Here is a 144,179-nt window from a genome sequence, read left to right as displayed (position 1 = left end):
CCACGCTTGGCCTCGGCGCGCCGTGCGGGTTTCTGGCGAGGAGTCTGCAGCCAATTACGGATTTCCGAGCGGGCGGGCGAGCAGGGCACTCCTCGGCACGTCGCAGTCGCAAGTTATTTGCCGCTGAACCTTGGAAGCGCTTTCATGTTCCTGTTGGGCCTCTGGCGTAGTGAGTGAGGGGGGGAGGCTGAGGCTGCGGTGGTGGTGGTGGTTGGAGGCAGTCGCCCCCCCCCCTCCAACTAGGGCAGAGGAGCGACGCTCACAACAACGAGCGGAACGCCGGGCGGATAAAATAGAGCGAGTTGACACAGTATAGGGCACTGCTGGTGTGCATCTGCCAGTCATCTCAGTCGATCAACCCATGGCACCTGGGTCTGTCCCGTGACCTCCTGCCAGCAGCGAGCCTTCAGCACTTCACGTGGCCTCAAAGTGCACGTGGTCTGGCACAGCCGCCGTAGGCGACGTCACCGCCACTCGTTGGCGAATGGCGCTGTCGGTGGGCGACACCGCGAACTCACCCGGCCCGGCACGACGCCGCGGGAACGTCCCGGCGATAATCGCTAAGGAACGTGCGCGGCGATGGCGCAGCGTGCCACGTGTGGCGTGCGTGCGTCCAGATAGCCAATCAGCTGATAGATGAGGGGTTCATATTCTTAGGTTTTTTCGGTAAAGTCATGTAGGTAAAATATAAAAATTAATAAAAATAAAATAAAAAGCACGACGTTTCGGAGGCAACACAAGCTGCCGTCTTCAGGTGGAACCGTCACAGCACGATAGCTGTATCACTTGTATCACTTGATACAGCAAGCGTGCTGTGACGGTTCCGCCTGAAGACGGAAGCTTGTGTTGCCTCCGAAACGTCGTGCTTTTTATTTTATTTTTATTCTACTTTTATAAATTTTAATTTTTTACCTACGTGACTTTACCGAAAAAAACCTAAGAATATAAATCCTTGCAGTCACGAAAGCTTCAAATCTAGATGAGGGGGTCTCACCCCCTCCCCCCCCCGCGCGCGCCCTGCGGGGTCGCGCGTGGCGGGGTAACGAGAAGAGCGTCGTGCCGGGCTGCGTGGTGAGTGCGGGTCGGTGGAGGCGGCGGTTTGCACCCCCGAGGCACAACAGCAGAGACACGTCATGGACGCAGCGAGAAGAGGAGAGTAGAGACCTCCATACGGATGCACTGTCTTGAGTGTGGCATTTATGATGATTAATTTAATCACATTTGTGCAACGAAAACTGCAGGACTTAATGTCCCTGGGAAGACGAAAATATTTCCCAGGACAGCTGCTGCTGCTGCTACTTCCTCAGCAATGATTATAATCCTGGAGAAAAAGAGACAGGTGCCAACCCCAATTAAAACAATTGACGTCGGCTGCGCTATCCTCTGCTGCGCGTCAAATAGCCCGACAGCAGCCTATAGCACCTGTTATACACCGCATAGCGCTCGGTCATCCAGGCTGTTTTCCCTGCTGAGCTTCCAAGATATCACGAACATCGATCGCATGCCCGCGTGCTTCGGTCGTGGGCGGCATTACGATAGCTGACGATGAGCACTGATTGAAAGCACATCTGCTTCGCCTTCGCCTGGGCCCACGTGCTATGCCGTTGCTTCTCAACGTCAAGTGTCGTGCTTCAACGACATGCTTTGCCCTCGTCACCCATTGTTTGTAGACGTTCAAAGGTGGCATTGGCTGTTTGCGTTTCAGCCTGCATGGAGTCCTCATCGCAAACTTCCCCGCGCGGTGTATCTCTGTTTGCTTGAGAGGGTGGTGGTGGTGGGGGTCGGAGTGGGTGTGGAGGGCCTTGAACAGCCCCGGCGTGTGGCTGTGTTTACCGAGACACCGACACGAGCTGGCACCCATCAGACGGGGCGAAGAGTGCAAACGCAATGAGTGCAACAGACGAGACGGGCAGTCCGCAGCGTCGTAGCGTGGTGGGCATTGACCCTGGTGCACGGACTGAAATGCTCCCCCACCTCTCACCTACGCTTGGGAATCCCCCCCGCAACCGGCAAGTTGGGGGGCGGGGGGGGCTGTAGTGCAGTTCCACCGCCTTCACACTCAATAGCTACGCCACTCAACAGGGACGGACATTTACAAACAGGACAGACGGCGCAGATGGATGGGGGCGGGGGGGAGTCGATTCGAGCGCGGCGAGGCCTGGTTGATACCGCGGGGGTGGATTAACCGTGGCCACACCCCACGTGATCGCCCGTCTGCTTCACTCGCAGCAGAAGGTGAACACGCCGCGGTGTCGTCAGCGAGAGTGAGGCCGTAGCGCGTGTCCGCGTCGCCGTCCGAATTCGTACAAATTCGTAACACGACTCAAATTTGCAATATGCCCCGCAAATTACTCCGATCGGAATTACACACACACACACACGCGCGCGCGCACACGCACACACACGCGCACACACACGCACGCGCACACACATGCACACACACGCACACACACACACATGCACACACACGCGCACACACATGCACACACACACACGCACACACAAACGCACACACACGCACACACACACGCACACACGCACACACACACAAACACGCGGCGACCAACTGCGAACACTTTGGCAGGACGCTCTTGAGAAAGAGTCGCGAGGCTCGCGCAGGATGATCATTATAACAAGAGCAGCTTTCGCCGTAAGCCGGTCGGGCTACAGACGAGAGGGGCGCGAACGCGAGCTCACACGTCTTGCTGGACCACGAAGTTGGGGCCGCGAACGGTGGCAGCGTTCATCCGGGAGGTGCCGCATAGGCAGAGAGGCGTGCGGGAGGTCAAGTTCAAGTTCATCTATTTGGTATAGCCATGTGAGCCATTCGGCTCTTGAATCGGGTGCAACCGCAACAAACAAAAAACAAAAACATGAACAAGAAATCATCTTAAAGTGACTATGTGACTATGTGCAAACAGAAAAATACAGGGAAAAACTACAAAGTCTTCCAGAAAAAAAAAACACCGTACACCAACGCTGTGTGCAAAAATCCCACTGGGATGCAAGTCAAACAACAACAACAACAACCACAAGACAACATAGATTAAGGCCATTAGTCTAACTCCGTACTACAACAAACAAACATGGCCAAACCAGTAAACTTTTCGAAATCATGATTCGCAGTGCCACGGTTTGAGCGGCTCCGTCGCCTTTCGAGCGCCTTCAGAGTTCTTCACAGCCGTACACGACTTCCGTGAGACGCACGCGACGGCCTGAATAATGACTCAATAACCGTGCGATTTGTGCATTGCGTCATTTACCTTCGGACAACAGCCACTGCATATTATTACGTTGAATCACTCTACTGTTATGCTAATGTTGAAATACAGCCGACACGTACAGCCCCTTGTCAATCTATTGCCGGACGAGAGACTTCAATCCACTTGCTCATCAACAGCCAAAGTCATTTTTGTTTTACATTTAGCTAGGAACATCCTCACTCAGACGTCTCTGCATGGTGGTGCTGCTTTGTGTATGTGTGGTGAACTTCTTTCGCACCGTACGTTGCCAACCGTGCTGTAGATTTCGCAGTTGGTGGATGAGAGGGGGGGGGCGGTGTGGATAAGGCTTTGTGTTTTTCCACTTCGGCTGCAGAAATGGCAAACCTGCCCTGTGACAGCAGCACGGACGCAACGGCCTCCTCTTGCGAATAACGCCACGGGACCTTTAACGTCCTCCGCTGAAGCAAGCCGCGCGTCGATTTTTTACAACGAATACTGTGTACGGCGCAAAAAGAAGTCCAACATACATACTATACACAGGCAGCCTTATATATATTTTATATTATTATGATACTTAAAAGCACGACTTCTCCGTGTGAAAGACTGCAAAGATCCCTTCCCTTTACCCGCACCGGGCCCTCTCCGCACATTAATTACCCCCACACACCCACACTCACACAGCCATACACACACACACACCCACACACACACACACCCATACACACACACACACCCACAGACACACACACCCACACACCCACACACACAGCCACCCACACACACACACACCCATACACCCATACACACACCCACACACACACCCACACACACCCACACACACAGCCATACACACACAAACCCACACACACACTCACCCACACACACAGCCACCCACACACACACACACCCACACAGCCACCCACACACCCACCCACACACACAACCACCCACACACCCACACACCCACCCACACATCCCCACACACACACACCCACACACCTACCCACACACACATACACCCACACACACACACCCACACACACAGCCATACACACACAAACCCACACACACCCACACACACACCCACCCACACAGCCACCGACACACACCCACACACACCCACCCCCCCACACACCCACCCACCCAGCCACCCACACAGCCACCCACACACACACCCACCCACCCACCCCCATTCCCGAGGGAGGACAGAAGCTGGAAGTTGGGGGGGGGGAGCGAGCAAAAGGAAAGATGTGAAATGGGAAATAACGTGCGTCTGTCAGCCACCACCACCGCCACAGCCGCCGCCACCACCGCCACCACCACCGCCACCACCACCACCACCACAGCCGCCGCCACCGCCACCGTGCAGGATGTTGGGGTTGAGGAAGGGCCCTCCCGTGACGCTCCTCGCGAGTCCCCTGGCGCCCGCGGCCTCGCGCCGTTCAAAACTCCAACCGCTGAGACGTCGCTTTTTGTTTGAGCCTCTCTCGTTTTTTAATGAAATAATTTCAAGCACTTATCCCTCTTTTACATAATTCGTGTATTTTTTTTACATTTCCGTTCTGCCACTTGTGGTCGTGCGATAACGTGGACCACCGCCCAGGCCGACGCAGCGTTTAGAGAGAGAGAGCGAGTTCAAATTCTGGTTGGGGCTTGACTCAGCCCCCCTCCCCACCCCATCATCCCTCCCTCCGGGGTCGATAAAATAAGAGTACCACGTTGTGGGCAAAAGTTCAACAGTGGTCGCCCCTATATGGGTAGACTCGCCCCCGCCGTACGCGCGCGGCATTGCCACCACGGCTTCGGGGCTGCACGAGAGAGTTGAGGAGCGCCGATACCTCAACGGCCGCTGGTCGATTTCACGGTGCGTCCACGTGCGTGGTTCAGTGGCAGCAAATTCGTCGTTGCACGAAATTTGTCGCTTCACGCGACGACCCTCTTCTTTTCGCGAACGCTTCTGCCGCGGCTCATCGACGAATCGCCGGTTCGACTCCATCTCCAGGCGCGGCAGCTCAAGCGATGGTGCGGCTTCCTTGGACCCCGCTCGCCTCTACCCAGCCAGCAGCACCGATAGGCACGGCGCCACGGCGATTCGGTGGCCAGGTCGCTCGCGTGCGATGGGGGCAAAGTGTGGGTACTCATATTCTTAGGTTTTTTCTGTAAAGTCACGTAGGTAAATAATTAAAATTAATAAAAGTAAAATAAAAATAAAATACAAATCACGACGTTTCGGAGGCAACACAAGCTTCCGTCTTCAGGTGGGACCGTCACAGCACGATAGCTGTATCAAGTGAGAGAAATTCTAAGAACACAGTATTTGTATATATACTGGTTGAGGGTGGGCGTAGCCAAGGTAGGCCCTGGATATTCTTTTTGTGAGGTTCGGTGCGGCTGAAGCACTCTGTTAGGAATGAGCCTTTGTTGTGTAAACTAGGTGCGGATGATGTAAAGGTGCGTGTAAAAGGGACTGAGCCTTTTTGTTATGTAGAGATGATGCGGCTGAAATCGCTGCCAGGAAATGAGTCTTTGTTGTGTAGAATGGTTGACAGAGCCTATTGTTATGTAGAGGTGGTACGGCTGAAATCGCTGCCAGGAATGCTCTTGCACAAGAGCGTGCAAGAGTCGAGCACATGTCCTCCAGAGCCCCCGCGAAGTGGAGGCCCTTTGACGTGGGCGAGCAATTGCAAGGCTGCGCCTCTACCCCGTTAGTCCACAGGCCCCTTTCTGGACACGCGACTGCGGGTGTCCCCGGGGAGACAAAGGCGGCCGGGCGTGGTGCTACCCACGCACCCTCTCGTGCGCCGTGCCGGCCTTCATAGGTGCTACTCGCTAGCAGCACTTGCCCCAACAGTCTGTGAAGGCTGCACGGGGGATCTTTGTCCCCAGGGTGACGAAGGGGAAACGTGTGGAACCTGGCTCCGTGTTCGAACCGCGGTGTTGGTGTTGTGTTCCTGGAGTGCCGCGAGCGAGGATGGGAGGGAGCTCCGCCTGCCTGGGTTTCCTGTCGCCCATCGCAGGCGGCGGGGGGGCGGGGGGGCGGAGGGGGTGGGGGGCAGGGCGGGGGCTTTCCTCCGCAGCCCAACCTCGGCGAGGGCTGGGGAGCTTGTGTGTACGTGTCTGTATGTGTACGTGTCTGTATGTGTACGTGTGTGTACGTGTCTGTGTGTACGTGTCTGTATGTGTACGTGTGTGTACGTGTCTGTGTGTACGTGTCTGTATGTGTACGTATGTGTACGTGTGTGTGTGTCTACGTGTGTGTGTACGTCTGTGTGTACGTGTGTGGGGGGGGGGGGGTCGTAGTGTAGCGGTTAGCGTGCTGTGCTATGAACCTAGCGACCCGGGTTCGATTCCCGCTCAAGGACAACAACAATGGCGATTATCTGAACCGGTCCTGGGCCTCCCCTAGGTCGACTTAGCCTCAAAATGAGTACCTGGTGTAGTGTGTAAATATTGCCACTAGGGAGACAAAGGCGGCCGGGCGTGGTGTTGGCCACCCACCCCCTCGTGTGCCGTGCCGGCCTTCAGCACTTACCCCAACAGTCTGTTAAGGCTATACGGGGGATCTTTGTTTTGTCTATGGAGGAAGCTCGTGAAGGACGCTTTTGGGAAGTTGGAGGAAGTGGCCCTCCAAAAATAGTAGAGGGCGTAGGAGCGACGCTCACAACAACGAGCTGATCGCCGTGCGGCTAAAGCGCAGCACGTTTTTCGCAGCAGGGGTGACAGGTGACGGTGTTCTTGATCGGTCAACTCATGGCACCGGGGGTCTGTCCCCGTGACCTCTTGCCAGCAGCGAGCCTTCGACGCTTCCACGTGGCCTCAAAGTGCACCTAGCCTGACACGAGCGGCGCGCTGACGTCACCGCCACTCCGTGATGAATAGTGACCGACAACGCCGATGAGTGGGACTCGTGGCACGGGGAGGCAATTATCCACAGCCCTCCTGCGGGTCTCCTTTGAGAGCAGGGGTCGGTTTCAAATGTGGGGGGCCGGGCGAGTTACTCGTAACAGCCTCTACCCCGTGGTCTCCTTAAACCCGGCGCATTCGCCCCGCCCGAGAAACGAATCCACGTCGACGCGGTCATCGTTGTAAGGCGACGCGCGCGAGAGAGCAACGCTGCCTCCGCTCCGTGCAGCCACGCGGAGCGACTCTCGGGTTTTAATAACAGAGCTCGATGTCGAATTCCAGTCTAATTGCCTCCCTGGAAATGCAACATTGACGCAATAACGATACGGTTATGCCAAACCTTTTGGGCGGGAGGGGAAAGAGTAAGTGGGTCTTGGGAAAGCCGCGCGCGCCGCTCGTATGAAGGGTTCATTGAGTTTCCCGTGGTCGAGACCAATGATGGAGCGGCAGCCGGAGGAGTGATCGCGCGCCCGTGAGGATCTCGCCCAACCGCGGTCGGAGTAGCGAATGAAATTGGCTCGTGCCAATTCGCAGCGCGCATGGCTGGTGTTGCGCACACCCCCTCGAAGGGACGGTGGCCCCGATGATCTCGGCCAGGAGTGGGCGACCCGCGGTAGCCGCGTGCGGTCCTCGTGAAGACCACCGCAGAATCTCGGTCGGTGGGTAGTCACCGTACGAGGCGGCACGTGTTGTTGTCAGCACGGGGCAGGGGTCGGCGACCCGCGGCTCTTCAAGCACCTTGCTGCTTCGCGACTTGACCTGTTACTGACCCACCACCGCCTCGTATTCACCGCAGTGCATTGGCAGCTCTTGAAATATTGAGGATTTATTTTATTTTATATATACCGAATTCGAATTAATTGTCTCTTCTTGATGTTTTGCTTGACGATCCCTAGTCCAGGCTCACGACGGAATGGCAGTCAAGGGAAAGGAACAGCACGGGGTGGGGGGGGGGGCAGAAGCTAGGTATGGGTTAGGCCTTCACCCAGCAGTGGATTGACACCGATCTGTACACGCCTATCCACGCGTGCGCGATGCTGTACTGTGCACGACTGTGGAAAGAGCGACACACATCGACGGACGCACGCGGGCGCAAACCTCCTCTGCGTCCTGTCAAACATTAACGGAATCCACAAACACGACGCTTGACTGCATCCGTACGCACACACGCGACGTCGCGCGGGCCACAAAGACCACTCGCACCACTCCTCCCCACGTCCACGAGACGCCAACCACGTTGCACTTCGTGTAAACCCGCGGATGGGCCCGCGCGGCTTGACGTAAAACGTGGACGCGTCTGTGCGCGCGCGGGAGGGGAAATATTTAGTCTCGGGAGCTTACAAACGGGGAGATTTGTGGCTTCGTGCGACGGAACTTCGGAGACACACGGGGGGGGGGGGCGCGCGAGGTCTCCGTGCGCTCCGGGTCGCCGCCGCTCGTCACCTGCGCTTTGAAGCGCCGCGCTTTGAACTCTTGCGACTCGGCACTCAGAATCCTCGTCCGCGTGGAACTAAATCTTCACGGTCTTCGCCTCCCCCCCGCCGCCTCTTTGCTACCGAATAGCGTCCGGTAAGCTCCCCTCCCCCTGCCTCTCACCGACGACATGTACGGTACGAAGCTGCGCATTGGGTGGTCACGCATCCTCCTCCTCTCCCCGATGTCTCGTGTGGCAGTGACGCGGTTGTTTTTATGCCGATTTATGTTTTGCTTCACTGCCGTCGTTTCTTTTGACGACCCAGGTCACTCGTGTGAATGCGACTTCCTGTCCTGGTCTCCCGCGAGCTCTCAGCCCGGTCACACACCAAGTAAACTTGACTCTTGAAACTCACCCCATGCATTTCGGTCACCCACCCACTCGCTCACCCACCCACTCGCTCACCCACCCACTCGTTCAATCACCCACTCGTTCACCCACCCACCCACTCGTTCACTCACCCACTCGTTCACTCACCCACCCACCCACTCGTTCACCCACCCACTCGCTCACCCACCCACTCGCTCACCCACCCACTCGTTCACCCACCCACTCGTTGACCCACCCACTCGTTCACCCACCCACTCGTTCACCCACCCACTCGTTCACCCACCCACTCGTTCACCCACCCACTCGCTCACCCACCCACTCACTCACCCACTCACTCGCTCACCCCACCCACTCGTTCACCCACCCACTCGTTCACCCACCCACTCGTTCACTCACCATCTCACTCACCATCTCACTCACCATCGACTCACTCTTGCAAAGGAGACTACTCTACCCTGCTCTCTTGACTTCTCTCATCCGTTTAAAGTAAGTAATCGACTTGAAACTTTAAACGTTTCCTTCACGTAGCTTCGTAAACATTCCACTAGAGGGCAGTGCACATCAGCGTCACCAAAGCGTCGCTTGTTCGTGCGAGTCGGACGCGCAGTCCCTCACTTCCCCTCCGCCGTGTCTTCCGTCGGCGTACCGCGTTCTCTGTCGGCACAGTGTCCCAATATCAGCTTGGCGGGCGCACGTGGAGCGAAACGTCGGACATCGTGCCCAAAGAGCACACAGCGCGTTACGACCGACAGCGCCTCGGAGAGCTACGCAGCGTCAGTCGTGAGGCCTAAACGTCATCAGAGATGAACTCCTTGGAGATCAGGACGTGGGAATTGGCAGTTATGAAGTACGTTGAACTTCTTTCGCACCGTACGTAGCCAGCCGTGCTCATATGAGGTGCGGGAGAAGGACAACGAACTAAACACAAAAAGCGGTTCTAACGAAGTGAGTTTTCAATCTGGATGATTAAAAGTGCATAGCTCCAGTGGCTTCCTAATATCGGAAGGAGGAGCGTTCCAGACGGCCACAGAAGCGCATCTGTGTTCGATGGCTCGCCAACAGCCGCTGTGTAGAGAGACACGCTGGGAATTGTCTGGAACTCTGCCTTCACCCAGTCGCCCGTACTGCAGACTCCCCGCCGCTGTTCAACTCCAGCCTGCGTGGCCCAGAAGTCAGGACACATAGGGCTATTATATAGTTTAACAAATCACATAGGGTTAGTTAAATTATTTTAACAAGCGTTCAAACTCGCTTCCATGCACATGAATGCATGATGCAGGAATTATCTCTTGAAATAAATTAATTTCGAATTTTTAAAGATTACAAGCGTACACTTGAACACGTAGGCTTTCGCGACCAAATATTTATTTATAATAAAGGTTTTTTTGGGTTAGATCGCGTAAGTATAAATGTGTCGTTACCCTCCACCACCCGACACAGCCAATTAGTAAGGGGTTTGTCGCGTAAATAAAACGCCAATTAGTGACTACTTTAGCCCACCGGTGTGTTGGAGAGTAAATCCACGACATTCACAATTTGAGTAGTACGACGTTTTGCTGGTAATTACATCAACCAGCATCATCGGGCAATTTGCCACAATAGTGAAGCCATCCACCAGCTTCCGGTCTTGAAGAGAGCAGCAGCACGGCGTCATTGTAATTATAGAATAGGTTAGTAATTAGTTAATTGGTTTGTTTCCTCTATAAGGAATTGTAATTGTAAGATGTATTACTTAATGGTACGCTTCCAGGCCGCATTAAGCCTGTCGCTGTCAGATCGGTTAAAGTTATTTGTATTTCTCTCAATTTCAATGGATTCTCGAATTAGTCTTGGCCAGTAATAATTAGTTTTAAACAAGACTTAAACGTTGTCAAAATCAATTGAGTGTCCTTGTTGGCAAGCATGTCCTGCAACTGCCGACAGTTGTGTTTCAGATAATTTAATATTTCTATGGTGTTCTTTTAATCTTACACTAATGGCACGTCCCGTCTGTCCAATAGAGCATCTGCCACATACGCAATCAATTGTCGTGTGGTGGAGGGTCACGACACACTTAGACTCACGCAATCGAACCCACACATCTTTATTGTGAACAGGTGAGCAAATCGAACATTCATCGATTGTGCTTTGTCTCAATTCACCCGGGGTCTCTGGGTCGAGGTTTGTAAACCACGGAGTTGAGGTGACCCCCACAGGAAGAAAAAGAAGAATAACAATAGATGTTGATGAAGTTAATAACAATAGATATTGATGACGATGATAACAATGGATATTGATGACGATGATAACAATAAATGTTGATGACGATAATAACAATGGATATTGATGACGATGATAACAATAGATGTTGATGACGATGATAACAATAGATATTGATGAAGTTAATAACAATAGATGTTGATGACGATGATAACAATAGATATTGATGAAGTTAATAACAATAGATGTTGATGATAATAACAATATATATTGATGACGATGATAATAGATATTGATGACGATAATAACAATAGATATTGATGATGATGATAACAATAGATGTTGATGGCGATGATAACAATAGATATTGATGAAGTTAATAACAATAGATGTTGATGACGACAACAACAATAGATGTTGATGACAACAACAATAGATACAATATTAACTTGAAGACTATACATTTAAATATTTTAATGCCAATGTTGAAATAAATTAAACAATCCCTTACGCGTCCTGACTTTTGAGCGACCCTCTATAAACAGTGGCAATAAACATCGCCACTGTTTATAAACATCGCCACTGTTTAAAAACATCGCCACTCTGTCTGTATGTTGCACACTCCAAATAAAGGACGTGGGCAGGTGCTCCAAATCGAGGGCAAACACATTTATTGTGGTTAATCTGTGAGATGCAACAGCACGTGTGTCACACACAGCAATCCTCAACCGAGTCGCCATTAACCACGTGACTGGTGTACCAGTGCGGTTATTCAATAACCCTGCCAGCCACCTACAGGCCCTACTCAGTCATCGCATGCTGCTGTACACACATGCATTGATGCACTGCACAGCGCATCAGGACTTTAACACGTAGGCTTTCGCGACCAATATTATTCATAACAAACGTTTTTGGGTTAGATCGCGTTATTTATAAATGTGTCGTAACCCTCCACCACCCGACACGGCCAATCAACAAAAAAAACTCACAACTCACATCCTAACAATTGCCTGCTTACCAATCTAGTATATAATAACAATTACCTCCCCCTCCGCCTCAAATCGTTGCACCTGATGAGTTAAATGATGACGTCACCCTGCTGCTGCTCCTTTTAAGACCGGGAGCAAGAGCAGAGCCTCACCCATCTGGCGAATTGCCCGCTGATGCTGGATACAATTACCAGCGAAACGTCGTGCTACTCAAAAAAATTAAATGTTGTGGTTTCACGCTTCAACACACCGGTGGGCTAAAGTAGTGAACTATTTGTCTTTTGTCAACGTGACACTTTTTTGCTGATTGGCCGTGTCGGGTGTTGGAGCGTTACGACACATTTATAAATAACGTGATCTAACCCAAAAACGTTTATTATGAGCACTTTCACAGAACCACACTTTACTCCCTTGCTTCACAAGGAAATAATTAAAAGAGTGGTCCATTCCTAATGTGCCACGCTCTCCCCCACAGAATGAGTGTCCCCTTGCAAACGTTTTGCAGTCTTTTCCCTTAAACTGGTCATGAAATGAGTTTATGAAATCGTGAAAACAATTTCTCTCGGGATCATATCCCTTCCAAGATAGCGCCACTCCAGAAGCTCTCAATTCTGGGTGGGCTCCAACTCTGTGTGCACGAAGAGGCAGGTGCCCAAGCGCTGTATTATGCTTTTGGAATCACCAGACAATCTGGTATTATTAAACCATGCTTCACATTTTACTGACCAGAAATGGTGAGGAGTCTCTTCCCAGTAGCTGTCAAGATAAAATCCTTTACAGCTTACCAGTGCCATGTGGGATTTAACTCTTAGGTACTTGCTTATCGGCCTACCAACAAACGTGAAACCTTTTCCTCACCATTCTTTTTCATCTTAACCAATGACCCCTTCTTAAAATATTAAACACAACACTCGCAAAAAAACATCTTTAACAACTTAATAAACATGCACCGCATACAGAGATGCCTTTGCAGTGGGATGCTAATTAAGTGCGCACCACATTGTGAGAGCAGTATTGAACCTGAATGTCCGTATCCACAAACGCTTCGCCGATTATCCCCAAAAACCGTCACGCATTCGATGGGGTCACAGATGGGTTCAGGTACACGATCCCACTTGCTCTACTGCCTGGCGGGTTTCGGGAAGTCTCTACGTGATCCACCAACCCTTGGGCCCTGCAAAGCGTGTAAAGCCACCACCACCACCAGCGCATGTTCGATACATTCATCACGTAGATGAGAACCATCGGTGGGATGGGAATGGCCATGGGGGTGCGTGGGGGAGAGACCCGCGCCGCTAAATCTAATTAGGCCCCACTCTCATCTCCCCCTCCGCCCCCAGGGCCCAATCGCTGCCCCCCCCCCCACTCCGCGCCCCCCTCTCTGCCTCCTGCAGCCCTCCCGTGTGGAGATAACGCGGCACGGAATGGCCTTGCCATGAAGAAAGAGAAGGAGGAGGAGAAGGAGGAGCAGCGTTATTGGGGGTTTACGCTTCTGGCGGTTTCGTGTTTTTCGCCAGATTAATTCGAGCCAAGGTGCCACTGTGACCTCGGCGAATGGAGTTTGTGTGCGGTCGGGGATCATGTCTCGCTCGGTATTTGTTTCCGGAACGCCGCTGCTCTGAATAGGCTGGCTTTGAGTCGAGGTTATTATCGGTGTAAGACACTACCACGAAGTTAACGATCCCATATTTTACCGTATTATTTAAGAACCGTCCTTAAGGGGATATTGTAACCCTAAGCGCTATTCACACATGTTTTTTTGCACATCAAAGGATGGACAAAGATCCCCCGTATAACCTTTAACAGACTTTGTGGCAAGTGCTGTTAGCGAGCACCTATGAAGGCCGGCACGGCATACGTAACTACCGCACACACACACACATATCACGCACACCCCACGAAAGGGAGACGACACCTCTGGAGGGCATTTTGGCCTACTCTTCCACGCTTACCCAGACATCTTGGGTAAAGGTGGAGGTCGCCACGCTTTATCCCACGATCTGGACATCGCTGGGAGACGGAATCGAACCGGCGACCTCCGAATTGTGAGGCCATTGCGCCACGGTAACACCCCAGCATTCATAACCACACACGTGTTTACACGATTTATAGACAATCTGTATCGACAAACTAAAAAATTAACGGGCTGTATAAAACAAAATCTAACATTATTAATCATTCAAATCATGCCGATTACTTATTATTTATTTGACAAATGCGTTTGCATTTGTATTTCATTACAAATTCCCCAATATTCTAATTGCGAGCGCGTGCGAGCGAGCACGTGGGTGGCACGGGGGGGGGGGGGGTAAGGATTTGATCGCGCGTCCGGTGGTGATGACCGAGCACCCGATGTGGTCATAGACTCGGCGCGAGAAGAATCGCCGCCGCTCGTTCGAGACGACGCGAGGCTTCGCTCCGCGCGCGACCAACTCCGCCGTCGAATCGCGAGCCCCCCTCCGCTGACGGCACCGTCTGCCTTGGCTCAGGCTCGGGCTCGGCTCGGCTCGTGGAACTCCTGGGCGCGGCTTGGATCATGCTCGTCAAGAGCCTGACTCGAGTTACGCACGGCGGGGATTGAGCCACGGCTCTACTCGAGCCAGGCAGGAGCCGCACGGCTGAGCCGGATTGTTGCTGAGACTGAGAGTGGTGGGCCGCAGAGCAGCGGGGGAAACACACCAAGCCCTCAAGCTCGGCTGCCTTGGTTTGTTGTTGTTGTTTTTGTTTAAATCTCGTGTGTGCCTTGGCTTGCAATGGCACCTCCTGGGCATTGAGTGGTGGTGAAGGAGACGCGAATTAATTAACGAGGCGGGGGGGGGGACAGCTGGAGGAGAGGAAGGGGGAGGGGAGTAGGGGTGTAACGCTTCACCGATGAATATCGATTATTACACTCGATACACGCGTCGAATCGCTTGTGTATAAGAACGTGTGTGTCTTGTTCGGCATGTGTTGTACGTTATGGGTCCGCGTGATGCACGGAGCCACTCGAGGCCGCTAGAACTTCCAACTCTTATCATCCACTCTGTCTCTCTGGCCTCTCGCTAAGTTGTGTTCTATTAAAAAGGGCCATTGCCCGAAACGTCACCTATTTTATATATATTTCCTTTCAAGGCCACGGTTGAATCACTCCACAAATAGAAGCTGCGTTATTCAAACCGACTATCCCACCACTCCCGACCCTGGCCATTCGATGACTTGTCAGAATTCAGCTCATCTCGTTCTCTCTTCGTTGTCTGCCAACTCATTTGTATTATTTCGCATTTAAAATCAAGGATATTACATCATCACGTTCGCCCCCTTCCCCCCCACCGCGCAACGATTCCATTCACCGTCACGATTCCGCTGCAACAATCGAGTCTCTCCATTCATCTCGTTTTGTACCCCGCCTGATGCCCGGGTTTCCTCGTCCGAAATCTCCTCTCATTTGCTGCGCCTCGTCTCACGGTAACGGTCGTCCCGTTTGGCCCGTGCGCAGCAGCAGCGTGGCGCATTTGCATAAAATCTCACGCGGCTAACGCCCATCGCCGCTCACGAACGGACCACCGAAATTTCACGGCCGCACGGATCGGGAATTCTCTTTCCACCAATTCTTGTTTTTTTTTTTGACGGCCCTTGATCGATTTGTGTCGGACGGGACGAGGTCGCTTGTGCGGTCAGGCAGGGGAAGAAGGCAAGGGGGAGGGGAGGGGGGAGCGACGTGGAGGGATGGATGGAGGGCTTCGCGCTCGGGGGGTTTAATGGTGGTGATGTCATGCGGTTATTTTAAGGCCCGCTCTCGCATCTCAGCCCGCTACCACATTCATTCCACGTTCATTTGGTTGTTTTATATTTTTTTTGGGGGTGGAGTGCAATGTTTGTTCATCCTGGTACGTGTCCTTCATTAAACAATGCAGTGGGGGTCAAATACCACCCACATCGTCTCCTCGCTCAGACGCAGCCGTACAATTCCCTCGTTTGTGATGGGCGACCTGAGATTACGTGGAGTCATTCAGAATACTGTACACGGAATATGTATAACGCAGCGACTGCTGATACTCACGTCACACCGGTTTATGTGTGTGTGTGCATTGGTGCCCGATTATTAATTCAACTGTGTAGAATGGGTTGTTGTGTATGCTTTTAGCGTTATGCACATATCTGATGAGAGAATACCACATATCAACTTACAGCCGTTGCCCTGTGGATAGACTCGTCCCTGCCATAGGAACGTGGAATTCCCACCGCCTCGACGCTTGTTGGAGCAGCAGCAACAATCTCTCCCACTTCTGGCCCCACGAAGCCGCCTTGCTCTTGACGTCAGGGGCACGCGAGCTGACATTGGAGGGTCGCACATCCAGTGAGCGACCGCTGTGGAATCTGGCAGGAGGAAGGAAGCGATGGAGAGTGGTGCGCGGGGTGACATCGATGCCCTGAGCAAGCGATGGCCTATCTTATTATTTACGTGAATTATTTTGGTGACAGATTAAGCTGCTGCTGCGTTGGTTGGTGGTGCACGACCAACGCCAATAACAAAGAAACTCACTCAACACGTTTCATCAATAACTAAGAAACTCACTCAACACGTTTCATCAGTAACTAAGAAACTCACTCAACTCGTTTCATCAGTAACTAAGAAACTCACTCAACTCGTTTCATCAGTAACGAAGAAACTCACTCAACACGTTTCATCAATAACTAAGAAACTCACTCAACTCATTTCATCAATAACTAAGAAACTCACTCAACACGTTTCATCAGTAACTAAGAAACTCACTCAACACGTTTCATCAGTAACTAAGAAACTCACTCAACAAGTTTCATCAGTAACTAAGAAACTCACTCAACACGTTTCATCAGTAACTAAGAAACTCACTCCACACGTTTCATCAGTAACTAAGAAACTCACTCAACTCGTTTCATCAGTAACGAAGAAACTCACTCAACACGTTTCATCAATAACTAAGAAACTCACTCAACTCATTTCATCAATAACTAAGAAACTCACTCAACACGTTTCATCAGTAACTAAGAAACTCACTCAACACGTTTCATCAGTAACTAAGAAACTCACTCAACAAGTTTCATCAGTAACTAAGAAACTCACTCAACACGTTTCATCAAGTAACTAAGAAACTCACTCAACAAGTTTAATCAATAACTAAGAAACTCACTCAACACGTTTCATCAGTAACTAAGAAACTCACTCAACACGTTTCATCAGTAACTAAGAAACTCACTCAACACGTTTCATCAGTAACTAAGAAACTCACTCAACAAGTTTCATCAGTAACTAAGAAACTCACTCAACACGTTTCATCATTAACTAAGAAACTCACTCAACAAGTTTCATCAATAACTAAGAAACTCACTCAACACGTTTCATCAGTAACTAAGAAACTCACTCAACACGTTTCATCAATAACTAAGAAACTCACTCAACACGTTTCATCAGTAACTAAGAAACTCACTCAACACGTTTCATCAGTAACTAAGAAACTCACTCAACACGTTTCATCAGTAACTAAGAAACTCACTCAACTCGTTTAATCAGTAACGAAGAAACTCACTCAACACGTTTCATCAATAACTAAGAAACTCACTCAACTCATTTCATCAATAACTAAGAAACTCACTCAACACGTTTCATCAGTAACTAAGAAACTCACTCAACACGTTTCATCAGTAACTAAGAAACTCACTCAACAAGTTTCATCAGTAACTAAGAAACTCACTCAACACGTTTCATCAGTAACTAAGAAACTCACTCAACAAGTTTAATCAATAACTAAGAAACTCACTCAACACGTTTCATCAGTAACTAAGAAACTCACTCAAAACGTTTCATCAATAACTAAGAAACTCACTCAACTCGTTTCAACAGTAACTAAGAAACTCACTCAACACGTTTCATCAGTAACTAAGAAACTCACTCAACAAGTTTCATCAGTAACTAAGAAACTCACTCAACACGTTTCATCAGTAACTAAGAAACTCACTCAACACGTTTCATCAATAACTAAGAAACTCACTCAACACGTTTCATCAATAACTAAGAAACTCACTCAACTCGTTTCATCAATAACTAAGAAACGCACTCAACACGTTTCATCAGTAACTAAGAAACTCACTCAACTCGTTTCATCAATAACTAAGAAACTCACTCAACACGTTTCATCAATAACTAAGAAACTCACTCAACACGTTTCATCAATAACTAAGAAACTCAATCAACAAGTTTCATCAATAACAAAGAAGCTCACTCAACTCGTTTCATCAATAACTAAGAAACTCACTCAACACGTTTCATCAATAACTAAGAAACTCACTCAACACGTTTCATCAATAACGAAGAAACTCACTCAACACGTTTCATCAGTAACGAAGAAACTCACTCAACACGTTTCATCAATAACTAAGAAACTCACTCAACTCGTTTCATCAATAACTAAGAAACTCACTCAACACGTTTCATCAATAAGACCGCGTGGCCTTACCAGGCCAAGATTATTGTCCGGCACCGTTTCGGGCAATGACCCTACTGCACAGAGGCCACAAAGAGAGAGAGAGAGGCCAGATATGTTGTTTAACCGTACGGTAATGTGATATTAAGAACGATTATATTTTTAAAAATGGTAAGGCATGTAGAGGGGGCGGGCAGCTATCCGGGAGATTGAGCCATACAATCAGTTCCTGTACAGAGGGCCTCTGCACGTTGTGTTTTTATATTTTTTTTATTTTGTGTTGTTGATAAATAATTGATGCTTGGAGGCTCGGCGCAAAAAAAAAAAATGCGCGCATGGCGAGCGGTGACAATCGATGTGAATCGATGGATTGTTAGGCTCCGGATGAGCTCTGCACGTGGAACATTCCTCTCCGATGCTCAATCACATTTACTCTGGGTTAACGATATCATTGGCGCCGTACACGCGGCGTGTATCTATTTGTGGCGCGTATCACGAAATTATTCTTGACATGCTCGGTAACTAAAACGATATGCATGATAGCTGTCTGTAACAAAAATATCGATAACTGAACGCAGCATCCCCGAGTTCAGCTCCCAGTCAGTCACGGCTGAAGGCACCAGTTGGGTGAAATATGGTCAAACAACCCCCCACGACCAACACGGCATAGGGAGGCCTTCATCATCCAGCAGTGGATCGACAAAGGGGCTGTGAAATGTCACGTGGGCTTCATATATATAGTATACATGTATATACAACAGCTTTACAGTATTTACGTGGCACGTGACATTGTATGTGGTGAGCGAGGTGCACTATGAACCCGGCTCACGGCCAACATCGGTGACGAATATATGACACGGACCTATCCCTCCGCTAGGTCGACTCAGCCTCAAATGAGTACCTGGTGCGATGTGTAAATACCAGCATTGGAGAGACAGAGGCGTGGTGCTGGCCACCCACCTCCTCGTGTGCCGTGCCGACCTTCATAGGCAGCATGATAACAGCACTTGCCCCTACAGTCTTTGCACTGCATATATTGCAAAACTAAAATTGCTCTTAATCATACTATGATTAGAATAATAAGAAGAAGTTTTGCTGGCTGGAATTTCCTGCTTGCCTGGGAGCGCCCGCGCGTAATGCTCGTGCGTCATGATGTTAGCGCCCGATTAGCAGCCTCCGACACGCGACCCGCGATCTGCCAACTCGCCCATCGCCAGGCCACACCACATGGGAGCCCGCCCGCTCACTCGCCCACTTTGATTGCCGTCCGAGCTGGATCGGCGTGCCTCAAATGAGTACCTGGTGCGGTGTCTAAACATTGCCACTCGGGAGACAAAGGCGGCCGGGCGTGGTTCTGGCCACCCACCCCCTCGTGTGCCGTGCCGGCCTTCATAGGTGCTCGTTAACAGCACTTGCCCCTGCAGTCTGTTAAGGCTGCACGGCGGATTTGTGTCTATGTGTATATGTGTGTCAGCGTGTGTGCGTGCATGTGTACCAGGGTATTGTGTGTGTGTGCCAGCGTATGTGTGCGCGCATACGTGCCATTAATGCGTGTCGGTATGTACCGGCCTGCGTGGGTACGACTGCGTGCCAGCGTGCGTGCGTGTCAGCGTGTGTGCTCGCGGATATATGCCAGCGTGTGTGTGCACTCGTGTGCTCTATTGTGTACTATGCGTGTGTGATTCAGCCCGGGCAAGATTTAGTTTTCGACTGATCGCAGCACAATTTCAACGAAGTTGCAGAAACAGTAAACAGATGGAATGTGACAGCTGTAATTTATATCTGTGAACAGTCAGGGGCACACGGAGTCAAATGCAACTGGCAAGTGAGGTTATCATAAAGAATCCGCAGAGGTAATAAAACAAGATAGCGATGGGAGCTTAATTGGCCGTTATCTTAATGAGCATATTACGTGAATAATGAGTCTGTTATGTTTATTGGGGTTCACGGCGATGTTGAGATCTGACCCCGATGAGCCCGTGCATCCAGAAACTCCCTGAACAGCTTGGGGCGCTGGGCTGTTGCTCCGATCGTTGATGCCTCGAGCCACCCTGCATCTCACTCAGCCCCTCTAACCCCAACGCGCCGCGGTGGCTAGGAGATGTTAACTGCCTCGCCTGGTCTACAGGAGGTCGTGGGTTCGATCCCGACCCTGACGCCTGCTGCTGTATATTTGGAGTTTGCGTGTCTCATTATCATCATCATCATCACTGTGGCTAGGAGATGTTAACTGCCTCGCCTTGTCTACAGGAGGTCGTGGGTTCGATCCCGACCCTGACGCCTGCTGTATATTTGGAGTTTGCGTGTCTCATCATCATCATCATCACTGTGGCTAGGAGATGCTAACTGCCTCGCCTGGTCTACAGGAGGTCGTGGGTTCGATCCCGACCCTGACGCCTGCTGTATATTTGGAGTTTGCGTGTCTCATCATCATCACTGTGGCTAGGATATGTTAACTACCTCGCCTGGTATACAGGAGGTCGTATATTCGATCCCGACCCTGACGCCTGCTGCTGTGTATTTGGAGTTTGCGTGTCTCTCTCTCCCCGTGGTCGCGTGAATTTTTCTCCGGGTACTCCGGTTTTTCCCTCCACGTTCAGAAACACGCGTTTAGAGCATTTTTTGTCATGTTATAGGCACAATTTGTGCTTCCTCTTCCGTGCGTGGTGCATCGTTGCAGAAGATTTTCCTTCGTTAAAGGCAGCAGCAGCGTGGGATCTCGGATCTTTGAATATGATGCAGGGTGACGGATGAAATGATTTGACCGTCTGCCGGTGGAATTTTCGTTGTTGCACTGCCACGATTTAGGGTGGGGGTGGGGGGGTTTGTGTACAATCCCGCAGTGGGTGACAACGTCTTACAATCTGTAGCGTGCTGGCAATGTGCACGAATCCACATTGGTGGGGCGGTGGGGGTGAATATGCAGTGAATCGGCGCAGTATTAACCGGGGCCTCCAGCGACCGAACCACGAGGCTCCGCGACCAGGAGGGCAAATAAGTCGCCTTCCACTCGACCGTGTCGGCGAGACGCGATTAAAGGTGACGAGATATACAGCGCAGGCGTGGGAGGGGGAGGGGGGGGCTCAGTGGATCGTGCCAGCGGTGATGTCATGTTGCCGTGATGGAGCGCCCGTCCGGCAGAGGATACATTTGCCCGTCTCTTGTCGTCGGGAGGGAGTGGGGTAGGGGGAATGATATAAATAAATAAAGAGCAATATCCGCAACAACTGGCACGGCGTGCAGATCTCATCCCTGGGAACGCACGCTCGCCAGCACTTGATTTGTTTTTATCTCCCCCCCCCTCCACGTCCCCCCAGCCACCGTAGCTTCCTCCTGCAATGCCGCTGAATTAATATAGCCAGACATGGTGGTGGTTGTGGTGGTTGTGTGGTGGTTATGTGATGGTTGTGGTGGTTGTGTGGTGGTTGTGTGGTGGTGGTGGTGGTGGTGTGGTGGTGGTGGTGGTGGTGGTGGTGGTGGTGGTGGTGGTGGTGTGGTGGTGGTGGTGGTGGTGGTGGTGGTGGTGGTGGTGGTGTGTGGTGGTGGTGGTGGTGGTGGTGGTGGTGTGGTGGTGGTGGTGGTTGTGTGGTGGTGGTGTGGTGGTGGTGGTGGTGGTGTGGTGGTGGTGGTGGTTGTGTGGTGGTTGTGTGGTGGTGGTGGTTGTGTGGTGGTGGTGGTGGTTGGGTGGTGGTTATGTGGTGGTGGTGGTGGTTGTGTGGTGGTGGTGGTGTGGTGGTGGTGGTGGTGTGGCGGTGGTGGTGGTTGTGTAGTGGTGGTGTGGTGGTGGTGGTGGTGTGGCGGTGGTGGTGATTGTGTGGTGGTTGTGTGGTGGTGGTGGTGGTTGTGTGGTGGTTGTGTGGTGGTTGTGTGGTGGTGGTGGTGTGGCGGTGGTGGTGGTGGTGGTGGTGGTTGTGTGGCGGTGGTGGTGGTGTGGTGGTGGTGGTGGTTATGTGGTGGTGGTTGTGTGGTGGTGGTGGTGTGGGAGTGCTGGTGAGGGGTGGCGACAGCTTGAGGGGAGGCCTTCATCCAGCAGTGGATTAACCGTGGCCGATGGTGACAATCTACTTGCCGTGCAACCCGAAACCAAAACCACAATTCAATCCGACACGGCTATGGGCCATGATATAGCAAAGAGAAATTCCTTAAACCTCATGAATTATGGATGTGTGCGGTTATTTGTTGTATTTATATTTGTGTGTCACATATGGAGCCAGCTGCCTAAACAGCCCTGGGAAGACGCGGGTCGCCGAGGTTGCACGCCGTGACATTCTGCAGCGATCGGCTGAGAGATGCATTATTTTAAAAACCAGGTGACGTCATCCTTTTTTTTTGCTGGCTGGGCGGGTGGATGGGTGGGTGGCTGGATGTGTGTCTGTGCGATTGGATGGGTGGCTGGAAGGGTGAGTGGCTGGATGTGTGTCTGTGCGATTGGATGGGTGGGTGGATGGGTGAGTGGCTGGATGTGTGTCTGTGCGATTGGATGGGTGGGTGGAAGGGTGAGTGGCTGGATGTGTGTCTGTGCGATTGGATGGGTGGGTTGGTGGATGGGTGAGTGGCTGGATGTGTGTCTGTGCGATTGGATGGGTGGGTGGGTGGAAGGGTGAGTGGCTGGATGTGTGTCTGTGCGATTGGATGGGTGGGTGGAAGGGTGAGTGCCTGGATGTGTGTCTGTGCGATTGGATGGGTGGGTGGGTGGAAGGGTGAGTGGCTGGATGTGTGTCTGTGCGATTGGATGGGTGGGTGGGTGGAAGGGTGAGTGGCTGGATGTGTGTCTGTGCGATTGGATGGGTGGGTGGGTGGATGGGTTGGTAGGTCAGTGGGTCGATGAGTGGGTAGGTCATTGGGTCGGTGGGTGGGTGGCTAGATGGCTGACTGAGTGGGTGGCTGAGTCGGTGGGTGGGTGGTTGAGTGTGTGGGTGGACGACTGGGTGAGTGGCTGGGCGAGTGAGTGGCTGAGTGGCTGAGAGGATGGCTGTATATCCGACTGCGTGGCTGGCTGGGTGGCAGAATGAACGAACGAATGGCTGACGATATGGGAGGGTGGCGGTTCGCGTGACTGGATGGGTGGCTGCATAGGTCGGCGAGTGGGTGGGTGGGTGTGGGGGGTAGCCAGCCATAGGTGGTCTCTCTACAGGTTGCTTGTTATGCGAATTTATGACGACATTGCAGACCGTGCTGCATAAACCGCAACCTCGCAATCGCGCCGCCCCTCCCCCCAACATCCCAGCTGCCAAGGCCCCTTCCCCGAACTCCCCGCGACCCCCCACAACCCAACCCAGTCGCACGCCCCTCCCCCACCCTTCCCTCATCCCCCCCCCCCCGGCGCACTGAGCCATCATCTCCCAAGGGATGGCATGTGAAGGGGAAATATTTTTTTTCATCCTTTCCTCGAGCCTTTAAAATGTAAAAATAAAACAGGCAAATCGGGCAGCTGCCCGCCCGCCTGGACGCACATCTGCAAGTGGCAGCCGACTGGAGAAGGGCAGGCGAGGGAAGCGGAACGAGGCGGGTGGGGGGGGGGCGGAGAGCGCGTGAATGGAACGCAAATTGACGAGGCAGAACGCGCGCGCGAGAGAGAGAGCGAAAGGGGAGAGTGGGAGAGGGAGAAATGGGGAGAGGCTGGCAACAGCAGTGGGTAGCGAGCGGAGAGAGCTGAGGGCGATAGAGAGAGACGGAGCGAGAGAGAGAGGGGAGAGCGGAGAGAGAGAGCGGAGAGAGAGAGGGAGAGCGTGTTACATGGAGGGGGAGGGGCGATTGTGGGAGTGAAACGACCAGATGCTCGGAGCGTGCGGATGAGAATTTGGCTTGAATTAGCCCCGCAGCGGCGTGCCTGGGAAAGGAGCAACGAAGATCGTGAGGCTGGCAGCGAGAGAAGGACCCGGGCGGGCGGGCGAGCGAGCGGCCCTTCCGACTGACAGACTGACAGACTGACTGAGAGGTCTTCTGAACTGACCTAGCCGATTGACTGCGGAGCCTTGAAGACAGGCAGCCGGACCCGCCGACAGACTGACGGGCAGACCCGACAAGTCAGGCAGATCTGACGGGACCAACAGAGGGTCAGAGAGAGAGAGAGAGAGGCGAAGAGACACAGACAGACCACTCGTCAAGGCAGACAGAGCGACCGACCAAGAGGCAGACGGTCTGACCTATTTCACACAGCGGTGTCGCTGGCTCCTGGGTATTCCTACCGCCCCATAATTGCTCGAGAGAGAGAGACGCGCGCGGTGTCGGCGGTGGTGAAACGGGGCTGGGGGTGCATCCAGACCCTGGCGGCTCTGCTAAGCGATGTAGGGTCTCGGCGATGTCGGGTCTCGCCCGCGCGTTATTTTGGGGTCCGATCGGGGAATTTGGAGCATTTTTTCTGCTGCTGCTGCTGCTGGAAACCGACAAACAAGGACTGCATTCTTAGCCCGGACCGGGCGCATCGGGGTGTGGAGCGCGTGAGAGGAGGGCGCTGCAGGGAGAGAGACGAGGAGGGCGGTGGTGGTGTCGTGCTCCAGCGAGGAGGTGGCTGCGGTAGAAGCGGGTGTGGGGGCGATATTGGCGGTAGTGGTGGTGGTAGGGGGTGGTGCTGGCAGTGGTGGCAGGGGGTGGTGGCGGTGGTGGTAGGGAGTGGTGGTGGTAGTGGTGGTAGGGGGTGGTGGTGGTAGGTGGTGGTGGTAGGGGTGGTGGTGGCAGGGGGTGGTGGTGGTAGCGGTGGTAGTGGTGGTGGTAGGGGTGGTGGTGGTAGGGGTGGTAGGTGTGGTGGGGGTGGTAGGGGGTGGTGGTAGTGGTAGGGGGTGGTGGTGGTAGTGGTGGTGGTAGGGGGGGGGGGGTCACGGCCGCAGGCAGAGCTTGAGAGAGGCAGAGCTGGCATCTGGTCGGCACGAGGAGGTGGTTGCGGTGTAGACGACGATAGTTGTGGTGGTGGTGGTGGTTGTGGTGGTGGTGGTGGGAGCAGCGGTGGCGGTGGTGCTGGAGAGAAGCCGTGCACGATGTCGACGCAAAAATGCAGCTTCTGGCAGGCTCTGTCAGCCGCCTCCTGCTGCTTCTACCGCAGCTCCTGTGTACAGGTACAGGTACGTGCACACGTGTGTGTGTGCACGTGTGTGTGAATGTGCACAACGTGTGTGTGTGTGTACACGTGTGTGTGCACGTGTGCGTGTGCACCTGTGTGTGAGTGTGTGTGTGTGCACGTGTGTGTGTGTGCACGTGTGTGCACGTTATGTGTGTGTGTGCACGTGTGTGACTGTGTGCACGTGTGTGTGTGCACGTGTGTGTGTGCACGTGTGTGCCTGCGTGTGTACGTGTGTGTGTGTGCACGTGTGTGTGAGTGTGTGCGCGTTTGAGTGTGTGTGTGAGTGTGCACGTGTGTGTGAGTGTGTGCACGTGTGTGTGTGCACGTGTGTGTGAATGTGTGCACGTGTGTGTGTGTGTGCACGTGTGTGTGCGCGTGTGTGCACGTGTGTGTGAGTGTGTGCACGTGTGTGTGTGAGTGTGCACGTGTGTGTGTGAGTGTGCACGTGTGTGTGCACGTGTGTGTGTGCACGTGTGTGTGTGAGTGTGTGTGTGTGCGCGTGTGTTTGTGGTGAGCGGATGTGCAGCGGTTAGCGCACGGCCCAAGTTTGATTCGCGCTCACGAGGAATTATAGCGACAGCGAATATTCAAACCGGTTCTGGGCCTCCACTAGGTCGACTCAGCCTTAATTGAGTAGCTGGCGCGGTGTGCAAAACATCGCCACTGGGGAGACAAAGGCTACCGGGCGTGGTGCTGGCCACCCCACCCCCTCGTGTGCCGTGTCGGCCTTCATAGGTGCTGCTCGCTAACAGCACGGGTGATGCAGCTGCCAGTCATCTCTGCCAGTTTTCACCTGGGTGTGTGCCCGTGATCTGCCTGCCGGCAGGAGGTCAAGGGAGGTCAAGCTGCACGTGTCAAAGACTCCTCACTCTGGTGACATAACCGAGGACAACAACAACCGCCATTCGCCACTAAGTGGCGGTGACGTCACCACGTCGCTTGTGCCAGGCTAGGTGCACGTTGAGGCCACGTGAAGTGTCGAACGCCCGCTGGCAGGAGGTCACGGGGCAGACCCAGCAGGTGCCACGGGTCGACTGACTGAGATGACCGAGATGACTGGTCGATGCACCACCTGTGCCCCCTACTGTGCTAACCGAGGGCACCTAGTCTGGCACAGGCGCTGTTGTGACGTCACCGTCACTTGCGGCTGCTGTTGTACTTGTTAGGTTGTGGGCGCGCGTGTGTGCAGGCATAGGGGATTGCAGATGTGTGCAGGTGTAGGTTGGTGCAGGTGTGTTTACTTACAGGTGTGTGTGTGCAGGTAGAGGTGTGTGCACACAGTTACATGTGTCTGTGCAGGTACAGGTGTCTTTGTGCAGCTGCAGGTGTCTTGTGCAGGTAGAGGCGTCTGTGTCCAGGTAGAGTCGTCTGTTTGCAGGTATATTTGGAGGTGCAGGTGTAGTTGTGTGCACATGCAAATACACGTGTAAGTGCATGCACGTGCAAGTACCTGCAGACACGTGCAGGTATGTGGCAGATACGTGCATGCACGTGTAGGCATGTGCAGGCACGTGTAGGTATGTGTAGGTATGTGTAGGCATGTGCACATGCATGGAAAGGTTGGCCTCTCGATGCAGACCACGCTGGTCCTCATTGCATTCATTTTTTTTTCTCTCGAAATTGTGCCATTAAAAGTTGCGTTGCAGACCTGACGAACATGTCTGCAGGGACTCGCATGCTCTATTTTCCTTTAAGCGTTGCCAGACATTTTAATTCGTCACGCGTTTTATTTTTTCTATTTTCTTGAAACGGACACGGCATGCGAGGCTTAACCTCTCGTGGCACGTGACGTGGAAGTCGCGGCCATAGCGAGAAGCGGACTGGCTGCCGCGTGGCCGGAACCCAACAGGGCAGTCGTCGCGAGGTGCAGGTTGGGACACGCGCCGATAGCAACTCACAGTTGCACCACGTGCACAAGCTCGGGGCGCCACAGTGGCGAGATGCTAACTAGCTCGCCGGGTATACAGGAGGGCGTGGATTCGACCCCGACGCCTGCTGCTGTATATTTGGAGTTTGCGTGTCTTTCTCTCCCCGTGGTCGCGTGGATTTTTCTCCGGGTCCTCCGTTTTTTTCCCCTCCACGTTTAGAAGCACGCGTTTGGGAGTATTTGGCTACTGATATAAATCCCCACGTGATGATGATGATGATCAGCCACTCCGTTGAGCTATCATCTGTGATTGCCAGGTCGCTTCTGAAATAGCTATTAAGCTCAGTTGGGGCCTTACCTGGTGAAATATAATAAAACAAATGATAGTTAAGTACCACGTAGCTGGAGTGTGTGCGGTTGATCGGTCAGGGAGGACGGCACGTGACGGTCGGATATGCGATGCGGTAGTACTGCACTGCCCACGTAGCATGTCCCCCAGCGGGCGTATCGGGTACGGTACATTGTGGTGGTTCCTTTGGGTGGTGCAATCCAAGATGGATCACCAGCTGTGGCTCCCGCCGCCATCCTCGCCAAGTCTGACGACGCCAATCCATTAGGCAACAGGGAACCGCCTTTAAATATCCGTGCGAGGGTGCCGTATAAAAGTTCTCAGAATTTAAATTTACGGCGCCCGTAATAGTTCGGCTGTGAGTCGTCTAATTTTGGGCCCTCTTTTAAAAGCCCCGCCGCTTCCGCACAAGTGCGTCACTGCCAGCGAAGCCGGGCACGCATACACAACAACATCCATTGTTATTATTTGTTTTGACACAGCTCCTTTCGCGCCACGGCGTCTCGCCGAAGCGGGCTGCACGCCGCGATAGGCGACTCAAAAAGGGGCTCTTCAACGTCCAACCGTGAAGGCGCCAAGTATTTTATTGCGGATACGCCGGCCGCAGTATTAACCGGGGCGGCCTGCTGGGTTCCAACCCGTGAGCCTCTGCAGCAACAAGCGGCCGCCGCTAAGGCCGTGTCACTTAGAAGCCATCAGTTTGGCTGAATCAGCCCGAGTTCGACGAGGCTCGTTACATCTCGGAGGCTAAGCAGGTTCGAACCTGGGCTAAGCAGGCTCGAACCTGGGCTAAGCAGGCTCGAACTTGGACTAAGCAGGCTCGAACCTGGGCTAAGCAGGTTCGAACCTGGGCTAATCAGGATCGAACCTGGGCCATGCGTGGCTCCGCACGCCAGGTTGGCCCAGGCAGCTGCGTGGCTGAGCGACGCGGGGGTGAAGTATGGTGAAAACAACCCGAACCCGCGAGCCCTCGCGGCGTGAGGAGGCCACCTTCCTGCAGCGGATGTGACGAGGTGCGGCTGTGCGCGTGCGCGTCCTCTTCCCCTCTACGTTACTTGCGTCCGTGTCGTCTCCCTCGTTCATTCGTTTGTTCGTTCGGGCACCGCGGCCGAATCGCTCGGAGGAGAGGCGTCCGCAGGCACACGCACCGCACGCACAAAGACAAAGGTTCTCCGTGTAGCCGTTAACAGGCTGCTGGGGCAAGTGCTGCTAGCGAACCCGATGAAAGCCGGTACGGCACACGAGGGGGTGGCTGGCCAACACCACACCAGTTGCTCATTTGAGGCTGAGTCGACCTAGGGGAGACTCCGGACAGGTTCATATAACCGTCGCTGGTGTTGGCCGTGAGCGGGAATCGAACTCGGGTAGCCGGATTCGTAGCACCGCGCGCTAACCGCTGCGCCACCGCTCCCCTCACACACACGCGCGCACACAACACCCGGGTGACGCCTCTTCTAATCCCAGATTCTGGAATTCCTGCACAAGCGATCGATACGGGCCCATTAACCCGACGCGACGCATGCAGATGGCATTAGCTGATTGCGCTTATCGGAGCCCCGGGTGCACATCGCGTAGCATGGCCAGGGGCAGCAGTGAATCATGAGAGCTTGGATAGAAAGAGAGAGAGGGGGTGAGAGAGAGAACAGTGGTTGAGGCAGCGGGGAAGAGTGGAGAGAGAGAGGGGGGAGATGGAGGAGCAATTAATTTGGGGGTGGGGGAGGTGGTCCATGCCTTGGTGTAATTGTTTATGCGAATGCAGCGGTGGTGGCTCCGTCCGTTTCCTTACCGCGCAACGGGCGGTGACGCGGGCCAGCGTTGATGCAGAGGTTCGCGGTTTAGTGTTCGGGATCGGGCAGGCCGCCCGAGTTAATACTGCGGCGTGTATTTAAGAATATACCGACTCGGCGTCGTTCGAGACGAGCGAGCCAGCAGCGTGTGCCGACGTCACAGTCCAACATCCTTCCCTTTTAATTTTATGACGCCGCAAATTACTCGACTGGTATAACACAGAGAAGCAGCAGCAGCAGCATCGCTTCCTCCCGTCCAATCTGTGAATCACAGCAGCGCCTTCCTTCGTGCTCGCCCCGTGCCCCACGAACGTCGCAAATACCCAAATGTACGGCCGCTATATATTATGGTTGTGCTTATTCATGGACGGGCATTATCATCGTCGTCGTCATCATGAATGATGTCATTGTCATCTTCATCATCATCGTCGTCATCATGAATGATGTCATTGTCATCTTCATCATCATCATCGTTGTCAGCATCAGCAGGAAACTCGTTATTAATCATCATCAGCAATAAGCACGACACCATCAGCATCAGTAGCAGCAGGAGCATTTTTTTGGGGCCGAACGTAGCTGGGCTCTTTTTCAAAACGCACCCCGAGACTCGGGCCAGACATTCCACCGCCAGCACCGCCAATCAATGAACGCCCTCGCCCTGAGCCGGACTCTAACCCCAGCCGGGACCCCCGTGGCAGCAACGCCTGCACAGATTGCGTCGAGCCTCAGCCGGCTCATCCATCCTCCTTCGCCTCTTCCGTTCCACGCCCACCCCTCTGCCCTGCCCTGCCCCCTCACAACTCCCCCCCCACCCCACCCACCTCCATTAACATCGCTAAAATCGGCATCTGTCTGTGCTCGGGGCAAGCTCTCTGTGATGTGGACGGCGGAGTAATGAGGCGTGCGTGCGGAATTTCGAGAGGGGGGCGTCTTCGCCTGTCCCCCCTCCCCCCCGTGCCCTACTCCCGTCAGGGTGATTACGACAAAAGTGATGACCGCTGCGTTAGCCACGCGGACCAACAGGCAACCAGCGCCGTCCACGCTCGCCGCCTTGCCGCCGGGCGGCACGTGGAAGGGTTCGATTCCAGGCCGGTGAAAGATTGACCGGATTTGATGATTTGATGTTGCGATTTTGATTTTGCGTGATTGCGTTCAGAATTCCATTCGATATTTTTTTTGCGATCGTAGTGGCTGTAAGTGTCTCTCTAGCGTGGCGCGGCAGGGTGTATTGTGAAATCAATTGGATGTAACATATATAATGTCAATCATTAGTGGGCCCTATGTCAACCCACTGCTGGATCAAGGCCTCCCCATGGTCGTATGGATTGTTTGACCATACTGGGTAAAGTTCAGAGGTCATAGCACCAAAAAAAATCCCGAGTTCGACTTCAGGTTTCAGGCACAGCTGGCAAGTCTAAAATGAAAGAGCCTGTGGCAACATTCGATAAGCGTAAACCACTCTGAGCCGAGCTCTGAATTTCAATGTATATAAATATTTATGTATATAAATATTTATCTGTGCTTGTATTTGTTATTTTCTCCTTCCCTCCATCGTTGCTGGACATGGCTTGTAAATTGAATAGACATTTCTCTGGCCCACGTTCCGAATTCATAATTTACAGGGGAAATTAAAATGTTAAAGTAGACACATTTTTTAAATTCCTAAGTGTAATGCAGTGTGTTATTTTAAAATGCATTTTATTTTAATAACACATGGGCTAAGATCACCCCTCCCCACTGCGCCAATTTGCTGAATTGTATCCACCCGGTGCTCCGCTCGTTGTTGTGAGCGTCGCTCCTCTGCCCTCCACTGTTGCTGGAGGGCGACTGTCTCTAACGGCCCAGAAGCAGCGTCCTTCACGTGCCTCCTCCATAGAGGTTGATCTTCTCTAGCCCGTGCCGCGCCCGTTTAGCCCCCTCTATCCGGCCAAACATAAACGGATTGGGCATGTGATGGCTGGCCATGCGGGCTACGTGACCCGGCCAACGTAGCATCGCCTGCCGGAGGAGCTCACCGATGGGAATGTGTCCAGATCTTTCAATAATTAATTATCTGTGAGCTCCTCACACATCGTAGGCAGGCCAGCCTGAATGTTTCAAACTGGCAGAGATATTCCATTTAGAGAGGGGTCCAGGTTTCGTACGTGTACACACACTCACGTGTACACACACTCACGTGTACACACACTCACGTGCACACACACTCACGTGTACACACACTCACACTCACGTGTACACACACTCACACGTCTCGCAGGATGGGACTGGCGCCTCACCCCACCCCGCGACGCCGTCTGCGATGATCGGCGGATCCATAAAGACGGCGACGGCGTTAGGAGAAATACTGTGGGGGTGGCGAGGGTGGGGGGCGGGGGGCGGGGGGTGCCCCCCACTCTAAGGCGCCGGCGGTCCCCATCGCCACCGCCGCTCCCGCTCCGTAACGGATCCGAGTATTTAACGCGTTCGTGACCGAGCAGAGTCATATTGCTGATACGTTGCATTTTTATTTGTGAGATGCGTTAGCGAGCACCTATAAAGGCCGGCACGGCACACGAGGGGGTGGGTGGCCAACACCACGCCCGGCCTTTGTCTCCCCAGTGGCGATGTTTATACATCGCACCAGGTACGCATTTGAGGCTGAGTCGACCTCTGGGAGGCCCAGGGCCGGTTCAGATAATCGTCACTGATGTTGGCTGTGAGCGGGAATCGAACCCGGGTCGCTAGGTTCGTAGCGCAGCGCGCTAACCGCTACACTACCGCTCCCCACTACTACTGCAATCACCACCAACAACACAACCACCACCGCAACCACCACTTCTGCAACCACCGCCACTAACACAAACACCACCACCACTACTGCAACCAACACCACCACCACCACCAACAAAACCACCACTACTGCAACCACCACCAACACAACTACCACCACCGCCGCAACCACCACGATGCAACCACCAACACAACCACCGTAACCATCACTACCGCAAACCACCACCACCGCCACCACCGCCAGGCTATTACCGAGATGATGTCGCCAAATCAATTTTAATGGCCGGCAGGAATCCCAAGGACGCACGCGCGCATTTGGGATTCCATTTCTCGCCGGGTATGAATTCTATTGTTGTTGTTCAGTGTTTAGAGAAAAGGTGGGGGGGGGGGGGCATGGCTTCCCCCCCAACCCCACCCTCCTTACACGTGGGGTACGGAATATCCATCCACGTTCCATCGAGGACACGCCATGATCGAATGTGCGTTTAATAGGCGACGTTTCGGGCAATGACTCTTCTTCAGAGAGATTAAGAAACGGGGCCATTGCTTGACACGTCGCTCCTAGTATTTGTATGTATTTATTATAATAATTATTTTCATCTTAGGCGAGTGTCATAGACGAATGTTTTTGAGCTTATTTAAACAAGTAGAGTATCCACCTTATTGGGAAGTCCACGGTGGTTATCCTTTGGATCTGCAGCTCTCGGCAATGGTAATGTGGAATTTCCACCACTGGCTGAGGTTTAAAATAGATTCAACAAGGGGGGGGGGGCACTAGGACGTGGCCTGGCTGTGTTCCCTCTGTACGGGATGTGTGATATGTAAGTTGAACTTTTTTCGCACCATACGTAGCCAACCGTGGTAATCGGAGGTGCGGGGATAGAGCGTTGTCTCCTCGCGCAAGCCGCGGGGTTTTCTCCGGGTGTTCCAAATTTCCTCCCACGTGGTATAGTAATAATAATAGAACGCTCATCAATAATTGGCTGAAAACATCTTTCAATGAAAAGGCAACGTGGCATGACCCTCGTGAAATAGAATCCCGTGACTGAGTGATCTAAAATAAAATTCCGTGTTTATGGACGAGAGCCAGACTTAGGGGACGGGGGGGGGGGTCCCCTTTGGTGATGTCAAATGCCGAGTTCCACCATTAGCCGAGCCGGTGCCGAGCTCTGTAAACACACGGAGTTGTTTTTTTTTTGCTCTTTCCCGGAGATTTGCAAATAAAATAAATGAAGCTCGTCCAGCACGCGTGAGAACCGCCGGGTGATCGCGTGCGCCAATAAACACCTCGTCCGAGACACAAACATCGTCATCGCACACCTCCTCCGTGCTCTGACACTGCTCCTCCTCCTCCACGGAAGACACAGGTCTAACTATGAATCACATTGGAGCATTGTCAACAGCAGGCCGATACTGCAGTTTGTGTTACAAATAGATTCATAGAGACCCATAGAGATACATAGAGACCCATAGAGATACATAGAGACCCATATAGATTAATAGAGACCCATATAGATTCATAGACCCATAGAGATACATAGCGATCCTTATAGATACATAGGGAAGCATAGAGATACATAGAGACCCATAGAGATACATAGAGACCCATATAGATTCATAGACCCATAGAGAAACATAGAGACCCATAGAGACAAATTAAAGACAAGCCAGAGGCGTGCGACTGTGGCCATGCGACCCAAACTGTGTGCTCACCGTGCAGTCACGCCATAGGGTGTCTATAGACACCTTATGGGATCTGTCACGGGGGGTTGTTTGACTTCAATCGGTCAGGTGGGGCCCCAATGTTTCATTTGTCTCGGGGCTGTTACATATCGTGGCTCCCCTTGCCTAATCACATCATCAGCGTCACGCTCACGGTCTCGAACATTTATCCCTGTAGCGGGTGCTACGCGTTGTTGTTGTTCTTCTTTGACACTGTTGTTGGAGACAAATCTCATGGTGGTCGTCAAGGAAGCCCCAACGCGTAGCTTTGGCCACCAGGGAGGGTAAGGGGGTAGAGGTCAAGGCAACCCACCGCCTGCCCCCACGTTTGTCATGCGACTGGTCACTGACCGCCGCTCCCCTCGCCCGCCCCCCCGAGGCTCCCCCGTGTCGGTTTGCTGGGCTCGTGGTGGCGTCGTCACGTGGCTTCGTCACGTGGCTTCGTCGTGGCTTGACGAAGCCACGTGGCGAAGCTTCGAGGAGTCTCGCCGACAGGATCGGTGTCGGATCCAACTCCGGGGCTCCCCGAGGTCACGCGTTTGCTTCTCATACGATCTGCATCTCTCGCGTTTCATGGGTCGGTTGTCGTCGTCGTCGACCGTGGTCAATCCGCTGCTGGATGGAAGCCTCCCGAAGCCGCCGCCGCCGCTTCTTACGCAATAGTCGACCTAGCGCCGAAATACGAACCGATCCCATCGCTCCATCTCTTCGCCCCCGTGGACGTCCTCTCTCGGATGCATTCTATTCCTTCCCTGCCACTCCGTTACAACCCTTGACTATCAACCATCTTCCCCTCTCGTCGTGACGTATGTATGTGCGTACGTTAAACTCCTTTCGCACCGTACGTAGGCAACCGCACTAATCGGAGGTATGGGGTAAGGACAACAAACTAAACACAAAAAGCAGTTCTCGAGGAATGAGTTTTTAATCTGGATGATGATTTCAATGTGCACAGCTCCAGTGGTTTCCTAATACCGGAAGGAAGAGCGTTCCAGACGGCCACAGAAGTGCAATCTGATGAAGGCGTGCGATGCGGTGACCGCCAGAAGCCGCTGGTACCGCGAGGATGGCGCGATGGTTTAGGCTCCTTGACGAGATTTGCGAGGTGTTGTGGGTTTTTTTGCGGCAATTACTCTGTGCGTAGTGAGTGCGACCTCATAAAAGGTCACGTCCTGCACAAGGTCACACTCTCTTTTTCTCAACAGTCTAGTATCGTTAGCCTGCGTCCGTGTGTGTGTGTGTTCTCTACACCTCGTGTTCAAGTGTCTCTCTCTGCAATGGACTCATCTCTGCAGTACATCATCCTACACTCCACAACGGAGGGTTCATTTCTCACCGGTCGCTGGCACAGAGCAGCGGCGGTGCGGTGGCACGAAGACGAACGGTAGCCACGGCGAGAGGTGGCTGGGGAGTGTACCGGATGCGGTTGTGCCGGAAATACAAATTCGTCTTCCTTTTTCCTTGCGCCGCAGTTCACCACCAAGGAGCGCTGCCTGATGGAGGGAAGCTCCGAGAAGCTGCGCAAGGAGCTGGAGGAGGAGCTGAAGCTGGGCAGCGATGACATCCGCAGCCACGCGTGGTACCACGGCTGCTTGCCGCGCGAGGTGACGCCCCCCCCCCCCACCCGGCCGCCACCGCCGCCTTCCTCCAGCCGTCCGTGCTGTCGACCCCCTGTTTGAGACCAAGCCCGAGAGCACGGGGGCCGGCAACCTGCAGCTCTTTGAGGACCGCTCTGTGACGACGTCGTTCTTCAAGGACCACCGCCACCGTCTCGCATTACCACGCGTGGCGGCTCTTCAAACATTGAACGTTTTATTGCGAATTTGAACAAATTTGGCTGCTGTGGAGACCTGAGCGCGTTGCTGACCACCCACCCCATCGTGTGGCCGTGCCGGCCTTCGTATGTGCTACTCGCTAACAGCACTTGTCCCCAGCAGTCTGTTAAGGCGACACTGGGGGATCTTTGTCGCTTGCTGTGGTTGTGCGGTCACGTGACTGGCTGCGTCGCTCGCCGTGGTCGCAGGTGGCCGAGCGAGCGATGGGGAACGACGGAGACTTCCTCATCCGCGACTCGGTGTCGAGCCCAGGGAACTTCGTGCTCACGTGCCGCTGGGGGGGCGCCCCCCTCCACTTCAAGATCCACCGCGAGCTCCTGGCCAGCGTGGCCCCCATCTCCACATCGAGAGGTGAGGAGGAGTCAACCTGCAAAGGCAAAGATCCCCCGCAAAGCCTTGAGCGGCTATTGGGGCAAGTGCAGTGGGTGAGCCACCGGTGAAGGCCCCCGCACGGCGCACGAGGGGGGGGACGAGTGGCCAGCACCACGCCCGGCCGCCTTTGTCTCCCCAGTGACGATGTTTATACACCGCTCCAGGTACTCATTTGAGGCTGAGTCGACATAGCGGAGGCCCAGGAGCGGTTCAGATACTCGTCACGGGTGTTGGCCGTGAGCGGGAATTGAACTCGGGTCGCCGGGTTCGTAGCGCAGCGCGCTAATCGCTACACTACCCCTCCCCCCACGCACACAGACAGACACACACACACGCACAGGCTGCTAACCACACGCACTTTGAAGCCACGTGAAGTGTGGAAGGCTCTTGCTGACAGGAGGTGCCATGGGTTGACAACAGCTTTAATAGGCCGACGCACCACCTGTTCTCCCCACTGGGCAACCTTCTACCACCGCCCAGTCAACATTCACACCCCCATCCACCCTCCCACAAAGACAAAGATCCCCCGTATAGCCTTGAAAAACTGTTGGGGCAAGTGCTGCTTGTGAGTAGCAGCACCGATGAAGGCCGGAACGGCAAACAGGGGCGGGGGGGGGCTACGACCGGTTAAGATAACCATCCTTGGCGTCGGTGGCCTTGAGTGGGAATCGAACTCGTAGCGCTAACCACTACACCACCGCCCCCCCACACTCTCACCCCGTTCCACAGTGCTCCCACAACACTCACTCTCTATCCCACCCACCCGCCCTCCCCGCCCTCCCTCCCGCAGCCTCCCCGCTGGTGACGGGCCGGAGCCGCGTGCAGTACCGCTTCGAGCAGGAGTGCTTCGACAGCGTCCCCGCGCTCGTGCGCTTCCACGTGGGCAACCGGCGGCCCATCTCGGCGCAGACCGGCGCCGTCGTGGCGCGGCCCGTCAACCGCACCGTGCCGCTGCGCTACCTGGAGGCGCGCTACGGCGGTGGCGGGGGGGCGGGGGAGGGGGCCGCGCGGGGTCGCGCGTTGGGGAGCTCCCCCGCCCCCCAGGGGGGTCACGCTCAGCACCCCCTCGCCAAGCGGCTGAGCCTCAACATGGGGGATGCAGCCGGGCAGGACGGATCGTCCGCCAGCCTCGTCAGGTGCCCGACACGTTCCCGTTTGTTTGAATGTCTTTGCTTATATCAGTAGCGGTACAGAGACTCCGCTGTGCTCCTGGATTTAGAGGAGCGAGGGGATTGGGCTTGCTGCCCCACCAAGTGATGGCCGCCAGCAGGGTATCTGTGCTTTCATTTGGGGGTTTCTGTTGTTTTTATAATTATGTTGAACATCGTTTGGTGGCAGCGGTGTACGAATGCCTTCGTCCAGCAGTGCGTTGATCGCGATTGAGTGATTGACGATGATGGTGGTGATGATGTGCTGCGGGCGTTATGTCATGAGACATACCAGCGGAGAACTACGTAGAAACGCATCGTCGTGAGGGGTTTATTATTTTTTGGTACTCAACTGTTACCCCAGGACAGCTGCTGCAGCTACCTCCTCAATAATACGACGATCCCTGGGGAAACCAGGACAGGGGCTAACCCCCCAACACTATTGCCCACCGCTCCCCTTCCCGTCAATCTCCTCTGACCATCACTCCCATCATCTTCGCCGTTGTCGTTCACCGCAGGGCGAAGGAGAAGAGCGGCAGCCACCCGACCAACCTCGACCACCTGCAGGAGAAGCACCGTCACCTGCACACGCACCAGTCCGAGAGCCACCTGCCGCTGGGTGCGTGTACCCTCAACCCCCCCCCACACCCCCCACACCGGACGTGCAACCCCCGGAGGTCGCCGGTTCGATTCCATCTGCTGGCACGGGCCGTCGAAACGACGGAGCGCGATGTTTAACCGGTGCACCCCTCCCCGCCAAACAATCACGAAGCATTGACTGCGCGAGAGAACAACCGAATGAAGTCCACGGACAGACCAGGACCTGCCCGATCTTCCGCTTGCTCTCGTACCGAGTCACCGTCACCGCCGGCTAGATCAAGACCGAGATTTTTTTCTCTCTCCCTCTTTCTCCAACTCCCGGCCACGCAGGTCAGCGCGGCCGCGCGGCAGGCGGCGCCGGCTCCGACAAAACCCCGGCGCTGCTCTCCCCGCTGTTCCGCACGGACAGCGAGCCCGTGCTGAGCCCCACGTTCCAGCGGCGCGTCGGGCCCGACGGCGCGGCCCTCGCGTCCGCCTTCGACGGAGCCCCGCCGGCGTCCTCCTCCTCCTGCTCCTCCTTCTCGGCCGCCGCCGCCGGCGCCAGGAGCGGCCTTCGGGGCTCCGACGGGCAGCTCAACGGCAAGCCCCCGCCCAAGCCGTGCCGCGCGCCGTCCGTCATCATCGGCGCAGACCTCGAGGCCACGGGAGGCCACTACTGCGAGCTGCGGCCGGTGAGAGCGGCCCGCCCGCCCGTCCACACTGCGGCCGGGTTTGCGCCGTGACCGTGGCCGCACGCTGGCGGCCCGGGACGGTGGCGCGCTCGTCGCGGAGGTTCATGGTTTGATTGCGGCGGGCCGCCCTGGTTAACACTCGGGGTCGACGTCAAAGATCCCGTGACGCCGTTGGCCATCGCGCGCGTCCAATTTTTGCCAAGTTCGAAAGTTGCACGGCAATTTACTCAATCGGTGTTCCACGCGGCGCCAATCATCGCCCCGCACCCCTTTAAAATGTGTCTGAGATGCGATGTGAAGCTATCGTAGACGCTGCAGCGTAAGGGGCGGCCCTGTGAGAAACGGCGAACAGCTCGTTCTCATTGTCGCCTGCAGGGCGAGGGCGTCGCGGCCGCACTGCGGATCACTCGCGCACCGGTGCACCGTAATTACGGTCACAATCGCCCTGTCTGACGCTGTCATCCCGTTACCCTCCAGAGGGAGCAGTGGCGTCAGCAAGACATTGCAGGGCCGCACCTTTTCCGCAAGCCCAATCCACACGTAACGATGCACACTCACCTTTGTCAGGGCCTCCGTACCACATGCAGATCATGGACGTGGGGAGGGGGGTTGGTCAGTGCGAATTTGATGAATGCGGGCAGCGTGTATGTGTCAGCATAGAAGTGTAGTACAATAGTTGAATTTGCTGCCCGTCACATCGAGCAGCCTGTAACACCCGTGCCGTGCGTGGCGATGGCCCATCCACGCGCCGTCCGGGCTCTCAACGCCTACTTAGCTTCTGAGCTCAAAATGAGTTTTGAGTGCTTTCTGGGTGATCTGGGTGACATTTGGGGAAAAATAATTGTGAGAAAAACAACAGCTGATTCAGATGAACTCCCCCCCCCCCCCCACTCGTCACGAGCACCGTCAATCGTCGTCGTCGTCATCGCCATCACAGCGGTGCATCGCGTGGATGAATTTTCTTTCGCCGTTTTGATTTTGCGGCGGGCCCTGTTTTGCGATTGTCTGTCGTCGAGATCCCCCTGCCGGGGGCGGGAACTCCGGCCTCCAGGAAGAGGGGCCACGTGGAGCGGCTCGTGGCCGAGGAGGTGGCGGCCGCGAGGGAGGCGGCACGCCGCTCCGAGACCAACTTCTCCGTCCTGGAGGGCGAGCGGACCAACGCCAGGGTCACGCGGCTGGCCGACGGAAAGAGTTGCGTGCCGTCGTCATCGCCGTCTTCGTTATCATCATCAGCAGCTTTGTCATCATCACCAATTATCATCATCACAAATTATCAATTATCTTCATCAGCATTGTCACCAAACATCAGCAGCAACATTGGCATCATTGTTGCCCACCCATCATTGCCATGATTGTCCCATCACCACTTTGGTCACCACGATCATCCATCTGCTGTCCTTTCATCCAGCCGCCCGTCTGTTTGTATCTTTGTCTGTCGTTGCCACTGCCCATCCACCATCCATCTCAATCACCGTCCATGTCACTCACCACCCGTCTCACCACCCTCACTCACCACCCATCTCACCACCCTCCCTCACCGCCCATCTCACCACCCTCACTCACCACCCGTCTCACCACCCTCACTCACCGCCCATCTCACCACCCTCACTCACCACCCGTGTCGCTCACCGCCCCCCGCTACAGAGGCGGACGAGGAGCTGTTCGTGCCGGAGGTGGAGACGGAGTCGGCGTTCCAGCCGGGGGCGTTCCGCTCGCCGCTGCTCCCGGCCGACAACAAGCCCCTGGACACGGCCGTGCTGCGCCTCGTCAAGGAGACCTTCGGCGGGCACGACGCACGCACCATCGCCGGCCACATCACGGCCATCGACTGCCAGGTGCGGGGGGGGGGGGGGGGGGTGCGGGGGGGCCGGGGGGGTGGCGCGGGGGGGGGTCGTCGTTCTGGCCGTGAGCCATGGCCAGAGCGAGGCTTGGGGCGCCACAGTCTGCCTCTTTTGTGTCGTCCGACTTGGGTCGACCGTCTGTCTCGTTTGCGTCTTGTCCGTCTCGTTTGTGTTGTTTTGTATCGTCCATGTGTCGTCTCTTCCGTCTGTGTTGTCTGTACCTCCTCCTCATGGGAGGCAGCACATCAAGTAGGTTACACATACTGCACTCGTCAGTGCAGCGGCGAGCCGGCTGGCGCCAGCGGGAGCCCTCCGCTTGACCTGGCGCCGTCTGTTCCGCAGGTGGCGCGCGTCGTCGGGGTGACGGAGGAGCGGCGCCGGAGGATGGGGGTCTCCTCCGGCCTGGAGCTGCTCACGCTGCCGCACGGACACCAGCTCCGCCTGGACCTCATGGAGCGGTGAGCGCGCGCTCGGACGGCGCAGCCTCGGACGGACCCTCGGGGAAAGCGGCGTCGAGCGAGCGCCCGTGACGGACGGCGCACGAGGAGGCGCTGCGTCACGCAGCACCGCGCCCGGCCGCCTTTGTCTCCCCGGGGCTGATGTTTCGTTTTGATGTTGAACTTGTTTCACGCCGTACGTAGCCAACCGCGCTAATCGGGGTGCGGGGAAGGACATGCCGCACCAGGTATTCACTTAAGGCTGAGTCGACCTAGGGGGAGGGGTCCGGGATCGGTTCAAATAATCGCCACCGTTGACCGTGAGCGGGAATTGGACTCGGGGGTTGGCGGATTCATAGCGCGCGGCGAGAAGTCCTCGCGCACACCCACACGCACGCTGCCCCCTCGTGCCGGCCATCGGCGTCGTGCTGACCTTTGACCCCGACCTCGCACCGCCCCCCCCGCCCCTCTAGGTTCCACACGCTGGCGATCGGCATCGCGGTGGACGTGCTGGGCTGCACGGGGAACTTGCGCGACCGCGCCGCGCTGCTGCACAAGACCGTGCAGCTGGCGGTGGAGCTGCGCTCCTCGTTCGGGAACCTGTTCGGCTTCGCCGCCGTGATGAGGGCCCTCGACCTCCCGCAGGTGTGGCCCCCTCCCTCCATCCCTCCCCCACTCCCTCCCTCCCTGCTCCCCTCCCTCCATCACCCCCTCCCTCCTTCCCCCCCCCTCCCTCCCTCCCTGCCCCGCTCCCTCCTTCCCCCCCTCCCTCCCTCCCTGCCCCCCTCCCTCCATCACCCCCTCCCTCCTTCCCCCCTCCCTCCCTCCCTGCCCCGCTCCCTCCTTCCCCCCTCCCTCCCTCCCTCCCTCCCTGCCCCCCTCCCTCCTTCCCCCCCTCCCTCCTTCCCCCTCCTCCCCACCCCTCCCCCTCCACCTTCGCTCCCTCCCTCCATCCCTCCTCCACTCCCTCCTTCCCCCCCAACCTCCTTCTCCCCCCTCCCTCCTTCCCCCCACCCTTCTTCCCAACCGCTGCGACGTTCTGCATCAGAAAGTAGGCGAACGGCATCACCGTTCGCCTACGTGCGGTGGCATCGATGGCGTGGCCCTTGGCTCGACGACCTCGTGACCTTGACCTTTGCCGTGGGCACGCAGGTGACGCGGCTGGAGCAGACGTGGGCCGCCCTGCGCCAGCAGCACACGGAGAGCGCCATCGCCTACGAGAAGAAGCTCAAGCCCTTCCTCAAGTCGCTCAACGAGGGCAAAGGTCAGGCTCCAGGGCAGAGGAGGGTCACGGGAGTGGGGGGGTCGTCATCCAGAGGTCAGCATCCGGTCCGGTGGAGCTGCTGATCTCCAGTCGGGTCGAGTGACTCGCACACGCTGACCAGTCGGTCAGCTCGTTGGAGCTGAAGAGATACCACTGTGCCGAGATGGTAACTACCTCAGCTTGGTATGTAGGAGGTCGATCCCGACCCTGACGCCTGCTGTCTATTAGAGTTTGCGTGGTTCTCTCTACCCGTAGGTCGTGCGGATCTCTCTCCGGTTTTTTTCCTCCACATTTGGAATCAACATCACGCGTTTAGAAATTTGCACATGATGATAAGCCACTTCGTTGAGCTATCATTTGTGGCCGCCAGGTTGCTTCTGAAAAAGAGCTACGTAGTTTTTGTGGACCTTACCTTCTAAAATAAACATTCCACTACATTTTTTGTTTAAAATCGACCGGTGGCATTTACTTATTTGTTTGACATTCCCTGTCCCCTCTCCGGACGCAGAGGGCCTCCCGCTGTCCAACACGACGATCCCGCACATCGTGCCGCTGCTGCAGCTGCTGGAGAAGCCGTGCGGGGGCCTCGCGCTCGACGGCCCCCCGGAGCCCTGGGAGGGCCCCGACCACGGCCTGGAGGCCGTGCTGCGCCACCTGGAGAACGGGCGCTCCGTCGCGGCCAACGCGCGCATCTACAGCACCAACGCCGACTGCCAAGCTCGCAGGTGGTGGCGCACGCCACGGCACGCGCGTGGCCAAAGTAGCCGTCGGTGTTACCGATTGCCGATTACTCGTGGTTGTGCGTTGCGTGTTGAATTTCTTTTCACACCGTACGTAGCCAACCGTGCTAATCGGAGGTTGCTCGTACGACTCGGATGAGTACATTACGAGCACTCAATTTACGAATCGCTCCGATGGCAAATTATTCACGGAGGAGGAGAATCGCTGCTCGAATGAGAGCAATGAGGCATCCGGTGCTTGTCTGCTCCCTGCAACCCTGCAGAGCCAGTGGTGGACATTCCACGTTCCTATGACGGGGCCCATAATAAATCGCCAGTTACAAACGCAACTAAAGAATTTTTATTTTATTTTACGAGGTAAGGCCCACTGAGCTACTTAGCTCTATTTTAGCAGCGACCTAGCCACAAAGATAGTCCAATGCAGTTGTTTATCGCGTGGACATTTATAGCAGCCGAATTCACTAAACTCGTGATGTCGATTCTAAATGTGGAGGGAAAAACCGGAGAACCCGGATAAGAATCCACAAACTCCAAATACACAGGCGTCAGGGTTGGGATCGAACCTACGACCTCCCGTCTATCAGGTGAGGTAGTTAACATCTCATCACCGTGACCTCTCCGTGTTTTTCCCTGTCCCCCCCCCTGACTCCCCTCCCGCCGCCCTCCCCCCACCCTCCCCACCTCTCTTCTCCTCCCTCCCTGCCGGCAGGCGCTGTGCGGGACGAGAGGCTCCTGGACGTCTTCCGCACGGAGTTCATGCTCAAGCTGCTGTGGGGCAGCAAGGGCGCCGAGGTGGCCCAGTCGGAGCGCTACGACAAGTTCGAGCAGATTCTCAACGTTCTCTCCAAGCGCCTCGAGCCGCCCGTCAAGCAGAGCGAGCTCTGAGTCCTCAAGCGGGGGGAGGGAGGGGGAGGGGGGAGCAGGAAGTGCTAGCACCAGCAGCGCCGGCTACGTCCCGGCTAAGATGCGCCAGGCTCCGATAACGACAATGATCACAGCTCTTCCACTCTTCTGCTCACCAACTCTTCTACTCTTCCACTGTGGAGCCCTTCACCTCTCCCCTGGATGTGTAAATGGAGCCGCTGCCATCGCGGAGTCGAGCGTCGAGGTGAGGCGACGGAAGGTGGAACGGCGGCAGGCAACTGAACTTTTGAATGTTTGTACAGCGAGAGAGAGAAAGACGTAAACACAGAGAGAGAGAGAGAGAAGTACAGGGTGTGTTCTCAACGGACAGTCCTGCCATCCTGAGCCGAGGACACGGACACACACGACCGAACGTCGCGCAAACCAGACTCGCGCGGCGCCCGGTGGCATAGCGTGGTTTGGCGCGAGGCTTGGTGCAGAGGATTATGAAATGAGGCCTCCCCTCCCACCACCCCTGCCCCCCCCGGCACCTTGGCCCCTCTGGTCAATTGGAAACCTGGTGGAGTTGCACCGCCTGCACACCCGACAGCAGGCTTCTCGTGGCACCTGGAGAAATCTCAACATTCGTCAGTCAAAGGTCAAGTTCAAAGTTCCAAAAAGTCACCCTCTGCTAACATGAGCATAGGGAAGCGCCTATCTGCACCGCTGCCACCAGTGGCAGAAATTTCACATTACTGTGCCGGAGAATAGTTTGTCTGGCGCCAGATGGATGATGGGGTGGGATTTTGTGAACTTGTAATGCATTTCCAGTCGAGTACTTTCAGCCACTGCGGTGATCGATATGAAATTACTCAGCGTCTTGAGTAAGTGGGCACGCGTTGGACGCTATAAATACAAATTGCAGTGTGTGTATATAACATATATAATATATATTCAGTTGACATTCCAGCCAAGGAAGGTAAGACATCCGAGAGAGCACGTCCACCGTGGAGATGGAGCAATGAAATGAGTTCCGTGTGCAGGTGCTCGCTGGATTATTATATCGCAGCAACAGCATCGTAAGAGGTGGAGGCGCCTTTGGGAGGCCTTCATCCACCAGTGGATTGAACATGGCTGGTCGTCGATCCACCACCGCATGATTGCTTCTGGGGCGATGAGTATGCAATATTTACTTTTGGGGAAGAAAAAAAACTAATTTGGGCACCCAGCGAGAAGAGACTGTGATATGGGAATCATTCACAGAGAATTCCTCTTTGGCTCAATCTGACGAGTCCTTTGTGCCTCCTGTCCTGTCCACCGCTGCCACCTCTTGAGGTACAAAAGAACCGGGATATATCGTGGGACAAATAATATCTCACCGAAACTGGAGGGGGGGAGAACTGCGCGTGAATTCATCTTCTTGAGTGGTTGTTTTATTTCTGAACTGACAAAAAAAAACCTTTTAATGTCCTGGGAAGACTTACAGAATTCCCACGACACCCAACAGATTTTCTCAGGCCAGCGACAATCCAGAGAAAACCAGTATGAGTGGAAACCCTCTTGCTGTGACTTGGGACCTGGAACTCTGTGGTGTGGAAGAGTTGAACCGTGGGACTCATAAGATAGACGACAAACTCATCGATGCTTAGTCGAAGCTGCCTGCATTTATTCCATTGCACCTTATTCAGAAACTTGAGAGTTCAGGTCAAGAGGTCAGACGGCCTCGCATTTGCAGCAAAGCTTTCTTGCTCTCCTACCCACCGATGCAGAGCGCGTCGCGAAAATGCAAAACGCGCTTCAATGGTGCGCTGTAACTTGCCGAACCGCGACTGTGTGAATTCTGTTTTCATAGATGCGCCGCGTATTTTAAGAATGAGTTTATATAAATTAAAAAGCGAAGTGTTTTTTCTTTATTCGAGTGCTTGGTTCACTTTAGTTGGAGCCAGCGGGGCCCAGGGTTTTGCGTTGTGTCCTTTTTATTGTGTCGGGCGGCCACGTCAACGCGGACGGCATTTGAAAGATAAAGACGGAAGCACTTGCTCTCGCCTGCCCCTTGCAATGCCTGCACTGCCTTGAGACCGCGGGAAAGCCTGACCCTAAACCAGAAGACCCAAGGACTCCACTGATTAGCGAGCATGGTGAGCTGCCAAGCAATCAGGCGTGTGTCACCGACGTCGCCTGGCCGATACAACGCACGCTCTCTGGTGGAGCAAGCGGACTGCTCCTACTCTGCTCGGCTGCCACGCCCGGATGCTGCCGTGGAATGGCTCGCGACGTTGGGACAATGTAACGCGACGGCAGAAGCGGCGCACCCTGGGAACGGCTGCCACCTTCTGAAATTCATCGGAGGCAGCAGCAGAAATTCAAAAGGCCTCGCCTGTTCACTTGGCCGTACGCAAGAGGAAGAGCGTTGGACGGAGTGTCATCGTATCCGACAGTGGGTGATGTGAGAGTGGTGGAGCGAGATTTGAGATCAGGTGTTGTGAGTGAGATGACAATGATGGTTATTTTTGTAATTAATATTTTAGCCCAGGAGAGCTTCACCGGGGAGGCGATGGCTGCCACGCATTTCTCCGTTGAGTAAATGTGGGTTCATTATTCAGGTTTGGTAAAATTAGGACCATCGATATGTTGGCGATGATGTTGACGATGACGTCAGGAGAGCGTTCCAGTGCCCGTAGATATGATGTGCCGAGTTTCTAAATGCTGGCGCGACAGATTACATCACCATTGAAGTGTCTAATGCGACGGATGTATTCCTGCTAAATGTGGCATTTATTGAAGAATACAATCAAGTTTATTTTTGCCAAAAATAAAGATAAAAAAGCAATCAATTGACACGCTAACTTCTATTATCCTGAATTGTTGGGCCAAAATAGATAATTTTTATTGTCCTGTATTTTTCCACTAAAACATGAAATCGGGTACATCACCTGTTGAATCTTTGAAAAAGTGGCATATATTAGAAAATAACATTTGAGTGGATTATTTTGGCCAATTAATTGAAAAACACTGTCGTTTTTCGTGTACATAAGCCCAAACATATTTTTAAAAAATTCCACTAAAATGTTAAAGAGATGCTATGTATGGTATGTACGCTCAATAAAACATTAACTGTACATATATATATATAACCTTTGGAATTGGCACGACCAGTTTTCATCTTATTTTCACCAAACGCGTTAAAACGTGTCCTGTATAGACGGTGAATACATAATGTTTAGAACATTTTGAAACGTTACATTTTGCCAAAACGTGAAAAAAGACGCACTAACCCTACGGTGTTTTCGGTAAAAATGGGCATGGAAATGTTTAAATCTGTATTCTTATAAACATGACGAGAATTAAAGTCCACTGTAAAATAAATCGTGTTACATTGTAGAGGCTCCTTGCTGAATGCGTGCAGACTCCTGGTGCTATGTGGTGTCGCGCGAGTTATTTGACCGTACTTAAATATCGGCATTAAGATGTGCAAACACCAACTAGACACCTGTTACAAGACATCGAGTCTGCATTCACCACGCATACTTGTGTGATGATAGTAGAGTGAACCTCCGGTCAGCCTGCAGTGCGAATGGACCAGTGGCCACGGGAGGTAATGACAGGGGAGCCAGTCTGCAATGCGAATGGACTGGTGGCCGCGGGAGGTAATGACAGGGGAGTCAGCCTGCAGTGCGAATGGACTAGTGGCCACGGGAGGTAATGACAGGGGAGTCAGTCTGCAGTGCGAATGGACTAGTGGCCACGGGAGGTAATAACAGGGGAGCCAGTCTGCAGTGCGAATGGACTGGTGGCCGCGGGAGTTAATGACAGGGGAGTCAGCCTGCAGTGCGAATGGACTAGTAGTCACGGGAGGTAATGACAGGGGAGTCAGCTGTGAATGTGAGTGGACTGGTGGCCACGGGAGGTAATGACAGGGGAGTCAGCTTGCAGTACGAATGGACTGGTGGCTACGGGAATGATGGAGAATAGGAGCGTGGCCAGGTGACGAAAGAGAACGGTGGAATCTGCTGGTAGAGTGAGTGGTCTAGAACCAGCGAGAAGGCTCGGGAATTGGGGCGTGGCCTCGGACCGTATATAAGGGAGATGCGCGGGAGACTCAGGGCTGTTGCTGTGGGGGTCTCCGCCTGTTCGAGTGTGAGCACGTGGCCCCTTAATAAAATAAAGCATCTCAAGACAAGTGCGCCAAAGTCATCATTACACTTGTGGCAAAACATGGAGAAAAAATATGCTTCGATGTCATGCATTGTCCTTCAGACTGATTGGCCTAGACTAGAATTACAGCCTATTTTATGGCATTTGTATCACCAGTTCCTGAGAGCAAAGTACAATAACAGTGCACCCTGGTCAGTGCTGATTGTCGGTGGGGGAAGCAGAGATTTTCTCCGGCTCCTCCGGTTTTTCCCCCCTCCACATTTTTCAATCAACATTTGGCTGCTATACATTACCACACGATAAGCCACTTCGTTGACCTGTCATTTGTGATGGGCAGGTCGCGTCTGAAAAACATCTACAGAGCCTTGCCTGGTAACATGAAAACAAGTGCAATAAATATCTGGCGGGATCGTAGAAGTGTTGTACTGTACACCTCAACAGTGCATTTTTTCTGCACTGCCCTCTGCTGCCCATGACGCGTTTATTACACAAAAGCACGCGTGATAAGGTCGCACCTCATTACACACAAAGTGCTCGCCACAAATGAACCACAATACCTCGCTGATCTCGTCGAGGAGCGTAAACCATCATGGCACGGACTCCGGTCATCCTCGCAGCAATTGCTTTTGGCCGCTAACCGTCGAACAAAGGCGGTGGTCGCCGCATCGCGCGGTGCTTTCAGACGCGATTCTCACGGCCGTCTGGAATGCTCTTCCTTCCGATATTAGAAAGCCACTGGGAGCTCCGCTGCACTTTTAATTAATCATCATCTAGATTGAAAACTCGCTTCTTTCGAACTGCTTTTTGTGTTTAGTTGTCCTTCCCCCTCACCTCCCATTAGCACGTTTGGCTACGTACGGTGTGAAAGAAGTTGAATATACATCGCAACTTACAATTCCAACGTCCGGTACAGGCGCAGCTCTGCCACTGCTGACGGAAAACAAGGCCTCCACGAGAGGGAGCTCTCGACGGATGGTTTTGGCCTACTCTTCCACGCTGCCGAGACCTCCGGGAAGAGGCGAGGGTACCCACACTCAACCCCACCAAACGCGACGTTCCAATTCGACTGACTTGGTGCTCCCCATGGATGTACCGTGCTGCTGGGCGGACGGGGGCGGGGTGGAGGTGGTGTGATTCAGAAACCTGCACCCTTGTTTCAACTACCGCGTCAGGAAATCGAATCCAACCGGCGACATTCAGATTGCAAGTCAGGTGTGCTGCTAACCAACCAATCGCAAAGCACGGCAGCCCCAAACGTGCAAACAACGACAACAACAACGCGTGACTGTTTATGCAAAACGTGTTTATTTCATGTACAGCAGCGTTACAACAAAAACCATAACAAAACAAGCATTGTTATTATACGCGCCTGTTTGACACGCGAGCCACGTGCGGGACAGCCAGGCCAGGGATGGGGCGGGTGGGCCGCCGTGGGATCCACAGGTAACGCGCGGGGTTACCTGGCGGTGGGTGGCAGCTGCATCACAAACAGAACCCCCACACCCACCACCCATCCACCATCAACCCCTCTCTGGCCACTCAGCCCCTCCTGTCCTGTCGACTCAGCCCCTTTTGTCGACCCAGCCCCTCCTGTCCTGTCCACCCAGCCCCTCCTGTCGACCCAGCCCCTCCCGTCCTGTCGACCCAGCCCCTCCTGTCGACCCAGCCCCTCCTATAACTGTCGACCCAGCCCCTCCCGTCCTGTCGACCCAGCCCCTCCTATCACTGTCGACCCAGCCCCTCCTATCCACCCAGCCCCTCCTGTCACCGTCCACCCAGTCCCTCCTATCACTGTCGACCCAGCCCCTCCTGTCCTATCCACCCAGCCCCTCCAGTCGACCCAGCCACTCCTGCCCTGTCGTCTCTCGGCCCAATCGCCCCATCCACCCAAGGCAAACCGCTTGTGCCCTTGATGACGCCCCATCCGTGATGAACCGCAAGCGGCGGGGTCGATGGTCCATCGTAAACGGGACTATCACAGTCAGGACTACCGCTTGCGTGCGAGCGCACACACACACAGGGACTGTGCAGTGTAAAAGTGTGTACTGTGTGTGTGCAAAGGTACTAAACACTACGGAGCAGAGTCGGGGGGGGAGGGGGTTTCTCTCTCCAAAACTGCAGTTGGGGGTCCAACGTCTCCAAATTAGAACATTACCCGCATGCTAATTAATGTCGCAATCAGAGCCCACCACTGGCAACATTGCCAATGTCTTTTGACCGATATGACGCTGATTTTCATAAAACTTGTCCGGGGAGCGGTAGTGTAGCAGGTTAGCGCACTGCGCTGTGGACCCGGGTGAGCCGAATTTGAACAGGTTCTGGCCTTCCGCTAGTTCGTATTGGCCTCAAATGTGCATCTGGTGCGTTGTGGGGGGGGGGGCTGGACACACCCTCCCCCCCCCCCCGTGTGCCGTGCAGGCCTTCATAGGTGCTACTCGCCAACAGCGCTTGGCCCAACAGCCTGTGAAGGCGACACGGGGGGATTCCACGTCTACGCACCACCTACAGAAAAGCCGCGCTTCCATTTGAATGGAGGCGCGTTTGGTAAACAGGGGAGAGTTTGTTCCCAGCAAACGTGGAACTGTTGGGCCAACATTCGTGCAATTGTTGCAGCCGCGTGCCAACAACGTTGGCCCCAACGTTGTCCGTTCGAAGGAGAGCAGGCGGGTGGGAGTCAGCGGGAGGACTGGAGTTTGGTGAAACTCCTCGCGCGCTCGAGGGAAAGTCGTCGCAACATACATCGTCGTCAGCAGGGCCTAACGTTACGCGCACGATAAGGCGACTTTTCAACAACAACAAAAACGCAGCTCCGCAAACGAGACCCCCCTCCCTCCGCGAGGTGAAGCGAACGAGGTGCCTGCACTGACAAAGTGACAATAAGTTACCGCGCGCGCCGACACGCGAGAGGGCCGCGTCGGTTGCACATCCGCGTGGCGATTGCGAGCGCTACGACAACAAAACTCCCGTTAACTGTGCAAGCCGTTAAGTTTAAAATATATACTTTAAACGAATAAAACTGACGAACGTGAAAATAAGAAAACCGCCGATAGCTTGTTTTTTTTTGCGTGTTTGTTTGTTACTACTAAATAGCGTCGGTGACGGTGAGCAAAGATGCTAAACCCACAGTCGGACACGACGCTGGATCGTAGCGCATTGTCGATGAAATCTATTATTGATCGTGAACGCCTTCGAGATACCCGCCTGTCACACGAGTACGTGTGTCCCGCCCGTGCCCTGGTTGCAAGTTTTCCTCTAAAACCTTACCTGACGCCTACGACATCCTAGCCTCTGATCGTGACGACGTCCCAACATGCCCCGTGGGAGCTGTGATTCTCAATGGGTTCCATCCATCCAAGTGGCGGTAACTGTGGCTGACGTTCCCCGCTTCTAAAAAAAAAACGAACACGATTCTCCAATCCAGAAACAAATAATAATATATATTTTAAAAGAAAAGTTAAACGGAAAATAAATTGTGCATTAAAAAAACAACTACCGGCAAAGTTTTTTGTGTGTGTTTTTTTACATGTACACATTAAAATGAAAACACGCGTGGCAACTAATGTGCAGCGGGAGAATTGCACGCAGGGACGGAGCGGACATTCAGACGAGCGAGTGGGATCGGGGGTGGGGAGGGGGCACAACCTTTTATTCTTACCGGGGGCCACATCGGATCGCACTCTCAGATCCAAATGGCCGCAGGCAACCACACGTCAACAGACATACTAACGCTCACATCAACACATAGACATACAAACACACACACACACAGACATACTAACGCACACAGACATACGAACTCACAACACACAGACATACTAACGCACACACGCACACAGACATACGAACTCACAACACAGACATACGAACGTACACACATCACAGACATACTAACGCACACACGCACGCAGCTCGACCACTTCTGTCACTGCGAGAGGCACTTGCAGTGAGTGAAGTGATTGAGCGTGGCACTGACACTAGGAACGATGTTGTTGGTTGCCAGGTCAAAAACGTTCCCCTCTAGTACCCGACCGGTGAGACTAATATGCTTGCACTTGCAGTGCTGGATAGATATTGTTCGTGGGCCCGTGTCAAAAGTAGTAGGCCTCATGTCGTCACGGGCAGAGATGGGTTAAACACATTCAAACCACCGTACTGCGGTATTGTAACATGGGTACTAATGACCAATATATAGATACAAATCGCCAATTTCTCTGATAGCAATTACAAATTGTAATTAAATTCCATGCAATTAAGAGACTTCCCATCTCTGTCGGGAGGTTTCCCCACTGCCCGCACGGACCGGCACAATGCTTGCGGCGATTTGTCACGGTGCGGTCACTCCGCATCCACGCTCTGCGCGGACCCCAACGGGAGGAACTAGCGGCAAACGGTGACGCCGCGTCGAAGTCTGCGGATTGGCGATCCGTCCTGTGTGCACGGGGCTCTCACCCCGCAGGGTCACGGGGGCCTCCGCGTCCACCGACAGAAGGTGAACACCGGGGGCGGGTGGTCATACGCGATACGACGGAAAGACAAACAAACGTACGTATGTTGAACTTCTTTCGCTACCGTACGTAGCCAACCGTGCTTAATCGGAGATGCGGGAAAACAAAACGACGACGATCCCCGCTAATTCTAAGCAGTGCCACGACGACGGAGGGCGCTTCGAAAGGCAACGGCGAGGCAGACGGGAGCGTCGTACGTACGTATACGCTGAACTCCTTTCGCACCGTACGTAGCCAACCATTGCCAGGCGAGCGACGTGTCCAGCATTCCCGCCCGAGCGCGACGCAAGCGCCGGGGGGGTCGGTGGGATAACGGTCGCCGCCGCCCAGAAGGAAGTCGAAAGCTAGCGGCCCCGACCTGGGGTCAACAGCGGCAGCGTTGGCGGCAATCGCGTGCCACCGAGGTCACCCGGAATGCGTCCCAAACCCCACGGCCCGAGGCCCGTCGGGCCAAAGCGCGATTCGTTTCCGCCGCCGCGAAATGTTCACGGGCGCCGTCCGGGGGGAGGGGGGGGGGAGGGGCGTGTCGCCGCACTGGCTGACGGCGCGACGAAAAGCGAAGTCAAAACACGCGCCAGGCGTTCCGTTTTTTTTTTATTCTCCGTGCGATTTCTTCAAGGAACGCGGAGCTGTTGCGCACGCTCGCCCATCCTCGTCGCCCCGGTCTATCTAATAGACGGTATTTACTATTTTGCCGCGTCAGCGTTTGACGGTCAAGTTGGCCGAGTAGTAGCAGTGGAGTTATTACAAAAGAGTAACGACGACATTAAATACGTTAACAGGAACGGCTAGGCCAGGCTGTTGATGAATGTAGCGAGCCGGGCATTTTTTACGAAATGCTAAGACTCGCTCGCTCGCTCTCTCTGTCTTCTCTGCGCGAAGGAAGAGATTAAAAACACATTGTCCGAACGGGCACTCGTAACACACACGGTCGAAAAACCCCCCCAACAATTCGGCGTTTGTCTATTACTCGGTCTGACTCGCACCGACGACAATAGGTACAGCTCCGTGATGCCTTTTCCGGGTATTCCGCCGTGTGTTTGCGCTCCACGTCATGGGAGCTTCTCCAGGAACCGAAAAAATTCGCAGCACGTGGAGCGAAACGTCGGGCCTCGTCCCTAAACGACACCTGGAAGCATCACCCGAAATCGCGTCGCAGAGAGCCATGACAACACAACCGCGAAAACCTACGCAGCTAACGATTGCCGATCATTTCTAGTTTCACCGGTGGCCGTACTGAATGGGTAGTGGTCCGATCCTAACAAGATACAAATTTATCTTTTGGACCGCGGCTGTCCTCACCGTGAGCCCGCACTCAAAGAGTGAATTCACGGGGCACGTCGGACCACGCCACCGGGAATTTACCCGCGACGACATAAATCCCCGGGACCTCAACGGGATTATTTTTACGACCGTCTGCAATGAACCAGGCAGCAGGAATATTTCTGGGAGCTTGTAACCGTCGTCTTAATGGGCTGGGGGAGGGGGGGGGTCAGAAGATTTCCGTGTTATCAGCCGTCCTGACGCAAACGGATAACGGGCAACTGCGATTGGCTGCCGCAGATGACGTCAAAACATTTTGGTGCCCAAAATATTTTGGAGCCAAAGCGCAAACGAAAGAACCAAACAACTTGCACTTTCGTGACTTTTATTCATTCATGCTGCTGTAATAAAAAAATGTTGGATGCATGAGCCAACTAATTTTTTTTTTCAAAGTGATTTGCTCACCTTTCCTATACTTTGCACTCCCATGGTGTTCTTGAATTATGTTGCTGTCGCAACGTTCCGACCCACCCCTACTGGACATGTAAAAAGAAAAAGAGCTTCACAGCTCATCGGATTTCTCCAGTCTAAATAAATATTCTGATTCTGGTCGGGTTTTAGCTTCACAGTTTGCTTCCGTGGCAAAGTAGCGAGGGGGGGGGGGGGGGGGAGCACAGCATGCGAGCGCCGCGCTACTCTCAAAAAACGTCAACGCAACGTAGCGCCGAGCACGGTTGAGTCTCCGGACAAAAGGGTAAACGTGCGCACAACGGAGGTTAATATGACGTTACTAAAGGCAGTCTCAAGTCGAGAGTTCATATTCACAGAATGCAGAACTTCAGCGACGACAACGGAGAATGTTTCACGATATATATATAAAAACAAGAATTAACTTTGGGTGAAGAGAGGCTTGACAAACTACTTGAAGGGCAAGAGTGTGGAGGAGAGAAATTCACTCGCGGCAAAACAAAGACCCCCGCCCCCCCATGAAAAATCAAGGAACTAAAAAAAGAGAGGTTGGTCGATCAGATTCGCAAGTCACGGATGCTAACGCAGAGAACAACTCCAAATGGACAATATGGCAACGTATTAATTTCAAACCGAAGTACATTTTTCACCGGGTGGGTTGTAAGCCCTGGCAAAATCAATCGTTTGTTTCTGACCTTTTAGGGTGCTTGCGATTTTTTTTTTAAACCCAAGTCACCATCTCAAGTTATTGCTGGAAAACCGCAAGAGACCTGAACATCTCCCCCCCCGCCCGCCACCATCGTCTCCGCCAGAGTGCAGAACGGTACTTGCTTGCAAACGAATTTAAACGTTCAAAACATTTAAACGCAAAAATCCGGCCGCGTAATAAAAACTTTCCGAACTGTTCGCAAACGGTTTCCAAAGAGAACGCCGCCAGATTGTGGTGGTGGGGCGAGGAGGTTTGTGGGGTAGAGGGGGAGGCGGGGGGGGGGGGGGGATCTTGCACAGTGCACACACGATTCCGTTTCTACTTCTGAAAAGGTCAGCTGGACCACAACAGCAGCCACTGGCAGTGCCGTTCATAGGGGGGGAAGTGGGGGGGGGTGGATGTGCCCCCACCCTCTCCACCTTCAAACTTGACCGGAAGTATTACATCTGACACCGTGATATCGAAGTGCGGAAGGTAGGGGGGGAACGAAGACCCCCAAAGCACGGGGCCCGGGTCAGTCGCCGCGATTCGCCGTGTACCCTAGGGACGGCTCTGGGCGCAGCCCTGTCACTCCTCGTCCCACATTGTCGGTAGCAAACAGGAGACGGCCGTTACGGGGAGCGGGCGGGCGGGCGGGCGGGCAGGTGGGCCAGAATTGCGACCTTCTTTTTCCGAATTTGGCAACAACAACAACAAAAATCGGAGCCTCGACGAAGGGCCCCACCGAGAGCCGGACATATTGTCCCCCCGCGGCCGCCTGCTCGTCCCCGCTCGGGAGCTCCTCTCCCCGAGACGGAAGTGGTGGGGGAGGAGGGGGGCGGGGAGACCCCCCCTTATGAACCTGGATGCGGGGCAACACAAGAGGGAGAGGAGGAAGGGGGAGGGAGGAGGCTTTAGTGGAGAGGCGCGGCTGCTCGGAGCACGTCACGGCCACCGCACGCCGACGTACCGGGGGGGGGGGGGGGGGGGGGGGGTGGAGGGGAAACAACAGGAACAGCGGTGTGCACGTGGAGAGAGGTTAAATCGACGTGAGGTTTCCGCCCAAACCCCGTGTGGGGGAGATGTGCATTCTCCTGATTGCAGCTCATGAATGCCAGCGGTGGCTGGACCGTGTGATTGCGAGTCGTGTGCTCAGACCAACTGTGCAACGATATCCGATCAGTGACGTGGTATTCCCGTACCATACTAGCGGCAGGCACTTACTCGTATCGTTGGACTGCTTTCCACCGGCTTTAGTATCACACCCCATGGGTGGCGTATTACTTGGTTCACTGGCAAATCAACCTCTAGGCCATCATTTTTTGTGGGGGAGGTTGGAAAAATTCAGGAGAATGTCGCTTTCATATTGCCACAACTGTAATCGTCGAATCAAACGAGTTGGCTCTCTAAGCCCTTCTTGAACACGGTTTTAATTCGTGTTTGATGTGCTAGACAGGAGGACGGAAAAGCTATCATAAGATGAATAAACTAGTCGCATAAAGAGGCTGTGTTCATAAGTAACATTCACTGATTAAGGCAGAGCGCCAGACAGGATAGAAACTGGTGGGGACAGGCTGCTTGAGCTGCAATGCCAGACGTAGAGGGGACGAGGGTGAAACGACGAAGCCAGATGGAACACAACGGGAGGCCACACAGGAAGGGAGGTAGGGGGCAAAACCGAGACAAAGATCGCCCGTGTAGCCTGCACAGACTGTTGGGGCAAGTGCTGTTAACGACCACCTATGAAGGGCGGCACGGCACACGAGGGGGTGGGTGGCCAGCACCACGGCCTTTCCGTTTAACCCTGACACCACTGGAGGCCAAAATGTAAAAAACGACTACAACGCCAAAAGGACTAGTTCGGAAAAATTATGCCAAAACGTGGATAACCTACCAATGCAATACCGTACACGATCACCTATTTACAGAGGTCAATATCGCTTTGGCTTGTGTCTCCAAGATTTAAAAAAGGTCCTTTGATGAACGTGGCTCGTTTTCAATCGGCTGAATCCCTAACAGCAACACGGCTTCACGTATGTTGAACTTCTCCGACAGTTTGGTTCACGTTGAATCACCTTCACGAGAGTAATCGTGCCGCCCCTACCCGCCCCCCCCCCACCCTTCCATTATGGATGGAATTCTCCTGAACTGAATCGCAACCCTGCCTCCGCCTTGCGATTAAACAATCGTGACAATAGCACCGCGAGGTTGGGGTGACAATCGAGCAGCGTGAACCAAGTCCAGAGACCGGTGACCTCCGCCCCCGGAGCCGCATGCTGGCGACTAAGGACTGCTGCTCCGTGACGTCATTTATTAAGGACCACCGTCTCGTATTCACATGCATTGTGCGGCACAGGCGCGAGGCCTGTGGAGTGCCACGGATGGCGAGATGTTATCTGCCTCGCCTGGTATGCAGGAGATCGTGGGTTCCATTCCGACCGCGACGCCTGTATATATGGAGTTTGCGTGTGTCTCTCCCTGCGGTCGAGTGGTTTTTTCTCCGGGTCCTCCGGTTTTTCCCTCCACATTTAGAAACACGCGTTTAGAGTATTTGGCTGCTATAAATCTCCACTTGATAAGCCACTTTGTTGAGCCATCATTTGTGTGCAGGTCGCTTCTGAAAAAGAGCTTCATAGCTCAGTGGGCCTTACCTGGTAAAATAATAATAAAAGTTTTTGTCTTGTTTTAGATGTAGGTGCAGGCACGCAGCTGAACTCCGCTCGCAGCACCTGTTTTGGCGGCGGCTGCTGCTGCTGCTGCGACGGGATCGAGCGTGACCTCCAGGTAGGACGTGGGCACGTAGCCCTCCTCTCCGTTGGCCCTCCGGACCCTCGTCCACCCGTCGCCCTTGTCCTCCTCCACCAGTTGGAAGAGCTCCTCCTCCTGTGATGGCGATGGTGCCCTCGCTGTTGCCTGGCAGTCGCGAGCAGAATCGGAATATCTATTTACACTGCAGGAATCCGAAGCTCTCTTTCACAGATGTCCAGAAGGGGCGGGTCAGAAAGTTACACAGGAGGCAACGGGGACGAGAAGGAGGTGGCCAAGATTGACGATGGTGGTAGCGTCTCGTGGCTCTGTTTTCCGAATGGTGGGAAACAAAACATTGCAGTTAGAATTGCCGTGACAGACCAGGTACTGGTCCTACTGAGTCAGACCAGATCCTGGTCCTGCCATTAAAGACCAGATCCTGGTCCTGCCATTAAAGACCAGATCCTGGTCCTGCCATTAAAGACCGGATCCTGGTCTGTCAGTACAAGTAACATGCACTGATTAAAACAGTTCATCTTCAGGTGCACTGCTATTTTCCTTTTCATGAGGGTGCATGTTTGTGATTATAATGAGACACAGAAAGGGAAACACGTGGATTAGAGAACACACACAGGTATTAGACATCAGATCGATTGTTGAGGACAGCAGAGGGAGCATGGGTAGGACATGTTGGGTTGGTGGAACACTGGAAGGTGTTCTGGGAATAGCAGGGCCACGGACCTGACTGGGACGTCCAACGCCAAGCAGCGCACCGGTGCGGAAACCATCTCAGTTGAGAGACTCAAGCGACGGGCACAGACACAGGGAAATGGAGCGACACCGCAAGGGAACTCGATGAAGGACCCATCCTCACCGTCGAAGGGGTACAGCGCCTTGCATCGTCCGAGCACGGGCAGCGGCTCCTCGTCCTCAAAGTCGTCGTCGTCAAAGTCCCCGCCGGAGTCGACCTGCGCCGCCGTCGTGGCGGTGGTGCCGCCGCCGCCGTGGGCCACCGGCGCCGCCGGGTCGGGCTGACGCGGCGCGGGGGGCGCCGGCGTGCCCTCCGGGGGGGCCTCCTCCGTGTAGCTGCCGTCCGGACTGCTCGTGTGGGGAGGGGGCCCGAGAGCGGACACTATAGCACAGCGGCAACGGCGGCGCAACCACAGCGCGGCACAACCAGAGCACGGCACAACCAGAGCGCGGCGCTCAGGTGAGAAAGATGGCGCTCGCTGCTGCGCCGCCTGTGCTGCTGTGTGTGCTGCTGTGTGTGCTGTGTGTGTGCTGTGTGTGTACTGTGTGTGTGCTGTGTGTGTGCTGTGTGTGCTGTGTGTGCTGCTGTCTGGTGGGGAGCGGTGGTTTGGCGGTTAGTGCTACGCTGCGCTAGGAACCCGGTGACCCGGGTTTGATTCCCGCTCACTGCCAACACCGGTGACGATTATCTGAACCGGTCCTGGGCCTCCCTTAGGTCGACTCTGCCTCAAATGAGTACCCTGTGTGATGTGTAAACATCGCTACTGGGGAGACAAAGGCGGCCAGGCGTGGTGCTGGCCACCCACCGCCACGTGTGCCACAGTGCTGGCCTTCATAGGTGCTACTCGCTAACAGCACTTTGCCCAACACTCTATGAAGGCTATAGGGGAGATCTTTGTCTTTGCCGAGAAGAGGCTGTGAGTAGGGGGAGGGTGACACACAAATTGAATACCCGTCACTGGGGTCGTGGCGGCCAGCGGTCACAAATAGATTTACCCCCCCGCCGCTCCCCTCCCTCCATTGCGACTAGACGCATTATTGTTGCGACTACGTGATAATGTCACATTTAGGCAGAGAAGACATTTTTATTTTTTAAACACGACCAACGTGGAAACGTTGCGTGAAATCCCACGCGCTCACACGGGCGTGATGACACTCACCACTGCCGTCTCCTGGCCACACGCCGACACCAACACCTGGCGAGCCCTGGTGGCCACCCATCCTAGCACCATAACCAGGCCCAAACCCCTGCTGATCATCATCCGCGTTACGATGAGATCGGGCGCGTGCAGGGGAGGTTTACGTGTAGGCCCGTAGATGGCCACCAGAGGGCAGATGCAGACAAAGTGGACGAAAGCGCGAGACGTGCCAAATCGAGGCAACGAATAAAGGAGTGTGGCCTGAACCGCGCCACCAATCCCAGTCACGTATCTATCCATCTGTCCAGGAAAGCCACAACGAGTATCAGGAATGCTTTTTGAGGAGGGCCAATTCCATGTGAACGAGTGATCTGACTTCGTGTGGGGAGCGGTGGCGCAGCGGTTAGCGCTACCCTGCGCTACGAACCTGGCAACCCGCGTTCAATTCCCGCTCACGGCCAACACCCAGTGACGATCATCTGAACCGGTCCTGGGCCTCCCCTAGGTCGACTCAGCTTCAAATGAGTACCTGGTGCGATGTGTAAACATCGCCACTGGGGAGACAAAGGCGGCCGGGCGTGGTGTTACCCACTCCCTCGTGTGCCGTGCCGGCCTTTATAGGTGCTCGTTAACAGCACTTGCCCCTACAGTCCATTAAGGCGATACGGGGGATCTTTGTCTTTGGTTGTTTACTTCGTGTGGGAAGTCGAGAGAAAAACGCCCACTGCGGACGCACTTAAAGGGCCCCACGCGGAGACTCCCGCTTGCTGGCCGCTGTCACCAGGGCCACCACCTCTCGCAGCCCCGTTTGGTTTGGACGTCGCCCGGATCTCTACGTAGCCCACCAGCTCACGAAGCGCCCCCCGGGTCTCAGGCGTGCTGCTGCGCCATGCACGCCCACACGAAGGGCGTCAGCCTTTGTGTTATTTATTACGAGGAGCACGGAGCCAACTCGATACAAATCAATGGAAAATGTTTCCATGAAAGCTGCCCACCCATATTCAACTGAGTGCGTACAACAACGACGGCATCCCCAGCAGCAGCAGGAGGCATACGCATGCAAGTACTGTACAGAGGACAACACAGACAAAGATCCCCCGTATAGCCTGCACATACTGTTGGGGCAAGTGCTGCTAGGGGGCACACGCCACTACTGCCACCCACACTATCCCCCGCCAGGATTCCACAGCAACAAAGCCTTTTGAACGCATATTGTAGGATAAGAGAGAGGGAGGCAATAAAACATGTAAAACAGCATTCCTCGACGTGATTCAGACCAATAAAACTCAAGCTTCGTCTACACCTACACGTAGGATGGCTTGTGTACACATTGCAACAGCCCCAATGGCAATCCACTGCTGGACAAGAGCCTTCGCAGGCGTGTCGCTGACCATACTTCACCGCGCTCGTCAGCGCGGTTGGCAGAAGTTAGCGGAGGGCAGCACTGACTTCAGGCGTCACTTGGCATCGATGTGATTATCGGTGAGCGTGAATCGAACATCAAGGTGGCCACGTTCATAGTGCAGTGCGTGCGTCGCTGCACCACCGCTCCCCGCGGACAATTCAACAGCAGCGGAAAAATGTTGAGAATAACATCGAGTCCACGTGGGATGCAGCAGCATCTGAAGATGGCGTACGGCAACGGTGGGCATGCGATTACTTTAGACGGAGATGCAGTCAGTCACAGACAGAGGAGTAAATCCTTAAATCTTACACAGAGACAAAGGTTCCCCTTCAGAAACTGGTGGGGGCAGGTTCTGTTAACGCGATCACCGATGACGGCTGGAATGGCACACGAGGGGGTGATGTAGGCAATGCCACGCCCGGCTGCCTTCGTCTCCCCAGTGGCGATGTTTACACACCGCACAAGGTACTCATTTAAGGCTGAGTCGACCTAGGGGAGCTCCCGTTACCGACGTTAGCCGCGGCCGGGAGTGGGACTCGGGTCGCCGGGTTCGTTGTGCGGAGCGGTTCTCTTCCCTCTCACGGAGCCTCACACACGTGCACAGTACACAGACAAAGAACCCCCTTACAGCCGTAACAGGCTGTTGGGGCAAGTGCTGTGAGCGAGTAGCACCTATGAAGGCCGGCACGGCACACAAGGCGGTGGGTGGCCAGCACCATACTTGGCCACAGTCATCTCCCCCAGTGGCGATGACCACACACCGCACCAGCTACTCATCTAAGGCTGAGTCGATCTAGGGGAGGCCCAGGACCAGTTCAGATAATCATCGCTGGTGTTGGCCGTGAGCGGGAATCGCTGGGTTCTTAGCACTACACTACCGCTCTACACACGCACGGCAGGTACACAAGCCAAAGATGCCCCGTATAGCCTGTAACACTGTTGGGACAAGTGCCGTTAGTGAGTCACAGCAATGAAGGCGGGCACCGCACACGAGGCGGTGGGTGGCCAGCACTACGCTTGGACACCTTTGTCTCCCTTAGAGGCGATGTTTACACTCCACAACCAGCTACTCATTAAAGGCTGAGACAACCTAGGGGATACCCAGGACCGGTTCTGATAAGAATCATCGCTGGTGTTGGCCGTGAGCGGGAATCGCCGGGTTCTCAGCGCTGCACTACCGCACGACAAACACGCACACACACAGGCACACGGTAACATTACACACACACACCCTGTGATGAAACCACAGCATTGCTGACTCCATGAGTCAATGGCACAAGCACATCCTGTCCCACCTGCCTACAAACACATCGGCATTCGCCGTATGAGGCTGGGCCACTGTGGGTGTCCAGGCCCCCCCCCCCACCTGAGATAAATCCCGTGACTAAATCACCCGGAATCTACCCCATCGACTCAGATCTCAGAATACTAAGCAGGAGCCTGGGCAGAATGAGAGAATCAAAATATTCATTTGTCCTGGAGAAATCCGATGAGCTAGGAAGCTCTTTATCACAGATGTCCAGCACAGGCGGTATAGTACTTGGTTTGTCAACTCTAGATGACCACATTTCCCCGACTTATATAGTGAGATGCGGTCACATTCATACGATTTATAACTCCCAATTGCATTGCACTGCACTCGTGCAGACCCTGCAATATTGAGATCGGACGGTCAGCATTTACCGACACAGCCGCTGACCTCGTCCACACCACTCACGCTGAGCAAGCACAGCCGCTGCTGCTGTCGCTGCTGCTGCTGCGATTAACAATCATCGAGCGAGCCCCGGGAAGCACTTAGGGGCCGGTGATTGCCGTGCACGGTGCATAGAGGAGTGTAACCAGCGCGGTGAATTTGCCATTGCAAGACAACGCCGTCTCTGTTCGCCGCCTCGCGCCTCTCTCCCTGTCGCTCGCGAGCAGCGGGGCGGGGGCAGCGGGGCGGGGGCAGCCCCCCCCGACCCCCCCGGGGGCAATGGGACCGGATCGCTTTCCCGCTTTCTCTTTCAACAACAGCACCATCGCGAGACCTCGGGTGAGCCGCCGCTCGCGAGCCCGCCTCCTCCCTGCCGGTCCCACCATGCTCGGCGGACCATGCTCCACGGCTACGGTTAGGACTCGGCCGTTGATTAAAAAGCAAAGAGACAGGAAATGCCAAGGCACCGCATCGCAGTGACCTTTGACCCCCACCACTCTCCCCGCACTCCGCCACCCTCCGAGCGACACACCCCCTGTTTATCACGCTCTTTCTTTCCGCAACGGGCAACAGTTTAAAGTCAATCTCGTGTTCAAAATGTCACAACTACAGGGCCCGCAAGCTGCCTCTGGCAACAATTTAACGTGCCCCGGAGCAAACGACATACGGCCAACGGAAATAAATCGGTGCCAGGGTTCAGGAGGAGCGTTGCTTTGAGGCCTAGCAGGAGGAATCGGTCCGCCAACTCTCGGACAAAGCAAGCAAATGGCTCAGCCACTTACATCTCTAATCCCAGCTCCTCACGGGCCACACGGACGGAGGGGAAGGGAGAGGTGGTGATGGTGATCCATGAGTTTTTTTTTTTTGGGTTAGATCGTGTAAATATGTGTCGTTAAACCCGCCACCTGACGCAGCCAATTAGTAAGGTTTGTCGCGTCAAAAAAACCGTGCCAATTAGTTTCTACTGAAGCACACCGCTCGTGAAAGCACACGCGCTCAACTGGTGATATTTGAAAGTGGGTGAGAGAAGGGACGTCGGGGGGATATTTTTTCAAACTGGTTTGGCCCGCGGACTAGCCAGCCTCACTGGGCTCCCGATAACCCTGCTTATGAAGTACATCTATTCGCACGAATAGAGAGCTTTCAGCAATTTATTTGATTGAGGGTTTTTCTTGTCGATGCAAAGATTTCTGCGGACCACCCAGCTCCCCCCCCGCGCCCCACCGCTGGGTGACAAAAGACATTCACTTTGCTCTAAATACCACGAATACTAAATTATGAATATTACCGGAACATATATATACACATTTTTTAATACAACTAGAAGTTTCATTTATTTTTGTTAGCAGGGGCATTTAGATCTTAGGGGTTCGGGTAGTTTAATCACGGTAGTTTACCAAACTGAATTGTTTTAATTAAATATCACGAGTAAAATATTAATTCACGTCCGAAACAAAAGGTGTGACCTTTGTCATTTCTGTCCGGGTCAACCTGAGCTTGCACCACAGCCACCGCGGGCCACCTGGAGGAAAGTCGCAGACCACCTTCTGAGAACCACTGGCAGAGGTCGAAGGTGCGACTAGTAAATGTGATTGCAGTCAGGTTCCCTCCGGGGCATTGCCGGAACACTGAGATAAATCACCGATTGAAATGCTGACTATCAACGGGGAGGGGGGGCGAGGGTTTCACACACAGGCGGTGAGCCGTGTGTACGTTAGGTCGAGGTGGCTCAAAGCCATTTCCTATTTCCGTGGAAAATTTATCTACGTGAAGCAGAGCTGCCAGCTTCCACCCAGGCTGCAGAGCGAGTGCGATAACCTGCGTCAGCGCACATTTCACACGTGATAAAAAAACATACTCTAGCAAACGCCTGCGTTTGAACGTGTTTGTATCATTGCTATGGACGCTCTGTGAGCCGTAGCGCTTTAGCCAAGTCACGGGCGGAGGAAGAGGTAGATAGCATCTAGCCTGCCACTTACTCACTCGCCACCACACCACCCCACTGACTCACCACACCATCTGCTCACCATGCCACCTACTCACCACTAAACTCAGTCACCCTGCAACCTACTCACCACTTCCACCTACTCACCGTCTATTGTGCCCATAATTCAACAAATGACAAACGAAGCCTGGGATGGAGCGTTTTACCCAAGTCAAGAGGTGAAGTGGTCTACTCGCTGAAACAAGTGCGGGCCACTGCTTACATCCTGTTTACAGTCCTCAACCAGTCGTGGAACTTCCTCATTCCTACGGTGGGAGCGAGAAATTCCAAAATAATAAACCCTGACTTTGCACAGAGGGGTACTTGCTGTATAGACATCAAGGGATGAAGTCACGTGATTGTGGTGGCCGGGTGAGTAGGTGGCCGGATGGCTGGGTGAGTAGGTGGCAGGGTGAGTAGGTGGCCCAGCGAGTAAGTGGCTGAGTGAGTAGGTAGCTGGGTGAGTACTTGGCCGGGTGGTTGGATGATGAAGTGGCTGGGTAAGCAGGTGTGCGGGTGAGTACGTGGCTGGTTGAGTAGGTGGCTGGGTGAGTACGTGGCCGGGTGAGTAGGTGGCCGGGCTAGATGCTATCTACCTCTCTCTGTCCTGCGAGCCATTGTTGACGACGTTGTTCACCACGATGCTGCTGCGATCGTACGCCGCGCTGTTCCGCTTGGGGCCGTCGACGCGCGCAGGCATGCGTCCCTCGGCATCCGCCAGCCAGTTCTGATGGACGGAACAGAACGGAATAAGCGGACAAAGCGGTCAGGCCGTACGCCACGCAAGGCTGCGCACGCAGCTGCTGCTGGAGCACGACCCGCAATTTCAATCACCGGGGCACGCGCTGTGCCCAACTCGCGTGGCATTTGCGATCGGAATACAAGACCTCAGAGCGAATGTTAGAGGTGTCCGGGTGTTACTGGGGGTCTCGGCGCCGAGGTTCGCCGGTTTGAATCGGGGATTTTGTTGGCCCGTGATTAAAATGGCTGCGAGTTGATGGTCGTAGACTCCAGCAACGGTGCCACAAGAACGGCCGAGGCTCGTATAAAGCCTAGCGAATAACCAGAATCTTGTGCGCGAAATACGAGTCGATATTTTTCTGCTGTCAAATTCTAAAACAAGTGCACAATTAGTGCCGATCGGAGCTTTAAACACAGCCTCGATTTTGGCGGTTTGCGAGCGTGCATGCGAAGGTGGTTTGTAATTCTATGGGGGAAAAAAAACTCAATCAAATATATTGGTAAAACTTTCTATTTGTGTGAATGGATGTACTGTCTTTATAACCAGAGTTATAGGGAGCCCAATGAGTGTGACCTATATCGTCACACCTCGAAGGCTAAGCAGGCGTTGAGCCTGGTTAGTACTTGGATGTGAGGCTGCCTGGGTGAGCCAGGTATTGTAGGTTGACAGTGGTCATCTTCACTCTACCAAACATCATCAAGGGAATTGCTCAAAACGTCCCAATGTCGTAGGAACCACCTGAAGAGCAGCCTTGTTCCTCGGCGTGGATTTCCTGGCTAAATTAAAAGGCCTTATCGCGTGAAGGGAGGACCAGGGGAACGTTTAAATATAATTCTTACCAAAAAGACAGCTTGCTAAAATAAATAACAAAAACCCTTGGCATGTTTGAAGAATTTTCCCTTTCAAATGTTTGTACACAACTGCCCGCACGCATGTCAGCACGAGCGCCTATGGTTTGCGCTAAAAACGGACTGCGAGCGAATCACCGATCGTGCAGATATTATCCAATCAAAAAAAGGGGGCGTTTCACACGGCCCTGCACAGGCCAATGGGATTACTCGATCCATGGATCGCTCGCCGACATGTCGACGCAATGATTAACCCTCGTTGAATCGATCCTCTAATGAGCCTGTCGGATCGACTGCGAGCTGAATTGATACAATCGACAAGCCCCATCCAGGTTTCACAAGACGATATATGGGCAGGGACATGCCCCTAAGGACAACACCATGCCTACTTCCTTCCATATATGGGCAGATCGCCGATCGGTGATTTTGTCGGGTGAACCGATTTTATTGGCTTCACAGCGCCACAGCCGGTGCTAACCTCAAACTTCTGAGCTTCCTGTTGGAGCTTGTCGATCTTGTGCGCCGTCTCGGACAGCTTGGGCTCCAGGCTGGTGGAGTCTCCCATCTGCGGGTTCTTGAGGTAGACGTCCTTCATCTTGAGCAGCGCCTCTCTGCGAGACAGATCGGGGCACCGCGTCAACATAAGGGGGGCGGGGGCGCACACACACACGACGGTCGCGCAACGCCGACGTTGAGGCTGTTTAACCGGGCGCAAATGACTCGAGAGGCCAGGATGGAGTCTCGTTTGCGAGCGAGCGTGACCTGGCGGCACGAAGACTGCCAGTAGGGAGGGGGGCGATGATTGCGTTGTCACGGAAGACGACGGACGAGGCCGTCTGTCCCGAATCCTCTGGACGCGTCGTTACCTCTGGTCGACCTCCTTCTTGATTTCGCCGTTCAGGTCGTCGATCTTCTGCTGCAGCTTCTTCCTCCGCTGCTCGGGTGGCAGGTGACTGAAGTCCTCGGCTGGGACGCCCTGAGTCGGGACGTGGGAAACACGGACGGCGACAAGGTTAAACTGTAAATAAATGCATAATTACGTAACCCCGAGCGTGTGCGCAAGCGCGGCACTCGGAACTGTTAGAGCAATCAGATGTGTAAGTGACGAGAGAAGCCCATCATGAGGGAATAATAACTATAATAATATCACGCGACTCAAACTCCACGACCGCACGTTAACCAGGACCACGCAGCCATGAGAAGCCACTTTATTCTCGACTGGACAGCGTTCGGCAGAGAGGCCGCACGACTTTGTGAGCTGTGCTCCTACCACGAGCAACCTACGTAACAATGATTTAAACGATATCATAATCCGAGAGCGCACTACACTCTCACCGCTGAACCGAGTGAATGAGTCGCGAGCATTACGGAGCCTGACGCCGCCGTCGCTTGTGAGCGTGCCTACCTTTGGGACACATCCTGGAGAAGACTTGTCGCCGGGAATAAGAGATATTATTTCGCTCTTTTTTTTTGTACACATTTCAAGAAAACGAGTTTTCTCTGCATTCAAGCGTGTGATGACGTCGCGTTTTTTTCTAGCACTACCGCCGTTACTTTGCGCATGGGGTGCCGTGCGTTGGAAGTACGCTGCCGATGGACTTAGGGGGCGGGCGGGGGTGGGGGGAGGCGGTCCGGTTAGTCGTTGGCACACGGGTGAAGAAGAAGCCTGGTTCGCGGATGAATGAGGAAGTGCACACGCAGGCATCTCGCTATCGGCGTTAGCGAGGATGAGGGTGCGGAAAAACTCTACGTTACCCGAGGAACCCGGAGAGCCATGCAGTTTCATCTGAGCATGGGGTGGGGAGGGAAGAGGCTCAAACGGCCCGGATTCAAACTGCAACAGCCCCGACGCACTACGGGGGATGTCACAGCACTGAGCGTCTCAACGCGAACATTCCAATTCGACTGGCGCAGTGGACAGCGCACCGCGTCGTGAACCCCGTGACCTCGGTTTGCCTCCGGCCAATTCGGCCGGGATGCGCCCGAGCTCGTCCGACCTGGGCAAGGAGGGCTTGAGCCTGGAGATTAGGTGACCGTGCGCAACAGGCAGGTACGGTAGTCAGCGTTGTGGGCAGCAGAGGACAATTCAGCAAAATCCACTGTTGTTCTGTACTCCCGCAGCGTGGCGAAGTATAGTCAAATAAAAATCCTTGCTGCCTGCACGGTGTGGGGAGGCCTTCATCCATCAGTGGACAGTCGAATGGGCTGCACGTGTTCGAGTTCAAATGACGGTCACCAGTAGCGAGCGGGATCCGAAACCGTCCTGAGAGCATTGCTGACCACTGCGTCTGCACCAGCCGGCACTGATCGGCGCGGTGAAGAAGTACGGCAAAACAACTCCCGTGAGCGACACAGCATGGTGAGGGAGGCCTTCATCCGGGCAGCGGATCGTCAAAAGGGCTTCACCGAAACTACATTTCTGTCGTTACAACGTCCTTTAAATAAACGTAAAAAAAAGGGGCATCGGGACTCCGCGACAGCGCCCCGGGACCTCTGCACGATCCACGAGCGGACTGGGGGTGGGCGCCCGGTTTTTAAGACGGATCGTTGGGACTTCGCGCGGTGACATCCCCACGGACCACAGCGATGCAAGGGTTACACGCAGAGCGCGGAGCACACCACAAAGGGGCCTTCTTACCAGCTTCATTGAAAGCTTTGCGTTTCAAGGAACAAAAAACAAAGACATGTAAAACAAAAATACAGAAGGGTAGGGGGCAGGGGGGGGTACAGGAGGCAAAATAAATTCGCTGTCATTTCTAAAACTAGCATCATCGTCGTCGTCATCATCATCATCATCAAACAATCATCGCCCTCACTTGATACCCCATGCAGTGCATTTCGAGGTGCCCTGCGGCAGTTGAGCGAAGGGGAACCCCCCCCCCCCGTGGGCAGCTGTCCCTGCGAGGCACAAGATGAACGTAGCCCCGGCCTGCAAGTGGACGCTTGGCTGCCAGTAGAGGGGGGTGTTTGATGAATCGCTCGAACTGCGAACGATTCATCAAACAGTCGCGGGCTCTGCGCACAGCCGAGATGCAAAGAGGGCTGAGTTAAGGGGAAGTTCACGTTATGACAAATTGTGCTGTTGCTTCACACACACATGATGCTTGGCAATGTGACTTACCTGGGTTTCACCGCAGGATGTAAGCACAGATGTTTTTTTTTTAAATATATATGCGGCGCTGCATAAGGAAACATGCTGATGGCGTTTTTCCTCTCTCTCCATATATCATGAAGGCGCCTTTACACACCCTTGAGCCGCATGCAACCATCACGCGCGCGCACACACAACAGTTAAAATGAAATGGCCCCTTGTCCGTGCTGATGGGCACCATCGGCAGATCCTATTATCCGCATAAACTCCTCTGAAATCGGCGCGACCGCCCGCCGGATAAACGCGGCTCGTGGAATTTAACAGCCGCAAGACTCGGTTACGCGGCTTCCTACGTGACGATAAACGCGGACAATAGGATGGATTTGCCACGCGACTCCTCCTCTCATCCGCGGGGGAAAAAGCGCGGACGATTGGAATCGTAGCAGCCGACCGCCGGCGGTGCACGTGGATGAGAGCGATGTCCCCGCTGATCCCACAAGCAATGGGAGCCGTCCCATGGCAGCCATACACGGTTCACTCATCCGACCGTGCAGCCACAGCCTCGACCGTCCCAATTCGACGAGTCTTTTGACGGGAACGCGACTTTCACCCGACGTTGAGTGAATCCGCGCCCCGCGTCTCCCGTCAACAACAACAACGACGACGACAGCGGCGGCGGCGCAGCAAAGTGGCCAACGCGGCGTCGTCGTTGTGCTCCGACATTTTCGGCAAGACGCGAATCTGGGCCAAAGTTTCTGGCGCGGGAACAAGGAAATTGGTTCCTGCCCCTGAAACTAATAAATACAACCACCAATTGCACCCCCCTCCCCGCCCCAAAAACATTACAATTACAGCTCTTATCTTGTAGATACTTTCCACCTGTGGTGCGTGCTTTCCGAGCTGCCCGACAAACGTTTGAAGGTTCGTCAAGGATAAAAAAAAAGACTTTTAAAGTGACTTTCAGAAGTCTGGTATAGCAGTGTGACGTCACTGCAGCGAAGCACGTAGTGGTGACGTCACAAACTTTAAAGTCTTCGATTGTCATTCACGAAGCGCCAAGCGTTTAACGGAGAGCTCGGTGGGAGGAGGGTACGCACGCAGCCCCGTGTATGGATAAAAGGTCAGAGAGGGGCGGCTGTCGCCTTTGGGGTGCGTTCCACGACCGCTCACTGTGGCCACTGGCACCTCTAAGGGGTTTCTGTGCCACGGTTCCGTACAGATGTGAAAACGCAACGAAAACGAGGTGAGCGGTCAGCGCCGGTAAAACCGAGCGCACGTTTCTCCATAACGAATGCACACCGTTAATGATGGTGGTGAGGTCACTTTTGAAGTTGTACACGCTGGAGATTTTATTAAATAATCTGTTAACGTTCACACAACTGTGTCCTAATTGTGTGTTCGGTCTCGTGTCACGAGGAAAGGAATCCATTCCGAACGCTCGCTGGGCAGTGCAACGCCTCGTGCGAGCGAATGACCCCACGGAAGCGGATATCACAGAGCCACCTCTTGGATCCCTTACAAGTGACCTGGGTCCACACGCAGCAGAGGGCAGCAATTTCCCACCAGCTCTGCCATGGGAGCGGAGCGCGTTTGTCGCGTGACAGTCAGACCGTTGTTTGAAAAATCAGAGCAAGAATTTAGGCAAATTAAGATCAAAACCATATTTAAAAGTGATGGGGTTTTTGTTTTTTGTGTGTGACATCAGTGGTGACCGGGGGCTGGGACCATCTACTCGCTACACTGAGCAGCGGTGACATCGCACCGGCGGCAGCAAGTTCGCCGCTCGCTTACGGAGATTTACGTTTTGAATCCAGCCGGCCACCCCAATTAATACTGCGGGTGTGTGTGTGCATGAAACTTTAAAAATAGTATGCGCCGTCTGTTTCACGGTGGACGTGAAGTCATTCGCACAAGGAGGAGGTCATTGCGTGTTGGCGTCGCGCTCCAAAATGTGCCAAATTTGAAAAATTAATCCCTGCCAATTACTCATTTGGAAGATACACTGCAATCACCGCCCAGTACTCAGAAAACTTGGCAGGACCCTCTTTGAAAGAGAGTCATGAGACTCGTTGGATAGACAAGTGTAGTAATAATAATATGACATGAAAACACGCTTTAATCACAGGCCACGGCCTAGCTCAGCGGCACCAGCGCTCAGACCTCCCACCCAGCCAGTCACCTCCTGATGCTTCCAATTATTTTATTTTTATTTTCCCATCAGTTTCCCCGGATGTTTGCCGGACACCGGAGGCTGCAACTGTGGAAGGCGAGAGAGTGAAAGAGAGAGCCTCCGTCACGACGCGTCACCAACCACGTTACCGACAAGGCCGCCCAACCGCGTCAGTAACGGGCGGTATGTTACGGACGCGGGAAGCCGTGCCGCGAAACCGGCTGAGCGCGGCTTCGCGCGCGGTGGACAAACGGCAGAGAGGGCCGGGCGGTGCGCGAGCGGTGATGCTCGTAACGATCGCGGGACGCTGGAGGGGAATGTCGTTAATTCGACCCATCAGATTCTCCTTTACATCGAAGCGCGCACCGCCGGGAGTGCGGCGATTGGACCGGGTGGGGCGAAGGCTCTCGCAAGACAATCCCTAAACTAACCGCGGCACCACCGCTCGTCACATGCCCTCCCCCCCTCTAGTTCTCGTCCGTGGTGTCGCGGCACGGATGCGTGCGTAAGCGGCCGAGAATGGGCGCGGGCGTCCAGATTGTCGGCGTGGGACGGTCACCGGAGGTTGCCGCCTGACCAACCGACCGCCCCTCACTTACGAGGTACCGGCGCGCTTCTCGTGCGTGCGTCGGCCTGCCTAGGGCGGCAACCAGCGCCTCTGGGTGGCGGCGCTTAGCGGGCGCCGCCGGCGCGCCCACGCCGTCGCTACGGGGCCGTCCGCCTGGCTGAGCCGCCCCCCGCCGGCCAGCCCCGTGTAGCCGGCGTCATCGTCATCGTGGTGGTGGTGGTGTCCGGGGGGGTGACGGGGCGCGGAGAGAGGTAGGATGGGCGGTGGGGGAAGGGGGCGGCACACAGAGAAGGGGGGGCACTGACTTCACTCGACGGGCGCGACCGATTGGGAGTACTCAGCGCCGGCAGGACGGAGAGCGGCGGACGAGAAACGCGGCGAGTTTAAAGGAAGACTCGACTCGAGAGGCGTGCGGATTGTACTCTGTGGATAATAAAATACTTCGACGAGACTTTAACACGACGGCGAATTAAAAAAGGAACTTTCGCACCAAATCACCTGAGCTGGCCCTCTGAATCTAAGCAGCCTTGAGTCTGGATAGTGCTCGCGAGGGTGAGCGCCGCGCCATAACAGGTTTTCTAAGCCACTGGGCTACGCATTGAGCGCCAGTGCAGTAACGGCCGCCGTTGTGCTGGGCTTCCCCGTGCGCTCACGTCCGTGCTCCCCGCCTTCACCAACCCACGCTGACCAGCGTGGTGAAGTACGGCTGAAATATCCCCTCCGCGACCCGCAGAGGGCCGTGCGTGAGCTTGGGACAGGAGGCCACCAAGGGCAGGGGAGGAAGTCGGGAGGTCTTGGGCCAAGACTCTGAACGGTCCACGTGGGGCGGAGCGTCGGGGCTCGCGCTTGATTGACAGCTCGGTCTGTGCGGGTACCTTCAAAACAAGTCCCCTACCACCCCACCCCCCCTGTTTGTGTGCAGTATTGAGGATCGCAATCTTCCTTTAAAAGTCTCGCATTCTACATAACAACAAGAACAACGAAAATCATCTCGCACTCCGAGGATCAAAGGCACGGCGCGCTCGCTCCTCCCGGGACGCGGCAGCGCAATGTCGTGGTGACGGCGGCCCTCGACCTTTGACCCCGAGCGCGATCACTCGCCGGCCGCACACCGCTCCGCGCGTCCCACGTCGCCGGGGCTTCGCCCGGAGACGTTTCCGGCCCGCGGCCCCCACCCCCCCTGCCCGGGTGTGCCGGCGCCGGATGAGTTTGTACTCACCCCACGTTTGAGGCTCTTGAAGGAGGGCATCATCCGGGACTTTGAGCCGCCCTGCTCGTGTGATCGATGATGGGAGGGGGATAGGGACGAGGGGGACTGGGGACCGGTTGCGTTGGGGCTGCTTGGGCCAGGGGTGCTGACCCCACCTTGGGCGCTGGCGACGTCCAGCGGGGGGAGGTGGGGGGGGGACTGGAGGGGGGATGGGGGGGGGTGAGGAGTTAGGGAGAGGTGAGCGGGCGACGGGCGAAGGAAGTAAGGAAGGACTCGGACGTGGTGACGAAACAGGCAGGGGTGGGGTGGGGGGTGGACGGGGGTGGAAAGAAACACGGGGGAGGTGGAATGCACAGAAAAGTGGAAACAAAGAGAGAGAAAACACGCAGGTGAAAGGGAACGAAAGCACACAAAGCACCACAGAGAGTGCAGAGAAAGTTGTAACTTAAATATAAAATTATGGTAATAGCATGCTAACGGTCGCCGTAAAAAAGTGAACAAAAAAATTAACATAAAAGTACGTATATATATGAATGAATAATGGTAAAAGCTTGGACAGACGAAACACAAAGAACACAAGCAATAAATCGGAGGCATTGTGCAAGCTCTGGACGACACGCCGACGAGGGAGAAAGGATGAGACAGCGAGGTGGGGGGGGTTGTGGGTAAACGATCGCGACGGGAGCCATGCGGGCGGTGCTCAATTCCTTGCTTACCAAGCCACGATCCAGAGGTAGAAATTCCACATTCCTATGGCTGGAGCATGTCCCAGCACGGGACTATCACCGCTTGGTCCTGAGATATACTCCCTCTCCCCCCCTCCCCCTAATCCCATCCTACCCTCATGTAGATGCTTTTCTTTGTTTGCGATTGCATACAGCCACGATATAAATTGAACACTTTTGCCATTGTTGTTGCGTGTAATCATTGGATAAATGGAAGCGTTGATGAGAAGGTGCAAAATAAGAAAACCTTTGTAAAGTAAAACAAAAGCGAATAGGTAACGAGAAACAAAGACTGTTGCGGAACGCGGTATTGGGTGGAAGGGCCTGGCCGGGGGTAACACAGTGTAACCATGCACAACAGCTGTGGCCATTCACCTGTAACCATAACTCTATAGCCCGCCCTGTCTGCATTTGGATTTTCAAATGTCCGGAGCAGCTGCCACAATTTCCAGCGATCCCCTCTCAAGCTACCGCCCCGTCAGCGAGCTCTCGTGAGCTGTGCGTTACCGATCGCGGGGGCTTCTTCTGCATAGCAACCGCGGCAGGAAAAACAAATAAAATCGGCGCGGCTGAAGTCCCGTCCAAAATAGGCTGTTCCGCCCCCTCCCCCCCCCCTCTCAAAATAACAGTGAATTAATTAGCAAAAAAACAACCGCACAGCCTTGGAAACGGCCGAGTTTTATTCTTGGCCGAGTTTTTGGTCCCGGGAGGTCCCGTTCTGGGATTTCCTGCGACGTAAGTCTTGGAGAGAGGAGTTTAAAAAAAAAAAGAGAGTAGGCGGCAGCGGCGGTACAACTGACCGCTCCACACCGCGCGCGGACTGGAACCTGTCGCTACCCGCCGCGAGGGTACGGTGGCGTGCGGCGCGTTCACCGCGCAGTGGGGGAACGACAACACCGACAACGTGAATGATCGTGCTGCTCACAACCGGCCCAATAGGGCGCGATTCCCATCCCACCTTCCCCCCCCAACCTCCCATATGACCACCAGATTGCAGGTACAATGCTCTCACAGCCTTGTCGAGACCGCCAACTCAAGAGAGAGCTCAACGAAAGTGCGGCCGTAATTATTGTTTGCAGCACACCTCTGCGTGTCGTTAGTTACTTGTTTGCAGCCTGTACACTTGGATGGGTTTTAGTCATCGCTCACAGCAACTGCTGGATTTTGAATAGTATGATTGGATACCATGTGTGGGAAATCCTTTCCTTACCGAGGGCCGATGAAGACATTCAAATGCCTTAGGCGGGCAACCACACATCAACACACCTGACCGTTATCCAAGACTAACGCATATCAGCCAAATCAATAAATGTAAATGTTGTAACCATGGCTCAAGCTTCACCGCATTCAAGCAATGGCTGCACCTGCTTCCTGCTTATTCAATTCCACTCACTAAAACAGTGTCGCGTCGTATATCCAAAGCAGACAGAGATTGAAAACTCATTTCTTTAAAACTGCTTTTTGTGTTTAGTTTGTTGTCCTTCCCCCGCACCTCCCATTAGCACGGTTGGCTATGTGCAGTGCGAAAGAAGTTCAACATACAGACATGCGGCTAAGATGCTCGCAATCAGCGGCAGTGCCAGACCCAAGCAAAGCAAGCACAGGCTAAGTGCACCAAATAGCCCAAGGGGCTTCCGCATTAATAAAAAAAATGTTGCACCAAATATCAGCTGAAATTCAATTAATAATAATTAACATAAAAATCTAATTCAAATTAAACTTCTCTCTATTGCCTGCACCACCCTTCTCTCATCTAACTCTTGTTGAAATGAAGCAGTGGGTCGTGTGGGCAGCAAGTTCCCCAGCCTGGGCCGCACAGCGTCTGTCAGCGGCCCGCGCGGCCTGGATCGCTCGCTCAGCGCCGGCAACGAAGCAGCAAGACCGCCGGCGGACGGACTGGGGTGCCGGAAAATCCACAACCATTGGGGTTGGGGGAGAGGGTGGGGAGGGAGGGGGGTAGGGAGGTTGCGTAGTGCGGGAGGTGGTGGTGGAGTCAGGACTGGTGGTGTCACTGGCGGCTGGGCATTTGAGTCCACAAATTTAAATGCGTCAACTGCTGGGGATGGGAAATTCAACCGCGAGGGCCGTTTGTTGTTGTTGTTGTTGCGTGTTGTCTAATCGTTTTGGCGGCCGGACTTTCCGAGTGCGCGTTTGGGAATCTGAAGTTGTCCGTGCCAGATTGGGGAGCTCGAGCGTTAGGCTCGCTCGGAGGGCGATTTTTGTTCACTGTCCAATGTTTTTTGACGGCCACGTGTTTCGAGTCCACACGAGGTCTGCGAACGTAAACGCAAATGCGACGGGGAATGTAAGCGACGCGGGATCTCGCGGTTTTCTAGCGTTGTTAATTTTTTTATTTAAAAGCTATGAATTTTACCACGTAAAGCCCAATGAGCTATATAGCTCTTTTTCAGAGGCGACCACAAATGATAGCTTCACAAAGTGACATATCATGTGGAAATGTATAGTAGCCAAAAACTCTAAAAGCATGTTCGTAATGTGGACGGAATAATTTGAGGACCCCGAGAAAAATCCACACAACCACGGGGAGAACGTGCAAACCACAAATATCGAGGCTTCAGGGTTTTTGCAGGAAATAAAATCCGTGTGATCGCCAATGCCCATACGCCACTGGCTGCAGGCCTTACCTACAGCAATGGTGGAGACTTGCAAACAACTTTCAAGCGACTGAACGTGATCCAACATGCGGCTCAGACAAACGCGAAACGTACGACACCTTTACCGCACGTTGCACAACAGTTTAACGCTAAACATCCACGGAAAATATTTTGCCATGAAGCCTGGAAACTGTCACGATTCAGAACATGATTTGTGGACGGTTATACAAAGGACAAAGACAGAGATGCCCCAAATAGCTTTAACAGACTGTTGGGGCAAGTGCTGCAAACGAGCACCTATTTATACAAACACATGCACACTGGAATGAATGGAGTAGTAGCACGGTGATTACCGCAATGCACTATTAATCCAGCCAACCGAGTTAGATTCCCATATCCAGGGCTAACATCAACTGATATGTGAACTGGTGCTGGGCCCCACACTTCACAGATCCACACCGGGAAGTCGTACGGTGAAGCAACTCCACTGGCCGGCACAGTGAAGCGACGCTTTCACCCAGCAGTGCAGTAACAAAGGAGTGTCCGTTGTTATTATTATTATATACACAGATATGGGAATGACATTAACAGAGTGGCTTTATAGAAACACCTGAGCTCAACTTCAAGGTATTTTTTTTAGTCACCGACAAAGCTTCCTCAGTGCTGTTGATGAAACAACAACAGCCGCCTTTCGCCACTCAGTGGCGGTGACGTCACCACGGCGCCTGTGCCAGGCTAGGTACACTTTTAGGCCACGTGAAGCATCGAAGGCTCGCTGGCACGAGGTCACGGGACAGACCCAGGTGCCAGGACACACACACAGACATGACCGATGCACGCATTCACAAGACAAGCGCTGCGTACTGTTTACATTGCTGCTGACTTGAAGCCTCTCCCGTGTGCGCGAGCCCTCCCTGTAACGTCCTTCTCCCCACACCTTGCGACGGCCGCCACCGTGCTCCCACTCAGGCCGACGCAACGTCACGCCAAATACCCAATGCCAACAGCGGGCCTCTGCGTCTCCCCGACGCGCTAAATGGAGCGTTTGCACGTCAGCGGGCAGCGGTGGGGGCCCTGGCTTCTCTCTCGGGACACCCGAACTTAGACGTGAGGAGGAACGACATCATTATCGACGTGGCAACACTCGCACGCTCGCATAAAGATTCCCCCCTCCTCCCACTATAGCCATGCAAGGCTGTTGGGACAAGGGCTGTTAGCAAGGACCTATAAAGGTCAGCACGGCGCTGTATAATCGGCTGACGGCACGTACGTCCGGCAACCCCTTGTACCCCCCCAGTGCTAATGTTCACACGCCGCACCACGATACTTATTTGAGGCTGAGTATATGTATGGGGGCCTGGGACCGGTTCACATGACCACCTCTGATGCTGGCCGTGGCCTGGAATTGAACCCGGTTGGTAGGGTTTATAGCGCAGGGCAATAACCACTGCACTACCGCTCCCGCACACCACCGAGCACACGCTAGCGCAACATCGACCGCAGCCGCCGTTCATCACGGAGTAACGGTGACGTCCAGACAAACGCTTGTGACGGGCTGGGTCGCGTGCATGGCACGCACACGTGGGGGGGGGAGGTGGAGCGTACCTTGTGCTTCTTGCCAAACGGCCACAGCTTGGGCTTGCTCTTGGTGATCCCAGGCACCACGGGCTTGTTGTCGGAGCGTGACACGTCGGGCTTGCTGGAGGACGAGATGCTGCTGTCGGACGGCGTGCGGCTGATGAACTGGCTGTAGTCCTCAAAGTCGACGTCGCTCGGCCTCTCGAAGCCCGACTTGTACGCCTCCACCACCAGGCCGGAGTCCTGCGCGCGAATCGTCCAGCAGCGGATAGATCGGGCTTGCGATTGATGGCTCGACTGTCTTCGTGATGAAGCTCACGAGGCCACGTTCACATCTTGAGAGATGAAGTTTAGCTTTGGGACTTTAACCAATCAACTACATCTGTAGTTTACGTGCTTAACATCGCCCTCGGTACAGTAGGCATCGATGCACATTACAGCAGAAGGGGAACGGTGCAGGGGCACGGAGCAACGGGGGTGAGAAAGGGAACCCGTCACGACCTCAGCGGCGAACACAGACTTGCACGGCCGAGTGGAACGAGATTTCACAGAACTGTCGCTGCGACGGAGAGGAGTAGCCGATGTGGCTGGCGCCGGCCCCACCGGCGGTGTCAGCCTTCACACCTGGCACCAATCGGCGTGCGCCAGGCACACGCCGTCACGAAAGGCAAAAGCTGCTGGCGGCAACGCGCGGCCATTCAGCTCCGGCCAACGCTCGGTGGCACACGCCAGTGGCCCACCGCTTTGTGGAGGCGAGGGTTGGTGGATCACGCAGAGGTTTGCGAAAGGTCAATATTATCCATAAGAGGTTTTTGTTGGGTTAGATCACGTAAATATAAACGTGTCGTTAAACCGAACCACCACCCAACAAAGCCAATTAGCGAGGTTCGTCACGTAAACAAAACATGCAATTGGTTAACTAGTTCAGCACACCGGTGTGTTATCGCACGAGCAGGCGCACCGCCGACCTTCGGCTTGAACGCTCGCGATTCGACCGGGCACGTGTGCCGCGGGGGGGGGGGGAGGTGACGGTCGCGATTCGACGGGGCACGTGTGCCGCGGGGGGGGGGGGGGGGGGGGGGGGGGGTGACGGTCCAAGGGTTACCTACAAACAACGACGACAAAACCAAAGGGTCGGCGACATCGGCGACGTGAGAGCCCCTCACCTTTTCGGCGCTGATGCTCTCGGCCGCAGACGTCATCTCATCGAGGCACTTGCCCAGGATCGGCATGACTTGCCGGTCGATGTCAGCGAACCGCGTGATCGACTCGGCGATGTTGGATATCCTCCTCTCGTCCATGGCTTGCAGGTCCTGGGAGACGCAAGCCGTGCGTGAAATGTCACCACGCAGCCTCCCCCACCACCCCTCGCGTTAGAAATAAAAAAATAAAATCACGTTTGTTTTTGGAGTTCTTTTTACCACGGTGTTTTGCTCGGCCGTCGTTACACACATGCACGCACACGCACACACACACACACGCATGCACACGCACACACACACGCATGCACACACACGCATGCACACGCATGCACACACACGCATGCACACGCATGCACACACACGCATGCACACACACAAAAGAGGTGCTTAGGTTTACTCAGAGACAGTTCGGGGAAACCGTCCGGCTGATTAACTGCTAATGGGCAGCGTTAAACAACGCAAGGGTGGCTATTTACGCTCAAAGTTTACGTCTGGCCGTCCAAGGGGTTTGGATACGAGTTAGCTGCTGTTCAACGCATTAGACTGAACAAAAAAAAGACTTTCTTTTGTTAGCAGCTCGACTGGGAACAGAGTGGCCTTGATGCCTCCCTTCCACTTGATTAAGGGGAAGTGAACAACATTAACAGAGGCGTGGATGCGGAGAGAACGTGTTAGGATCTATGTTCTCTTTCAGTCGGTACCAACAACAACAACAACAAAAGAAGAATGCATTTTTTTCATTATGCTAACAACGTGAAATCCAAACCATTTGACGGTCAGATGTAAACGTTTTCACACAGAACAGAACGGGGACAAGAGGCCTTTGGCCAGCAGTGGGACGTTGCTGGCTAACAACAACAACAACGCAGCGTTCGACTCGCTGCCTGTGTAGTGAAGTATGAGGCGATCCTGCATCACCTGGAAGACCTTGGGCATGACGGTGAAGTAGTGCTGGTTCTGCTCCTCGTTAAACTTCTGCAGCTGTGCCGCATACTCGCTCTTGCAGTCCTCGGCCATCTGCATCCGCTGGTTCGACTGCGTCCGCGCCTGCATGGCCCGGACACGCGACGAGGATGCGTCGTCGATTCATCGCGTTGCGTCGAGTGTTAAGCGTGCGGTCGAACCGCGTGAGAAATATTTTTTTTATGGGTTCATGTGACCCCTGGAGCCACTGGTGGATAATCTGACAGCATATTTGGATAGCAGACAACACAGTTTGATAGCATGAACATTCCTCTATCGCGTGGTGTTGTTGATGGTGGTGGCTGCGGCGTGATGTTCCATCTCACGGCGGGTCACAGACCACCCAACTCCCCCGTGGTCTGGTCTGGTAAACGCTCCTCCGCGCTCTGACGGCACACACATGGGGCCTTTCGGCATCATCTCCCCACGCCGGGGGTTGTGCAGGGAGGGGGGGGGGAGTGCGCGCAAGCCCTTTAAAACGGCGCACGCTGTGTGGTCCGTGCAAGTGAAGCGCCAACTCCACAGTCGAGCGTCAATATGGCACGCAGTACGAACGCACCGCCGCCAGAATAGACCGGTCCTATTCATCCTATTCAAGCCGTCCGGATCTCTCACGGCCCTGCGACGGAACAATCCATCGAGCAGCTGCGCGCGAGCCAACTCCATCGCCCCCAACTCCATGATGGGCATCCTCTGGGACGTGCGGCTCAACTATTTGCACAATTCCTACTCTAATAGAAGAGGAAAGCATTTCATCAGTGTGCGTCACCTGCTGTGACATGGGTCAGAGACACTGTTTGGGCCACCGATAAAATCGAAGTTGTAAGAACACCGGCGTGTGTGTGTACGTATGTTGAACTTCTTTCGCGCCGTATGTAGCCGTCCATACTATATAGAAGTGCAGGGGAATGACTAAACACAAAAAGCAGTTCCAAGAAAATTAGTTTTCAATCTAGATCATTTAAAAGTGCATATCTCCAGTGGCTCCCTGATATCAGAAGAGCGTTCCAGACGGCCGCAGAAGTGTATATGAAAATGCGCAATGAAGTGACCGTCTTTGTTGGATGGCCAGCCAAAAGCCGCCGCTGGGAGGATGCCGGATAGCGTTGTGATTTGCGAGCAGAGCGCCGTATCGGCGGTGGTGGCGCTGGAGGTGGCAGCGTCGGTCAAACCCAACGCGCCGGTACCCGCCCCCCCGCTGCCACCGCCGCCGAACTGAACCCGAGCGTACCTTCTCCACGTCGGCCTTCGTCACGTTGATGTCGTTGTCCATCTTTTCGAAGTGCTGCAGCGCCCTCTCGGCCTCCTTGCACTCCCTCTCGAACTTCTTCTTGGTCTGCGATCGTCACGAGATGGTCGCACACACTGACGCTGGTCCGTCCCGATGCCATCACCGTTGCCGACACCGCCGAGCGTCGCCGCGGAGGCCGACGGCGGCGTCGCGATGGAAAGTTGTGTGGGCGAAGAGAGGGGCACTCACCGACTCGAGTTGCTTCCAGCATCCCTCGAGATGCTGCTGTGCTTTCCTGCCGTCGTTCAGTTGCTGCGAACACCAAGAAACACACGAAGAGGAGACGCCGCCAGAAGACACGACAGAGCACGTTAAACAGAATAATCAGAATCTTTATTTTAGACTGGAGGAATACAATGAGCGATACAGCTCTTGTTCACAGATGTCCAGTAATCAAGAAACTTGCATGACGACGCGAAACAACAATTTACCGTCATTTCAAACAAAACGCCAGGAAGACCCCAAGATGCAAAGCGGTTTGACTGTGCAGCACCGGAGAATTCTTAAACGACAAATAGAAAACTGGAATTTTGATGCTGTCGGAGTATTTGTGTAACCGCCTTTTGTCGATCAGCTTCTGGATGTAGGCCTGCACGTGCCATTGCAGTCGTCGCGGGTGGCATGACCACACTTCCGCACGCCGATCAATATGGGTTGTGGACGGAAAAATTCCAGAAGCTGTTTGGATGTCATTCCCCCACTGATGTTCGCCAGCAGCTTTTATTTAAAGTGGGGAAACTCCGCGCCAGTTCCAACTTCCTTTGAGTGGCATCGGCAGTAGTTGTACAGCGGCTGTTTGGCTGCCGCAGAATTACTGACGAAACCTCGACACATCATCAGCGGGGTTCGTTTGCCGTAAAGACGGAAAAACAATTCTCAGGGGAGCATTAATTCACGCTCCCCGGAACGGTCACAATTCAGGCTCATGAATCGACTCAAGAATATAGCGGCATTAATCGCTAGTTAATATCAACCAGATTAACTAGATAGGAATAACCGGCGATCAGTGGACGCAGCATAGACGACTAAAACATATGGACGAGAAACATGGACGTTTACAAAAAAGTTTAACAAATGCTGAAAAGTGCACAAAGAAGCTTGGAGAGATGCAAGCTTGGAACTGCATTGAGAGGAAGAGAGAGGGTGAATGTTTCTTCACGGCAGAAACAAACAACATCCATCAACCGATGTCAAAATAGCTCCAGCAGAAGCAGCGCACTGAGGATGTCATTTAAGGACGGAGAAAACGTTGCAGAATGTTGGAAGAGTCGGAGGAAGCATCACGAAACTCATAACTTACAACAATACTTCCCTTCATCAGTGAAAACTCTCACGTACGAAAATAACAAATCCATGCAAAAGGTGAGGCTTCTGTTTTGGTTGCACGCCATAAACTAGCGGGCACATGGTGGAGATGATGACTGTTTGTGAGACCATGGGGAGCAGAGGCTCGCGAGGGAAGTCCACAAATACCTCCGTCTCAAAATTAACTGCAAGTTCGCTCAGCGTCGTCACCTCTGCTGCGGTAAACCAAGGCTGTCTGTCAAGGCCTTCGGTGAACTTCTTCTACCAAGCGGGAGGTCACTCCTTCTCTTCAGCTGCCTCCGTGGTATGGCACTCATTTCTATACCAAGCCATCCGTGCTGCAGACTCCCTGCACCTATTCAAGCCCAGGTTCAAGACCACTGTCATCTCTGCCTCTGACCGTCTCTTTTTCTTTCGTAAAATTGAACTTGATTTAGACAGTGGAAGAGAGGAAGGACAATATATACACATTTCGATTTAAAGCTTTCGAGACTGCAGGGATTCATCTTCTTGGTTCTTTCGGTAAAGTCACGTAGAAGGGAAATAATAAAATAATAAAAATATAACAATAAAATAGAACAGGTCTGTCGGAAAGACAGCGTCATTCAGACGCTGTCTTTCCGACAGACCTGTTCTTCATCTGAGGACGGCTGCTTGCGTTGTCGCCGAAACGTCGTGAGAATTATTTTATTATGTTTTATTTTTATTATTTTATTATTTCCCTTCTACGTCACTTTACCGAAAGAACCAAGAAGATGAATATATACACAATTTGTGGCTTTCCCTCGCCGCCCTCTCACAGGTGATCAATCTGTGACCCTGGAATTAATTTGAATCTACGGTGGCTTGAAACCCGCGCTTAACCCGACCGCGACGCAGAGGTGAAAGTGAGGGATTGTGGGTAGAGGCCGAGGAAAAGTCCAGTGGCAGGGGCGGCCACTGAAATCCTCCTCCTCACACGTTCGTCGTAACCCGTGTGGGGAATTTGCCGAGCATACGAATGGAATGCAGAGTCCGACAGTTGGAATAAAGGCACTCTGCAACGCAATCGGAACTTTTGGACAATCATTTAGTGTCCGTCATGGGCCCTCTTGCTGACCGAATTTCCCCGGCCTCGACCCACAATTCCCTCACTTCCATGTCTGCACCGCGAGCGGGCGCAGCGGCGTGGGCTTGGCAGACTTAACGTGGGCCTCCCCATTGCCACTTGTGCCTCCCCGCCACCCGCCCCCCCACCAAAACAAGATCAAAATCATTCCCACACGCTCTGTAAACGGTCAACATCCACACCGTTTCAGAACCTGTAAACAAGGGGAGGCGATTCACCAAAGCCACTCCCTTACAACTATAAGCTTACGGAAATGTCGCTCGGTCACCGTAAACTTTACATTGTTTGGCTGCTATGAATGTCCACGTGATAAGCCACTCCCTTGAGCAATCATTTGTGGCCAGGTTGCTTCTGAAAAACTAGCTAACAGCTCAGTTTAATTTGTATATTAATTTAGAGTGATTTGTTTACCTTTCCTATACTTCGCCCTCTTATCGTGTTATTTGTTTCGTTTATTGTTGTAGCGTCCTGACTACATGCCGTTACTGCACACCCGTGAAAAAGAGCTTCACAGCTCATCGGATTCCTCCGCTACGAAAATTCATGTCCTGATTCTGAACTTGCCACCGTCGGTCAAGCGACGCGAGCGGCGCCCGCCTTGTTCTCACCACGGCCGTGGAAAGCGAAGTGGCGCCAAGTCCGGAGCGAGCGCTCACACTCCCAGCGCGCACACCGCAGAAACCGTGCACCGTGGGTCATGAATCTCTCTCCGCCCCACCACACGCCTGCCCCCCTGCGCAGCGTCGAGCTTTGCACGGCGGTGTAACCTTAACCTGCCACTTGTGTTATCTGCGGCTGGAAATTGGACCGAGTTGAAGCTGACTCAAAGAGTTGTGACCGGACAGCCACAGAGCAACGCAGCTGCGCACAGCGGTCTAACCTGACGAGTTTAGTATGTATGTTGAACTTCATCCGCATCGGACGTAGCCGACCACGCTAATCTTACGCTAATGGATGTATGCCTGACACCTCGCACAGGATGGCGTCGGTCGTTCATATTCTGCGTCGTGTGCTCCACTGCCGGGTGAAGGCCGGCACCGTGCGGCGTCGGCTATCAGGGGTGGGAGGTCACACGCACCGTCTTGCGCTCCTGCTTGAGCTCCTGCACGTATGCCAGCACCTCGCGCAGGATGGCGCCGTTCATGTTCTCGGCGATCACCTCGTGCTGCCCCGCATAGTCGTTCAGCTCCGTGAGCACCGCCACGAAGGCGCGGCACACCGAGAACCTACGTGGGCGGCACACCGAGAGAACCTGCGTGGGCAAACGTGCGACTCGGGGGTCGGGGGGGGTCGCGATGGGTTTGTGACGCACAGCGCTTCACCTTACGCGACTTCGGTGCTCCGCTCTCTTGAATTGCTACTCTGAATCGCGATCATTCATGGATTCACTGGGGAGAGAGTGACGTAGGGAGACTATTGCTGCACACGAACGCGACAATAGAAACAACGGTGAAGCTGACAGCAAAAATTAACTTGAATTGAATCGCTACTGTCAACCGCCATCATTCATGGAATCACGGGGGAGAGGACAAATCGTTGCACGCATGCTCCCCAGATTTAAATGCTAATGTTTCCTCTGGCCTGACGGAAGCAATGAGACGGACTGACACACGAGGCCGTACCTCGCAAGGGTCGTGCGCGTCGGTGATGTTTTTTGTTTCCCCAGTTCCTTATCAACTGTGAGTGATTTGTGCGTGGCAGGAAACGGGAGTGGCTCGAACCTCAAACCCCCATGCCTGTCGCGACAGCGCTCGCAAATCTTCAGGTCATGAATCCATTCATTTTGATAAAGACTTGAAAGTGCGTATTTATAGCGCCTCGCTGATAGGCTGCGCGCCCATCAGCGACAGCCGATAAATTAAACATTGGGGATAAGCTGCGGCAGGCACGAGGTGAGAGCTGCAACGTGATGACGGTAACGTCACCGGTGCGTTCGCGTGTTAGGGTGCCGCTCGGTATTTAGGTTTGTTACTTTTAAAGGTCACGCCTCCTGGATGCATTCAGTTGCCTGTTCAACCGAAGCCGCTGCGAGTTGAAAAGAGAACCTCTCGATATTTTACCGGTTGTTGCTCAAAGCAGTTGACAAATGCATTGCAGCAAAGTGCACGCAGACAATGTTGAGGCATGCAAATTGAACTGAACTATTAAACTTGTTTTTATTTTACCAGGTAAGGCCCACTGAGCTATGTAGGCCTTTTTCAGAAGCAACCTTGCGACAAAAGATAGCTCAAAAAAGTGACTTATCATCACGTGGAAATGGAAAGCATCCAAATATTCGAAACTCATGTTGATTCCAAATCTGGAGGGAAAAACTGGAGGACCCGGAGAAAAATCCACGTGACCACGGGAAGAACACGCAAACTCCAAATGTGCAGCAGGCGTCAGGGTCGGGATAGAACCCACGACCTCCCGTATACCAGGCGAGGTAGTTAACATTTCGCCACTGTGGGGCCCTTATTAAGAGTGGATCCTTAGCAACCTGTAAATGTCAATGGATTAGAATGACATTTTCGGCAGTTGACTTTTACAATAATTGCAGCAAATCGAGAGGAGGGTGTGCGTTTCAAGTAAACTGAAACTTCACTTTTCCACATGCCTACCGAGTAGCACCCTAACGTATACATGCATACCTGTTCTCATCCTCCTCCTTAGAATTTTTCTTCGACTGATATTTTTTCGTGAGATTCCTGCGCACACACACGCGCGCACGTACAAAGACAACACACACACAGGTATAACTTTTAAATACAAAAGGGCAAAATGTGACATTTGAACAGTTCAGTATGACACCCACGCGAGTTTGATTTAATGCTACATCATTGAATGTCAAGGAACGCAACGCATGAAGAAAGAACACATCCACCAGGGAGATGAAGTGATGAAATCCTTAAAGTGCGGGCAAAATGTGGATTGTTACGCAGCAGAAACGAGATTACGAGTGCTCAGGGGAGCTTTCATCCAGCGGCGGATTGCTCATGGCCGATCGATAATGGCGATGATGACAACGATACTTGGATCAGCCTCACCGAAAGGGCATGTGGAACAGTCACACAGTTTCTCGCCCGGTGACGACCAATCGCCTTTCATCGGCGCTCAAAATCGGGCCTACAAACGGACGAAATCGGCAACACATCTTGAAACCGACGTACGGCAAAAGCACGAGCGTGGTGGCTAACCCCAAGCCTCATATCCAGAGGAAACACTCAGGACTTCCTGGAGAGCCGTGCGCCCCATCGTGAGTTGTTATCGCGGCCCGCGACGGGGCGCCAAGCAAGACAAACGCGGTGGAAACGCTGTTCCGACTGCCACTGGGATAAACGCCTATGGCTCGTAATAGCTACAGCCCTCAGTATGAATCTACTGGTGGATGAGGGACTATCCGATGTGGCTGGATCAGCTAAACTACCTCGCCCGGTATGCAGGCGTTCGTGGGTTCGATCACAACCCTGATGCTTTGTGATTTGGAGTTTGCATGTTCACTCTCCCTGTGGTCACGTTGATATTTCTCAGGATCCTCTGGTTTTTCCCTCCACATTTAGCATTAGCGTGCGTTTAGAGTATTTGGCTGCTATGAATTTCCAAGTGATGAGCCACTTCTTTGAGCTATCATTTGTGATAGCCAGGTCACTTCTGAAAAAGAGCGACACAGCTCAGTGGGCCTTACCTGGTAAAGTAAAAATTGTTTTAGTTTAGTTTCGAGGCGGTAAGGTCCTGTGCGGCCGCAGGCTGTGTAAGGGATCAAGTCACGGGGACCCGCATCCAGCCCTCCACCGCTCGACAACTTACGCCCACGACTCGACATCCCAAGGTCGCGCGCTCCCCAGAGCCCCACTCGGTGAGAACGGCGATAAAATTCCCTCGCCGTGTCCTGGGAGCCAGGAACAAAGTTAAGCGCCGGCAATAAATATCGTCGCGGCGTAAAAAAATGGGTCGCTCTCGAGAGCGAGCGAGGGGCCCCGCTCCCCTCGCTCCGCACGTTAGCGGAGCGACGACAACCGACGATGACGACGAGAGCGCGAGGGAGATGGGGGGGGGGCGGCAGCGCGGGATGAGAGCGAGTTGTGGGCAGACGGCGGCGTATCGCTGAAAACGATCGCACGCTCCCCACCTTCGCCGACCAGACAGACGGTTTGGACATTTCCACGTCTGGAACGAAAGACGCCTTCAGCTGCTTTTATGGACAATATCAGCGGCAGCAGCGGAGGTTTTCCTTAAATGGGCGGCAGCAGTAGCTGCGGCGTCCAGGAAATGCAGTTGCTGGTGTCAAAAAGTGCATTCCTACTGCGCCGCAGGCGACGCGCCGTGAGACCAGGAAATCTCCCTTCGGAATGTTCTTGCAGCTAGCATTGCACCACCCTGTGCAAGAGAAGAACGCTCTGCTTACTCAATGCCCACCACCGGAGGTGTTTAGCATTGAAATACTTTCATTTTGTTGAGAATGTACCAAAGACAAATATTCCCCGCGTAGCATTAACAGGCTGCTGGGGCAAGTGCTGTTAGCCGGTACGGCACACGAGGGGGGTGGGTGGCCAGCACCACGCTCAGCCGCCTTTGTCTCCCCTGTAGCGATGTTTACACATCGCACCGGGTACTCATTTTAGGCTGAGTCTACCTAGAGGAGGCCCAGGACCGATTCAGATAATCGTCACTGGTGTTGGCCATGAGTGGGAATCGAACTCGGGTCGCTGGGTACGTTCTGAATCATGCGCATAGGAATCAATTATTATTTATAAAACAAACCGGGCTGTGACAACAGATGGACGACCACACTTGAGAATCCGCTTACTCATCGGTGGTTGAAACTTGAAGTCAAACCCTGGTTCCGGTGGCGGGCGGCTCAATTGGCTGCAACGCGAGCACTACGAGCCCCGTGGGGGAAGTAACAGGGACAACCTCAAAATCAAGAACAAGTTTTTCTTGCTGTTGTTGTTGTTGCAAATAAATAATAATACAGTCGGCCGGGCTCCTGACGATTCAAATCAATCGGCGGTTCCGTTTCCGTCGTCGTCGTCGTGCATTCGAGAGCAAACTGGAAAATCCGCTTCGCTGGCACAGCCGATTTCTGCAAAAAGGAAGCACCGGCGTGTGCGCAAAGCGATCGTGGGGCAAGGTTTGCCGGAGCGCCACTGAACGCGCGAGCGTGCGTGCGGGCGGGCGGGCGGTCTGTCAACTGCGACGAAGCAATCCCAGCCTGAGCCACCGTGGCACTCGGTAGAACAAAAGGGGCAACGCCTTGTAAGACGAGCGTCACCACGCTCTGGCCTATCACGTGTCCCGGGGGAGCTATTTTTGCTTTCGCCATTAAGTCACTGCCGCTTCTGCGGTCCGACGAGCCGCCCCCAGTTGCCCATGGGCACCTCTGCCGCTGCCCCTGCCCCTACTGCTGCTGCCCGTCCTGAGTTGGTGGTGTTTGGCCAAAGAAAATGAACGCTGCATTTGAATTTAAAATAAACACATGCAAGGTGCAGCCCTGCAATTGCTCGCTCACTCTCCTGCCAGCAGGAAGGGGCCTCCACTAAAGGGAGCTCTAGACAGCCTCTCTTAGCTGGGCTGGGGCGGCTATGCACGTGTCTGTCTGCAATCCAGCGCTGTCGAGGCAGCAGCGAGGGTTGGTGGATCGCCGCACAGACGGGGTGTGAAGCTCCCTTCCCGTGGGCGTCGGGGAGGAGCCCGTACCTCCGGCTCGCCAAGAGAAGACGGAAGTGAGCAAGTGGACTAATCGCCATGTGTTTATTCCATCTGTGTGCAGGGATAGAGCGTTGCCCTCTTCCCTTTCGTGGGTTTTCTCCGAGCACTCCGGTTTCCTCCCACGCGTATAACAATTGTATAACAATTGTCTGAAAACATCTTAAAATGTAAAACCCAATGCGGGGACCCTGGTAAAGTAAGTGAATGATTTAGTTCTATTATGTATAGGGAATTTGACCGACTCTTGCACGTTGCCCAGCCGTGCTGGAAGTTGTGGGACTACCCACAATTTACCCCACCACACGCGACGTGCCGCTCGATCACTGCAGTGTAACACACGCATACTGCTGTGCGGATAGAGGCAAAGGTGAGGACTTGCCCAGACAAATACAAAGATCCCTCACATAATCTTAACAGACTGTTGGGGCAAGTGCTGTTAGCGAGCACCTACGAAAGGCCGGCACGGCACACGAGGGGATTGGGGGCCAACAGCACCTCCGGACACCTTTGTCACCCCAGTGGCGATGTTTGCACACCGCGCCAGGTACTCCTTTGAGGCTGAGCCGACCTCGGGGAGGCCCAGGAACGATTCAGATAATTATCGTCACTTTTATGCCACCACTCCTCGTGTGGCACCACCAACACATAAACACACAAGCGAGCGGGCGCGGTCATAATGCGACGTAACGCTATACGTAACGCTATACGCGTGGACGGTTTATTTTCGGTGCTTCCCCCGCCGCGCAGAATGCGTCCGTGCAATTCCGTCCCCAACGATGCGTCTCGTCGTCCGGCGCGCCCAGCCACCACATGGCCCCGAGGATCGCAGGCAATGCGAGGAGAATGCAAAAACTGCGGCCGCCCCCCCCTTCTCCCTCCAGAAGGTCAAAACCAGGGGTCGAGGCAACACCTATCACAACCACCAGCACCACCACCTGCTGCCCCCCTCTTCTCATGACAGTCGCGACTACCTCGTTGTTGTCATCGTCACGAGCATCAGTGGTGTTCTATCCAACGCTACGAGGCCTCCCGCCCGAGTATCGGAGAATTGTGGGAAGCGTCATCGTCATCATCGTCGTCGCCAATCCACTTGTGATGGTCTCCCCACGCCGTCGCCGCCACCACTCGCTCGCGGTGCTGCGACGTAGGGATCCGCCTGGCACCTGCTGCACAGAAACTGATTTGATCTCTCCATCTCCGCTGCGGATGTATTATCTCGGGCGGGTTCCAATCGATGGCTGCCATTCCATCATTGTTTTTGACCGTCCATCGGCCCAGCATCGCTTCCACCAAGAGCTCATTTACTTTTATTCTCTAATCCATGCGCTTCCCCTTTCTGTATCTGAATGTAATTCCAAGTTTGCATCTCTCCACGCTTCTTTGCACAAAGTTCAGTCCCAACCCCCTCAAAAAGTCCAAATAATTTTCTGCTTCAAAGAGCACTGAGACGCTGCTCACCTCCTGTTCACAGCCCTGAACCAGAATTTCCACAGAGGTAGTGGTGTAAATTCCAAATTCCTATGGTGTGTAGGCGAATCTCTACATTGGACCAACGCTGTTCAGTTCCCTATGAAGCAACGCTCAACTCTCTAAGCAGACTTAATAACTCAACCTCCATTTTATATTTCGGTTCCTTTTATATTTTCGGAGTAACGGGAAGTTGTGATTCATTTTCTTTTTGAATGAGTAACACCGTTGGCAAAGTCAAGTGGATCTCATTAGTGGTTCCCATTAGCGAAATGGGTGCCCCCCACTTTTGAATGAGTAACACCCTTGGCAAAGTGACGTGGTGACCATCAGGATTCCTGGCAGATCACATTGCGCCTGCGGACATGGAATGAAATCGGTTGATCCATGCCGCACGCAACGAACTCCGAGTGGGCCATCGCACATCACCAGTCTGATATTAATCGGCGCCAGCACGACGAGACGCTTTGTCAGAATCCGCGCTTTGCGAATGCAATCGCGCCGTGAGCTCACGAAACATTCCGGGAACACAGGCACAAAAATAATAGCGTCGAACCAAAGTCGCCATTATCGCCATAGCATGTATTTATAACCAGGCGGGAGGGAGCCGGGTGAGACTGATGACCCGCCCATACTGAACATCTGTGAACAAGAGCTTCACAGCTCATCGGATTCCTCCAGTCTAAATAAAGAGTCTGAGCTGAGTAAGAATATATTTTGAAACAGAGATCTGAATGAACGATTAACCGAGTAAGAATCAGATTAGTTGTATACGACTAATCTCACAACTGTAGTCCATGTTGGCTGGACTACACTGAAAACTGGATGTGACCGTATTTGCAATGGTCTTAACCGGTTTTAATACCAATAACTCAATGTCGGGGGGTGGGTGCGTTCCTGCTACATTGGAATGATTGGCCGGTTCAGTTCCATTCATGGTTGGATTTGTGTGAGGAATCCGGCACACACAGGAGAGAGCCCACAACGCGAAGGAGAAAAAAAACACTCAAAGCTCTGCACAGATGGATTCAATCCACTGCTGTATCGCCACCTCGTGGCCACTCCACAGACCCCGAGCATTAGAATTCCCGATCTTCCCAGACAGTCTCCCCTCTGGGAATTCCCGAGCTGTGCGAAGCATTATGTCGCCGTCACGTACACGCACGTTGAACTTCTTTCGCACCGTACGTAGCCAACCGTGCTAATCGGAGGTGCGGGGGGGGGGAAGACGACAACCACCATCAACGTCAAGCCACGATCCGTCCACTGCCGCACGAAGGCATCCCCCCCCCCAAGCCGTCGCCATCTCTCACGGCTCCCGCGACGACGCAGCAACCCGAGCGGCACCCGCCGAACGAACCAAGCAAGCGCAGCGAAGCAAGCAGAGGAGACAGGAATGAAGCCATTGCAGACATAATCAATAAACTGAGACGAAAAATATAGGAAGGACATAGCAAGGTCTCTAATGTGTGTTTGGGTCGTACCGCGTGGCGTAACCGCGGGTCGTGCCGTGCGCTGTTCGGCACGATGCCCGACGCTTTGCCCCGCGTGCGGAGACCTTCATGAGGAAATTCATTCAACTCGGTTCCTAACGAAGCTCCCGCCACACGTGGCGAAACTGAAGGTCGGGCATCATGCCGGTGTGGCAACAACTCATATCGGAGAGCCGTACAGTACGAGCATGAACACCACCTACATTGTCAAAAAAAAAAATCACGAATAATAAATAAAACATCCAAATCCCTTATCGCCGAGCACTTTGCTTATTAGAACAGCAGCAGCAGCAGCGGTGGCAGCAGCGTGAGCGTAGCGCGAGCGGCCAGCTGCGGCCCGTGCCACGGGCGGGGCGGCGGAACGTGTGACGCCCCCTGGGCACAGCGAGAGGCCTCGGCCTCTTGGCGTGCCCACCATGAGATCTTCCAGCGAGGAGGAGGAGGAGGCGTCTCCTTTGCGCGCCAGAGCCATTACCGCGATTGCCCGCTCATCGCGAGAGCGGCTGTCAGCAAGCATCGCGCACGAGCGGGTTACACGCACGCGTGTTTGCCTGTGTGTGTGTGTATGCAGTTGGGCGTGGTGCTGGGCACCCACCCCCCTCGTGTGCCGTGCCGGCCTTCATAGGTGCTACTCACTAACAGCACTTGCCCCAACAGTCTGTTAAGGCTATACAGGGAATCTTTGTCTTTGTTGGACGCGGTTTCCAGAACCGTTAATTGTTTACTTATGGCTTATGGGGAGCGGTAGTGTAGCAGCGGTTCGCGCGCTGCGCTACAAATTCAGCATCCTGAGTTCGATTCCCGCTCACGGCCAACACCAGTGACGATAACTGAATCGATAATGGGCTTCACCCTAGGTCGACTCAGCCTCATTTGAGTACCTGGTGTGATATAGAACACACACGCACGCATTGCCGCCCCTGCCAAGGGTGTTTAGACAACGCATTTGGCACGTTATGGACTTGTGCGATGTTTACAGAAGCCGTCAGATACCTGCAAATTAACTCCAGAGCTGAGTGGTAACATGAGCAAATCAGAGCTGAGTGGTAACCGGATCAAACCAGAGCTCTTACCGCAGCTGCTTGGCATAGTTGGTCTCGATTTCGGTCCTCTCCTTCACGAACTTGCAGTACTTCTCCAAAAAGTCAATGCCCCACTGCGTGTGCTTCTCAACGTTGTCAAACTGATCCTGTTAAGAAAACGAGCGAAACGGGGGATTCGTCAAAAATACCATCAGCATTGCGCAACACAAGGATAACGGCCTGTGAATGTACGTATGTACGTTGAACTTCTTTCGCACCATACGTGGCTAATCGGAGGTGCGGAAGAAGGACAACACAATAAACAGGAAAAGCGCTTCTATGTGCAAGTACAGTCGGTCCCGGGTTTATCAATCCACTGCTGGATGAGGGCCTCCCCACGCCCGCAATCGATCGGGTTGTGAGCCTAGAAAAAAAAACACACACACACAGGCACGCGACACTTGAAAGCGAGGGTGAAACGCCCTCCGCAGTCGATCACAAAGCCACTTGAGGCCCCCTGAGATTTTCCACTGTGGGGCCACAGGTGCAGGGCATTGATCACACGCAGCGCACTCTCGCGCCCGGCGTCTCTTTCAGCTACGCACCGAACCGCCGGTCGATCCACCACCGCCAATGTAGCGTCTGCAATCAGGAGACGAAGCGAGAGCGGCTGGGGAAGCGAGTTGTACGAGCCAGTACGTAAAACACGCCGTCAGTGTCACGAGTGAAGCGACAGTGTACGCAGACACACACACACACGAGTCAATCTGGTGCACAGGATGACATGAAATTAGCTGCGTAGTAAATTTAGTACTGATGCTGGCGAGCTTTGTGCGGTGAGTTTCATAGCGATCGGTTTAGGGATTTGTAGCTTTCTGCGAAAACCGTGAGCATGACAGGACAGACGAACATTATGGTTCCCAGGTACGGCAGTAAGTGGTCCACGAGCCAACTTTAAAAAAACAACAACACAGAGCAGCAAGCTAAATGGACTCCCGCTGTCCTTTAATGGGGAACGCACAGACTGCACACACAGTACGTTAGGCAGAGGTCACCAAAACCGCGCGCACGTACATTTGAGCGACAACAAAGCGACCAGTGGTGGAGGGAAGGGAGGACCTGCACCGCATTCACCCATAAAAGCCACCGGTATCTGATGGTCACAGGGCTGTGAGCCACCACACAATGCGCCCCCCGCAGATGTGCGCGCCCCGAGCGCTCGGCCAAGGGTAAATAGTACAAAATTCCACGTAATGAATAAATAACGGGGGCGGAGAGGGGGGGGGGGAATCCCGTGTAAAAAAAAATAATCCAACCTATGCAGAACGCATCCTTCTCCGTCGAGCAGTTGTGTTTGAAAGCCGCGTAAAGTTTAAGTGGAGTTTTGTGTCGCTTAGGATGACGGATAGGGCAAGGGGCGACGGGACGCTCAAGCTGCGTCCACGTTCGTCTCCTCTGCGACAGGGCCCAAGTCGACCGTGCATTTCTCCGTTGTAAAATGTAATCACTATAATACGAATGTTATTATTAATTCACAAGCCCTTTGTCAACGCATTGCTTGATGAAGGCCTCCAGACTGGATGAGGCTGAGAGCTACGAGGGCACATGACAAGCGTGCACGGGGTCTTGGCTTCCTGCGGTTTGCGAGCAGCACCACGCCTTTGCCTGTTGCTACTTCAAATTGAAGGCCTACCCTCACACCACGTCGGTCACGGGGGGTTGTTTGACCATACTTCACCATGCTGGTCAGTGCGGGTTAAGGAAGTGGTGGCACAGACCCAGTTCGGATATCCTTATATAATTCTGACAGCTGACATTCGGCATTACCGCCGAAAATAAAGGGTAAATATATATATAAATAACAAGCGAGAATCCCACGAATCGATACAAAACAAAACACGCCACCCAAACATCTCCACATAATTCCTCTCAGCCCCCCCCCTCCCAATCTCTCCACTTGCAGAGTGATTTCATGATTACAACACTGTACACACACACTCACATCTGCTACAAAACCAAACAGCAAATTCCACGGGAGAAGACTTTTTTTTTGCCTTGCACCAGCGGCTGTTAAGTGTAACCATTATGGCCCTCGACAGGGAACGGGGACGAAATTGTGGTGCCGGATCTTTCCCGCGGCTACAGGGCTCGCAAAGAGCCTCGCAAAGGACTCCAACTGTACCCAGAGTGCCCTCCAGGGCACGGTCACAGCTCACCAAGGGTGGCAGCATCCTCTTCTCACACCCGCGCGGAACACTTGGCTGGCACGCGCGCGTGCGCGCACACAGATAAAGACAAAGATGACCCGTATAGCCTGACAGACTGTTGGGGCAAGTGCTGCTAGGGAGCATGGCACACGAGAGGGTGGGTGGCTGGCACTACGCCCGGCTGCCGTTGTTTCCTCAATGGCGATGTTTGCACACTGCATTAGGTACTCATTTGAGGCTGAATCGACCTAGGGGAGGCCCAGGACCGGTTCAGATAAATCACTGATCTTGGCCGTGAGCGGGAATCAAACTCGGCGTGCCGGGTTCATAGCGTGGCATGCTAACCGCTACACCGCGCAGACGCAACACACGTACACGCACGAATGCGAACGCACGCGTACGTACATACATACGGCGAGCGGCGCAAAGGGCACAGGGCCCCAGCGAGGCATTCCAGACAGGACGGAGCGAAAACAAAGACGGAGAGGCGGAAAAACCCAAAACAAAATCACATGCCCTCGCCTTGCCGTGGATTCCGTCATGGATGTAATTGCTGTGGGAAACGTCCCGACTCGTGACATGAACAGGGCCTGTAATGAAGCTTGGTCCGGCGGAGCGGTGATTGTTTTTTTTGGTTTTAACAGGGCCGTGCAGCAGCAAAACCCATCTATTGCACTGTACTACGTTCCAACGTCAATGCCACCTGCCTTCACCAAAAACGCCAACGGCCAGTGTGGTGAAATATTCTCAAACGATATCCAGAAAAGGCCCCCTTCATCCAGTGGTCGAGTGACAAAAAATGTCCCGACCGTATACACAATACGTGCGGCTCTGCACCTCTGCTTCAAAGCGACTGGAACATAGAGATGACGACGGCTCTTGGGAAGAGCAACAAGGGTGGCCTCGCTCACTCCACGTCGCTACGCGGGGAACAGCGAGTAACACGAGTGGCGAGTGACATCTGGGGCGGCAAATTTTGACGACCCACCACACCAGGTGTCGGCAACCCACCACACCAGGGGTGAGCAACCCACCAGGGGTCAGCAACCCCTGCACTACACCAACCCGCAAAGACCAGCGTGTTGAAGTGCGGTTAAACAACCGTCACGACCAGCGTGGTGTGCGGAGGCCTTCATCCAGTGGCGGATTGTATCATAATAATAATTATTAGAATTATTATCGTTGTTAGCATCCCACATATTACTGCTAAAATAAAATCTACAGAAAATAAAAAAGTTCAATGTACCATGGGTTGCACAGCACTGCAATCCGAGACGGGCATTTGAACAACCCACGTCCTTGATGAATCAAACGAGGCCACTTCATGTCCCGTCCCCTCGGCTACAGCTCCTCCAGGCAGGGAGCATCTCGACTGCCCTCATTCTGTGCATTCTTTACAACTACACAAATGGCAAATAAGTTTAGCACGCAGGCCTTCGCGTCCAATACCATGACTCACAATTAACTTATAGGTCAGATCGCGTGAGTTGAACGCCGATGTCGTTCACGTGACACCTTTATTTCGTGTCTCTGCGTCGGGCGGAGGAAGGTGCAACGACACGCCTCGGTATTTCACTCGCGTGATGCGGCGACCTATCCGTTTCACAAATGTGAAAACATTGCCCTCATCATCGTGCTGTCAAACCGAATGGTTTCAAATACGTGTGGCGGTTCTCACACTGATGTCTTATCGGCGAAAGTCCACCTTTCCCCCCCCCCCGCCACTGTGAAAATGAGTGAAGAGCACGGAGCTGAAGTATCCCTCGCTCGCTCACTCCGCGTCGCTCCAAAACTAAACCGGGTAATGCCCTCTGAGCAAAATCGCTCTTTTAAAGCAGTGACCTGGCCACAAATGATAGCTCAACGAAGTGGCTTATCACGTGCAAATGTATAGCAACCAGATACCCGTCTAAACACATGTTGATTGGAAATGCGGAGGGAAAAACCAGAGGACCAGGAGAAAAATCCACACGACCACGGGGAGAGAGAGAGACATGCAAACTCCAAATATACAGCAGCGGTCAGGGTCAGGATCGAACCCACAACCTGCTGTAGACCAGGCGAGGTCGTCAACATCTCCTAGCCACCAGAGAGCAAGGAGTGAAACCACGGGAGGAACTCCGGCGCTCCGCCTGCTTCCTGCCTGCCTCGCTCACGCGCCGCGAGGCATGAGCTCATACAGTAACGGCGACACGTCCATTTTTAATCGATCCCTACGTACGCACGCACACGTTAATTTATTTGGCACCATACGCAGGAAAGCCGTCCGCGCTAATCGGAGGCGCGGGGGAAATCGGAGGTGGGATGCGTACCCACGGCATCGTGTGCAGTGCGCGGCCATCGATCGTGCGCAACGTATCCAATAATATGTCATCACGCACGGCGCTTTGTCAATCCACCATTGGACCGAAGCCACGAACCGCCATGCTGGCCTTGGGGTTATTTGACTGTACCTCGCCACGCTGGATTGCGAGGGTTGGAGAAGTTTCGGGGACAGATTTTGGGAGCATAGAAGTACGGTGCAGCAATTGATGTCGGTGCATTGCCCTCTGCGGCTCACAACGCAACCTGTAACAACCTGCGATGCGTGCGTGGTGATCGCCCGTTCAAGCAAGATTCAGGCTCAAAACCGTGCTGAGCTTCCAAAGAACTGATGATAATGATGTGCAGCAGCCCTTGGTCAATCCATTGCTGGATGCGAGGCCCGAGGACTTGACTTACGCCCAAACAGGAATCGTTATCAATTTTGAATCGCGACCTGGAATCGTGACACATCACCATGGCACACTAGGGGAGGCTTAAATGATTAAAAGTGCAGCGTTAAATATTAAGCATAAAACAATTCATACCACCTCCCATTCAAATGTTCAATTATTTATTTCTTCCGTCTGTCTCGTTTGTTCTGCTTCACTCGTTCCGCCGTGGTGGCAAGATGTTGACTACCTCGCCTAGGATACAGGAGGTCCTGGGTTCGGTCATCACCCAGACGCTTGTATTCTGTATTTGGAGTTTGGACGTTCTCCCCCGTGGCCGCATGGATTTTTCTCGGGGTCCTCCAGTTTTTCCCTCCACATTTACAATGAACACGCGTTCAGAGTCTTCGGCTGCTCTAGATTTCCACGCGATGACGAGCCACGTCATTGAGTGATCATTTGTGATCGCCAGGTTGCTTCTGAAGAGCCATTCGGTGGGACTCACCTGGTCAAGTAAAAAGTTTAGTTTTAGTTCAACCTCGAGATAGGTGATTTTCCGGCACATGTCCGGTAACAGCACCCTGTGGGCATTTTCGAGCGACATCTGGCTCCGCCGGGGCTAACGGTTACCTCTACGTTACCACCGCGCGCGACCGTCTTGCGACACACAAAAGAAATCCCGCATTGACCCTGTTCCACGCCAACTGCACTCGTCCCGTCTACAAGCACAACCTCCCCTCCGTTAAAGCAACGCTCACTCGCAGCGACGATAAAAGGGGGAGAGAGACCGCCGGGGTCCCGGAATAACCTGGGGCCCGCTGTTGAGCAAATTGAGGTCACCCTGCGGGGCTCAGCATACGTCTGCCCCGGAGTCGCCAAACTGCACGGCTCGCCAAACGGACACCGGAGAAGCAATTCGATTAATTGATTACGATAGGCTCGCTGAGAGGTATATTAAGTGTGCAATGACGCACCACCAGTCATCATCATTGTCAACGGTGGTCAACCCGCTGCTAGAACAAAACTACTATTTTACCAGGTAAGGCCCACTGAGCTGTGTAGCTCTTTTTCAGAAGCGACTTGGCCACAAATGACAGCTCAGCGAAGTGACTTATCACTTGGAAGTTTATAGCGGCCAAATACTCCTAAGCGCATGTTTCTAAATGTGGAGTCAAAAACCGGAGGACCTGGGGAAAAATCCACGCGCCCACGGGGAGAGCATGCAAACTCAAAATATACAGCGGGCGTCAGGGTCTGGATCGAACCCACGACCTCCTGTATACCAGGCAAGGCAAGAGAGATAACATGTCGCCAATCTGCCGACCACCTCTCACAATCTGGCGATGTAGTTGGCGCAACTGCAACACGAACCGATTGCATCGCTCCATCTCCTTGGGGAACGTGCTCTCGGACGCGTTGACGCATCGGTACGTCGATTAAAATCGGTTTCTTCGTGTGTCCTTTGTTGTGTTCTGCCACGTTTGTAGTTTTATCCATTCACCCTTTGGCAGCCTAAATGCTACATGAGCATATCATAGGAACTGAATTATTCCTGAAGAAGCTCCCAACACTTGGAGCAAAACGTCGGACAAGGTGCCGAACGACACACGGCGGAACCCAAAAACGCGTCGGAGAGACATGCAGCAATCACCGTAAAAACCTACGCAGTAGTATAAGCACATAATTTGCATAGAACTAGCATCAATCTTCAACAGCTAATTATCACATCAATTAATTCATAGATTTACGTGGGCAGTAAATTTAATGGACCAATTCATGCGCTGTTAAACACCTAATGAAAACACGCAGATCCAACGCAATGTGTGAATCGTGGTCACATGGACGTCCGGTGGCCAAGGCGACCGTATCGATAATTGACCCATCGTGGGCAATTATTAAATATGGCCAAATGCGGGAGGGGGAGAGGGGTGCGATGACGATCTGAGCGCGTGACGAGCGACCGCTGCGCGATGTAACTGAGGCTCCATGATGCAGAAGGGTCGAAGACAGAGCTTGACGTTGGAAGTGAACAGGGGCACCACTTCAACCACGCGGGACATCAGCAACCTGGAGGAGCGTGTCAGGGCGGTGACGGGGACGGCGCACCGTCGTTGTCTCAGCCGTGACGTTCCCCCCGGCCATGGGGGGGGGGGGGAACGATTCACTCCTACCCCACCCCCCTCCCACCTCCACCACCCCCACAACCCCATCCATCCAACCCATACCCCACCAACCTGGACATTCAATCAAGTGTCGCGATTCAGAGTCGCGACCGCATTCGAGAGTCAAGCGACATTTTTTCATTTATCATCGTGGTGATTGGAAGCGCCGCGAGCGGCTGCAGGGGATGGTGTGTGCACACGCGTCAAGCACAACTTGCCTGAAGCCGAAAACATTGATCCTGACAGATGCAATGTAGTGCATGTATAGTCCAGTGAAAAAAATCTACGTAGATATTGTTGCAATTCACTCCTATGGCCCAGCATCTATGCTGCCCCGCGTTTACCAACACGCACCGAGCAACGCGTTGGAAGCACGGTTCGTTAATCCCACGGCATGAGGCTGTCCTCATTCAGCAGTGGATTGACAAGGGGCTGCACTGTACATGGCGAGCTTAACAATGGACATTAATGAACTGATGCATCATTGCACACCTAATTCTAAGGTGCTTGTCAAAACAGTTTTCCTCCGTGTGCAGCCAATTCATTTCAAAGATCCAGTTTCATTTGTTAACTCAGCACTTTTTATTTATTATTTTTTGCACGAGAACCCGTCTGCTGAACTACACCGCACTCCCAGGTCTCCTTGTAAATGAGACTGCCTGTCTCCATGGGCTCTTGTTTGGCCCTGTGCCAACCCACTGCTGGATGAAGGCATCCCCGCGTCATGTCTGTAATTGAGTTTGTTTTTTGACCATACTTCACCACAAAGCGTAGGGAAGCGGGGGGCACGTGACAGGACCGGTTCAGATCTCGCTCGGTTTCAGGTATCACTCGCCACTGACAATCGCTCCGTGATCGGGATCCAAACTCATCAGGTTTGTAGTTTAGTGCCTAAACCAGCATGCCACAGGTTCGTAACTGGCTTTAAACAAAGGAACTCCTGATTGTATTAAATATATATACAACATATATAACGACACAATGTCCGATCCACAAATACGAAGGAGACATCATGGCGTTACACTCCGCTGCTCCTGCTGACGTGGTTGTCTGGCTTGACCACCCCAATGTGAAACTCTAAGTTGTTGCTCTGCATCTACATCAGCAGCCTCTACGAAAGAAGAAGAAGAAGATCGTATTAAATTGTGCCCAACGTAAAAACTTAAATAAATAAAAAACACACGGAAAATAATCTCAAAATGTAATTCAAAACATCGCCGCTGTGCCTCCTCGTCGTCGCCGTCCCCCATACAAGGTCCGCTCGCTCCGCTGCGCGGGGCAGCGGCAGCAGGAAATTGACTGCAGATGTGGAGAGGGGAAGGTGAAATTGGGCCAAGCGGTCTCATCTGAGTTTCAGGAGACAGAGCGCGGGGGGGGGGGCCCAAGGGTTCTTACAACGCTCGGTGCAAGATCGGTCCAAACAAAGGCAGTTTTCCCCAGGAGATAATAACACGCAGGGCAGCTACGACAAGAACAACAAAGCGATGCCAACACGAACTACGAACACAACGGGAAATGACACCAGAGCGAGTTCAAAAACTGGCATCGACCACGAGCCAAAGCCGAGGATTAAAGTACGACTCGTTCTCTCAACATTGCAAAGCGTCTTGCCAGATTTTGTTAGTCCACCGAATGAGGAAGATCTCACCATGCCGGGTCAGTCAAAGGGCAAGTTGGGAGGGGTGGGGTTGACCATACTTCACCACGCTGTTCAGTGCTGTTTGGTGAAGAGTGGGGGGGGGGGGGAAGGCCCAGGACTGGTTAAAGCATCACTCGCCACTCGTATTAGCCGTGGCCGAGATTTAAAGCGGCCGGGTTCATAAGGCGGTGCGATAACTACTGCACCACTGCTCCCCTTCACCCACACACCTCGTATTTAATTGGTCCACGGGATTACTGCAACCGCTGATGACTGCTGCATTATCCAAAACAAATTTGGGGCCCAACTTTGCTTCTGCTTCAAAATGGGGACCTTTTTTGCCAGTATCAAAAAAGTTCCAATTTTGTAGCTGCTCACTCCAAGCTGTAAATGCCCTGAAAGTGGCACTGCCTTTGCACTGGTCGCCTTTTGGCGTACTCTGGTCTGACGCTGGTGACACTAGGCCCTTTAGACGGCTGTCTCTGGTGTAGGCCAATCAGTTTAAAAGACAATATTATCAATATGATCAGTGCGCGTTTTATTTGCATGTTCACCACAAGTACTGTGTGTAGTTAATGGTGACTTGATTTCTTGCAAAAGGTTTCTACGTGGTGTTTTAACATCCTAACACCTGCTGTTTTATTGCCAGAAAGGGTAAAACCTATTCTTATTTTTTGTATACTTTGTTTCTGCTTGTCTACTGGCCGAGACAGTCGCCCTTGACCAATCGGTGTACAGCTCAATGGGCTTGCATTCGGGGAAACACACTCCTGAACTTTTAAACAATGAAATCGCGGCCCCGATTGTTGTAACAATTGCAAACGATCACTGCGGAAAGGAGAAGTGGGGGGGGGGGGTGAATCAATACGTACTTGGTTGTCAAGCAAAACTTTACATGACCAGTACAGTCAAGACGGTAAAAATGAGACAAATATCTGATCATTGAAATTCATCGTAACGCAGCATGATAATTAAAAAAGAGTAGGCTTTACCCTTCCCAGCAATATTAGAGGAGGTGTCAAAATAGAGAGGGCTATTGCGGTGCACCAATTTTGCATTCACCACACATCATGCTTGTGGTAAAACATGCAAACAAACATGCTTTGATAAAAATGTAAGCATTATCCTTGAAAGTGATCAACCTATACCAGAGCCAGCCTTCTGTGTGGCCTTGTCTCTGCACCAGTGTTAGACCAGGAAATGCCAAAAGGTAAACAGCACAAAGTCAATGCAAATATCAAAGCATTCACGGCTCGGGTCGAGCAGTTATATGGGACCCTTCTTTGCCTGTAGCAAAATGATGATGCCAGCAAAAAGGGTCCCATAGACGTAAACTCAACACCGCGACAATTTATGAAATCACTTGGGGGGGGGTATATGAAAGCGTGCCTCGTAATGATTACCATAGTGGGATGGGGAGGGAGTGAACCATTGCATCCTCATTCAATGTCCACATGATAACAAGCCCTGTGTGTGTGTTTGCAAGTGCGTGGGTTAGGCTTATGCAGTAAAGTTTTTGCAGCAGTGGAGGCTTAAACACACCTTTGCTTTTCCTGAACAGGGCTTTGCTCTCCCTCCCCCACCCCGCCGGAAGAATAACATTCACTGATGCCACTGAGAGATCAGCGACGTTATTTATCAAACAGCCAGCCGCTGCATGCTTGAAATAATACGACACTCCGCCAGCCATATTTGTGTATTTAAAAAAACACAGTGAGCAAAACAAAATTAAGAGATGTAAAATCACGATGATAAAAAAAATCATGAAAACAAAAAAACACTGCCAACCGTCTTCGTTGGAAGACGACACAGCGGCATAAGATAGGAAAAAAAACCACACTCGCCCCCCCCAAATTTCAAAACACCCTGCCAGCAGAAGATTTAAATAAATATTTCACACACATAAACACACAATGGGCTATAACTAATTAAAGCAGTCCAGGCAGAACTGTACAGTCCAGCTTTTAAGAGGCCGACGGTAAGCTGAACGGCACATTAGCATCTGCCGGGAAACGGGTCTGGTAATGTTGTCGCCTATCAGTGCGTCTGTGTTTGCCTCCTAGCCGTCAGCCAGGCAACCAGTTAGCCAGCCAGCCAGACAGCCTTCCAACCAGCCAGACAGCCTCCCAGCCAGACAGACAGCCTACCAGCTAGACAGCCTTCCAGCCAGCCAGACAACCTTCCATCCAGCCAGACAGCCTTCCAACCAACCAGACAGCCTTCCAAAAACAGCGTTCCAGCAAACCGGCAAGCTAACCAGCCATCCTGCTTTCTAGATAGCCGTATAGTGAGAACAGCCTTCCCACCAGCTTCCCAGGCAGCCAGCGAACCAGCCATCCAGCTCGACAGCCAGCCATCCAGTTAGCCACCCGCCAAGCAGGCAACTAGTTCGCCAGTCAGCTAGACAGCCTTCCAGAAAGCCAGATAGTCATCCAAAAAAACAGCCTTCCAGCAAACCGGCAAGCTAACGAGCCTTCCGGCTATCCAGCTAGCTTCTAAGTGAGGACAGCCTTCCCACCGGCCAGCTAACAAGCGAGCAAGCCAGCATCATAAGCTACCCCCCACCCCCTTACCTATAGTAAACCACAATGCCCCAGAGTCTGGCTTAGCCCGGGGGCCATGCTCACAATCCATTTCCTGGAGTTTTTCCGTTAGGATTCTCATTTGCCTTGGGCGGGGGGGGGGGGGGGGGGCCAGCACAGGCGTTACATTGTGGGGCCACAACAGTGGCGCCCTTGTTCTTCGTGTTTGTCTGGATAAGCAGGGCCACCGCCCCCCGGCCAGACACGAGCACACACAGAACACAGAACCTTTCAAAGAGGTTTGAAGCCAGCGGAGTGGCGGGACCAGTGGACATCGCGCCGATGGAGCAATTAACGAGGCCGCCTGGGAATCCCTTGGCCAGACGAGGTGAATTGTTTTTTTTTAAAGGAGGGTTCGGATCGACGAGGAATGGGGGCAGAGGGAGGAAAGCTGGGCGGCGGAAATCCACAGCTTTTCCTTTACAGCGGAGTCTCAAGTTTCCCTTCCAAGAGACGTGAGAATTGTTCCACGAAGCGCCGTGGGTTTCGATTGGTCTCTCAGTGAGTACAGTGACAGCCTCCCCCACGGGGTGTACAACGATGCCCGCCTCCCCTGCTGCACCCCCTAGCACAGGGGTCGGCAACAAAAGAATAAGAAGAGCCATTTTTGCGTTAGAATTCGTTAAAAAAACCTCTCAATATTTCAAGCGCCGTGGTGAATACGAGACAATGGTCCTTAAATAAATATCGTCGCAAAGTGGCCCTTTAAAAAGCCGCAGGTTGCCGAGCCCTGCGCCTGGCACGACAGCGTGCAGCTCGGGAGCCGCGTGACGACGATGCACCGATTCACGAAGCCCGCGGCAACAAGCATTACGCGTAGCGCGTGAAGAACTATCGTTGATGCTTCTTAAGCGGACATGTGATATTTGGGCTAAAATTGGGGTGACCAAAACTGCAAAAAAACAAGAAACAATTAAGTATAAAAATCAGTTTAACACGTAGGCTTTCGCGACCAATATTATTCATAATAAAGTTTTTTGGGTTAGATCGCGTTATTTATAAATGTGTCGTAACCCTCCACCACCCGACATGGCCAATCAGCAAAAAAGTGTCACGTTGACAAATGACAAATAGTTCACTACTTTAGCCCACCGGTGTGTTGAAGCGTGAAACCATTCATTCTGGCGAATTGCCCGATGATGCTGAATGCAATTACCAGCGAAACGTCGTACTCAAAAATTGTAAATGTTATGGTTTCACGCTTCAACACACCGGTGGGCTAAAGCAGTGAACTATTTGTCTTTTGTCAACGTATTATGAAGTATAAAAATACAAAACAGGTGGTGTTAAAAATGTAATGGGGATAAAAGTGACAGCCCATGGAAGTGACATCACGTCAGTGTTTACATAATCGAGTGCGGCATAATTGCATCACCAATCGGAACTCCGGCAGGACACTTGTGGGGGAGGAGTAAAATAATTAGGTGACCCCGAGATGCTGACCCGGCAAACAAACACAAATAATCTGGGTCAAGCCCATTTCACAATTAGGTTTTGTTTTATGACTGGCAACCATTGTACTTTGAGCTCCCACTCAGTGTGCACCATTAACACAACAAATATGAAAACGCAACTTTTTTCAACGCGCGTTTGTCCTCGGCGAGGGCATTTAATTGCCGACAGCAACGGTGGCGCTCGTTGATGGAAGCAGCACGTCCCATAGGCCGCGATGAGGCCACGCGGCGGCTCGGATAGCGGCTCTGCCCGGACGGGCACGCCTCGGGCCGGCAGGGCTGGGACTCCGAGGCGTGTCACACGTCCATTCAGCGCTGGTTGTGCCGCTATCCTTTGGGCAACCCTTTGACACATTTGTCGAGTTTTGCAATGAGGGAAAGTCCCCTCCGAACAGCGACGCAATTTTACATGACGAAGTTTCCTTTGTACTGGACAAAATCTTCCCGACAGTTATCGTAACCCCACCACCCCCGTTCTTGATGGACGGACAGACAGAGGCTAATCCGCGAATGCTTTCAAGCGTTAAAAAAACACTGAAACCAAGGAAAGCCTTAATGGATGAATTTAGTTGCCTAGGGCAACGGCTTCCCAGCTGCCTCCCCTCCCCGTACACTCTGGCGCTGTCTTGGGGTCGCTAATGAATTCAATCTGCTAAGGGCTGACAACGGACATTCGCCGCCATCGCCTCACAACACTGCTCGGCTTGTTTGCGGTTGCGGCGGTAAAAGCCAGCAGAAAGCACACGCCCAAAAAGGCCGCATTGATCTCGTCAGATCTCAGAAGCTAAGTGTGGCTGGGCCTGCCTGGCACTCAGGGGCTTTCGATGCCGTGCCAGTAATGGGCATTATATGACCATACTTCACCGCGCTGGTCAGTGCGTGTTTGGTCAGGGAGGAGCGGGAGGCCAGGGAGTAGCTCGTGCGTCGCTCGCCACCGTTAGTTGGGGAGAGTGGGCATGGCCAGGAATTGACCCTTGCAACTATTCGATTCAGGAATCCGTTGTTTAACATAATGCGGCCAAGGAAGCGGCCTCTAACGGCTCTGGGGGTCATGTAAACCCATGACATAAACCGCGTACGAATAAATCAAGATCAATTGCGCCACACGCGATTCCCCGCATGTCAAGCGAACTCACGAACCGATACGATTTATTTTTGTACTATTTTTATTTTACCAGGTAAGGCCCACTGAGCTCTATAGCTCTTTTTCAGAAGCGACCTGGCTGCCACAAATGATAGCTCAACGAAGTGGCTTATCATCACGTGGACATTTATAGCAGCCAAATACTCTAAACGCATGTTTCAAAATGTGGAAGGAAAACCCAGAGGTCCCAGTGAAACATCCATGCGACCACGGGGAGAACATGCAAACTCCAAAATATACAGGTGTCGCGGTAGGGATCGAACCCATGACCTCCTATATACCAGGTGAGGTAGTTAACATCTTGCCACTGTGCCGAATTGACCGATAGACGCAGCGTCACACCTCTACGAATCAACCCCCACATATACCCTGCGGTGAGCGTTAAAAGTGAACACGAAGCACACGTTCTGTCCAAACGCTCACTTGGCCGTACGTTGTGATGCACACTCAGCACAGCCGTTTAGAGAACTACAGTGAAGAGTTGTGCCGACGCATTGTTAAAACGCAAAACCGCCAAGCATCCTCTGTGGGCTGCAATTTCCCCCCCCCCCCCATTCTGTCCAACCCTCGCACACTCCAATAACCTCCAAATAGCAGGCAGATAGACAGATGGAGGAATGGATGGAAGGACAGACAGGCAAAGAGATAGATGGATAGATGGCAGTCAGATGTATGGGGTGGTGGAACGGATGGTTGGACAGATGGACAGAATTATAGATACAGATGAACTGACAGATGGATTGACGGACAGACCGATGGATTTACATTTCTACAGGCGGATAGACAGAAAGATAGACAGATGAAAAAAATATTGACAGATGGATGGATATTCGAATTGACAAGACAGTTGGACAGACAGATGGATGGATGGATGGTTGGACGCACAGAGCGACAGATGGATGGACTGTAGTGTGAAACACGACCCTTCTGAAAAATACTCCAACCAATCTGTAGCCATCATCCAAAACGCAACATTTTCCATTCAACTCATTTTTTTTCTCTCATAAATGTTGATGCCCTGCCCAATAATGGTCACATCTCTGCGCACGCGTAACAAGAACACTGCCGATTGGCTGCTGCGCTTATTTCTTTGCTTAACCACAACGCACGCCTGCAATCCGGTACCTTGAGAAGTGCACTTTGGTGTTCGTATACGTTCCGATTGGTTGATAATACAAAGATAACCCAACTCTCTCTATCTTTCACTCCTCCTTTACAACCCATCTATCCTCACTCGCCTACCCCCTTCATCGTCTACCCCTCCTTCACGTCATCACTGACACCCTCCCCGTCTCCATAGTCACCCTCCATCGACTCATTCATCTTGCCATCTTCACCTCCGTTTCCTCTCACGCATCATCATCGTCGTCGTCTTCATATTTATAACATTCGCCGCGCGCCATCCCATCTCGTCGCATGCCACGGTATGTTTTGTACCATTGTTAATTCACTGTACAGAGCTTTGGTTAAAGCGCTTTATGAATGTAATTAAGTTAAGTTTGCTGTGAGACACCGAACCTCTGGGGCTGTGACGTGGTCAGGGAAGTGCAGCACAGCAGGTGGGTTCCTGACCCATCTGCGTGTGCACTTTCGTGAGACAACCCTTTACATACGTGGCGGGTGCTCCCCGAGTGCTCCGCTTTCCTCCCACTTGCAAAGTGCTCAACAAAAATGGGAATTGGACAAAACATGACAACGTTTTGCAAGGACCATCCCCAAAAAAAAAACGAACGATTATCTTGAGGATTGATCCTCAACGAGGATTGAGCGCATGAATAAAAAGGCACAAGGCAGTTCTGTAATTGCTTGCTCAATGTGACTCGTTTGCAAGAGGTCCTCCAATGGAATAAACTCTAGTGACCCCCTCTAAAGGGTATTTGGCTTCATCTTCCTTGCCGGCCAGACGTCTTGGAAGAGGTTTGGCACCCACACAATGCTCCACCACGTACGACCCGCCCACCGATTGTATGGACGCACGTTAAACCTCTTTCGCACCGTACGTAGCCAACCGTGCTAATCGGAGGTGCGGATTAACTGACGATTTTACCAATTACTACCGCTGGGTGGGCAGAGAACCTTGCACCAACTTTTTTTTTATTTAACTGCTGCGCCAGAAGACCGGACTACCGCCCTCTGGATTGCAAGTCCAGTGTGCTGACCATGACACTTACACGGCAGCATTCTCACTAATGCAGGGCAATTATTAACCTAAAGCAGGCAACTCGGTTGTTGTTTTTTGGAAAAAACACGACGCGCACCCACGCAGTAAATCCTCACGCGTTTAAATATATCCATACGGCCGCATATTCCGCATGAATTATTAAACCTCCATTAGTGTAATCACGCAACGCGATGCTCAGTTACGGCCACTTCAGCGCAAAGCATTCCACTTTGGCAGCCCTCAAACCCGTAAAACTATTGCAAGCGCCCGCTAACTTGGCATCGTTTCCCCCTGGGCGCGTGTGCCGTGTGCCAAGAACAGCGTCGGGACTCGCGCCGGCGTGCGTGTGCCAGGCTGAGCGGAGGGATTCGCATTCCAACACCGAGATGCCGGCCAAGGACTCAGGCCGGTCCCTTTCATCATCGAATAATAATTTAATTTAGTATCCGTGCCACTCTCCTTGAGCAAAGGCGATCACAAAGACAAGGATATCCCTCGTATAGCTTTTTACAGGCTGTTGGGGCGAGTGTGTGTGTACGTATGTTGAACTTTTTAATGACATCGTACGTAGCCAACCGTGTTAATCGGAGGTCCGGGGAATGGACAACAAACTAAGTGCTGTTGGCGAGCGCCTATAAAGGCTGGCATGCCACACGAGGGGGTCAATGGCCAACACCACGCCCGGCCACCTTTGTCTTCCCAGTTCTGACATTTACACGCCACAGCAGGTGTACCCATTTAAGGCTGAGTCGACCTAGGGGAGGCCCAGGACAGATTCATATATCTGCCACCGGTAGTGATCTCAAGCTCCCCACTATCACGAAGGGCAACCACGTTTCACAAAGTCTGCAGCAGTTTTGGCAGTTGTGGCGATGTTGCAATGTGGTTTTACCTAATTGAGTAATTTGCAGTGTCATTTTCAAATGTGGAACATTTGGATTGTAGCGCCAGCACAGATGGCCGACTCTTTTTCAAATAATGTCGAGGGATCAAGTCCATCGCGAAACAGATGGCACATATTTTACGAACTATTTAAAAACTATGTTAAGTTTTTACCAGGTAAGGCCCACTGAGCTATATAACTCCTTTTCAGAAGCGACCTGTCCACAAATGATAGCTCAACGAAGTGGCTTATCATCACAAATTTATAGCAGTAGCCAAATACTCTAAAAGCATGTTTATAAACGCGGAGGGAAAAACTGGAGGACCCGGACAAAAATCCACGCGAACACGGGGAAAACATGCAAAGTTTAACACGTAGGCTTTCGCGACCAATGTTATTCATAATCAACGATTTTTGGGTTTAGATCGCGTTATTTATAAATGTGTCGTAACCCTCCACCACCCGACACGGCCAATCAGTAAAAATGTGTCACGTTGACAAAAGACAAATAGTTCACTGCTTTAGCCCACCGGCGTGTTGAAGCCACAACATTTACAATTTGAGTACGACGTTAATGAGTTAATGATGACGTCACCCTGCTGCTGCTCTATATAAGAACGGGAGACACAGCAGAGCCTCACCATTCTGGCGAATTGCCCGATGATGCTGGATGCAATTACCAGCGAAACGTCGTACTCAAATTGTAAATGTTGTGGCTTCAACACACCGGTGGGCTAAAGCAGTGAACTATTTGTCTTTTGTCAACGTGACACATTTTTACTGATTGGCCGTGTCGGGTGGTGGAGGGTTACGACACATTTATAAATAACGCGATCTAAACCCAAAAATCGTTGATTATGAAAAACATGCAAAATCCAAATATACAGGGATCAGGGTCGTGATTGAACCCACAACCTCCTGTATACCAGGCGAGGTAGTTAACATCTCGCCACCGTGTCAAATATGGCCGCATCGTAGCATTGCAAGACATGGCTGCGGCTCGGGGAGGCCTTCATTCAACAGTGGATTGATCACAGCTGATGACGATGATGAAACCCGCATTATTAACCAGGGCTAGCACCGCACACTTCTGCAACAAGCGAAAAGACTTCTGCAACAAGCTACCTCTCGGCCAAGTCACCCCCCAGGGCCTTTTGTCCTAAAAATGCGGCACTTGACACAGGAATGCAGAGGTCAAGCTGACCAAGACCCAGATCAGCCACGTGGGCAGAGAGGCTCCGTCTTTCAGAGGACACAAGGCAGGCGTGGCCAGAATGGGTAAAACTTAAGCGGATAAAAGATGTTCACAGAGCTTACGTTGCCTTTTTTTCAAAATGAAACCAAGAGGCAGACGAGAGGAAGTTTGGAGTGCTTTTAGAAAGCTGCACTTAATAATGAAAAGTAACAAAGCAACGTGCCAGAAGAAGTCAGTTGTGTTCTCTCTTATCAGTACACACTGCACCGCGGAGACATACGGATCAGAAACATGGTCGCTAGGAGATAAAAAAAAACACTTTAGAAAAGAAACTGAAAAGAAGCATTGCACGGAGACTGAAAGAGGAACACATCGATTAGAGACTATACACTGGTTGCTGACATCATTGAAAAATCATAGAAAAATAAACAGCGGGCATTGCCAGTGGAAGATGGTCAAGAATAATGGCGGAATGGAATGCATCCAAGAGGATGTCTAGCAAGGTGAGAAAGCGAGGAAATCAGCAGGCGTGCTGGTGGTGCTTGATGGATTATTGCATCGCAGGATCGCGAAAGATCATGGCAGCTTCGGGAGGCCTGAATCCAGCAGAGGACTGAAGATGGTTGATGATGAAACATCGCCTTGCTGGACACATTTGATAAGATGTCCGAGGAGTGCGAGGTCCGACTCATACCACAGGCATTACTCTCAGTGAAGCGTAATGAGTGTCGCGTGACACAGCTGGTTACATTTAATGCTATGGATTTTTCTTGTGTGATGTCAGTGGTGACCCGGCTAAGACTGTCCACTTGCAACACATGAGAACCCAGTTTAATCACAGGCAGGTGCCTGGATCTTAACCCAGATCCTCTGGAGGTCAGAGCCTCAGGAGGCCTTGGCCTCGGAGCTCAACGTTCTGACCTCTGAGCCAACCGGCTACTTCCCAAACCTAAGCTTTTAAATTCTCAGAGTTTTTTTCCAACCAGATACAGACAACCAGGCAGCCCTCGCACTCCCCTCCCCAAAACTGGGATCATCCCTCACGATGCCGAGCCAAGGCCAGCAACGCACACATAAATAGACGCCCCGCGCTCACCCAAACAGGACGTTTGGAAAGGCGCTGCGGGTTGTACGCGTACAGTATTTTTAGCCCCCGAAGGGATGCACGTCAAGAAGTAAAATGATTTCCAGAGTCCTGGCGGCACAACGGCTTTGCCAGATTGGCCTTTCCAGGGTCTTGGCCACCAAACAGCTTTGCCAGATTGGCCTTTCCAGAGTCTTGGCCACACAACAGCATTGCCAGATTGGCCCTTCCAGAATCCTGTCACACAACGGTTTTGCCAGATTGGCCTTTCCAGAGTCTTGGCCACAAAAAAGCTTTGCCAGGTGGGCCCACGAAGCACGATCCGGCCTAAACTGCATCAGGAACCGTTTTATCACGTGGCGTCACCCCCCCCCCCCGCCATTTTCATAATTACCGGGGAAAAAAGTGTCATTTGTCAATTAAGGAGAATAACCAGCACTTGTCGCAAGACGTGGGGGAAAGGGCCCCATCAGCATGTTTTTAGGTGTAGCAATCAACAGAATAGTCGCAGGCAGGTTTTTTTCCCTCCCTTTGTTTGAGGTCTGCACAAAATAATAATTTGCAGAAATGGATTCTCACCTGCTTTGAACAACAGAACTGACTACCTGCCTTCATCTACCAGACGTAGCAGTGAATGGCAAGAGGTGTCGCACATCGGGGAGTGCATGGGGATGATGTCACCACACGTGGTAATAATGTAAAGTGAAGGGGGTGATGTCACATAAGGTAATTGGTGTTGATGTATATCGAAGGGGGGTGGGGGGTGGGTGAAAGGGATGATGTCATACGTGGTAAGGTTGGAGGCGTAATGGTGATGTATAGTGAAGGGGGTGATGTCACACACATTGTAAGACTGGCTGTTTTGTTGATATATAGAGACGTTTATAATGTTGCACATGGTGCAGATAAGACTGATGTTGATCTACAGTGAAGTCTATGATGTTACACGTGACATGCTTGGGAGTGCAGTGTTGGTGAATAGCGGAGGGGATGACGTCTGCACGTAGATGGGATGGACTGTGCTGGCAGTGGCGTGTCTGTCCTGGTAGGCTGGGGACTATAATATTGATGTCTGGCAAAGCTTGCGATGTTACTCACAGTACAGGCTAGCTGCAGTGACGATGTGTAGTGACGACGGGAGATGTAATGCGTGATAAGTGCATGGGGCGGGGGTGGAGTGACGTTATACATAGGATCCGGTTGTACATGGTGGTCCAGATGTATTGTGACCCCCCCCCCCCCCCCCAATTAACTGACCCCTAACATTGTTTTTACTTTGCATACATGTATTCTTTTCTGCTTTAAATAAACCTATCGTTAAAAAAATATGTTAAGTATTAGATAATTAAATGGGGGTCACAAGACATCTGGACCAGGCTGTACTGCACGGTCGATGTGTCGTGCATGGGGGTAATATTGCACGCGGTGGGGCTGGCCTGCGCTGCTGGTGCTGGGGGGGGGGGGGGGGGTTTGGCTGAGACCGCAGTGCCCTGGAGAGACGGGAAAAGCGACGGCTATCGCCCACATCCCGAGCGCCGCCGTCACTGCGCACGCTCCAGACACACCCTCTTATCTCTCGTCTCGAGCTGTGAATGCGCTTTTGCGGCCGGGCCACTCACACGCGCTCACACTGCCAACTCACGGACACACTCGGAGTCACCATAACCCGAGCTCACACACTCACACGCGCACAAATACATAGGACAGAGACTTTAACAGACTGTTGAGGCAAGGGCTGTTATCGAGCACTTTTGAATCTGGATTGAAAACTCAATTCTTCAAAGGAAGCTTTTCTGTGTTGAGTTTGTCCTTAGCCCCACACCTCCAGGTGAACGCGGTTGGGTACGTACGGTGCGAAAGAAGTGCAACATGCATACAAGCACCTATGACGGCTGAAATAGCACAGGTGGTGCTGGGTGACCATTAACCACGTCTGGCCACCATTGTCTTCCCAATTATGATGTTTACACATCGCAAGCGGGTACTCGCTTCAGGCTGAGTTGCCCCAGGACCGATTAAAATGTGCCACTTTTGACGTTTACATATGTAGACTCACTCTCAGGCGCCACACACCCTAATCCAGAAATACACATGCAAACTCTCTTACAGACACACTCGGGTGTTCTAATCCTACCCCGAACAAACGTAGAAACTCACAGACACTCACCAACAAGCCCCCAATATTAACCATCACATTAAACACACGCTCACAAACCGTTCATGAACACAGAGTGGGGAGATGGCTCACCCTCCAATGCTACCCCAATCTGAAACTCACTTCCCCCAGCGGCCTGTGCGCTTTCGACTGATTCCCTGCCCCCGTTGCAATCTAAGATGAAGAACTTCCCTTTGACTCACTCACTATGACCGGCCGCTTCTCTATTTCCACTGCATTCGCCCACTGTTTTTTGTACAGCATCTCAATGCAATATAAATCCGCGTTGTATTTTACTGGACAAACATATACCCTTCAGGACGGTCGCTTGTGTTGCGATCGAAACGTCGTAATTATTTTATTGTATTATTTTCGAACCTATCTACGTGACTTTACCGAAAGAACCAAATATATATGAATCCATGCAAGTCACGAAAGCTTTAAATCGAAATTCAACCTTGGCATGTTTACCGGGCAATTCGCTTACGCACAAAGAGAAAGCTCCCCCGTATAGCCTTAACAGACCTGCAGGGGCAAGTGCTGTTGAGAGAACACACTTAAGTTCATTATGCACACACTCATATTTTGCTCAACGATTTCCTAATAATTGCGAAAGCTTCAAGTCAAGATTTCTCACGTAAAAAACACACACGTACATTCACGTATTGTAGAAACAAACACGGATAAACGCGTCCACAACAATAACACTCAATCACTCACTAAAACACACACACACAGACTCCCATTAGTCTTTGCAAACCATCGGGACCAGTGCATTAAGGCCGGACTGGCACACAAAGGGGGGTTGGTGTGGTCAGCGCCACGCCCTTACTCACACACAGATGCACACATACTGGAACACCTACACTCACATACATTCAGTCACCCAACATAGCATCTGTTGGCGAGCACCTATTAGGGCTGGCATGGCACGCGAGGATGGGGGTGGGGGAGGGTGATCAGCACCCTCCCCCACGCCCATCTCACTCGCACACATTCCTACAAAAAAGACAAAGATCCCCCATGTAGCCTTAACAGACTGTAGGGGCAAGTGCTGTTAGCGAGCACCTATAAAGGCCGGCACGGCACACGAAGGGGTGGGTGGCCAACACCACGCCCGGCCGCCTTTGTCTCCCGAGTGGCGGTGTTGACACATCGCACCAGGTACTAATTTGAGGCTGAGTCGACCTAGGGGAGGCCCAGGCCCGGTTCAGATAATCGTCACTGGTGTTGGCCGTGAACGGGAGTCGAACCCGGGTCGCCAGGTTTGTAGCGCAGCGCGCTAACCGCTACCCTACCGTTCCCCACGTGCCTGCATGCATACACACAGACACATCTACTCACTCAGACACTCACATACACTGAGCCATCCGATCGTAGCGTATGCAGGCGACAGTTGCCAAATATACACTGCCACTGCCAGCCTAAAGTGCCACTCTAGGGGATTAACATGGCACAACTTCCCGTTTCCAAGGATCACCATCATCATCAGCAGCCACAATCTCTTCAACGCCATCTCTCGTGGTCCTGCAACGCAGCAATCTATGAAGCACCTGCCACACAAGCCCATTTCACTGCTCCACCAACGTGGAAAATCGCACGACCCACGTAGGCAGTCCTCTCTCATGGCTGTGGCGCATTCGTTGGACTCACAGGGGCCACTGTGGCTCAACATCAATGAAGCTACGAACATTCTGGGAGACCGCCGGGTCACATGGGGAGCTGGCAGCTCCTCCCCTCCCGTCAGCCCCGCCCACTTTCACACAGCCACTCCCACTCAGTCACTACCACCGCCCACACAGTGAGCGCCTCTGGTCATTGCCCCTCTCCTAATGCTCAGAGCCCCCCACCTCCACTGCTAAACCCCCCCCCCACTACTCAGGTAGCCCCCCCCACTACTCAGATAGCCCCCCCCACTACTCAGGTAGCCCCCCCCCCACTACTCAGGTAGCCCCCCCCTTCACTACCCAAGTAGCTCCCCCACACTACTCAAGTAGCCCCCCCCCCCACCACTACTCAGGTAGCCCCGTCCTTTGCCCTAAACACGAGTGGAGCCGTGAACCCCAGAACATATTTAAACGACGGACAAAATCCCACTCTTTTTTCTTCTCCACTCGAGACTCCTTGCAAAAACTTCGGACGTCTGCGAGCTTTGAACATCAAACGCGAATCTGGGTGCTCCTGGAGGGCTCTTCGCTATCAAACTCTTGGCGACCCAGCAGCGATTGTTTGATGGGCCACACCCTGCTGATGACACGCAAGGAAAACTGGAAAAGGGCTCCAGGATTTGTCCGTTTCAACTTGAAAACATTGTTTGGAAAACGTTGGTGAAATAAGGCCTTCTCGGGTCTGATGGACTACAATGTTATGCTACTTTAGGTTGTTTTTTTTTTGGGGGGGGGGTGTTAAATACGTTTGAGTGGGTGATGCAGTGGCGTGCTATCGCAACTGTGCTTATGGACCAACCTGACATCCGGAGTTTGATCCTTGGCCACGGCAAACGTCAGCGACAAGTGATATCTGAACCCGGCCTGTTCCACCTCCTCCCTCACCAAGCGAAGAATGGTCCCAAAAAATTCCCACAGGGGTAGAGGGGGGGCTGCATCTAGCAGTGGATTAACGAAGGGCTGCATGTGAAACACACTCGATTGCTTGCCCTGTGCTCTCGTGCGTTCTGGCTGTCTGCGAGTTCATTCTCCAACACAAGCTGCTGTTGGATGCTACGGAATCACTATCGTACGTAACAAATTCGCTTTCCCCTTTCGGCGCTGCTTGCAATTTATTGCAGACTTTACACAAACGTGGTGGAAACTCCACTGACAAAGGAAACACAGCAACACTTCTTCTTAACGACACCTTATTGAGAGCTATACGAATTTGCAGAGACCGTCGTCAAATTTGTACGTTACCAACATAGAAAGCTGACACTCTCTTATCCACTCACTACACACAATAATCTGAACATAAACAAACCCTGGAAATAATGAGAGTATTTAATAAAGAGACCAATTAGTTCAAAAGGTCGCAAGGGCTTTGTACACAAACATTACGCACTGCATACAGAGTAATACAATACGGTAACTTTAACATTGAATACCGATACGGACGATAGTGACTGGATTGAATGTGAGATTATGATGATGTTCTAACAGGACTACTACCTACATTTAATATCAGAATCTGAACCTCTATTTTGACTGGAGGAATCCGATATATTTTGTTGTTGTTAATAGAATGTTACGCTAGAAGGATGGATCAGTTTCACTCATCAATGCTGGGTCTGCCTAAAGTTATATCTTGCTCAAAGTCTCGCGCCAAACACTTACAAGTACATATAGGATTCTCATAATCAGTAAAGCCAATATAAAGACAGCGAAGCCCGTTTCTAATTAGCATCGGCCACAATCGATCCACTGCTGGATAAAGTATGCAAACGCAATGTTGCGCATATCGTCAACGCGTCTCAAACCAGACGTATAAGTCAGCTGAAACCCACCCCTCTCACACACAGGGCGGGAGCCAGACCGACAGAGTAACAGCAATAGCGTATACACACAAATGTACAATAGAGTATCCAATATGACGCAGCGTGCCATTGTTAAACAACGCGCTAGGCTTGTTCCAACATCGTTGCTGCTCCATACCGTTATCTATCATCACGAATCATGGTCAATCCACTGCTCGATGAAGGCCTCCACAAGCCGCGGCGTCACCTCTTCACAATCCTACGAAATGATAATCCACCTAGCACCTGATAAATGCATTAAAACAATTTACACGGTATGCAACATTTTTGTAAAATAAATATTTTTTTTACCTAGCTAGGCCTCAGCCTACGGCCTTGCCTGATCTCACAGCCACTCTTGACAGCTCGAAGCCCGGCCTGTAATCATCCACACCCGACCCCCCTCACCAAAACTCACCCAGAGATCCACACCCCAGCTCATGTTCACGCCGGCCCGGCCAGCAGCAGGGTGCGTTGCTATCGTTGTTGTTCTTGATTGTGTTATTGTTTTTTGTTGTTGTCGTTGTTGTTGTTTGACGCTGAAATAACGGAGCCGCTGGCAGCGAAGACCCCCGCGCCTCGAGACTCCGCCCGTTGTGACGGCTGCGTTATGACGTCACAGGACTCGTACGTCAGAACGTTCGTACGGAGACTGTGACGTAGCCACGCTCTGTGCTCCGCCGACGTCATAATATTACGTCATCGTCGCCTTCCTCTGCAGTGACATCATTACGCGCGCGCGCACTAACGTAAAAAATTACATGAGTGAGTGATGATGTCATCACGCAGGCCACGCTCTCTTACGGCGCGCCAGTGACGTCATCACGTTCGCAGTTCTGGAAATACGGGGCGCTGCGCGGTGACATCATCGGCGCGATGACGTCTTCAGGTAAACGTAATCCGATTGCGTGATGACGATTATCTGTAATACCAACGCTTACGTCATCACAAAGATAAACAAAGACCGTGGTCTATTGTGACGTCACGACCCCGAAACTCAAGTAAGGGCGTAACGATTCGACGATAATCCCCGCGCTTTTTCGTTACAACGAATCGATTAATCAAACTCGGACTGTATTGTTATTTGCCTTTACAATGACTAATCGTGGCTGAACGCTTCCCGAGCGCCAAAGACATTGCAAGGGGTGCGGAATCAGCAATCGTCGATGATTTCGTGAAACGCCTGCAGCGTATTTATCGTCACGTGACGCTCCCCCGCCCCCCGCACGTAACGGCCTGCAAACCCGCCAGTGACGTCATCGCGTACGCTAACTGTGGGCGACGTCGGCTTGAGAGCCGCGCGCGTGACGTCATCACGCACACACGCGCGCGTGACGTCACCGCGCACGCACGCGCTTGTGGCAATCGTTAGGATAACAATTTTGGACAACGCGTGGCGCTTGCTTGCACGTTAAATGAGCCGTGAAACGAGGAGGACGAATATACAACGCAGGGAAAGTTACCGTCAATGCTAAGAGCTGCCACTTTAGATTCTATAACACTCCGTTGGTGACTCGCTACTCAGTGCGGTGCTCTGCTGCCCTCTGTTGGTCACTTGTACGTCAGAACGTTCGTACGGAGCCTGTGACGTAGCCACGCTCTGTGCTCCGCCCGACGTCATAACACTACGTCATCGTCGCCGTCTCTGCAGTGACATCATTACGCGCGCGCATGAGCGCGTGATGATGTCATCACGCAGGCTACGCTCTCTTACGGCGCGCCAGTGACGTCATTACGTTCGTAGGTCTGAGAATACGGGGCGCTGCGCGGTGACATCATCGGCGCGATGACGTCTCCAGGTAAACGTAATCCGATTGCGTGATGACGATTATCTGTATTACCAACCTCGAGAGACGTTGAACTTCTTTCGCACCGCACGTAGCCGACCGCGCGCATCGGAGGTGCGGGGGAAGGACAACAAACTAAACACACAGAAATAAGTTCTAAAGAAATGAGTTTCATAGTCTCAAACCGCACCTTACCATAATAATAAAAAGTGGGCCATTCCTGGCCCTTCCCCCCCCCCCTCAACCATTATATATACGGAGTGGTATCTCCTGTAATCTCTCATTTACTTTATACAGCTGTCGGGCTGTGACGGTTCCATCTGAGGACGGAGGCTTGTGTTGCCTCCGAAACGTCGTGAATTTTTTAATTTGTTTTATTTTACTTTTATTAATTTAACATTTTTACCTACGTGACTTTACCGAAAAAAACCTAAGAGTATGAATCCTTGCAGTCACAAAAGCTTCAAATCTAGAATTTCCAATCCTGATTTAAAAGTGCAGAGCTCCCAGTGGCTTTCCTGATACCGGAAGAACGATGGCTCTCATTCGGCCCACGAGCCCAGACAGTCCGCGAGGCAGGGTAACCACACGAGGTGGCATCAATCTCGCGGTTACAGCTCCTCCATGCGGTCAGTAACACGGCATCACGTGACGATCGCCACGTGACATGAGCCGCGTGATCAGGACATTCACTCTCATCGGCCGTCGAAATAGATCGGCTCGAGTTTGGCCACTTTGGGGCCGTCCATAAATGACGTCACGCATCTGGGGGGGGGGGGGTCAGACATTTGTGACGGTGTGTGACGAGGGGGGGGGGGGTTGAGAAATGTGACGTCACGTCAAAATGCGCAACTTTAAATAAATATAGACAACACGTTCTACTTAATTAAATAGACTTTTTAATAATAAAACTTTTTACAACATCAGAGTGCAGCGCCACATTAAATACGCACTACAATGACAATAGTTTAAAGCGATTTGAAGCATGTTTTATTTGGGGGGGGAGCAGAGCTTTGTGACGTCATATTTGAGGGGGGGGGGTCTGACTTTTTGTGACGCCGTGTGACGAGTGGGGGGGGGGGTCAAAAATCGTCCAAAATCGCGTGACGTCATTTATGGACGGCCCCTTTAGGCGATGCCGGTTTCTGCTCGAACTCCTCGTGACGAATTTGCGACCGTCGCTTTGTTTGGCGAACGCGACGAGAGGGAATGTATGCGACATTGCAACCGGTTCGCAACAACGGAGCAGATAGACATCTTGGCAAGCAGAAGCAACCAAAACAACCGCGTTACAGACAGGAGCACAAAACAATCGAGGTGGCGGAAACACGGATCGATATTGAGTGAAATAGATTTCCCGTCGAAAAAGAAGTTGGCTCGGACACATTTTTAACAAACCATTCGTATTCAAATTAAGTTTCAGAAACACCAACATGTCGATTTGGGGCGATTGTTTCACTCGGTGATGTCGGGGCTTGCTTGTTATAGCAGTGCAGTGCCGGCCGTCATGGACTCGTGTTGTTGTTGTTAGAAACACGAAGTCTGTGCTTCACTCAGTCACCCACCCACTCACCAAGTCACTCACTCACCCACTCATTCACTCACCCACTCATTCACCCACTCACCCAACTCACTCACCCACCTCACTCGCCCAACTCACCCACCTCACTCACTTACCCAACTCACTCACTCGCCCAACTCACTCAATCACCCACTCACTCACCCACTCACTCACAGAACTCACTCACTCACCCACTCATTCACTCACCTACTCATTCACCCACCCACCTCACTCACCCAACTCACCCACCTCACTCGCCCAACTAACTCAATCACCCACTCACTCACCCAACCAATTCACTCACCCACTCACTCACTCACCCACTCACTCACTCACCCACTCACTCACTCACCCACTCAATAATTCACCGGTTCACTCCGCAACCCACTCCCTCTCGCACCTCCGATTAGCAAGGCTTGCTACCTAGGGTGCGAAAGAAGTTCAACATACACTCACTCACCCAACTCACCCACCCACCCACTCACTCACCCCACTCACCCACTCACTCACTCACCCACTCACTCACCCACTCACTCACTGAACCACTCACTCACCCACCCACGCACTCGCTCACCCGTTCGCTCACTCATCCACTCACTCACCCACCCACTCATTCATGCCTTCACCCACTCACCCAACCACTCAATATGCCACTCCGCTGCTGGATGAGGGCCTCTCCACGCCGTGCGGGTCTTGTATTTGGTAGTGCACCACAAATTACTATTTGTCATTTATTTAATCCGCTTTTGTGATGCACATGACGAACTCGCATCAATAACGGGCCAGTTGTAGTTCATTATCACGGCCCACATCACTGCAGCGCGACTTTCACGATTGACCTCGCCATATAATAACATATTGATGAGCTCTCTCCATTGCATATCGAACTCGCAACGTGGGTGGGGGGTACGGGGTAAGTGGGGGGAGCGGTGGCGCAGTGGTTAGCGCATTACTCAAAATTAACCCCGGCGATCCGAGTTCCGATTCGCCGATCACGGCTAACGTCAGTGGCGAGTGGACACCTGACCTGCGAAGCTATATAAACCTGGTGGTATTGTAAACTGCATTGTAGATGCAGCGTGAGTACATGACGAGATCTCGGAATAGGTTGGCAGTGGCTACACCAAGTTGATGAAACCCTGGGATTCGAGACCGCTTCAGACTGCGCGCGCTTCAACAAATGCTGCCGGGAGACATTGGTCTAGAAGACCCCGAGGCTGATAGGCGTGTTGTTATTGTTACTGTCAATAATTTCTATTTACACGGGTGATTTAAAATTTTGATTTAAAGCTTTCGTGACTGCAGGGATTCATATTATTGGTTCTTTCGGTAAAGTCACGTAGAAGGGAAATAATAAAGTAATATAATATAAAACAATAAAAATTCTCACGACGTTTCGACTGCAACACAAGCAATCATCATCAGGTGTGAAATCCACAGCAAGAAAAGAAAACGAGTGATGTTTCCTGGGAGATCTGAAGGCGTCTGAGTGAAGGGTGTGCGCGCAGTCACGAGAGGGCGCTCACCGAAAACATGAACAGCTCCTCCCCGCGTCTCATCGTTGTGGTTGTTTGACTTGCATCCCACTGGGATGTTTGCACAGCGTTGGTGTTATACGGTGCTTTTTTTTCTGGAAGACTTTGCAGTTTTTTCCTGGATTTTTCTGTTTGCGCATAGTCACTTTAAGATGTTTTCTTGTTCATGTTTTTGTTTTTTGTTTGTTGCGGTTGCACCCGATTCAAGAGCCGAATGGCTCACAGGGCGATTCCAAATAAATGAAACTGGAACTGAAATCGTCCTCCTCAACTCAACTCTTTTTTTTTCTTTTACCAGCTAAGGCCCACTGAGTTGTGAATACATTTTTCTGAAGCGATCTGGCTATCGAAAATTATAGCTCAACGATGTGGCCCATCAAGTGGAAATGTGTAGAAGCCAACTACTCTAAACGCGTGATGTTGATTCTAAATGTGGAGGAAAACACAGGAGGGCCCGGAAAAAAAAACACGCGACTACGGGGAAAACACGCAAACTCCAATATACAACAGGCCTCAGGTTCGGAATCGAACCTATGACCTCCTGTATACCGGGCGAGGTCGTTAACATCCCCTAGCCACCGCGGCTCCTCCTCCGTGTCCTCCTCTTCCCTGTGTCTCCTCCTGCTCCTCCCCCTCATCCCAAATTCCAAACCTTGAATCTCTCCACTGCGGACGTCGGCAGATGGTGCCTGGTTTCCGTGTGTGTGTGCGTGCGTGTTCCGTGTGTTCATCTCTGTATGTACGTTAAGTGAATGTACGAATGTGTGTTAACTTGAGTGTGTGTGCATGTATGTATGGTTGTGTCTGCGTGTGTTATGTGACTCTGTGTCGATGTCTGTAACTGCGTCTCTGTAGGCGACTGTGTCTGTGCGTGAATATAAATCTGCGTCACGGGGAGCGGTGGCGAGATGCCCCAGGAACCCTGCGACCCGAGTTCGATTCCCGCTCACGACCAAGTCACGATTAACTGAACCGATCCTGGGCCTCCCCTACGTCGATTGGGCCTCAAGTGCCTCGTGCAGTGTTTAACAATCTACACTAGGGATACAAAGGCGGCTGGCCGTGGTGCTGACCACTTACCCCCTCGTGTCAGCCTTCGTATGTGCTCGCTTCTAGCGCTTGCCCCAACAGTCTGTTCGAGGCTAAACGAGGGGTCCGTGTCTCTCTGTGTTCGTCTGCGTCTGCCCGTGTGTGTACACTACATTGTTATCAATCTATCTCACCCCACTCTCCCCAACCTCCCTCCACTCTCCCGATCTCTCCCCAGTGCCCTCTAACTCTCGCTAAACAGTCCCGGGGGGCGGAGAGGGTGTCCGTGAATGAGGCTGTGAATTAAAACAACACCTGCAGCTCTCGTGCCGCCTTTGTGACCGCTGGGCAGTTCTAACAATGCCTATTGTTCTTTTAATTAATCTCAATTAATCAACGGGTGTCCACACGCATAAATCAATATATAATTTAGTCTATCGCCCTCTTGGCTTTCCAGACCAACATTATTCAGCAGCAGCAGAATGTGTTTTTTTTTTAAAGCAAACAAACACTCTGGACCGGCTTCCACCTTCTGGGTCTCCTCAGTAGTCACTTTAAGATGTTTCTTGTTCATGTTTTTGTTTGTTGCGGTTGCACCCGAGTCAAAAGCCGCCTGGCTAAATGAAATGAAATGAGATAGGCCGATGGACTGAAGAATAAGTGTGTTGTCTGTGAAGACAGAAATTAGTACGGTATCTTATTTTTTCCTTTCAAATTTTTTTAAAGAAATTGTCCTTTGACTCACCGGTGCGAAGTGAAACTCTAATAGTTGGCGAATTGTGAAATGCGCCAACACGTGACAATGCACTTCGATTTGGGCTGTGTCGGGTGGTGGAGGGGTCTTGACGACACAAAATGTGTTCGGATCATTCCATGCGTGGCCTAACTCCAACGCATTTACCTATAATGCTCCACAGCATCGCATGCTATCACTACATTTTTTAGATATAGTCTATGTCTTTAAGTTTTGCTGGCTGGCTGCCTGGCTGGCTGGTTGGAGGAACGGTCAAGAGGGTCTGTCATGTCCAAACGACGTATGGGCTGCTGGCGAGTGTAGTTATCCTAACACTGCCAACGCGACACGTGCAACGAGTGGGAACCCACCAAACATTCACCCTGGCAGTGCAAACATTCACGGCCTCCAACATTCGCCAGTGGATTGCCGACGATGATAATGATTCATGACGATGCTATTCTGATTGTGTTGGAGGTTCTAAATGGAACGTGGCAGGGGAAAGCGTTGTATATGTAAATCAGGAAGAGGAGCTTGTGATGGGTGTGACACGCGTGCAGCATGGTAGAGGGGGATAGGGTAAGCAACTTGGAGGTAGTGATGGGTGGGACACGTGTGCGGCATGGTGGAGAGTCGGGTGAACAATTTGGGGATTTAATGGGTGGGGCACGTGTGCAGGGAGGAGGAGGAGGAGCAGGGCCGGTAACCGATTCAGACACTGGAGTGGCACCCAGAAGTCGGTGACCGAGGGGGAAGAGAAGACCTAAAGCCAGATGGTGGTGGTGGTGGTGATGAGGAGGAGGAGACTGTAACGAGTGGTCCCTGATGGCCGTGCAGTAACAAGGGGAAGACCGCGAGCCAGATGGTGGGGCCATTGTCAGAGCAGCGCGCAGGTTAAGGCGTCGACTCTGTAACAGCTGCAGCATCGAGCTGAAGGAAGGAAGCGATGGTGATGTCTGGTGACATCACAAGCATTGGTCGTGATGCCCGATATGTCAAGGCCAACAGGTCATTACGGCCAATGCAGTTAATGCCACCACACTCGCCAATTTATGCAATGTATACTCAATTACTAACGTTTAACGAATTGCGCCATGAACCTGGTGAACAGAGTTCGATATCCTGGCCAAGACTAACATCGGTGACGACCGATATCTAAACCGGTCCTGGACCCCTCCACCCACACCGCCCTGACCAGCGGGGTGAAGTATGGTCCAAAAGAATCCCACGGGGTGGCCTGCATCGAGCAGTGAATTCACGAAGGATGGAATATTTAACACCCAACTCACTTGCTTGTGTTGAGCTCTCGCCTGATCTGACTGCGCACAGTACACGCGTGAGAGGAAGGTGGACTTGCAATGCAGAGGTCGACTGTTCGGTCCCCCGGTGCGGCACCTGAAACAACGAGCACGTGCCTTGATGTCCCCACCACGCTTCGCGGGTCGGCATTGTGGCGTGTGGCGGTGGGGTAAAGCGTGGGTAGCCCCACCTCATCACGTCTGGACCAGCGTGGAAGAGTGGGTCCAAAACTACACGATACAAACTAAACTAGAAACTATTGTTTATTTTATTTTACCAGGTAAGGACCACTGAGCTACGCAGCATATTTTACTGGTAGGAACCTCCTGGTAACACCAGCCCACAGGGGTTTATTGTGTCCGTCCGTCCGTCGTGCATCCAAAAATGGGAGGGGTGGGGCTGGGTGGAGAGGGGAGGGTGGGGAGGGGCTGGGTGGGGAGGGTGGGAAGGGGCTGGGTGGGGGGTGGGAGGGGTGGGGCTGGGTGGGGAGGGGCTGGTCACCCCGTGGTGCCCTTATAAAACTCAACGTTTAACCTACTCACGCTGGCTTGTGCCCGCCCTCCCAGTCGGCCATATTTGCGGAATACACCACGCCGCCGTTGACCCTGGCCATTGACCGAGTAACCCAACGTTCCTACCAGCTCCCTCCGCAGGAATGTGTTTCAGGTAGCTAAACAAAGTGGTTTGTCATCGTGTGGAAATGTCTCGCAGCCACACACTCTCAACGCACGTTTCTAAATGTGGAGGGGAAACAACCCGGAGAAATATCCACGCGACCACGGGGATAGCATACAAACTCCAACTATACAGCAGGCGTCACGGTCAGGATCGTGACCGACAACCCCCTGTATGCCAGGCGAGGTAGTTAACATTTCCTAGCCGCTGCAGCGCCCTCCAGGGAGAGGCGCTTCCTCGAACAAACCTCATGGGGAGAGGAGGGAGGCCCTTTCTACCGGCAGTGGCGTGAGCAGGGCATTGCAGGGCCGCGCCTTTACCGAGGACATCTGCTGACGGAATTGCAGACGAAGCAGGTATTTACGTTGGACTTCTTTCGCACCATACGTAGGCCGACGGTGCTAGTCTGCGGTAGACTTGGTCTGCAGCAGACGAATGAGCCCCGGTGACAGGATGGCGAGTCTCTCTCTCCCAACACCACCCCGCCATCATTTGTGTCATCTTCCCAATCACCTGGCGCTTAGGGCTGATTTACCTCGATAGCCCCGCGATCGTAATACGTCACCGGATCCTTTATATCGATTACCATGGGCCCTGTATAATAATAACGATGATCATAATCCCTGCTCATTTATCAAACGGCTTACCGCACACACGTGTGTGTGTATGTGTCTGAGTGTCGTATTTAGATTCCTCTTGTTCTAGGCTCTTCATTACCAGCAGCCATGGTCACTCCACTGCTGGATGAATGTCTCCTGCCCGAGGCGCCGCCACACGCCCTCTCACATCCCTGCGACGGAACAATCCACCCAGCACCTGCAGTGTAACTGACGCTCTTGCTGAGTCGGCACATGTTTTGCTTCGGGGTTTGTGAGTGTTTTGTGAGTGTGGTGTGCGAGTCCGTGGTTGAACCGCGTTGGATTGCGTGGAAGATACGGAGCGAATTCCCCTTCATGAGTACCAGACTTACATAATGGTGAGAATGATAGAGTTGATGTCAAAATGATGATGATGGGATGATGAGGAGGATGATGAGAGGAGGAGGAGGATGATGCGAGGAGGAGGGTGATGGGAGCAGGATGGGAGGAGGAAGAGGAGGACGCTGGGAGGAGGTGGGTGATGGCAGGAGGAGGATGATGGAGGAGGGTGATGGGAAAAGCACGACGAGGTGATGGGAGGAGTAGGAGGTTCTGCTGCAGGCGACGCCGGCGACGACCGAGAGAGCCAGGGCAAGACAACGAGACGCAAGATAAGCCACTCGTTAGGCTGCACGTGGGGGCCATTATCCCGCACAGAGCCCGATAAATCGTGGGTTCTGCCTAGAGGTAATCGCGCGGACAAAGTCGAGCCGCGCTCACAGAAAGGCGGCGGCGGCGGCCCGGGGTCGGGTTTCGCCGCCGCTCAGCGGAGAAAATTTCTCCTCGTTTTGTTTCGCGAGACGCGTCGGGGGAGGGACTTTTTTTTTTGCTCGTGTGTGTGTTTTGTTTCCAGGAGCAAATTCGATCAACGTTAACCCCCCTCCCACGCCCCCCTCCCACCGTCTCTGCGTATCCCCTTTGTGGCGATTATCCACGGTTCAAGCTCCATCGCGCTTCTACAATGAGGGCGGCTGAGATTCCACCAGGCAAGCACACAAAAGCCCCCCCCCCCCCGTGCCCTCTCGCTCACCTGTGGCTCTGCGTCCTCCACGCTGCTGCCGGGGCTGCTGCCCACACAGGTACGGATACAAAAAAATGACAAAGGTCCCCCCCCCGTGTAACCTTCACACATCTGTTAGGGGCAAGTGCTGTTCGCGAGCAGCACCTATGAAGGCCGGCGCGGCACATACCCGGCCGTCTTTGTCTTCCCAGTGGAGATATTTACACATCGCGCCAGGTACTACTCGTTTGAGGCTGAGTCGACCTACGGGAGGCCCTGGACGGGTTCAGATAATGAATCGTCACCGGTGTTAGCCGTGAGCGGGAATCGAACTCGGGTGGCCGGGTTCGTAGCGCAGCGCGCTAACTCCTACACCACCGCTCCCCACATACGGACACGTACACACCTACAGCCACGTGTAGCAACATACACGTGGCTTCCTCGGTGAGCACTCTAAATTATATTTACACTACCGTGGGAATCCATACTCGTACACACCTACAGTCATCAGGCCTGATGACGACCGCTTGTGTTGCGATCTAAACGTCGTGATTTGTTTTGATTTATTTTCTTTTTCGACCTACGTGACTTTGCCGAAAGAACCAAAGAGTATGGATTCCTGTCGTCACGAAAGCTTCAAATCAAGACCGTCGGAATGTTTGACTCAGGAGGGAGTCGCGTTTGTGCCGTTCACCGATGTGTTCCTTCACAGCTTCCAGCACGTGGCGCGAAACGTCGGACATCGTGTGGAACGGCCTCTGCAACCACTCGATGGGAGGCGACCTACAATGACCGCAGCGCGCGCGTTATCCCCGGGGGACAGAGCAACAGAGGATGTCGTGAAAGTCTCTGTCGAGATAAGAGGGCCCGCCTATCTGTATCTGACCTGGCACACGTCTTTAACCCTTTGAAGTGGCAGCACAAATTTGCACAAACACGTGCGGGACCAGGATAGAGGGAGCTGCAAAGGGAGGTGGGGGGGGTGAGATGGAGGGAGATAGATATAGGGAGATTGAGGATGAGGGAGGAGTGAGATGCAGAGGGAGATGGGGAGGGAGAGAGGGATGGGGGAGAGGGAGGAGGAGAGAGAGGGGGGGGGATGGAAGAGCCCCGTATTGACATTGCCTTAGATTGATGAGAGCGCAATGACTCCGCACAGAAAATAAATGGGGGAGCCGGGCGCGGGGCCGGGAGAGTGAATCACGGGAGGAGGAGGAGCGGGAGAGCGCGCATCTCACTTAACCACACGCCCACCACCACCACAACCACCACAACCACCACCACCAACACAACCACCACAAACACTTATACCAACATACACACACAACCACCACCAGAGCATCTCCACACATCCGTTAACGCGCGCACATAACCACTCATCCAACACTCACTCACGTCGACATCACCACTCACCCACCACCACATACCCCTACAATCCACCCGCCGCCACCACCACTACCACTACTACCACCACCACTACCACCATCACTACCACCACTACCATCACGACCACCACCACCACATACCCCTACAATCCACCCGCCGCCACCACCACTAGCCACTACTACCACCACCACTACCACCACTACCATCACGACCACCACCACCACATACCCCTACAATCTACCCGCTGCCACTACTACCACCACCACTACTACCACCACTACTACCACCACTACTACCACCACCACTACCACCACTACCATCACTACCACCACCACATACCTTTACAATCCACCATCCACCACTACCACCACATACCCCTACAATCCACCCGCCGCCACTACCACCACCACCACTACTACCACTACCACCACCACCACTACTACCACTACCACCACCACTACCACCACCACTACCACCACCACTACCACCACTACCACTACCACCACTACCACCACCACTACCACCACCACTACCACCACTACCACTACCACCACTACCACCACTACCACCACGACCAACCATCACATACCCCTACAATCCACCCGCCGCCACTACCACCACCACCACTACTACCACCACCACTACCACCACCACTACCACCACTACCACTACCACCACCACCACTACCACCACTACCACCACCACCACCACATACCTCTACAATCCACCCACCCACCACATGGCTGTATATAAAGGTGATCAATCATCATCATAATAACACATTGTTTATCACCATGCAGGTGAGAGCCCCCTTAAGTATAGGTATATAGGTCTCATTGTAGGTATGTGTTTTTATATGTTGGCCTATGGGTGCTGTGTTAGATGTATTTCTCTGTTTATCTGTCGGTCTCTCCAATCCCACGGACACGTTCTATGTGTCTCTGTGCAAGTATTTTCTCTCCATCAAAAACGACACCTCTCCCTGCCTGCCTTCCACCCGCGCACCCACGTCCAAAGTCAACAAGTGTACACACAATCCCCATTGTTAATAAATACGTGAGCAGCTGAGCAGAGTTCAGTCCGACAATTAATAATAAAATAGCATTATGCGAGCATCCGCGGCGCGGTAAATGCAATTCGCGTGCGTTCGTCGCGATGCGCTGGGCCCCGTGGCATGACGGGCGGCATTCGAGGAGGCTATTGCCTCTCGCATCGCTCCAATCATAGTGTATTATTATGTAAAGAGCAATTGATTGGCCGAATCTATACGGGCTAAGAGAGCCGCCTAGTCCTAATAAAGTAAAATTCTATTTACGTTTCAGACTAATAGAAAATCAATGCATCTTATTGCCTCCATCGATTCGCCATTGAGAACTCGCCTCCTACGTAAGCACCGGATTGCTTTTGTTAGCTTCGTCGGTGGTTGGGGGGGGGGGACACCCGTACCCCCCTACCGCCTTCCCCCTACCCCCCACCCCCAACCCCCTCCATATTTTATATGGAGTCTTCCTGCCAATAATATCTGGCGATGCGACAACATTTGTTTACCGAGCCTGGCTCTGCCGATGAGGCCCAGCAGATCGAAACCTGCTCCCGAGTTCGCTTGCGTAAACGAAACGCTGTTCGGTGAATGTTGGTCCGCAAACAAAAGCCAATAGGCTGCATTTGTGTAACAAGCCTGGGCCACTGCTGATGAGACCCATGATGTCGAGACCTGGTTCAGGGTTTTGATACTTTAAACGAATATTGTTCGGTGGTAAATGACACGCTATTACATCGCATGGTGCCGGCACGCAATGTTGAGCCCACTGCGCTATCCAGGCCGACCTCCCGGAGCGGCAGTTGAAACAAACGTGGAGGTCTCTGAAGCCGACCGCCACCACCCCCCGCCTGCCCTGCCCCCACCACGAAGTACTCCAAGTGAAGCCCCCCACATTCTGTCGATCGGCAGGTCGCCGCGTGTGGTGGGGTAAAGTGCGGGTACCCCCACCTCTTCAAAGACGTCTGGTTGTCGTGGAAGAGGAGACCAAATGCCCTCAAGGAGGGGATCTCTAGTTATTCCTCACCCAGTTCGACATCGTCACATTGACTTCGTGTGTCCCACACTCCAGTCCTCGCGACGCATCACCACCGCGTGTACACACACGGAACACGTGTACACACACACAGTCAGAAGACGTGTACACACACACGGAACACGTGTACACACACACACAGTCAGAAGATGTGTACACACACACATAACACGTGTACACACACACAGTCAAAAGACGTGTACACACACAGTCAGAACACGTGTACACACACACGGAACACGTGTACACACACACAGTCAGAACACGTGTACACACACAGTCAGAACACATGTACACACACACGGAATACGTTCACACACAGAAGACGTGTACACACACACAATCAGAACACGTGTACACACACACAATCAGAACACGTGTACACACACGGAACACGTGTACACAAACAGAAGACGTGTACACACACACACAGAAGACGTGTACACACACAGTCAGAAGACATGTACAGACACACAGAACACGTGTACACACACACACAACACGTGTACATACACACAACACGTGTACACACACACACGGAACACGTGTACACACACAGTCAGAACACGTGTACACACACACACGGGACACGTGTACACACACACGCACTGAACACGCAGCTGGGGGGGGGGGTGGAACACGCAGCTGGAGGGGGGCGGAGAGCCACAGGGGAGGAAACGCGCCCGCACAATCGCACGTCCACGATTGGAGACGGAGCGACGGGGTCGCCCCGTGCGCAAGGCGGACACGGCTGGCTGGGTCGCGCGAACCGTCGAGACGCGGCGACCGCCTTGGGAGGCCTCCCTCCAGCAGCGGAATTGACCGTGGCTGCCGCCGATGACGCTGATGACGCTGATGATGCTGATGATGATTATGCAGTAGAGACAAACGCCGACCTCTTGTGACCCGCAGAGGAAATCTCCGGTGTGGGGGCCACGGGGCAGCGGGGAACGGCCCTGGAAATGGGGGGCAGCTCCGAGGAGGTGCCGCTAGCGTGACCTGTAACCCGCCGGGGTTAATGTTCGACCCCAGTGTTTGTGCGCCACTCTTTAGCGGCATCGATCGCTCCATCCCCTCTCTCTCCCCCGAGACAATGTCGGTCTCCCTCCCCCCCCTGGCCCCCCACCATCCACCCCCTCCTCCCACCACCACCACCACCACCTCCCTCTCGTCCCTATACCCTTGCCTCGCCTTTGCTTTTTACCTCGCTTCTCTCATCCCCTCTCCTTTGCACATTCGTCAGGATGTGTTCAATGTGCATGCCTCTCTTCACGTCTGCCTCTACTCACCCTTCACCTCTCCTCTCGCGTCTCTCCATCCCTCTCCTCCCTTACATACTTCACCACGCTGGTCAACAATGGTGAATGGGAGTATTGGGGAAGGGGGGCTGTGTGTGTGCCGGCAGCTTGTTCAGATGTCACTCGGCACTGATGTTGGTCGTGCCCTCGAATCGGACCTCAGCTCGCCGAGTGAACAAGCGCAGTGCGCTAACCGCTGCGCCACCGCCCCCGCCGACAGACACGTGTCCCTACAGAGACACGCAGATGCCCCGTGGAGTCTGCAGAAGCTTCTTGGCGAAGCGAGTGCTGTTAGCGAGCACCTATTATTTACTCCGGACAAACACAGCCACGGCACCACTGTCCCTCCTGGACATCTGTGAGAAAGAGCTTTACAGCTCATCGGATTCTTCCAGCATGAAGGAATATTCTGATTCTGGTATCCCCTCGACCTCCTCTCACCCTACCCCCACCGCCTGCCCTACCTCGACCCCCATAAGTGCCTACCCCCACCACCACCACCCCACACTGCTGTCATGGGCGGGCACATTCTGAGAGAGACGCTGGAATCACCGCCTGCAGGTACCCGCACTGCTCACACGAATCAACAGCAGGGGATGGTGATGACGATGCGAGTGGGGGACCGGGGCGGAGGGGGGGTATACAATGGCTGGGGGGAGATGCTGCACGCGAAGTGCTGATGAGCCCTAATCACGACGAAACCGGTCCACAGTTGCCTGTCCCATTGCCGCCGCTGCTGCCAGTCGCTCGCATTTGGCTGAAATTGTATTTGGACGGTGACCGAAGACAAGAACAGCACAGTGCAGTTCTTCAGGAACTGCTGATAGCTTCGATTTTTAATGCATACGTACAAGAGGCTGTCAGTTCATCTGGCTGCATTGGCATATCCCATGGGGGGCGCGGCCGGGGGGGGGGGGGGTGATTCGTGTGCCCTGTTGATTAATGACCCCCCTGGTACCGCCCTGCCCACCCCACCACGTGGCAGGGCACGCGGCAGGGCACGTGGCAGGTCACGCGGCAGGTCACGCGGAACAACAAGCGGCGGCAGCGTCACCACGGCGCTGGTGCGGGGCATGGGGTCACGTGGGGCGTGGAAGGGCTCTGGCAGCCGGCGGCAGGTCCCGAGACACACCAAAGGGACGCCTCGTACGCTACGTTGAACTTCTTTCGCGCCACACGTAGCCAGCCGTGCTGGTCGGACAACAAACTAAACACAACAAAAGCGAGCGCATGTGCACGCACTTCTACGCCTGGACAAACAAGTGTGTAGCCTGTAACAGACTGTAGGGGCAAGTGCTGTTAGCGAGCACCCATGAAGGCCGGCACGGCACACGAGGGGGTAGGTGGCCAACACCACGCCTGGACACACACCTGGACACGCACCTGTATAGTACTTACCTGCGAACACGTAAATTCCTCGACGTTTACCTGGTTTGCACACATCCAATATGCTCTGTGGGAGGCGAGAACCCGTGGTCGGTTGGGTAGTTCAAGCCTGATTAGAAGTTTTCGTGACTGCAGGAATCCATACTCTTAGTTCTTTCGGTAAAGTCACGTGGGTAGAAAAAATAATGGATCACGACGTTTCGATCGCAACAACAAGCGATCGAAACGTCGTGATGTGTTATTTTTTCTACCGACGTGACTTTACCGAAAGAACCAAAGAGTATGTCGGTTGGGTAGTTGGTGAGGGCTAGGGTAGGGCTAGGGTAGGGTTAGTACGAGTGGCTGGTTGGTTAGGGTCAGGGTAGGGTTAGTACTAGTGGCTGGTTGACTAACTGGTTAGGGTTAGTACAAGTGAATGGTTATTGGTTAGCGTTAGCAGTCGGGCTGCTTAGTGACCGGTTGGCTACAGTCGGTCAGGGTGTGTGGTCAAGTGGTAGGGCTGGTTAGTCCGGGTGAAGGATGAGGCTTGAGAACCACCGCCTGTCTGTGTTGGCCTTGTGGGGTAGAACTCGCGTTGGCACGCCGCGGTTGATCAAGAGCTAAATGGGCGAACACCGCGTCCCTGGCGTGAGGGGTCCGTCACCACCCACGCGGTCCTCTCGCCCATTCCCCCGTTCTCCATTTCATCCGCTTCTCTCTCCTCTCTCCATCTCTCTCTCTTTTTTCGATCAGAGGAAACAAGAAGATGCTCGGTGTAGTCGGCACTTTGCTTCGTTCATCATTTCGATTTTTAGTTTGTTTTTCAATGCTTTGCTTAATGTGCCCCCCCCCCCCCCCACCTTTTTAAATGAAAGATTTTACAAAAGACTTCACGCTCTGTTCTCCTCATTCCTACCCATTCCCACTCTCTCTCTCTCTACCCCCTCTCTATACCCCCCCCCTCTCTCTACCCCCTCTCTCTACCCCCCCTCTCTCTCTACCCCCTCTCTCTACCCCCCCTCTCTCTCTACCCCCTCTCTCCCTACTCTATGTCTATGTCCCCCCTGTTTCTCCCTCCCTCTCCCTCCATCTCTGTCATCTCTCTCCCTCCCTCTCCCCAGATCCGTGTTCCCCAACGCGGCCGCCGCCGCCGAGAGCTAAAGTGACCTTGGGACGTCGCGTCTCCGTGGGGGGTATGGGGGGAGGGGTTAGGGGGTGGGGGTCGGGAGTGGGGGTGGCGGTGGGGGTGGTCCATTTGTAACGGGGAGGCGGGCGGGCTTTTGATGCATTTTCATCAGCCATCTGTGGCTAGGCGTGGGGCCAAGGGTTCCGGGGGAGGGAGGGAGGGAGGGGAAGGGAGGCGGGGGAGAGAGTGAGTGGTGGCTCTTCTGTCGTAGCACAGATAGAAGCAGAACTCCATTCAGTGTCTCCACGTATCAATATTCACGATTGGTCCATCCGCCCGTTGGCTCCCCCGGCTAAGGCTAGGAAGGCGGCAGCAGCAACAGTCGTGGGCATTCGCTGAAGTGAGACAACTCCGGACGGGGTTCCGTCCTTTATGGGTCTCATCAGAACGTGGACCCGCGTCTCGCCCTTCCCACGAGGCGTCTCTTCACCTGTCACCGATGCAATGGATGGTACAGCTTGAGTCGATGCACGCCGCACGCGCCTGATGATCGCTCGACGTTACGTACCGGCATGTGACGCGCATTCGGTTTGGGTTCTATGTCACAAACGACGCACACGCGTGCACGCAAACTGTCTGTCTTCATATTCTTGGTTCTTTCGGTAAAGTCACGTAGAAGGGAAATAATAAAAAAATATAACAATATTTACCTTCTACGTGACTTTACCGAAAGAACCAAGAATATGAATCCCTGCAGTCACGAAAGCTTTAAATCGAAATGTATCTCTCTTCATGCTAATGAATGAACAACTTGGTTTGTAATTGAACATCAGCGCCCCCCCCCCTCATCCTCCCCCCCACACACACGTGTACACACGCTCGTGTACACACACACACACGTGTACACACACACACGTGTACACACACACACGTGTACATACACACACGTGTACACACGCACACACGTGTACACACACACACACGTGTACACACACACGTGTACACACACGCGCTTTTCATTAGCGCGTGGCGTCTTCGTCCCCGTGGAAATTACTCGCGGGGAGGAGGAGGAGCGGCCACTGGGATTGTGCGCGCCGCGTCGCGGCTGATGTATTAACCTGGAGGCAGACGCGTGTCCAGTGACGTCACCGCGCCAGACCATCACTCACGCGCCTCGCGACCCGCCCACCACCATCACCCTCATCACCACCATCACCCTCACTGCCATCACACTCATCACGCTCACCACCATCACCCTCACTGCCATCACGCTCACCACCACCATCACCCTCACTGCCATCACACTCATCACACTCATGGGCCATCACACTCATCACCACTATCACCATCACCCTCACTGCCATCACACTCATCACACTCACTGCCATCACACTCACTGCCATCACACTCACCACCATCACCATCACCCTCACTGCCATCACACTCATCACACTCACCACCATCACCCTCACTGCCATCACACTCATCACACTCACCACCATCACCCTCACTGCCATCACACTCACCACCATCACCATCACCCTCACTGCCATCACACTCATCACGCTCACCACCATCACACTCACTGCCATCACACTCATCACACTCACCGCCATCACACTCACTGCCATCACACTCATCACACTCACCGCCATCACACTCACTGCCATCACACTCATCACGCTCACCGCCATCACACTCACTGCCATCACACGCATCACACTCACCGCCATCACACTCATTACACCATCACCAGCCAGCAGCCAGCCAGCAAGCATCTCGCATCATTGCCGCTACCAGCTACAGCAACCACCACCACCAACAACAACGAGCTGACACCAACACAAGCAGCCATTCGCCACTAAGTGGCGGTAAATGTCGCCACGGCGCCTGTGCCAGGCCACGTGCACTTTGAGGCCACGTGAAGTGTCGAAGGCTCGCTGATAGGAGGTCTCGGGACAGACCCAGGTGGTGCCATGGGTTGACTGACTGAGATGACCGGTAGATGCACCAGCTGATACCATCACACTCGCCACAATCATCACCATCATCACTAGCCATCATCTCACATCATTGTCGCCACCAGCTATAGCCACCACCACCACCAACTCGCTGATGCCATCACTACCGCCACCACCACATCATGACACTCACCGCCATCACCGCTGCCAACCACTGCTAGCACCAACATTGCACTCGCCAACATCTCGACTGAAACACGAAGACAAAGATCCTCCGTGTAGCCTGAATGGACTGTTTGGGAAAGTGCTGTTAGCGAGCACCTATGAAGGCCGGAACGGCACATTAGGGGGTGAGTTGCCAGCAAATACGCCCGACCACCTTTGTCTCCCCCAGTATTTACACAGCGTACAAGGTACTCATCGGAGGCTGTGTCGACCTAAGGGAGGCTCGGGACCGGTTCAAATATGTGTCACTGTCATTCGTAGCGCAGCGTGGGAACCACTGCAACATGCACGCGCACACGACACGCGCACGAGCAATATAAACATGTCGCCTCTTGAGACCGAGAGGGCAAGATGCCGCCTGCAGCGACATCGTTGTTTCCACTTGAATACTAAAGTATCGTCCCTCTAGTACCCGACCAGTGCGTCTCACATGCTTGCCGTGGTGCATGGACGTTTATCGAGAGTGGTAAGCAAAACGACATTGGGATACAAATTATGGCAACCAGAAAAATGTTGTTGCCCCCCCCCCACCCCTCTAGTACCCGATCAGCGCGCCACAACTATTTGCAGTTTACGGAAATAATATAATAATAATAATAAGCGGTAGGCCTCGTGGGGCCGCGGGTGATTGAAATAAAGTCGCGGGCCGTGCGTGGCCCACGGGACGTTGGTACTTGGTGGAGGGGGAGGGGGTAGTGGGGGGATGGGGGTAACACGGCTGTGGTCCAAAGGCAGAAACAATGTGTCTAGGGACCCCCGCTCCCACCACCCTCCTGGCTCTCGTTATTAATGCGTAAATGCTCGTCCCTTATCAACTTAATTCAATTATTCCTCAAGGGCCGAGGCAGCTAAAGTTTTAATGGCTCTGCTGCGGCATTGCTGATGTATATTGTTTCCAACAAGACGAATAACAACGCAACGGGAGGGTGGTGGGTGGGGAGGAGCGGTGGCGCAGCGGTGAGCGCACTGCTTTCCGAACCCGGGCCGACCCGAGTTGAGATTGGGCCACGCCGAACATCCGTGGCGAATTCTGAGAGAGGCGCTCTTCGGCCTCCCACTAAATACACCGAAGACAAAGATCACCCGTATAGCCTAACATACTGTTGGGACGAGTGCTGTTAGCGAGCAGCTATGAAGGCCGGTACGGTACACGGGGGGGGGGGGGGGGGGGTAGGGTGTCCAGCACCACGCCCGACCGCCTTTGTCTCCCAAGCAGCGATGTTCACGCTACAAACCAGGTACTTACTTGAGGCTGAGTTGACCCGGGGGGGGGAGGCCCAGGATCGGTGCAGACAATCATCGTCACTTGTGTTCGTCGCGAGTGGCAATGGAACTCGCGTCGGAGAGCAACGCGCTAACCGCTGCACCACCGTTCTACCCGCGTGTACACAAGGCGTGTGTACACAAGGCGTGTGTACACAAGGCGCGTGTACACACGGCGCGGGTACACAAGGCATGTGTACACAAGGCGCGTGTACACAAGGCGTGTGTACACAAGGCGCGTGTACACAAGGCATGTGTACACAAGGCGCGTGTACACAAGACGCGTGTACACAAGGCGCGTGTACACAAGGCGTGTGTACACAAGGCGCGTGTACACAAGGCGTCATCATCGAGTCAGCTGCAACAAGGGCGGCCAGGACACATAGGGGAGTTGTTTCGATTTAAAGCTTTCGTGACTGCAGGGATTCATCTTCTTGTTTCTTTCGGTAAAGTCACGTAGAAGGGAAGTAATAAAATAATAAGAATAAAACATAATAAAACAATTCTCACGACGTTTCGGCTACAACGCAAGCAACCGTCTTCAGGTGAAGAATGAGACACTACCAAACTAGGAGCTTATATATAAGCTGCATTGGGGGTTGAAGAGCGCCTTAACAAAAAGAATGTGCATGTGAAGAGGAATTTAGCATTTTCATGGAAAATGCCCAACGCCTACGCATTTTCCATGAATATGCTAAATTCCTCTTCACATGCACATTCTTTTTGTTAAGGCGCTCTTCAACCCCCAATGCAGCTTATATATAAGCTCCTAGTTTGGTAGTGTCTCATTCTTCACCTGAAGACGGTTGCTTGCGTTGTAGCCGAAACGTCGTGAGAATTGTTTTATTATGTTTTATTTTTATTATTTTATTACTTCCCTTCTACGTGACTTTACCGAAAGAAACAAGAAGAGGGGAGTTGTTATTATACAGGGTGACATGGGTTTATGATTTTTTCAGGGTGGCACAAAAGTTAAGACACGTAGGGTTATTTCATTTATTTTAACCCTGAAATTAAAACATTGTTTATTCTTATTTTATCTGTTACAATTATTGATGCATATGTCTTCGTTTTCAGATGACATTTAAAAGTGGAAAAAATTAAATTGGCGAACGACGAGCGAGTTAAATGTAGTTTTTACGGACGCTAAAGAAGTCAGCCGCAATCTCATTTTTTAAAAGCCCTCCTTTTATTTTAAGAGAAACGTCATGCACGCATCATACATGAATGTGAATGGAAGTCATTATTTTATTTAGTTTGTATTATTACTTTTATTAAATTTAATTCTCTTTTTTACCTACGTGACTTTACTGAAAGAAAAAAAACCTAAGAGTATGAATCCTTGCAGTCACGAAAGCTTCAAATCTAGAATTGAAGTCAGCTTGAAGATTTGTTAAAATAAATGAAAGAACCCGATGTGGTTTGTTGAAGCAAACATCGACGCGCCCTCTGTTGTGTGTCCCGTCTTGTGAGTCACCCTGTCGCTGGCAGACGGCCAAAGCTCGTGACGGAACGGGAGCCAAGGAACCGAAAGAGAATCCGCCGAGGAGATGGAGCGATGAAAGGATTTGCATCCAGCAGTGGATTGACCATAACTGTTGCTGATGATGAGGATGACGATGATGATTATGATTACTTTTGAAAATACAAAACTGAAGGTTTCATTTCCCTTTCCGGCAATAATACAGGAGGCGTTACGATGTTCAAACGCCAAATAGACAACACGCGATTGCAAGGCATCGTCAAGTGTGCATTCACCACAAGGCATGCTTGTGGTAAACATGCAAAGAACGCTTCGCTAACAATACCGCCAATGTTCCGCATTGCCCTTGCAACTGAGTGGCCTACATCACAGCTGCGGCCTCCTTGAGGACCTCGTCTCTCCACCGGTGGTGGAGCGGAGAACAACGCCAACAGGCGGACAGCACCAGGACGATGCACATCTCAAAGCATCATCAATAATAATAATAGCTCGTGGTGATCGGCTATATCGATACGATGCTGACCCGCCTCATGCTGTTTTCTCTCTACGTGGCTTCACCGAAAGAACCAAGAATCTTCAACGAGCTTCTCCACAGCTCCTCGGATTCTTCCAGTCGAAACAAATATTCCGATTCTGATCATATTCCGACCTGTCACCAGTGACGTAGAAAGCGTGAGGACTTGGCGACATTTACCCGTCGACGCGGCACTGGCCAAACATCCCAGTGTGGCAGGACCCTCTTGAGGAGGAGACTCGAGGCTGAGGGTGGTGGAGGAGGGGGGGCACAGGTGTCAGGGGGGGGGTCGTCGCGGTCTGCGGGAGGGAGAAGCCAAAGCGGAGCGGCGCAGGTTTGGAACGTCGGCGAGTCTCTTCCTTTTTTTCGTCGCGATGAATAATTGATGCTGATGGAATCCAGGTGAACGCCCGGTATAGGATGGATGCGTGTGTGTCGGTGTGTGTGTATGTAGGTAAGTGCGTGCGGTGAGGAGCGGTGGTGCAGCGGTTAGCGCGCTGCGTTACGAACCTGACGACCCGGGTTCGATTCCCGCTCACTGCCAACAACACCAAAGTGACGATTATCTGAACCCGTCCTGGGCCTCTCCTAGGTCGACTCAGTCTCAAACGAGTAACTGATACGGTGTGTAAACGTCGCCACAATATCCCCGTATGGCCTGTAACAGACTGTTGGGGCAAGTGTTGTGAGCGAGCAGCACCTATGGCAGGGCACACGAGCGGCTTCACAGCCCACACACACTCACACTCGTGCACGATGACCTCACATCTCGCTACGGGTGATGGCACTCCTCTCCTGTCACCCTCACCCCACCGCCACCAGCCGCAGACGCTTCACGCCCCCCCATAACTCCTTCCCCGTTCGCTGCCAAAGCCACCTCATGCAATATGCACCACGCCTCCTCTCCCTGCACACACACACACACACACGCCTCCTCTCCCTGCACACACACACACACACGCCTCCTCTCCCTGCACACACACACACCTCCTCTCCCTGCACACACACACACACACGTCTCCTCTCCCTGCACACACACACACGTCTCCTCTCCCTGCACACACACACACACCTCCTCTCCCTGCACACACACACACACACACCTCCTCTCCCTGCACACACACACGCGGCACCTTGGGGCTCACCTGCCTCCCTCTCCCGCCACGCTCCCTTCTTTCTGCATTATCCATATGCCCTCTTTCTCCACTCTCCCCGCTCTCTCTCTCTCTCCACGCTCTCCCTCCACTCTTTCTCCACTTTCTCTCTCCCGCGATCTCTACCTCTGCCCCTCTCTCATTGTGCCCTCCCCTCCCCATCTCCCTTCCCCTGCCTCTCCCGACCCCCGCTCCCTCCCCCTCTCACCTCCACTGCCATCCCATCACGTATTTGTGGCGGGCCGCCCCTGTTGCGCATTCGCAGCGTGTACCCCAAATGTCGCGCACCCCAATCATCGTGTACCCCAATCAAGGAAGAAGGATTGTGCATATGCGTGGATTATCTTAACTGTTTTTTTCCGACGTGCATTTGAACTCGTAGATGCTGACAGCTTTATAAATGCGCGACTTCCTTTTTTGACACACGGATCAGAAACGCGGAGCTGAGCCAATATACAATGAAACGACAGCTGGCCAGTGACACCCCAACCTATGTTCGACCTCCCCCTAGGTCTACTCAGCCTTAAATTAGTACCCGTCCTGGCGTGTAGCAACATCAACGATCGTCGACACAACAGGAAGTCCGCGGCGTGGGTGGTCCTGAATACCACCACCCACACCCAAACCAACGTGGTCTCCGTGTCGGATGTAATAGGAGCTCGCTAACAGCCGTCGTTCCTGGTCGTCTACGTAGGCGACACGGGAGTCTTTTGTACGGACACTAATACGTCAACTGAACCCCATGCACCATCTGCACTGCTCGAGCGAAGAGGCGCCTTAGCCGCCAATCCCATAAATGATTAAGAGTTTCGCCATTGATAGAGGTGGCTGAGTGGCTCCATGGGTCAGAGCATTGAGCCGGCACGGATGACAACCTGGGTTCGAATCCAAGTTTCAGCAGCCCGTGATAATTACACGTATTGGGGGGGGGTGTGTTTGACCATACTTCCCCACGCTGGACAGCGAAGCGAATGGGGGTTCCAAAACGTGGTTGGGATATCACTCGACACGGATGTTCGTTGGCCGCAGCCGGGAATCGAACTCGGGTGGCCGAGGGTTTGGTCAAGGAGCGCAGTGTGCGCCGACCACTGCGCCACCGCTCCGCCCCTATGAATCAATATGTTTACTCGGTGTATAAATCACCCTTAAGTAATAAGTCACTCTCACCTACGCGGCCCATTCATCTCTCGCTCTCCGGAGAGAGGCACTCAAGAGGGGGTGGCGAGCGAGGGGAAGACTCCGAGCCAGATGGAGGTGGTGGTGGTGGTGACGACGACGGCGATGACGACGGTGATGATGAAGAGACGGTAAGAGTGATCCTTGAAGGATCGCGTCGACTGTGGTGCAGCAAGGGGGGAGACCTAAAACGTCGGCTCACAAGCTCGTTAATCACTACGGATGCTCGATTCGATCTCACGGCGTGGCATTTGAAATAATGAACAAATGTCTGAACCCCCCCACCT

General features: G+C 53.2%; 2 protein-coding genes across 2 annotated transcripts; one reads left to right on the top strand and one right to left on the bottom strand.

Annotated features, from left to right (window-relative positions):
• Nucleotides 1–25,386: 25,386 nt before the first annotated feature.
• On the top strand, nt 25,387–44,030 carry LOC133341731 (breast cancer anti-estrogen resistance protein 3-like). Its single transcript, XM_061550387.1, is given in 14 exon segments — nt 25,387–25,617; nt 35,583–35,714; nt 36,134–36,296; nt 37,108–37,453; nt 37,984–38,084; nt 38,396–38,736; nt 39,753–39,927; nt 40,381–40,571; nt 40,920–41,035; nt 41,488–41,659; nt 42,167–42,278; nt 42,787–42,989; nt 42,991–43,003; nt 43,728–44,030. Coding segments are annotated over 14 exon segments (2,325 nt in total). The 5' UTR covers nt 25,387–25,533; the 3' UTR covers nt 43,904–44,030.
• A 5,760-nt stretch (nt 44,031–49,790) lies between these two features.
• On the bottom strand, nt 49,791–119,205 carry LOC133341730 (formin-binding protein 1-like). Its single transcript, XM_061550386.1, is given in 20 exon segments — nt 49,791–51,403; nt 57,670–57,826; nt 57,828–57,853; nt 58,563–58,789; nt 65,256–65,386; nt 66,728–66,860; nt 67,116–67,225; nt 67,655–67,678; nt 68,888–68,902; nt 72,110–72,235; nt 73,298–73,486; nt 78,234–78,449; nt 79,373–79,519; nt 80,327–80,455; nt 81,603–81,707; nt 81,852–81,914; nt 85,154–85,301; nt 86,706–86,762; nt 93,797–93,912; nt 119,028–119,205. Coding segments are annotated over 20 exon segments (2,259 nt in total). The 5' UTR covers nt 119,052–119,205; the 3' UTR covers nt 49,791–51,287.
• Between the last annotated feature and the right edge of the window lie 24,974 nt (nt 119,206–144,179).

Source organism: Lethenteron reissneri, chromosome 12, assembly GCF_015708825.2.
Source record: "Lethenteron reissneri isolate LAM-NWPU_2019-01 chromosome 12, ASM1570882v1, whole genome shotgun sequence".
Lineage (NCBI taxonomy): Eukaryota > Metazoa > Chordata > Hyperoartia > Petromyzontiformes > Petromyzontidae > Lethenteron > Lethenteron reissneri.
The sequence above is the reverse complement of the archived record's forward strand: the minus strand, read 5'-3'. Positions and strand labels throughout refer to the sequence as shown.